The sequence below is a fragment of the Hyperoodon ampullatus genome (genome assembly GCF_949752795.1).
Source record: "Hyperoodon ampullatus genome assembly, chromosome: 16".
Classification (NCBI taxonomy): domain Eukaryota; kingdom Metazoa; phylum Chordata; class Mammalia; order Artiodactyla; family Ziphiidae; genus Hyperoodon; species Hyperoodon ampullatus.
Window position 1 is genome coordinate 61,692,976 of NC_136929.1, and position 144,179 is coordinate 61,837,154.

Here is a 144,179-nt window from a genome sequence, read left to right on the forward strand (position 1 = left end):
TTCCATTATCTAGGCAGAAACGGAGCATGTTGGAGTGGCCAACAAAATCTAAGAACATAGAGTAAAAAGACAATGCAGATTATGTAACATGTAATTACAGTTAGGTTTAACAAATGTGAACTTCAAGTGGTGTATTTTTCCAATGCTAAAAAGCAAGGCCTTTAAAATTCCATTATCTTAAGATGGTTTTAAATGATTACTTTAAATGTGATTATTTCCTAAACCACACAAGAGTAAAATAGAGCATTTATTGATGGAATAACAAAAGTGCTTTTCTTAAATATTCTTCAAAATACATTTGTACAACTTACAATAATATATCCAAAATAACTGTATATACAAAACATTGCCTAGTTTTAATGTATGTGCTTTTTTCCCCAAAAATTACAAAGTAACTTCTTTTTTTATTTTTTTGGCAAAGTTCAACCTTAACAGAGGTGACAATTTTAAAGGTTGGTTTAAGAAAATAGAACCTGAGGGAAATTGACACGCAAGAGTCAATGACAAGCAAGAGATTTGGAGGAATATTTTTAGTTTGTTAAATAAAAATGTTTTTTAGAGTGATACTTTTCACATTACAAAAATAAACCAAAATGAAGAAAAGGTCACTGTAAAATGATGGAAAAAGGATCTGTAGACTTGCTCTTAGTATTTCAAAAAGCCAACAATGCATGTCAAAAAATGAATGCAAGATCACAACAGTCTTGTATTTACTTTGTATTTGGAGAAGGTAGTGAAATAAGTGGCCACATTCTGTTTTCTTTTAATTGCTATTAATATGGTTGATCTGATTGGCTCTTCGATGAATTTCATCCAAGAAGTTCTCCAGTTGTTCTATTAGCATTCTTTTTTTAAACCTGTATAAAAAAATAAGTAATAGCACTCTCAATTTCTTTTTAACAAATAGTTATATATCAGTATAATTTTTTTTAAAAGAGAGAAACTGCCTTGGAAAGATTTTTCAAAGTGAGATGAAAATGAAAAATCAACAACTTTATGATATATAAAATCTCTTGGAAGATTAGCAAATTATTTTATCAGTAGAGTATTAGTTTGTTCCTAAAACAAATAATCCAGGCCTAAGTACAATGGGAAAGAGGTTTGTTTCTTCCACAATCAAAAAGAAAAAGGGGAGGGGAAAAACCCTAATAAATACAAGGGTTATAAATATTCCAGCAATATGGGCTCCCAAAGCAATGACTCCAATAGCTTCTTATGCTCTTTGAACATTGAATGTTGAATGGAATATGAATAAAATATGAATATAATTCCCCACAAAATGGAAGAAGAAATGAAATTTGGGCAATTGCATTTAAACTGTGGTGTTCTATTATTACAATTTGAAAACTAGCAAATCAAGGACAATTAGACATCTGTAGTATAGGATATAGCAAACAAAGTTCAAGTGGCAATTTTTAAATTTTTGCGGTAATAAATATAGTAGACTAAAATTGCTTTTGTCTGCCTAAGTTAATACTGCTGATGCTTTTCAGAATATCCCAAAACACTGCCCAATCTATACCTACTTCCTCTCTACTTGTAAACTAATATGACTACTGACCATAATACTACACAACTCTCTAAAAGGTGGCAGAAGTAGAATGCAGGCACCCGGAATATAGCTAAATCGATGATGAAGTCTGAGTTGACAGAATGTTACATAAAGAGCAGAATGGGTTAAATACTCAATATCAATAATATGAAAAGTTATGGCCTTATCTTGAAACTTCAAAGCAACCTATGCTCTAGCCACTCATAGAAAAAAAAAAAAAAAGAATTAACAGCTTTATCTAAAAAAACCTTTACATGTAGGATGGAAGAAACTGGGGGACTAATTAAAGGGTGGGTATCTTGGAAGGTCAGATGAGACAAACGCTAAGTTTTCTTACATTACTAAAATTCTAGAAGTCTTGAAGAAGAAACAAAAAAATGCTTTTTTACTCACTAAACTCATACAACTATGCTTTCCAGTTAATTGCACTTCATAGTTACCATTTATAATCTTGATCCACATTCCTTGTACTAAAGTACATAATCCTGGGCTACTGAGGCAATCAGAATAAGGCCCATTTGTCCAGCTCTGGTCCCCTTAATTACATGTTTTCCCATATACAAGTGAACTGCATTCAAATATTGCCTTTCAAGATTACCTTTTATCACTAATATTAACTGTAGTTCAAATATACAAAGGAGAAAAATTAAAGACTATAACATATAAAGACACCAAAAAGCCACAGAGTAGGATAAATGAGAATTATGCAAGAATCTGTAATGTGTAGAGAGAAAGGGTCCATGATTTCTGAAGAATTTCTGTGTAGCTATTTTTTAAGTGAACTTCTTTCAATAAACTGAAAAAAAGAGAGAAGCACTTATATACAAAGGGGTGTGTCATATACATGCATAACAACACAAGTATAAAATAGATACTGTTAAAATACCAACTATAGAAAACTGGGGACTCTGCATCATATCATAATGTACAACAGATTATTTACCTTGATGCTTCTTTAATGACATTTTGTAAAAATATTAGTCTTGTTTGTAAACTGCCTTGCACATGCTTCAGTAAAGTGAAGATCTTTTCATATTCTTAAAACAAGAGAAGCAAAAAGAAAAATTAAATGGCTTTAATTTGCACTCTTATTCAATATTTTTCTATTACAGTTTACTACATCAAGATATACTAAGACAAAACCAAAACTAGTCTACATAAAATTTTCACTGCTCATTAGAGATTTTATAATACACATATTTCATCATACATCAACAAAGATAAAATAGCTTTTCAAACACTGCTTTTTTTTGGGTAAAAGTTCTCAGTAGGGTATCAAATATAAAGCTTAGAAGGATGAGTAAACAGCTTTTCGGTAGTGCCACAGAAAAATAAGAAGTGGCCTTTACAAAAATCCATCCTTATGACAAATGCTAAATTACAGCTAACCCGGGGAGTGGATAAAATAGAGGGGTGGGGGGGGAAGTTAAGAGTGCTGTCTCACAGGAATAAAGACGCAGATGTAGAGAATGGACTTGAGGACACTGGGAGTGGGGAGGGTAAGCTGGGACGAAGTGAGAGAGTGGCATGGACATATATACACTACCAAACGTAAAATAGATGGCTAGTGGGAAGCAGCTGCATAGCACAGGGAGATCAGCTCGGTGCTTTGTGACCACCTAGAGGGGTGGGATAGGGAGGGTGGGAGGGAGAAGCAAGAGGGAGGAGATATGGGGATGTATGCATATGTATAGCTGATTCACTTTGTTATACAGCAGAAACTAACATACCATTGTAAAGCAATTATACTCCAATAAAGATGTTTAAAAAAAAAAAAGAATATACACGTCGTAATTGGTGGAAAAAAAAAGAATGCTGCCTCAGTTTCAAGTTTTCACATAAAACTCTGCCAAGGACTATAAGCTCCTAAATGGCCAGTACTGAGTCTTACCCACTTCTGGACCACCCATGGGCCACCGTACCATCATAGCAGGTGATCTGCCAACATCTTTGGAATGAATGTCAATAATATTGAAACTTTACCACACAAAGTTCTTCTGTACTCATATAATAGATAGCTTTCATAATTTTAGTTTTTTGGCCTAAACACATCCCTGATCACTATTATAGTTTAAATCTTAAAAGTTAAGATGGTAGGTAGGTACTATGCCTAGAACTTTACAGATACGAAGTCATTTAATAGTCACTACATCTGTCTGGGTTTGCTGTTACCTTAAAATTCCAGTTGCTGGTTGACAGAATGCTCAAGACTATGGGTTCCTGTCATGGTAGGAACCATGCGTATCTGTGAGTTCCTGCTCTGCTCTCAGTCCCTCCTACTTACCACACCTAACACAGTACTTTGGATATAGCAGATACTCAGTAAGTGTTTGTTGGCTGAATAAAGAACCAAATCTTATATAGCTCATATGTTGTTTAAGAGTGATCTAAAATCAGATCTATGCTTAGTTTATTTGACTTTTTTTTTGAGCACAAACAGAAATCAAATCTGATGTTTGTCTCTAATTATACGTACTTCTTCCTGGCTTTCGGATCTCTTTCATTATTTGTGCTTTTAGTTCAGTGTTGACCTCTTCATGGCTTCTGCAATGCATCAATTTCTTCCCTTTGTTGAGTGAAGATGCTGGTAGATTCTCTTCAGGACATCGTTCTTTATCTCTTGGCTCCTCGTGATTTTCTAAAAATCCACCAACAGTGAGGTCATTAGTTCCTAAGTGGTCATGGCCAAGAGCCTCTGTATGATTGGTTGGTCGTTCCAGTAAATTGGCTGGAGAAGAAGATGCTGAAAATTCACTTTCCATAGCATTTGGTGTAATATCTGATGAAAGTTGGTCTGCAACGTGATTTTCAACCACATCATCTATTGTTGAATCATTAGTGGCTTCTGAAACTAAAAATAAAAATAAGAAAAAAAAATGATGAGAGCCAATTTCAAAGCACACAGTAAAGAAAACTTCAAAGAAACAATATTACAGCAAATCACAACTGATCTCCCTGACTGATGCAAATTAACAATTTGATATGGTTTTTAAGCTTTGCCAAATATATGGTAAATTTCAATGTGAAACATTCACAATATTTTAAAAACGTGTACAATTTTTGCCCTTAGGAAAAATAATAAAAGCCAGTTTCAAACAACTTTTAGTTCTCTGCTTTATTCTATGGCAATTTTATTGAATAAGTAGGTTTTTAATGCTTTAGGGAAATATATGTGATCAAGATTATCATGGTTATCCTTTTATTAGAGAGTACTAGTTCATTCCAACTTACCTCTACCTTGTAAGTTATTACCATTTAGAGGCAAAAGTGAACACAGGGAGTTTAAGCTGATCAATATTCTGCAGCAACATACCACCAAACTTCCACAGCGCCCCCTTTTCTTATAACCATCCATATAGTCTTCATTACTCGAGCAGTGAAGAATAGCTGGTGCCCACTTTAGTTCACTAGACTACTAGACTTAAAAGCTTGCAAGCTTACTACTTAATATTAGATTATTGTACTTGCTCCTCACAGAAAGCAGCTAAATTCTAAGTTCTCTGATTGCTCACCAAACCACCAGGACGCCAGCTGAATTCATCTCTTTACTGTTCAAAATGTAAACTCATCCCCACAAAAATTCCCTGAACTTCTGACTCCCTCCCTCCTAAATTCTATACCATGATATGCAAACTTTACTGAATATTCTCTAGAGTAACTCCTGCTTTAATCGAAACCCAACTCTCCTGCAAAGAAACTGCTGTCTCTCAAACACTCTCTGTGGACTTAAAATAAGGATGTGGGGCTTCCCTGCTGGCTCAGTGGTTAAGAATCCGCCTGCCAATGCAGGGGACACGGGTTCGAGCCCTGGTCCGGGAAGATCCCACATGCCACACAGCAACTAAGCCCATGCGCCACAACTACTGAGCCTGTGCTCTAGAGCCCGCGAGCCACAACTACTGAGCCCATGTGCCACAACTACTGAAGCCCACGTGCCTAGAGCCCGTGCTCCGAAACAAAGAGAAGCCACCGCAATGAGAAGCCCGCGCACCGCAACGAAGAGTAGCCCCCGCTCGCCGCAACTAGAGAAAGCCTGCGCGCAGCAACAGAGACCCAACGCAGCCAAAAATAAAATAAAATAAAATAAATAAATGTATAAAAATAAATAAATAAATAAGGATGTGGAGTCACTAATCCCTTCACCTTCCAATGCCACTTCAAGAACATTTCTCCATGCACTCTCGAAAAATTCTTGCTCTTCTCTGAGATTTAATTATCCCACTCAACGCATCCTCTCTCTCCTCATCACCATCTTTACTGACCTCCAGAGCACACCCGTGGTCGCAGATGTCTCTGGCACCCGGTTCACAGACTTCCTTCCACCCCATGTCCCTTGGGACATCATTCTAGGTCCTTACTACTCACAGTGCGGTTTGTGGACAAGCAGCATTAGTACCATCAGAGAGCTTGCCAGAAATGCCCATCTTGAGCCCGATCCCAAACAATGTATTAGAATCTGTAGTTTAGCTAACCACTCCCCCGACCCCCGCCTGGTTTCACATACACATTAAGGTTTGAGAAACGCTGTAGTATGTGACATCCATGTCTAAGGACATCGCCTCCTAAGAACCTGGCCTCCCAATTCCTCAATTTCTCATCTCCAAGGAACTTTTCCACCCACCCATTTGCTTCTCAAGTGAAACACAAATTCAGGGATGGAGGCATGTGTAACCCTCATCTTTGCAGTATTCCTACTATTGCTCTTGAACTCTGCCAGACTTTCACTCTAGCAATTCCTCTACGTTCTCCCTTATATTAATCAGATTCCTTCTAGATATCCACTTTCTTATCTAACTTATATCCCAAAATGTATCACTTTTTAAGTGTCCTAAATTCTCTCATTCTATTGTCCTCCCATGACACCTGCCAAGCAAAAATCCCAAATTTGATGATGCAATCTATCTTCTTGCTGCAGACTCACATGTGGAATGATGAGCAGGCACTACTGGAGAAATATGACACAGCTCTACAGAGTGGTCACAGTCACCACCTGTACCTGGATCTTAGCACTGCCTAGCAGTCTTATTACAACCTTTTCTCCCTCTACCACACAAAAAATCATTCAAACCTTCTCCACTGTCTTAACATCTCTGACTTTCCCAATATCTCTTTCCTCTCAGTGTACACATCACCTCCAACTTCACAGAGGAAAGCAAAAGCAGAAAGAAGGTGAACTTCCTCGACTTCCCACCGTTAAACTTGTGCCCACCACACCCATTCGGCTTTAATGGAAGAAGCATTCTTCATGTGGGCTCTGGACCATTCATTCCCTTTTGCCTTCTCAGTGATTTTGTGATTATACTTTCTCTCATCTTCATTTTCAGCTTTTCCCTCTCTATTGGCTCCATCACACCAGCATTTAAATATATTCAACTCTGTCATCTTAAAGACCTACAGAACTATTCCAATCCTCTCAAATGATTTGTTTAAGAAGTATCTGAGACCACCAACCACTCAATTCTCTTTCCATTTAGCTTCCATAACACTAAATTACTCCCTATTTTCTCCTCTTTCTTGGATTCTTCCTTTCTTCTCAATCTCCTTTTCTGAACCTTATTTCTCCTCTTAACTTTGGTACTTTCAAAGTTCTGCTCTAGGCTTTTTCTTCTGTTTCCCTTGGTTACTCCAGTGGGGCTTAAGGCTGCCTCCCATACCTATCTCTCTAGCCCAGTCCTCTTCTCGTAAGTTCCAAACTCAATGATCCATCTTCTAACTTAGGAAATCCACCTGGCTATCTAACAGACACTTCTAAACCAAACTCAATTCAACCTCTCTTCTTCCACTCCACCCCTGACACACTGAAATACCCAGGGTCTCTCAACTCCTCCCTTGCCCTGTCTCCATCATCCAGCCAGTCATCACCAAGTCCTTTGCTGATATATCCAAGTATTTCTCCAATACAGGTTCTTCTCACAACCACACTCCCAGGTAACCATTAGCTCTTCCCTGTGTTGCCTAACTGGTTTCTGTGCAACCGTAACAATTATTTAACAACATCAAATACCCAGTCACTGTCCACAATCTCCAATTACCTTATATAGTTTCTGTTTGTGGAAAGTTTGATTTCCTTTGATTCAGAGTCCAAATCAGACCTGGACGTTGCAATTGATTTACATGTCTTAACTATCTTTTAATCTATAAAAATCCTTCTGTACCTCTTTTTTTCTATGCATTTTTTTTTCTGGAAAAATACACACACACACACACACCAGATTCTTTGTCCTATAGAGTTTCCCACAATCTGGATTTTTCTAATTTTATCCCTGTTTTGTTATTTAACATGTTTCTCTGTCCCTTATATTTCCTAAAAATTGGTAGTTAGACAGAGAGGCTTGGTCAGATTGATGTTCAGGGGTTTTTTTGGGGGGGAGCGGGGGGGTGGGCAGGACTACCTCAAAAGTAGTACTGTGTAATTCCATCAGGAGGTATCATACTTGGTTTCTCTCCAGTTAAGATGTCATTAGCCATGAATGATCACTACCTATAATTAATGAATCCATTAATTAAGGGTTCCCTACATCAATTCTCATTCTCCCCTAATAATATTCCACATAGTAAAGTCAGCCTGGTCTTTATAAAATGCTAATCAGATCAGATCACTACCTCTTTAAAACCTTTCAATGGATTCTCATTGTCCTTAGAATAAAGTCTAAAATCTTTATGATGGCTTCCAAGACCCTCCATGATCTAGACTCTGCATGTTTATCTTTCAGTTCTCACTTTTTCTCATTCCCAACAACGCTTGCTATAACCAGCATTCTTTCAGTTCCCTTAATGCCCTGCTCTTTACTGTATGCATCTGCACATACTCTTCTTAGACTACTACTGAGGCATAGGCAAATGCATAGTTAGTTTACTAATTCCCATTCATCCTTCAAGTACTGGCGTAAACAGAACTTCCTCAGTAAAGTGCCTTGACCCCACGGACTAAGTTAAATCCTCTTGCCAAATACTTCCACAACACACTTGACTTCCCTTTTGTAACATTCATCACACTTCTAATGAAATGTTCAATGACTTTCTTTCCTCACTCATTATAAATAAAGGCAGAGATCACTATTGTCTTGTTCACTGCTATACCTCAATGCCTAGCAATGTCTAAATTAGCATATCATTTAAGAATTAGTTGTTGAATTAAACTGAAATTGAAAACCATCTTTCTGTGGGTGTTGATAATGCCCCTTTAAAAACTGTTATTTTTAAATACTTAAGATTTGCAAATGATATTTCAAATCATGATAGCTATTAAGCATAATGAATATATGAAATGTTCAATAAATGTTCATTAAAAAGACATAAAAATGATTACATGCTAATTTAGAGTAAACAAATATCTTCTCTAGACACTCTTGGACCTTATCAATTGTTTCTATAATATATTACAAAAATCTTTCCCATGAAGAACCAAAGAGCAGCAAATAACATTTAAAGAAAAACCTTACTTTTATGAAGAGGAAGGGGTTTAAGAAGATCTGGCTGTGCTTGAGTCATAGCTACAGGTGGTCCTTTTCCTCCAATATGATTGTTCACAACTGGATTCTGTTGTCTGCCTCTTAGTAGTGGAGACATACAGCGACGTCTTTTAGGGATGCCTTGCATATTTGGTTCTCCAGGTCGTTTATGTTTATTTTGAGGTCCAGCCACAAATTCATCTGCCTCATCTATCATCATACCCTATAACAAAAAAGAATATAATTTCCCTAGCTTTACATACAGTTTTTAATTGCACAACTAATTCCAATTCCCAATAAAATAACTGTATTTTAACTGTTGACATTTATTAGGTATTCTACCAAGAAAATATAGCTTCAGCTTTCTTTAGTTAAATTAAGAACTGCTCCTCTCCACAGTGCCTAGTGTAAATAAATTATTTCATGGAACATTTCAAATTTACCTTTTTATCCAGCTTAAAGGGGTTGCCAAATGTATGCAACCTTCGAGGCTGATCAGGATCAAGTTCTCTTAGTGGAGAAGGTACTTGCTTGAGGTATTCCTGGTAATTCCCCATTTGTGCTATAGGAACACTGTGCACTTGATCTTTTCAAACAGAATAGAGCAAAAACAAAAGTTAACCTCACTAAAACTACCTTCCAACTAGTTATCAAATAATGTCTTCTTATGTATGAATGTTCTCTGGTTTATTCTAGTCAATCTTTCCTTACCACATATTCTAAATTATTTTGTGACCATTATAAATATTGTGACATAAAATCTTGAGATTTTTTTAAAATAAAATTTTAAATACTTGATTTTATCTTCTAAACAAAGCAAAAATATTGCAGTTAATTTCAGTGTATAGAATAAGCATATGTGTAACCTTTCTATGAAAAGGAAATGTCTCTTCTACTCTATTCCAAATAAGCAGAATTTAATTAAAGCAGAATTTATAGAAAAGAGATATCACATAGATGACCCTGTTTATATAAAACTATAGTTGAAATGCTTACATGAGAGTTGGCAAAGGGTTAAGTTCTCATCTGACTTGATTTGTAGTAGGTGCCATGGGTACAGTTGAAGGAAATACCAGAATAGGACATATATTGGCCACCCAGAGTTAAACTAGTTAAACTACCAGATACTAGTAGATCACAAGAAAATGATTTTGTTTGTGCATGTACTTGTATATGTGAATGTATGAAGAAAGCTAAAAAGGAAACTAAGCTGCTAACAAAGGTCATTACCTCTGGGGAATAGAATTTGGGGCAACAGTGATGGTAGGAAGAAGTGTAGAGAATCAGGGATGACTCACTTTTTACTTCATTCAATGAGAATGTAATACTACTGTTATAATTCTTTAAAAGTTACAATAACACTCTATGTATTTCCAATATAAAGAAATAAGTTTACTGAAGAAATACCAACATTAAAACCATGATCTAACCTTCATCCTGTCCTTTAAGAAATCTGCGGGTGCTCTTCAAAAGATTAGATCTCATTCTTGTTAAGTGATCCAAAAGATTCCGTCTTGGTATGTCATACGCATTTCTAAATGTCTGTGGCTTCAAATCCTGTTAAAAAAGATTTAAAGACAAGATTTATTTTCAAACATAGAATTAAGAGACTGAAATCTCTAGCCTGCAGCATAGCTTTGAAAATAAGATACACAAGTTAACTAACTAGCTTAAAAAAATAAAGAGATATGATGCAATCTTACTGTACTGTTTTAATAACCAAAAGATTAAAATTTGGTAGTGAGGCTCAACCAAATAATCTCAAGCTCATATCTGTCCAAGATTTTATTACATATTCTGTCTAAGAGAAGTAAATAAAAGCTTTGATGTATAATTTACATACCATAAAACTACCCATTTCACATAAACAGTTTGATGAGTGTTCATAAATGTATAGTTGTGAAACCATGACTACGATCCAGTTTCAGAACATCTCCATCATCCCAGAAAGTTCCTTGTGCCCATTTGTAGTCAATCTCTATTCCTATCCCCAAGCAACCACTAATCTAACTCTCCTTCTCTCTACATTCCATTTTATAAACCGAATCTTGCAATATGCAATCTTTTCTATCTGGCTTCTTTCACTGAGCATGTTTCTGAGATTCAACCATGTTGTTCGTGTACTGGTGTCTATTCCTTTTTACTGTCTTTTCCTTTTTACATGGATATACCATATCTCTATCCATTCACCAGTTGATGAACACTTGGACTATTTTCAGTTTGGGGCTGTTACTAATGCTGCTATGAACATCTGCATACAAAGCCTTTATATACACATATTTTCATTTATCTCGGTAGATACCTACCAGCAGAACTGTTGGTATATAGCAATATTTACCTTTCCTAAGAAACTGCAATCTATTTTCCATCAATAATGTATAAGAGTTCCAGTTGTTCTACAACCTTACCAACACTTCGTATTTTTCAGTCTTAAATTTTAGCCATTCTAGTGGGCATAAAGTGGGATCTCATTATGGTTTTAATTTGCATTTCCCCAGTGGCTAATAATGTTGAACATCTTTTTATGTGCCTGTTCAAGTTTGTATATGAGGTGTCTGTTCAAATATTTAGTCTATTTTTTTAATTGGATGTTTGTCTTTTTATTATTGAGTTCTATGAGTTCTTTATATATTTTGAAACAAGTTCTTTATTCAATACATGTTTTTCTCCCAGACTACAGCTTGCCTGGAAGAAACATCAAAGTTTCTTCTGAAGACAAAAATTTCAATTTTAATGAAGTTCTACTTATCAAGTTTGTGTGTGTGTGTGCTTTGTGTGTTGTATTTTAGAAATCTTCATTGACCCATAATCCAACATCTTAAAAATTTCTTCCTGTTCTGTTGTAGAAGTTTATAGTTTCAGTTCTTACATGTATGACTATGATCACTTCAAGTAATGTGAGGTAAGGGTCAAGTTCATTATTTTGCATATGGATAGCCAAGTGTTCCCACGCTATTTGTTGAAAAGACTGTCTCCTAACCCACTGAATTATTTTGGCACTTTTGTTAAAAATTAATTGACTCTACGTGTGACGGCCTACTTCTGTTCTACTGATCTATATATTTTTCCTTATGCCAACAACACGTTGATCGCTGTAGCTTTACAGTAACTTTTAAAATTAGATAGTGCAAATCTTCCAGCTTTATTCTTTTCCAAAATTGTTTTAGCTACTCTAGGACCTTTACACTTCCATATAAGTTTTAGAATCAGCCTGTCTGTTTCTACGAAAAGACTACTGGGATGAAGATCTTTTTAATGAGTATTCACAAAGCACTTCAGGATCATGCTGTGTACCCAAGGTCAGCAGTATAAAAGTACCAAATTACAGTGAACTCTACCATTAGCTATGTAACTTTAGGCAATCTCTAAGCCTGTTTTCTCATCTATAAAATGAATGGGATGGTTTGCTCTTTGCAGTTCATCCATTCATCCACTCACCATGTACAGTGTTTAACTCTAAAATCTAATGATTCAATAATAATATAATTGATCATTATTCTGCGGAGGTACAGAAGTTCGGACAAACAGTATCAGTTAACAGAAAACTGGCCATATTCAACAATATAACAGACTATAACTATATCAGTACTAAATTCACATAACCATTACCTTATTGAGCAAAGCAACTTGGAACCCAGTGTATTCTTTCATATTAAGGTCTAGCAGTCTGTGAGGAACATCCTCTGAAATTCCCTGGAGCAGCTGTTGAAAATCTTTCCTATAAGCCATTGATAAACCATGTGATCTGCTTCGGACTTTAATTCCAGTTTCCGGTACTACTTTTTTGCCTACAGAACCGATGACTCGATCAGATTCTATTTTCGCCTAAAGCAAAAAAAACCCAAAAGTTGTCTTGACATAATCTGAAGTGGTAAATTAAATGCTAATCATTTTGGTCTTCCATAAATTAAGTTTTTATTATATTTAAAAAGTACATAAGAAATTTAAAACTCTACTTAAGTAGAGAAGTTTATGTCAAGTCCTTGGTAAACTGAACACAGTTTAAACAATAATGTCTTATGATTTTAAATCATCACAATTCTTACCTTTTGGAGCAGGGTTCACAAACACAACTTCAATTTATTTTATTTATTAAGTACCCACTACACCTAAACCATGAAATGTAAATGTACCCTAAATAAAAATATATATTTCCAATTCAGAGGTGAAATAAAATTAGAAAAAAAACCTCATCAACATTTACTTAAAGACATTATTACTAGCACATAACTAAATGTTCATAGATATGGCAAACACTGATGGAGTTTTTCACTGGAAAGCAAAATAGCAATATTTTGACTCTTTCCAACCTACATTTCAATTAGCACTTGAAGTAGAGATGGCAGAAGTACTGGAAAAATTGTGTTTTATACAATTTTAATAACTTGGCAGTCAAAGCGTATACTGCTTGACTACTATAGTATCTATTAACGTGATTTATGCCCAAAATGAAAAAATTCAGTATTTTTACAAATATTTCAAAAGAAACTCCCATTTTGAAAGAAAAAGCTATAAGTTTAAAACATAAAGCAAAAGAAACTGACTTTTTTGTCTAAGAAAAACAACTTTCTAACATAAATTTCCCAAAAGAAAACAAAGAATGTTCACATACAGGAAGGCTAGGACCACATTAATAAAAGCTATTTTCACAAACTAGGAATTACTACTTGAAATTATCATTTCAAAACACAGCATACCATTTACTTGAGACAGAATTATGTTAATATATGATATATGTGGTTTTAAAATATAATACATTAATATGATGGAATTCTATTACAATCATCAAGAACTAACATCTGGCCTATTGACCACCTTAGCCAAAACCATTCAAAGTACTTAATGGCTCTATTTCTTAACATTACCTGCTGACTCAATTTTTTGAGGTATGAAATGACACTGTAACTAAGTCCATATTCCATACTGTCTGCTATTAGGTTAGGTGCTCCCATCATTCTAACAGCTTTCTTCAAAGGCTACAGGAAAAAAGAAAATACCACTCAATCCTGAGCTTATCAAAAACTTATAGCTATATGTATTGTCAATTTTGAAAATTTCGCCTCCCAAAATGTCTCCTTTTCTTCAATAAGAGTCACATAATCATATTTGTACTTCATTAAAATGTTTGTCAGTGGTATGAAAGGCAGTTTGAAATACTAAACAAGAATTAGAGGCCATAATAACAACACCCAGAGCAAGAAAGGGTGAAGTCCTGGACTTCTTAGCATCATTGGAGACACTAAGTTTGGAAGAAGAGGGCAGGAGACACATTGCAGAGGTTGATTTGATAGAACTTGGGTAGTAAGTAGAAAGAGGAGTCAAGGAAAATAGAAGATTTCTGCCTTGGGTAACTGGAAGGGTTGTGGCTCGACCCCTCACTAGCTTTGAGACCCTGTACCAGGTAATATAACCCCTCTGTGCCTTAAGTTTCTCATTTGTAAAATGATAATAGTAGTATCTACCTCATAGGGTTGTCATGGGATTAAATGAATTAATGCATGTAAATACATCTGGCACACAGTAAGCATTCAGTAGGTATTAATCATTACTACTATTATCATTAGCTGAGCTGAAAAAACAGAAACAAGCTCTGAAGGAAAAATGAGGAGGCAAAAATCATCTAATATTTACTGTGGATGTGATATAGTGATTTTCAATTGTAAGGACTAATTGAGAGCCACTTTGTGCAAGGAAAAATATCACTAGCAGGACTGTCTAGCCCATGTGAATGGGACAGAGTCAGAAAAGGATGATAACCACCCAATGACATATTAGAGAGTGTATAAAAGCACTGGTGTCAAACTGGAATCAAATCCCAGATCTGATACTTAATATTCATGTGGCTTTGGCTAAATCCCAATTGCTATGAAACATAGGAGTCAAACATATGCAACAGTTCATATTCAAGTGTTTCTTCCTTTTCCCTCTCTTACATAGCAGGCACTATGTGCTAGACACACACAACTTTTCTCTTACAACTATAACATATAATTTTCAAAGCTCAAGAAATTAGTGTTCTTATTAGGGACCATTTAGAAAGATTAGTTACAGTCAAATACTGTAACATTCCTGCAGTAAAAGCAGAAGTAATGTTTTAAAGTGCTTTTAGTGTACGTCTTTTTGTTAAGAAGCTACTTTTCACAAAATAAATAAAGTAATATATTTAATAATATATGCATTATTGGTCCTATCTATTATGATACACTAGGTTTTAAGTAATATTTCCGGAGATTTAGGGAATAATGCAACACAAACCTTTTTTTGTACCCTTAAAGGGAAATAATTATAAAACTGCAATTTAAAAAGGTAGTATAACAATTGAGGTTAAAAGCTTAAATTCTAAAGCCAGGCTGCCTGGGATTGAATTCCTGACCCCCAAATATTAGCTATGTAGCCTTGGATGAATTATTTAATCTTTTAGTGCCTCAGTTTCCTCATCTGTGAAATAAGAACAGTGATTTCTGCCTCATAGGGTTACCATATAAATTAAATGAGGTTAATACATGTAAAGTGCTTAGGATAGAACCAGGCCTGGGTAAGCATTATACATACATACATACATATATATACATATATATATATATATATATATGTATATATATATATTATCATCATCATCATCATCATCATCATTATTCTGAAAATCACTGAAACATTTATTTCCCATTACATTTATATGGGTAATTTGTACACTCAATTTTCATGACATTTATTCTATAACAGCAATAAATAAAAGTTTTAATACCTACAGTAAACTATAAGCATGATATAAAATTTTATAAAAAGTTCTATTTTTAACAATAATATTCTTACCCCAAGATAGTAGGGAGGCATTGTCTTCAAATAACTTTCAAATGACTGTCTCCATTTCAATGTTGGTTTTGCCTTATGTACTTTAAACAAGTCATCTATAAATTTATAATGTGAACAAACTATCATCATTCATTGTTTTCACACATGAAAATCAAGTCAAATAAGTTTCATTTTTAAAGTCTGCTTTCTTATTTATATAAGAGAGAGAGGAACATCTGACCTATATTTTTAACAAAATTAAAGGTAGTAAAATTTTTGGTTCTGGCATTTTTGAGTAGTAATACCACTTTAAAAATAAAAAGGTGTCAATTATGGTCTAAAATTAAATGTAATAATAAAGGTAGAATCAGAAAATACACAAGGAAAATCTAGATATGAAACAGATTTGAAGACAGAAACAAAGTATGCATGATGTTTTCTATAAAATACACCTACTAATATTTTGTCTGTAACCTTTAAATCTGATGCAGTTCCATGAAGGGAAAGATGTCTTCTCCAACAGTACCCCTCAAAAAATTATAGCCAAATGGTCCCCAGAAACCAACTTTAGGCTTATCATATTATTTTAGAACAAATTCATCATTTAAAAAAATTTGCCAAATGAAAATTAAAAGTATAGATAAATCCTTAGAAAATACTCAGCTCTTATAAATATGATATGTTTCTACAAAATGTCTAATTATTTACCGAATACAAAGCCTGCATTACTAATTCTAACTATGTAAGAAATCTAATTGCAAAAAACTTAGAGAATACTTAATTTAGAAACTTAAAATATAATATCTTCAATAGTTTGCAGAATCAAAGGTAGTTTGACACTGACTTTCAATTTATCAGAAACATGCACGGGTTGCTATAACACAACCTTATACAGCTTCAGTGTTTTAGAATTAAAAAAAAAAATCTTCATTAATTTCCAGAAGACAAGAAAACTTAGAAAGGGAGGGATGTTCCCAAAGTTTGTTTTTAGGAAAAATTTGTATGTATGCTAAGCCACAGAGAATGTGATGAGAATAACTTACCTAAAAGGGGAAGGAGGACTGGGTAATTGTAAGGCATCACAAATAAGTTGACACAGTTCAGTGCTGTACTGGCTTTCAAGTAACCAAAGGGATGGCCAAGTTCGCTATATTTTGCACTATTGCTCACATATACCTGTTAAAAAGGAGTAGTTAAAACTTCACCTTTAATAACCTTTACAGAATGTTATATAAACCACGGATTCAATTTAACTTTTTAAGAAACATCAAATTAAATTTTTAGAGATTCTGATACTGAGTGAAGTAAGTCAGACAGAAAGACAAATATCATATGATATTGTTTATATGTAGAAACTAAAAAAAGGCTACAAATGAACTTATCTACAAAACAGAAATAGAGTTACAGATGTAAAAAATAAAACTTATGGTGTGGGGAGTGGGGAGGGATAAATTGGGAGACTGGGATTGACACATACACACTGCTATATATAAAACAGATAATTAATAAGGACCTGCTGTATAGCACAGGGAACTCTACTCAGTACTCTGTAATGGCGTATATGGGAAAAGAATCTAAAAAAAGAGTGGATAGGGCTTCCCTGGTGGCGCAGTGGTTGGGAGTCCACCTGCCAATGCAGGGGACACGGGTTCGAGCCCTGGTCCGGGAAGATCCCACATGCCGCGGAGCAACTAAGCCCATGTGCCACAGCTACTGAGCATGTGCTCTGGAGCCCGCGACACAACTACTGAGTCCGTGTGCCACAGCTACTGAAGCCCACACGCCTAGAGCCCGTGCTCCACAACAAGAAAGCCACCGCAATGAGAAGCCCGTGCACAGCAATGAAGAGTAGCCCCTCCTAACTGCAACTAGAGAAAACCTGTGCGCAGCAACAAAGACCCAGTGCAGCAAAAAAAAAAAAAAAAAAAAGAGTGGATATATGTATATGTATAACTGATTCACTTTGCTGTACACCTGAAACTAACACAACATTGTAAATCAATTATACTCTCAATAAAAATTAAATAAATAAATAAAAATTTAAATCACTATAGTCGTTCAGCTCACCTGCCAACAGGTTTGAGGAGATTTTCTTTCCAGGATAAACTGAGTCAGCGGTGAAGGTTCCAACTCATATTTGTCAAAAGGCAATTTGTCAATAACCATCGGTTCACAGTCTGTACAGGAAAACTTCACTACAGGATGAGATGTACGAGGTGGCTAAAGGGGAAAGTCTTATTATTACTCTTTCACAAAGTACCAGAAACAAACTCCTTTTTAGTATCCCTCACTTCCAAAGTTTACTCAGTTTCTCAGTTTTGCTAGTGAGAATTTAATTTACTACCAAAAGCACCACTAAGCTGAAAGAAAATACTTAAAAATGTAATGCTTAAATTATATATATTCACAAGAAAAAAAAACACTTCAAAATCTATACAGAATTAAAATTTTTGTTAAGTCTTAAAATCAAATTTATCAGAAAAATTAAATGCAAAATTTTGGAATTAAATAAGTGTTCAGGGCTTCCTGGTGGCGCAGTGGTTGAGAGTCCGCCTGCCGATGCAGGGGACACGGGTTCGTGCCCGGGTGTGGGAGGATCCCGCATGCCGCGGAGCGGCTGGGCCCGTGAGCCATGGCCGCTGAGCCTGCGCGTCCAGAGCCTGTGCTCCGCAATGGGAGATGTCACAACAGTGAGAGGCCCGCGTATCGCAAAAAAATAATAATAATAATAAGTGTTCATTAATTTTTATATATAAGAAACAACTAATTTAATAGAAACCTTCCTAAGTCCTCAATTGTAGCAATTTAACTACTTGGCTTCCAAATTGATGACACACATTGATCAGTACAAATTTTTGAATATACAATATATTAGGGCATATATATATTTATACTTATAAATTATTAATTTATAGGTACATAATAAAATATATATCAAAATAATATTAAAAATAGAAAAGAGTAAACATACATAGAAGTTCTAATGCGTCCCTTCCCTATTCCAGCAGACTGTATTGGTTACCCCTGTGTTAAATACACCCTACTTTGGAGGCCCTGTTGTAGAGCTGCAAAAACCACAATACTTTAAAGGAAAAAAAAAGCAAGTTACTCTATTTCCCCCTTAACAGTCTCCTTCCTAAAAATCTCACCAAGTGAAGATTAGTGAAGAAAATATGAGCTATGAAGAAATAATGTGAAATTTCATAGCTATAAAGGACTCCTTTTGGCCTCAGTTACTATCTACATATACCGGTGGCTCCCAAATCTACTGTATAGGGACCAGATTTCTCTCATTTCTCTTATCTATCCAACTACCTACTGTACATAACCTGAATTTTCTATAGGTCCCTCAAATATATTATTACCCAATTCATTATTTCACCCCCAAACCACAAAACCTGTTCTAAAAAACCTAGATGTTAGCCTTAATATCTCCCTCTTATCTTCCATACTTAACTGTCACAAAGAATTAGATTAAATGATACCACAAATTCTAAGCCACTTAGTAGAACACATAAACATGGCAGATGCTCACTACTTTAGTTACTGCCCTCTGTCAATGCTAAATTCTCATCTCTCTAAAAATTTACCTTCTATTTCTTACCACTCTAATTCATGCCTTCATCATTTCTCAGACTAGATTAGTACAATTGTTCATTTTTAATTAGTCTCCCTAATTAGTCAGCCCCCTCCAATCAATCCCATGGCCATGAAAGATAAATATAATCATGTAATTTTCCTAACTCAAATTATTGGGTAAAAATAGCAGCCAACCACCTAAAAATAGGGCCAGATTCTTTTCTTTTAATATTGTTTTACGAAGAGCCTTGACAATACGGTCCCCCCCAATCTGCCTTTTAACCACCACACCATGTACACCCTGTGCTCCAGCCATACCAAAATGACTTGCAGTTGCCCAAACAGATCATTATCTTTCATGCCCCGGTGTTTCATATGTTATCACAAGCTGCTTTACTATTTTCCCCCCTGCATAATGCAAACAAAGTTTTGAAGACTGAACTGGCAAGGCAAGTACCAACCTCTAAGAAACTTCTTCCCTGACACAGTCTCACCATGTACCCCAAACACATACCAGGCAGTTAGGCACCACCTCCTCTGGGCTCTGCTCTGCCCCCTATGATAGTTAGCACACTGTAGTCTATTATGTTTATATGACTGACCTTCCTATGGAATGGCAAGGTTCCAGAGGGGAAGTATTGTTTTGCTCCTGTACCTAGCATGTACCTGACATACAGCGTATTGAATGGGTCTGTGAAACTCATCTATTTTTTTGGATGACAATATTGAGATCCAAAAAGAAAAGGGGGGGCATTTATTATTTCATTTAATCCCCAAAATAATCCTATGAGATAGGAGTTACTATCTCTATTTAACAGATGGGAAATTGAGGCTTAGAGAAGATGATTAACCAAAGACACATGGTTAATAACTGGTAGAGCCATGATTCAAATTCAGAACCAGTCTCTAATAAATCACATTTAATTTCAGTATCAATACTTATTTTTTAAAATTTCATTTCCCCTCAACTATCCTTCAGTTACTAAATTTTGCCAGTTCTTTCTAATATTCTCTCTCTCTTTTTTTATCATTCTCTCTTCCATCATCTTAATTCAAACTCTTATATTAAGTGAACCAAAGCAATAGCCCTCTAGGTAAATAGCTTACCTTCCAGTTCATGTAACAACCACCAGATTAATTTTCCTAAAGGAACACTGTTAAAAATGTCTTCAGTTCTATGAACCCTATTAAGAAAAGCTCAAATTCCTTAACCTTGCATGTAAAGTCATGAGCAATTTGGTTTATTTAATAGTACTCTCAATGTCCTACATACATATTATGACCCACCTATCCTCACAGTTACTTTCCATTCCTCTAAATTCACCTTGTTCTTTTTTACTTCCATACTTTTTTCTCACACAGTTTCCTCCTCCAACTGAAATCCTACCGACACTTCAAAATCCTCTATGGCTTGTAACAATTTGTAATAGACCACTGGAGCAATATTAATAGATAATGCTTGTGATACTGGTTTTGGACTTCTTCTGATTAGGACTTAACAAGTACCATATGTACTACTGTAGGTGTTAAATAAATATAATAGAATGAATAACCAATAATATAATATTTCATATAAATATGATATCTGTTCCGTAAGAATTCTGAAAGGGCTCTAGAGGAGAAAGTAATATGAGCAAAGAAATTGAGAGCTTTTCTAAAGCCAGACTAAAAAACTATGATGGTTCAATCCAAAAAAGAAAGATACCTCACTGAAATGTATAAAAACTTAATTTCATGTACTACATTAAATCCCTAATGAATAAAGGAAATATCACTTTATAGACCTTGTAGAGAATAAAAGTAAAAATTATCCTAAAGAGTTGATATTGGTTTAAAGCATAAAAGGTTTCAAAAAGAGTTCAATTTAATTCATAAATGATAGCTGCATGAAACATTATTAAAGACTGCTTAATAATCTTTGAAATACAACTCATCTTCTAAAGGTAACATCAAAAGAACCACTGTCATATCCCATGGCGTCCTCAGTTACTACAAAAAACACTAATCTGAAAAAAGGGTATTAACAATATTTAATAGATATTTGTATAAATTTACCCTATTATTATAAGAACCATACAGTGAACACTGATAATTCACCAGGATCATTCAACGAGCCTCACTGTTTCTAAAAATAATTCCTATAAACAGACCAGAAAATCTTTGCTACCTTAAACCTCCAGACTGAAAACACTGAATATAACTAAAACTATGCAAGTCAACATGAATTTCTAAGACTAAGTCCTAAAAGATTGCAGGCAAACCATCAGAATTATTTTCTAAGCCTTCATTTAAACTGTATATTATGTCCCAGAGACAAATCCTCATGTTACATTATATTTAGAATCCAAAGAGAAGTTCTTGTTACTATGCTTCTGTAACCAGATGCCAATAATAAAAGCATAAGCATAATGTTAGATTCTAAAGGAGACAGATGCCTCTTCTCTATTACTTCCTGATGAACAATACAGTATACTTAAAAGCAAGTAACAGCTCATCAGAGCACTTTGAGCGCTTGTCTAATTCCTATACAACAGCCACACCTTTAACTGACGGGAGCACTTAAAACTAGTAGGAAAAGCAGTTAACGGTTACTATTACAAAGTCACCGTCTCTCTGGTACTTACTAGTGTTGGAGAATTCTGATCTGGCCAAAAAGACTCTGGAACAGGCCAGTGACCTATAGGAACCCCAGTTTTAGGATTTGGTCTGACATATATGAGTTTGTGACAGCTATGCCAAGGCTGAGATCCCAAAGGCCTTGATACATCTGGCTGCCCATCTACGGCAAAGAAATCAAAGCAAAGTATGTATCATTAAAGGAAAAACATAAGCAGTTAAATTATATCTACTATTACTTAGTAAAAATGTCTTAATACTTGTTTAATTCTGGATTTTCCTATTTTTCTTAAATGGTAGAATACTATCATGACTAAGGCTTAACATTTAGATTATATCAGAATTCACTAGAGAGTGACATCAGCAAATTCCAACTATGAGTTCAATAGGTGAAAAGAGGTCCCACAGCATCTTTTGCTTGTCCAATCAGAGTATGTAAAACATACTTTATGGTAGATACTTGTTTAACGAATGACATGTTTTCCCCACTAGATGATAAGGGCGAACACTCAATTTCTTCACCATCGTGCTTCGCTTAGGAAATACTAGGTAAGTATTGCTAAATGAATATTTCTTTAAAATCAATCTTTTTAACTAAAGCCTAATAACTAAAATGAAAAGTTAATATGCAAATCCAGATTTGAGGTGCCTACCTTTAATCTAAAACAATTCTAGAAAACAGTAACTCTCTGCAACAGTTCAGTAAACATTTACTTAGTGCCTAACTCTAAGCAAAGTCCTAAAATAATTTTAAAATAAATATATTCCATGTGTAACAATTCAATTCTTTTTAAGTTTGTTTTTTTAAACCAGACACAGTATGCGATGTATATAATCTTCCCATCTTCTGCTCCTTCCCTATAATCCCTTCTGAGGGTACCACTTTCTCATCTCTATGACCTTTCTCTTCTCCCAATTACCCACTCTAGTGGATCACCTCTGCCAGTGCCATTAATGACTTTCTAATTCTTGTCATAAGCTACATCATACAAGGCAGAAGGTCCAGATGCAAACTGTCCATTGGTTCTGGTAAAACTCCTTATTCCCTCTGGCTAATATAAATAGTTCATGATCACAAAAGATTAGAATAAAGCCAGGTGGGGCTCAGCTAGACTTTAAAGGATCAAGCTGAATGGCAAAGGCTGGCTTCTCATTTTGGAAACCACACCAACCATTTGGTTCTGATCAGTCTGATCTTTAGAAAAAATGTAGCTAAGGAATTAAATAAACACTTAGGGTTGAACACTCTTGTGAATTAAGGGACATGGAAGAAGCATATATACTAGAGAGAGTCAGCATTACAATACTAAAAAGGAAATATACTACTCTGTAAATGTTTAAAAAGGGTTTTGGCACTTATAAATTTTCAGGCTATGAACAACCAATATAAAAAAGCGATGCTACCAAACCACTGTCATATTACCTTGACTTTCCTATTTAATCTTCCCCCGTTACCAACAGCTGTTTTGTCATCTCAATAATCTGGCCTTAACATTGACAAGGCCAAATCATAGTAATTTTTCAGTTCTAGGTGAATACTTGGTAAACCCAGCTTAAAATGTCTATAGGAGAAGTACAATAATACCTTCTACAGGGGAAGGATCTGGTCCTGCTTTCTCAAAGTTTATTACCACTCCACTTTGTACTTTCTGCACCAAGGACTCCAGACACTGATTAAGCATTCTTGGAGAACATACAGAGTATGAACGGCCTGAAATAAAAAGAATAAAGTTGCAAAAATTCCTACTTTTAACAAAAAAGAACCATAGTAGGGTTTTTGACAATACTGATTAACAAAAGTTCAGTGATAAAGTCTGACCTTTTCATTATCTAATAGAAGAATAACAAAACAAAAATAGCTATTCTCAATCAATCAACAATTCCATTTTGTGAGAGTATGTAAATTTTTCTTTGTAATTAAAGGTATGTGGAAAATAGAAATCTCTGTGTGAACAAACCACAATGAAAAAAATCATTATATATATATACACAATGAATTACATGAAATGAGATATTAAAATATATATAAATATAAAAAACTATCTCCAACTGTTTTCCAACACAATTTATCTTTATTACACATATACAACATCTGGTAACTAACCTCCAAAATCTTACTCCTGCTTAACAAAAGTATTATCACTAAAGATTAATGCTAAGGACATAGATGATACTCAATAATTATTTAATTGATCTGCTGGTAGGTACTGCATATTTTAAGTGTTTGCACTTTAATATAGAGATAGTAGCATGTGCTTTTCTGAATTTCATTTGGCTTACATACTTAGAAATTACCTATCTTAAGTGAATTTCCCTCTTGAATATTTTAACCTATAAAATTTTTAGTTCAGAAGCATTAAAATGCTAGTGATTAAGAAAAAATACCAGTGAAAAGACTTCTTAAACAGGGATTTTTCAATAAATATATCTAGACCTGTGCTGTCTCATATTGCAGCCACTGGCCACATATGGCTACTGAAGACTTTGAAACACAGCTAGTCCAAATTGAGATATACAGTAACTATAACATACACACCTGATTTTGTAAAGATAATGTAAAATACCTGAATAATTTTTAATTACCAATATCATGTTGAAATCTTTTGTATATATTGATTTAAATAAATATTATATAAATTAATTTTACATGTTTCTTTTTAGTTTTTTGGTGGCTTTTTTTTTTGGCTGTACCACTCGGCTTGTGGGATCTTAGTTCCCCAACCAGGGACTGAACCAAGTCCCTCGGCAGTGAAAGTGCAGAGTCCTAACCACTGGATCGCCAGGGAATTCCCTATCAGTTTCTTTTTAATGTGACACTATAAAATTTATAATTATATATATAATTTATATTTCTATTATCTGTACTGATCTAGACCACTGCTGAAAACCATGACAACTAAAAATCTTTAATCAAACATCTTACAATGTTATTTGCAATAAGCTCAATACGGAAAAGTCCTATTCCTTAAGAAATTCAACCAATTATTACCAAACACGTTATATTATTATATTTGACATATCAAATTACTCATGTCAATTTACACTCAACATGTGATTTGCTAAAGGCTACTCAGAAAAGAGAACACTAGGCAGTACAGTGATTCAAATCCTCAGAGTCAGCTTAGAGTAACAAGCATCATATAACAAATGGCTTACACTGAATACAACAATAAGAGCCGTACTTATAAAAATACTCACCAATTACTGAGTGTCTATGTACCTGGCACTATTCTAATCACTCTATTAATTTATCCAATCCTAGCAACAATTGTATTGGTTACTTTCTCCATTTTACAAATGAGAAAACTAAAGCATGGAGAGATTAACTAATTTATTCAAGTTAGTATAGTAGTGCAGCCAAGATTCAAACCCTTACAAGGTATCAGACACTTTCATCTGGATATACCTTCTTCCCTGAAAACCATGATGTTAATTTAAAATAGAAAGCCTATATGGAACCACACTTATTTGAAAGAATTGGCAAATTAAAATTTTTTGAGTCCATTTAAACATATACATAAAACAATACATAAAAAGGCTGATTGTCTTAACACAAGAAGTATTTAGAAGATTATATAGAGGTTCAATATCTTATTTCATGATATTTAAGCATATTCCCAAGATGTTAATTAAAAACAGAAGTTCTTAAGTATAAAATTGTGGCAATCCTTTCTACTCCCCTAACCTGTGTCATCAACTAATTGATTAGGAAAATATAAGAGGTTATGATCTTAGTATGAAATAAAATTACTAACAAAGACATTTTATGAAAATTGGAGAAAAAATAAACTTGAGTCACTTAGAAAATAACAAAAATTCATTAATTCTTTTGAAAGTTAAAGGAAATTTTGCCATCTTTACAAAGTGAACCTATAACCTATGTCATGTTTCTTTTCTTCTTTATGTCAAAACTCACCTCTTGGAATGTTTAACACCTTGTATTGAAGGATAAAGTTTCTGGGATCACTAATAATATTTGTGAGAAAAGCACATACTTTCAAGTCAAGAAGCTGGCTCACTTGTGGTTAGAGGATCCCCCCCAAAAAATCTAAACATAGTGAGTCTGAAGGCAGTAAAGTGAAACAAAGGAAAAAAAACTTTCCCCCGGAGTATACTAGATTAGCATTTTAGTAAAATGGATAAGAGACAAAAGGAACATTTCTAAGTTGGGCAACAGTCCTTATAGAGGCTAAGAAAGTTAAATTTATTTAATCTAGAAAAGTCTTACAATTTTTATAAAAAGCGTTTTATCCTCAATACTTCCACCAACATGTCTATTAGGCATTTTTAAAATTTGATGTCATACCTGCGCCTCTCCCAAACCTGCTTCTCCTCTGAGTAACCATCTCAGCACTTGGCATAGCCATTCAACTCCAACTGTTCAGGCCAACTGAATCATCTAGGAATCAGCCTTGATTCCTTCTTCCCTCATTGCCCTCAGTCTCTCCTTTCCATCAGACCACCTCTCACCCACCACCTCCAAACCTAACACTTTAGAGCAAAGTACTATTATCTCTTCTAGTCTCCCTGCTTCCATTCTCACCACTTTACAGTATATTCTCATCCAGCAGCTGAAGTGATCTTTCAGAAACAGAAATCAGATGTCACCTCCTATAAAAAGCCCTCCAATGACTTCTCATCACACTTGGAAAATAAAAAATATTTATTATGGCCTAAAAGGCTATTCAATACTTGGCCCTTGCCTACCTCTCTAAACAAACCTGTTACTCTCTACTTCTCCCTACATAAGCTCCAGCCATTATCAGCCTTCCTGTTGCTCCCCAAAACATGGGGCATGTTCCTTCTCTTATTATCTCCTCTACCTAGATCTTTGTATGGCTTACTCCATTATTCAGATTTCTGTTCAAATGCTAACTAGACTTACTGTGGTGACCATTTCACAATGTATACAAATATCAAATCATTATGTTGTACACCTGGAACTAAAATATCTAAAAAAGAGAGAGGGTTGACGAACATGCTGTAACAATAATTTTAGAGGGATTCATATTTTTAAAATACAACCAGGGCTGATTTAATCCCTATTCAAACAACTGACTTTAACATCAAGGTTAGAGATATGCAAATGTAATTTATAAATAATGGTTGTTTTATTTACTTCTTTAGACAAAGAGTATAATAATCTCCAAGGACATGCAATATTTTAAATTGATTCAAACTGGGGTAAGCATATCCTTTAGGTTTATGGTTAAAAAAAAAAAAAAGTCACCTCCTCAAAAGACCTCCCAGGAACACTCATTCTCTGCCTCATTACCCTCTGCACTCTCACCCTATTTTTTTTTCTTGATAGTAAGGAGAACTCTCTGAAATAGTATTTATTCATTTTACATGATTTCATCTGTCACACAGTCCAAAAATGTAAGCTTTCTGTCTATCGTTCTTGCTGTATTCCCAGGATCAAAAACAGTTATTGGGCACAGAATATTCATTAACTACCTGATAATAAAAGAAAAACGCTTACAATGACAATTATATAATTTTTAAAGTATACATTAAAAATATAACAAAATATTAATTATTTTGGCAACACAGGCAAATTTCTTTCCAATTTTTCCTTAATGAACATGAATTGTTCTATAATGGAAAAAATAAATGTACACACACTACTCTGATCATCAAGTTTAAAAATGCACAGAATTGTTAGCAGTGATTACATATTTGGATAGTACAACACCATTGGATGTTAGCTTTTCTGTTATTTCTACTTTTCTGGTGTTTTATCCTCAAAACTTTTTTTAGTCAACATTCTTTGGAAAAAAAAGAAGAAAACATACTATTCATATAATATGGAAAGGTGAGTGACATTTGACCAGCTTCCCATTGTTGCTAGCAGGAGCATGAAGAGAGGTAAATAAACCACTACGTCAGAACAGATTCAGGATGTATATTGGGGAAAGCTCCCTAATTCCTTGACCAACTAAGTTTTCTGGGTCACTGAAAGATATTACCAACGGTGATTTCGGAATCTTCTTCTAACTTATCTTCTTCACATACCTATCTATATGGGATACCCTTTTTGTCTGTGAAATTTGCAGATCTCCAAAATCCACAAAATTTTAGAAGGCATCTAAAATATTAATTAGACTTTATATTTTCCTTTAACTTACATAGCTGGCTATGATAGAATCTCAATAGAGCACTGACAGTGTATGGAGACTATGTCACAGCCCCTGACATAGATGAAGTAGTGGTATGCCCGACCTGGACATTTTAGTATCAAATTCCCTAAGCAAGAACTAAAAGGCGCCATGAAAGCAAGAATACCATGCCTGTCATATTCACTATGGAAGTCCTAAAGCATGGAACAGTGCTTGGTACACAGTAGGCACTCAATACATATCCATATGAATTTAACCCACCTGTTAACCAATTCCACATTATAAAAGTTCTGAGTCTCTTACGTATTCTGTTTCAAGAATTTCACTAATGTTCACTGAGCACAGTGACCACCTGGACTAGCTGGCTAAGAGTTCACTACCTGTTTCCTCTAACCTATCTAGCTTCCTCTTTGCCTCTGGGGAAAACTGTACTTAACCAGGCATTAATCATTACATGGATAATGAGATGATTCTCAAAACATTTTTTCAGAGAAAATAATTCTACGGCATTTGTAAATCATTAGCAATCTTTGTAGATAAGAAAATAAGTTTAACAACTTCAAATACCAGCATTTTCTATATGGTTAGAAAAAAAATATCATGCATTATCAGACCCAATAGTATTCACATCCTATTCAAATCGAATCAAAGATCTTCATCAATGTAGTTTTAAAACCATCTATGTCTACTAACTTCTAATATTAATTTGTTGAACAAAAACAAACATGGAGATTTTGAAACGCACATTTTAAAACATTCAGATAAACTCTGCTTAAGTCACTGAATTACTGCCAGCAAAGAACTTACCGCCTGTCACTTCACACATTGGTGTGATTGCAGAGTCATCTAAAGGCACACCTGTCAACTGCTCTGATTCTACTGACATCGTGCCAGGCAACCGCAACACTAATGCAAAGAGTCTCTGATCCCAACGAAAAGGTTCCTTGGTCAATTCGCTTCCAGGCAAAGGAGAATTAAGAGGTAAATGGAGCTGAAAGTAAGGGGAAATAAAAAAACAATAAGATTTCCAACACTATTTCTCCCAAAAAGGCTACATTAATGACACATATTAAAACTACATCATGAGTCATGAGTCTCCTATCATTCAAAAACAACAAGCTCAAAAACAAAAACTTATATATATATATATATATATATATAAAACAGCATATAAGATATTATTACTTCAATTTTCTTAAGCTTTACTCAAAGAAGACCTCAATTGAAAAAAATCTATTTCTGTAATGCTTTTCAGATTTCAACATAACTCACCACCAGGTGCTGGACTGCTTCTAAATAAATCATTTCATTTAATCATTAAATCAACCCTATGATAAATATCTTAGGGTTCCTGTTTTCTAGATTAAAAAAAATGGGCCTCAGAGACAATAAATGATTTGGCCTCCCAGGTCCAAGTCAGTATTTTTTCTTTTTCTTTAATTAATTAATTTATGCATTTATTTATTTATTTTTGGCTGCTTTGGGTCTTCGTTGCTGCGCGCGGGCTTTCTCTAGTTGTGTCGAGCAGGGGCTACTCTTTGTTGCGGTGCACCGTCTTCTCATTGCAGTGGCTTCTCCTGTTGTGGAGCACAGGCTCTAGGAGCGCAGGCTTCAGAAGTTGTGGCTCACAGGCTCTAGAGCGCAGGCTCAGTAGTTGCGGCGCACGGGCTTAGATGCTCCGCAGCATGTGGGACCTTCCCAAACCAGGGACCGAACCCGTGTCCCCTGCACTGGCAGGCGGATTCTCAACCACTGTCCCACCAGGGAAGTCCCGCAAGTCAGTATTTTTTTCTACCACACCACAGTAGCCTCAAACACCTCCACAGTTAATGATTTAAATATGCTTCATTTCATACGAAACGTATCTTCCCAAAGCATTTGCTTCAAAGTAAATTTTATCACTCTAGTTACATATTAAATGTATCAAAGGTAATGATTCTTACTACATCTGAGTAAAGGTAGAGGGTTTGGGGGTTCCTTCCATGTATTTTTTTTTTTTTTTTTTTTTTTTGCGTTACGCGGGCTTCTCACTGCTGTGGCCTCTCCCATTGCGGAGCACAGGCTCCTGGATGCGCAGGCTCAGCGGCCATGGCGCACGGACCCAGCCGCTCCGCGGCATGTGGGATCTTCCCAGACCGGGGCACGAACCCGCATCCCCTGCATCGGCAGGCGGACTCTCAACCACTGCGCCACCAGGGAAGCCCCCTTCCATGTATTTTTTAATCTATGTCTCTCCCCATGCCCCTAGGACCTGCTCAATCAGAATCCAAGATTCTTAAGAATTTTTAAACACTTTTAAGTGATTCTAATGGGTACCTCTGAACCAACAGTCACAAGGTACCAACAGGTTCACACATCAGTCTTAGCATAAGTAAATGGGGACAACCAGACAATATGGGCCTCATGATGTGAAGTACATAACATTGAAAAAAGGAAGGAAAGAAAAAGGGAAGGAAAGAAAAAGGGAAGGAAAGGTTGAATCTGAATCTAACCAAGCCTTCAGTTCTAACCACCAGTTTACAGGGACAACTGAGCATAGAGGATCAAGTTATCCACCACCACAGGGAGCAATCAATCAAATCCAGAATGTTATAGGACAGATGACCTGGTTTCTCCAATGAATCAATGGCACGAAAAAGCAAAGAGTGGGAGTGGGGAGGGCTGGTGGAACTGTTAGAGAATAAGAGACAAAACAATCAAGAGCAAAGATTTTTAAGACAATCGGGAAAATCTGAAATACATGTTCCTGGTATTATCAATAATATTTAAGTGTGATGATATAGTGCTTAGGAAAACAAAAGTCTTTATCACTTATAAAATTTTTTAAAACATAAATGAAACCCGGGATCAGCATACTCAGGGATTGATTTATACAAATACTGGAGTTTTCTTTAAAATACAGAACACATTTCAAAATTATCACTCTGCTGTATACCTGAAACTAACACAACACTGTAAATCAACTATACGCCAATAAAAATTTTTTTAAATAAATAAAATAAAATAAAATAATCACTTCCAAATTAATTGCCAGAGTTTATACTACTTTTGTCAAAAACAAGACATAATCGCATTGCTTACAGCCTTTCTATTTCTCACCTTGAAGATTTCTGAACTTGATAAATTAGGGATTGAAGTCATTCTACACTGACTTAAGAACTCAAGTTTCTTCAATGACTTACATCAAACCATTAAAAAAAAAATCAGATTCAATTCTAAGAAGAGAGTTCCTAGCAAAGCTCTGCTAAAGTGGCACCTCTCTCCAAAAGACTCATGTCGGGCTTCCCTGGTGGCGCAGTGGTTGAGAGTCCGCCTGCCGATGCAGGGGACACGGGTTTGTGCCCCGGTCCGGGAAGATCCACATGCCGCGGAGCGGCTGGGCCCGTGAGCCATGGCCGCTGAGCCTGCGCATCCGGAGCCTGTGCTCCGCAATGGGAGAGGCCACAACAGTGAGAGAGGCCTGCGTACCGCAAAAAAAGGAAAAAAAACAACAAAAGACTCATGTCAAGAGAATCTGCTGCAAGATTCCTATATCAGGATCAGCCAAGATTTCGTGCCCATGGTCAAGAGTCATGAGCTTTTCTCCTGGCACTGATCCCACTTTTAAGGCAGAAGTCAGAGGCAATAATAAGGAAGGACTCTTAAATTAAGAAATCTGGGCCAGGATGTTCCCTGAGGAAGGTTTTCTAACCTCAGAGGTTCTGTGACACTTGCAAAACAGCTTGGGAACTCCAAGACCTTGCTGCTATCACCACACCCTACCAGAAGATAAATATCGAAGCACCAATGGCACTGGAGGAAGAAGATTTCAACTGTTAATGCAGTAGCTCTGGAAAGTAATGGATACGTGGTCCTGTCTCAAGAATTCAGTGGATAACAGCACTGCAGAGACCTCATGTATAAATAAATAGTGGATAGGACAACAACAGACCCCAAATCATGTACACATACACACACAACTTATCAAGTAATGCTCACACACACACACACACACACATACCCCTAATCAGATAAAGATGAGCATTATCTTTTTATTGGCTGCACAATGCTAGATCTAGAATGTACTTCAAGTAAAACAAAAAGCCAAGGGTCACAAGCATATTTTACACATAGTAATATCAATTTTATAAACTTGTCAAATTTTTATTCATTTTTCTATTTCTTATTATTTCCACCTTCCATATCACGACCACCCTCCCTCAACACCAAAGAGGCAGGAAAAACTCCTCTATAGCTGAAACACACTAGTAAAATAGGAAGGAGTGAGGGCAAACAGGGACAGGAAAAGATAAAAAACCTTAGTGAAAAAATATTCTCAGGAGGGTTGAATTACTCCAAACCTAAAGTCTACAGTTGAAATTCTAGCAATGTCTTATAATCACCAAGGGAGGTCTTTCTGAATATGTGGACTTTGAAAATCAAGGCAAATACCACATAAATCAAGTAGAAAAATATAAAATTAACCACTAGAAAAATGTGCAATAAATATGAATAGATAATTCCCAAAGTTAAAAATGGGCAACCAAAAAAAATAATACCCAAGGAAACTCATATAGCCTATAAATATGTAGAAAGATGCTTAAATACACTAATCATCAGATAATACAAATTAAAGGCAAGATGCAAAATGATACATAGAGAAGAGCATCTATATGCACTATTAAACAATTACTTAGTGTAGTTTTAGATGTGTATAACATACACATATAGGAAAAGTAAAAAAACATGAACTGGACGGCTACACACCAAATTCATGATAATTGTTGCTGCTTGGATGGGGAAGAGGGAGGGAAATAACACTGAGTAAGGGAAGAAAAGAAACTGCACTTAACTATCTGCAATGTTCTCTTCCATTCACTAAATTTTTAAAAATCCTCAACAACAAAAAAATCAAAATGAGCAAATATGGCAGAAATTTTTGTATCACTTACTCTCATCCAGAATATTAGATTAATATGCAAAAACACAGTAAACTATCCATTCAAGCAGTTATCTATACCTCTTTTATAACAGTGTTATCATTTTATAACAAAATTAAACACAAGAAAACTTCATACACGTCTCAACTCAATAAAAGGTAGATTAGATATAATCACTAGCCCCAAAGCTCAGACATTTATAAGGACATTAACACAGACTTCTGCTTATACTTAACTGGCTATTAAAATATACTGTAAGACAGTAGAATATTTCTTGAAAATTATGTTTGCTTTCTCTCATCATTTTTTATGCCCCTACCAAATATTAGGCATTTAGCATTTGGAGGACTTAGAGATGCATGATAAAATATGGTCCCACTACTCCCAAGATTTCTGAGGACAGGGATCATGTTCCTAAAGGAACTGGTTTTAGAGATGTGTTTAAGGAGAAGCTGACAAACAGAAAGAAGAAGATAGAAAATCACAGTACTGGCTATCAAGATATTTATTAGGATTTTTATTTCTGAACACTTGACAGGAAAATAGTTTTATAAAAGCCGTTTTCTGAGACTTAATTGCAGGAAACTTTAGTAAGAGAGTACTCAAATTTAAATGTCTGATGAGGCAAAAAAACTGTCATTAGCAACAACAATTATACAGTAGTAACTATTATATGGCAGACACTATTCTAAACCATATATATGTGTGTGTGTGTGTACACACACACACACTCATTTAATCTACAAAATAAACAAACGTGGCAGGCACTACACACTCCTATTCACAAATGATAAAAACTGAGGCACAGAGAGCCTTGCCAGAAGGTACACAGTAAATGATGAGGAGACAGAATATAAACCCAGGTAGACCAGTTCCTGATGCTGTGCTCTTAAACACTGCATTTTACTGCCTGTTATTAAAACCATAATCTGCATTTAAAAAAATCAAGTGTTGAGGCATTAATGTAAAAAATAAACTAATTCTATTAAATGGAAGAAGAAAATTTTAATTACGAAAATAACTACTTTTAGAAAAAAATTTTAATCATCCATTTCTGAATCAATCTGGTGATTTTGAACCACTAATTACTAAATGTTATGAATATTTTAGATTATTTGTTTTTATAAAGCACAATCCTATGCTTTTCCCCCAGTTACTCTTTGATGAAAAGAGGCACTTTTCTCCCTCTTGCTATTCACTTCCAGTTCTCAAGTACATGGGTAATAACAACAATAACAATAAACAACAAGAACTGCTAGCATAATGAGCACTCACTATGTATGTGTCAAGCAACATTCTAGGAGCTTTTCATGTTTATAACAAACCAGTGGGGTAGGTACTATTTTATCCCCATTCTAGAGACAAGTTGCAATGTAAGATTGTGTGTCAAGAGAGAATACAGACTCAAATAACCCCTGCTATATAATCAAGTTTAGAGCATCAAAGAAGGACTGCAAATTTTAAGAACTGGATGAATCATGTGTAATTCAATAATACAGTAACTTTCCCATAACCATGACATTATTGGTCTTTATTAGGGTCTTCATAAGATTATACTTTGCAAAGCTTTGGTCTAATGGACTAATAAACACAGAAAACTTTATACTAACCAAGTTTTTTTTTTTACTTGAATACAATTGAGGTTTTCTATATTATTATTTTAAATGGTTAACTTTATTGATCTCACCATTCCAGATTTCTTATATAATTACCTTGGTGGCTGACAGAAAAGGAAATATAACTTCAATTTAAACTGAGGAAGACTGTCCTGCTTTTCCTTCTTTCCTTTGGATAACTAACTATCTTACTGCCCTTTCTCACCTTTGAGTCTTTCCTGAATTTCTTATAAAAAGAAGAATATAATTTATTTCTCCATAGGTATGAAAAACAAAGGGCAGATTAGGAAGGTGATTGTCTATCATTAGGCATACTCAAACTTTATGTACTTATAATAGTGTGACTTCCCATTAATTTGTTTCGTATTTGTTTATGGTTCAGACCCTAATTATTTGTGATTTTGCTAAGGCTGGACTAAAGATCAACTTAAATTTTAATCAGTTATTCTGTGAGTGCCTACCACAAGCATGGCATTATTTCAGGATTTAATAAGGACTCTACCAAGCCAAATAAGTAAGATTTGGATTTTTAGCTAGCTCACTTTAAGATAACCAATTATAAAACTTCAGATAATCAGGATTCTCATACGTTATTACTTGTTTTTAAATTTGAAGAATGTAAAAAATAAATAAATAAAAGTCAGCAAACAGTGAAAGAAGATAAAAGAAGTTTCTTTTAAAAACATTTTTAATTCAGGACCCAAACGGATTTCTCCTGGCACACAACCTAACTCACTCCTGGATGATGATCACATCACGAGAGTCAGGTGACTGATCTGTACCAACTCTTAGGAGGTTTCCCCTTGCAGCTGGATATTCTGCCAACTGGTTCTCTTACTGAAGTAACTCATTATAAGTCCTTTAATAATTATACTTCCTACCTTAAGTTTTAATGACCTATTTCCCTGACTGCCTATCCCTCTCCAGTTTGAGAGAAGGCAGGGAGAGGGATCTGATTCTTTTCTGTGTCCCCCCCATAGTATTTGTCCCATTCCCACAGCCTAAGGAAAGGACTAGAGTAGTACAGTACGAGGAGCGGAATGAGGGCTGCAGAGCACAAGCACCAGTCAGCGTCCTGCCAACAACATTTGTGCTCCCCCCCAGCCCAAACCATACACAGATATGGATGCAAACACACAAACACAGATTCCACTGTCATACTGTGGTGGGTGGCAGAACCAGCTAGTCCTACCTCCAAGAGCTGAAGTATTATTCTTCCCTGACATATGAAACCAGCTAATCTCTATGTCCTTTGTATGTACCCACACAGAGGATATAAAGACACGAGCTGCAAAAATTTGCCTGACACCTACAGCAGGGGGTAGAGAAACAACCATTCCATATGGTGAAGCCATTAACAACTCCTGAATCGAGCTCAATGTACAATATTCACAATGAGAATTTATATATGGACATACTTCTACTGAGGCCACACAGAATACAACCTCATAAATTCTAGCCTTAGAATTTAGAGATACAAAGAGTGTGGTCATATATTCTTTCTTGCAAAAATTTTTTACCTCACACACCAAACCAAAACTTGTCTTTATAGTTTAATGCACTGGCCTAGTATCAATGAACTTGGCACACTATCAAAGAAGTAATTAGGTCATCATTAATACAAAATTTTTAATTGTTAACATGTGGGGCATTTTTCTTAAATATTAAGAATGGGGATCACAAATCAAGCTATAACTCAGGAATTATTTAATGAAAGGCAACACAGCAGACACTGTAATTTCTACCTTCAAGAACATGTAAATAATTATAATACGTTATGATATGTACAATAGTAAAAGTATGCATGAGGTACAGAGGAATAATTGATTATTTAGGGGATGGACCAGCGAAGGCTCTCCGAGGAAGTAGCATTTGAGTTAGTTTGAAGAATGAAAAGTTTACTGAGAATCTACAACCTTTTGCAGATTGCAGGGCATGCAGAGTGAAGATCATGATCAAAAAGATAAAAGGCAAGAAATAACAAATACTGGAACAAAAAATTAAATTAAAATTCAGAATTGCTGGAGAGCAACATACAAAGGAGAGAAACTGAAGATTTTAAGAAAGCCTTTAAAAATGGGTAAGATTTTCCTATATATACATAAAAAAAAAAAAGATAACCAATAAGGACCTACTGTATAGCACAGGAACTCTTCTCAATACTCTGTAATGACCTACATGGGAAAAGAATCTAAAAGAGTGGATATATGTGTATGTATAACTGATTCACTTTGCTGTACAGCAGAAACTAACACAACACTGTAAATCAACTATACTCCAATAAAAATTAAAAAAAAAAAAAGAACGGGTAAGATTTTAATATGGTGGAGATAGAGGAATAATATTTAGTGGAAAGAAGCATGTGAGGAAATAAACAGGAAGCATTCAGGAAATTAGTAGCCTATTTTGGGTCAAGTTTAGAGAAAATATAGGGGAATGATAAGGAATTTTTCTTCATCTGCTCATCATTTCCTAGTCTTTCCAACTCTACTAAAACAACTCCCACACTAAGTCATCAAAGATCTTTTTTTGGCCACGGTGGTAGATGACAGTGTGGTCAAAGTGTTCCAGGCTTGAGTCTTAACAGGCCTCGAAGCTTCACTGCCAGCCCGTTGGGAGCCCGTCGCCAGGTAAAGAAGCTTGAACTAGACCACTGCCTGATAAGAGATCTTACGGAGAGACAGAAGTCACAGGGACAAGAAGCGAAGTGCCCAGGCAACAGTGGGCACCAAAGCCCCAGACATGTAAATAAGGCCATCTTGGATGTTCCAGCCCCAGCTAAGCCCCCAGATGAATGAAGCCAACTCGCAGAATCTTGAGAAATAATAAACTGGTGTTGTTTTAAGCCACTAAGATTTAGGATGATTTGTTACACAGAAATAGATAACCAAAGGAGTCATTAAACCTAGTGAAGATTTTTCAGATTTAGCTTCCCAGCAGCATTCAAAACTATTTACCACTCTTTAGAAAGATACTCTTCCTTTGCCTTTCACCTTGAAATATTCTCATGGCTTCCCCTCTGCTTCTTCGGCTGCTCCTCTGTCTTCCACCCCGACCCTCCCCTCAATCTCTAATACCTAGCCATTACATGCTGCTGACGCTCAAGGCTCAGTATTAAGCCTTGGCCAGTTTATACTCTAAACCCTCAATCCACCTACTCACAGCTTCAATCACTACCTATACTCAGATAATATCTTACAATTGGATATGTCCAGCCTAGATCTTTCTTTTGAGCACCAAAATATTCTTCTGCCTACTTGCCATTCCCTCTTGGATGGCTCAGTTTGCTCAAAACTGAACTCAAGATTTTCCTCCACCCCAAATGGTACTCTCTCAAGATTCCCTAGCTCAATGAATGGCACCGCAATCTATTCAGTTTTGCAAGAAGCCATCTCCCTCTTCCTTATACCCCCAAATGCAATATATATCAGCAAATTTGGCTGATTTAACTTTCTAAATATCTCTTGAAAGTGTTGCTTCTTTCTATCCCTTTTACTATTACCAACCTCTATGACCAAGCTATTGTCAGAACTAATGCAACAATGCCTAACTGGTCTTCCAACATCCACTTGTCTTTCACTCTTCCACCTCCTACCTCTAAATAAAACCCTTGGATGACTTCCTATTGCATTCATATTAATAACATTAATTGGCATGGCCTCAAAACCCCTTGTGTGGTCAAGCCCAACCTTCTTTTCCATTTTGTACAATGATCCCTCTTTTTATGCTCCAAGTCACATTAGCCTTCTTCTAGTCCCTCAGTCTCAAAACATACTCAAAACTTTTGGGAAAAGAGCCTTTGTACAGTGCCTCTACCTGGTATGATCATCCTTCCCACTTTTTGTGTAGTAAATCCTCCTCACCTCTTCAAATCTTAGCTTTCAATGACCTTCTTGACTAGATCCAGTGTGCCCTTATTATAAGCTCTCACCATACATACTCCTCTCTTTTGTAGGATACATGATCATTGCAGTTTTACTTTTATCACATGATACTTTTATTAATGTTTGTCTTCTCAATTAGACCCAAGGGGACTGAGCTCCTGATTGCTTATCATTTGATCCTCAGAGCACAGCAGTGTCTAGTTCATAGAAGAAACTCAATAAATATGGCTAAATGAATAAAACAGATGGATGGATAATCTAGTGGACAATGGAAAACAATGAAACATTTTGAACAGTAGAATAATACACTCAAGTGGTGTGCTTTAGCATAATTATTGCCATGGAAAGACAGATTTGAAGGAAACCGAGACAAGTTAAGGAGCTAATTAATAGTTTAAGAAAAACATCAAGGTGAATGATGGCAAAAGGAATAGGAATGAAAGCAAGAAACAAATTAATGAAAACAAAAAGCAAGGGACTAATACCAAAGACAATTATAGAGGAAAAAATACAGATTATGATACGCCCCCTAAGGCTCTGATGCCTTCTCTACTTTTACTATTGCAGTGATGATTTAACATGTTCAAATGATAACAAGTTACTGTAATACATGAAATGTGACTTTTAAAAAAATGCAAAACTAAGTTCCAAAAGGACACACACACACACTCTAAAAAAAGAGCACTTTTCTCAAAAGATGTACAATAATGTTACCAACTCTAACGTATAACTACACATAATTGTTAAATAATATCCCAAATTATTCAGAATCTAACATAAAACATTTAAACTGAAATAAATTATAAAGTATTAGGTCAGAAGGTTAATTTAAAGCACATTGGTAAAGAAACAAAAAATAGAGTAAAAGCCTTGTGAATCATTTTGAGACTCATTATTTCCCAGGTAACTGAGAGCAATTAATGCTTCAATCATAAAAACTTATCAACAAACTTTCTTCAGTATGTTATACATGTCCCTATCGTCTGGAAATACATTGTACCCCCTAAAAAATAACAATAATAAACTTTTCTTGATAATTCAAAGAAGTAGGGAGAGAAAAAAGCTTAAAGACCTCTTTTTCATACCAAATATTGCCCCAAATCACATGGCAAGTTAGCAGGCTGACAAGTCTTCATTAACTGAACTCTGTGCCGGGGTTTTAATTACTCTGCTTGAATCAGCGTATTTAGTCCTCCACCACACCTGGTTACCTATAACTTAGATTCTAAGATATATCAGCAATTCAATGTATATTTCCTTGCTTCCCCAAAATTTAACATTAAGTGTACATGAAACTTTTTCCAACAATAGCGCATAATTATCCATAAAGTTGCATATCCCCTCCTTCCTCCATCTCATAGAGTTTCAGGGTGTTTGAGTATCAGAGTTTAGTCTAAGTCTTCTCCACACTGGGTCTAGAGGTTCTTCTGGATCCCTTTTGGCCATCATAAGTTAAACGGAGCATCAGAGTCGTATTTTATAGCCTGTGCTTATGATCTTGACCTCTTTATAGCACCTTTAGTTTGAAGAGTGTCACTTCAAGGTATATCAAAGGCTACTAGAATTTCATTTGCAGTTCCTATTTGATTAACCTTAGAATATTTTTGTATTCTCTTTATTTCAATGATAAATTACTAGATGATATAATGCTTCTCTTTAAAAGGTTGGCTTTGGGGGCTTCCCTGGTGGCGCAGTGGTTGAGAGTCCGCCTGCCAATGCAGGGGACACGGGTTCGTGTCCCGGTCTGGGAAGATCCCATGTGCCGTGGAGCGGCTGGGCCCGTGAGCCATGGCCGCTGAGCCTGCGCGTCTGGAGCCTGTGCTCCACAATGGGAGAGGCCACAACAGTGAGAGGCCCACGTACAGCAAAAAAAAAAAAGGTTGGCTTTGAACAGATATTGGATTCTTCAGTAACAGTTCTTCCCAACTGGTAAAAGAGTCATAATACCATCTCATAGCTTTGAAAGTTTTACCTCTCTTCTCAGAAATTGGGCAACTTCAACTGTCTTTATATTGCACTGCATGTTGTATCTTAGGTGATCTAATGTATGTATCATATTTTTTGTTTGTTTCAATGCTTATTCACTGTAAAGTAATAATTTCCTTAAGGATACAAATTTATGTTAAACTTCTGAGACTTCTGGATGAAAATATGTAACAATCAGATGTAATATGTGAACCATGTTTGCATTCTGATTCAAACAAAACAATCGTCAACATTTGTGAGACAAGTAGAGAAACTGGGATATAGAATGGATGTTACAGATTCTTTATTAAACACCTTAAATTTTTTGTTAAACTATAAAAAGAAATTAAATTTAAATTAATTTAGAGTAATTATATTTTAAACTTAAATTTAGTAAGATTTTTAAAAATAAATTATTGTTAAGCCATATTGAACATTGCAGGGGGGTGTGTGTGCATGTGTGTGCGCGCGCGTGCGTGCATGTCCTTATATGTTAAAGATGCATACAGAAGTACTTACGGTAAAAATGATACAATGTCTGGAATTTGCTTTAAAATATTCCCCCTAAAATGTATATTGTATATATAAATGTTTACATAAATGTATAAATGTGTATGGGGTAGGGGCAGAACAGATGAAATGAGACCAGCAAAATGTGGCTAATTATTGAAGCTAGGTAAGGGTTCTTGAGGTTAATTATTTTATTTTCCCTACTTTTGTATATGTTTAAAAGTTCCACAATAAAAATTTCTTTGATTGGACATATGTGAATAACCAACACAACAATTAAAAATGCAAGTAATTAAAAGCCTCTGAGGAAAGGAAATGAGAATGGGAAGTCTTGCTTTTACTACTAGCCCTCGTTGTGCTTTTACTACATTAGCCAAATGTTCATGTTATTTAAACTGAAACATTTTAACTCTTTTAAACAGAATATAAAAAATTTCCCCTGACACGAGGTGCTAATAAAGCAAATAGTTCAGCCCAAGTGAGAGCAAAATGACCCACACCTGTGCATCAATATGCACGGACACAGGCAGTACCAGATATAAGTCCATACAGTCTAGCTGAAAGCTAACAAACTTCTCCTGATTTCAGAAACGCTCAGAGGGTAAGGGTGGATAATATTTCTTAGAGCAAAAGAAATATAAAATTATCCTTTAGGGGTGGGAGGAAGGTAAGGAAACCCTGACACAAAGAGACTGGTAAATTTATCTAAGTAACTGCAGATTCTGGAAAAAGCAAGATTTAAACCCACAATCTCCCAGTTTGCTACAGCCTTGTTACATATCTGGATTCTCATCTAATGTTTACACTGCGTTTAGTAGTGTGTCACACTACTAAAATCTGTTTTTCTCCTTGACTTATAGTAATTAATTTCAGACTGCTGCTTCCTGAGCTCCTATGTCTACTTACATCACCACTTTTGTGTATGTTTCCTCATCTATTAAAATATATAACAAGGATATATATGTATATAAACAAGGCTGGTTTAACATTAAAAATTAATCAATGTAATTCACTATATTAGCAAAATGAAAAATGAAAAATCACATGATAATCTCAACATATGCATAAAAATTGACAAAATTCCATACTCATATTCATGATATTTTAAAAACAAAAATTAGCAAACTGGGAACAAAGGAGGACTTCCACAACCTGATAAAAGGAATATAGAGGGGCTTCCCTGGTGGCGCAGTGGTTGAGAGTCCACCTGCCGATGCAGGGCACACGGGTTCATGCCCCGGTCCGGGAAGATCCCACGTGCCGTGGAGCGGCTGGGCCCGTGAACCATGGCCGCTGAGCCTGCGCGTCTGGAGCCTGTGCTCCACAACGGGAGACACCACAACAGTGAGAGGCCCGCGTACCGCAAAAAAAAAAAAAAAAAAAAGAAAAGGAATACAGAAAAAAACCTACAGTTAAAATCACACTTACACAGTGAAAGGTTTCACTCTCACCTCATTCGCCAAGACTGGGAACAAGGAAAGATGTCTACTCTCACCACTTCTACCAGTACATTAAGACAAGAAAAAGAAACCAAAAAGCAGACAGATACTGGAAAGAAGTAAAACTGTCAATATTCACAGACAACGCGATTTTATATGAAAAAAATTCCAGGAAATCTGGAAAAAACTGCTAGATAATAAGTCATTTTAGGAAAGTCACAGAATTCAAGGTCAAAATATAAAAATAAATTTCTACATACTAGCAGCAAATAATCAAAAATTAAATGTAAAACAACTGATTTACAAAAGCGTCAAAATATATGTATAAAACTTATACAAGGAAAACCACAAACATTGGTGAGAAAAATTAGACTTAAAAAATTTGAGAGATATACCATGCTCATGGATCAGAATAACCAATAATGTAAAATGTGGATTTCCCCGAAATTAACTTAGAGATTCAATGTAATTAAAATCAAAATTGCAGTAGGCTTTCTTGTAAAACTTAACAAGCTGACTTTAAATTTGGAAATTTAAATAAATTTAAATATGGAAAATTTTAAATATGATTTAAATATGTAAATTCAAAGGCCTAGAACAGACAAAACAAGTTTGAAAAAGACAATGTTGGAGACAAATTGCCTTCAAGACTTACAAAGCTACAGTAGTAGAGACAGTGTTATACTGGCAAAAGGCAGAAATAGAAACCAATGAAACAGAATAGAAAGTCCAGAAACAGACAATCAAATATGTGGCCAATTGACTTTTAACAAAGATGCCACAGCAGTTCAATGGGTAAAGGATTACCTTTTCAACAAATGGTACTGATACAATTAGTTAACAGTGTGTCCAAAAAATGAACCTCAACACTTTCTTCCCATCACACATAAAATTCCTAAATGAATCATGACCCTAAAAGTAAAAGCTCACACTACAAAACTCCTTAAAGAAAACACAGGAGAAAGTTAGTAACATTAAGTTAGGCAAAGATTTCTGAAATAGGACACAGAAAGCACAAACCATAAAAGAAAGAAAGAAAGAATCCAAAAAAGAGGGGATACATGTATATGTATAACTGATTCATTTTGCTGTACAGTAGAAACTAACACAACATTGTAAAGCAACTATATTCCAATAAAAATTAATTTAAAAAAAGAAAAAAATTAAAAATATTTGCTCTTTAAAAGATCCTGTAAAAATTGAAAAGGCAAGCCATAGACTGGGAGAAAATACTTGGAAAACATGCATCCAATAAAAGACTTGTATCAAGAATATGTAAAAGATTCTTATAACTCAATGATAACAAGTAAAAAATGGGCAAGAGAATCAGAACACTCACTTCACCAAAGAAGATATACAGGTGACATATAAGCACACAAAAAGATGTTCAACATCATTAGTCATTAAGGAATGCAAACTAAAACCAAAATGAGATACCACTACACACCCACTATACTGTCTAAAATTAAGACTGAAAAAATTCAAGTGTTGGAAGGATGTAGAGCAACTAGAACTCTCATACACTTCCTGGTAGGAATGCAAAATAGTACAGCCACTTTAGTAAACAGTTTGGCAGTTTCACTGAGCCCACGAGCCACAACTACTGAAGCCCGTGCGCCTAGAGCTGGTGTTCTGCAACATAAGAAGCCACTGCAATGAGAAGCCTGTACCTGCAACGAAGAGTAGCCACTGCTCGCTGCAACTAGAGAAAGCCTGTGCACAGCAACGAAGACCCAACGCAGCCAAAAATAAATAAGTAAATTTATTAAAAAAAAAAAAAAGCTTGTCAGTGACCTACCAATTACAATCCTAGGTATATACCCAAGAGAAATGAAAAGATATGCCTACAAAAGGATTTTCATGCCAACGTACACAATGACTATTATAATGGTCCAAAAAAACAAAAAACAAAAGGGAAAAACCCAAGTGTTCTACTTTGGTGAATGGATAAGCAAATTATAGTATAGCCACACAGTGGAATACTACTACTCAACAATAAAAAGGAGCAAACTACTGATAGATGCAAAAATGTAGATGAGCCTCAAAAGCATTATGCTAAGTGAAAGAAGACAGGCACAAACTACACACTGAATGATTCCATTTATATGAAATTCTAGAAAAGGCAAAACTATACACACACACTCACGTGCACACACACATTGTGACAGAAAGCATGTCAGTGGTTTCCAGGGGACAGTGATGGAAATTAACTGCAAAGGGCATAGAGAACTTTTTTGGAGTGATAGATATATTTTATATCATTATTGTGCTGTTAATAACACAATGTTTACATTTGTCAAAACTCATCAAGTTTTATACTTGAAATTGCTACATTTTATTATATATAGATTGCAGCTAAACAAAGTGGACAATAACAACAGAAGAAATATAAGCAAACACAAATTTGAGAACCATATATTTAGTGGCAAAAAAAAAAAAAAGGGAAGAAAGAAAAGGAGAAAAGGCTCTAGAATACATATGCTATTTAATTTGGAGTCTGGTGCCTTATACTATAACTGTGCTGCCTTCTTTCTGAGAACGTCTCTCTAAATATCCAGGTGAGAATGTTCATCCTCAATCTTTTCCATGGGACACAAAAGATGTGCATGCGAGCACACATGCACACACACTCCCATGGGAGTATTAGACTTAATTCTTGGGAAGATAATCTAACTATATATATACACCCTGCTCTCGCCCATTTAAAAGGCAACATAACAAAATGAAAGCATCGAGTGGCTTCACTGTAAGGGGTATAATTGAAGTACTTTAAACTCTTAACAATAAATTACTTGGCACACATTTCACAACATGCTGAGACGCAAACAAATGGAATCACCAGCAGATTCATTCATTAATTCACTCTGAATAAAAATTTACAAAGAACTAATGCTGTCAGATAATGAATAAATGATAAAAAATCTGCAGAGTATTAAACTATTATAAATTATCAATCTTAAAGAAATTAGGTCAATTAGTAAGTAGTTCATGAGCTATAGCTGAGCTAGGGACAAGGTAACACTAATGAAATAACTACAGAATGATAATATAGGTACATAATCAAATGCTAAATTTTGTCGTATTTATAAATGCTGTAAAAGTTCACTCAGGGTATGAATATCAACTGAGTGACTACTCTGTGCAGTGACTGTGAGTGCAGTGACTGTGAGTGCAGTGACTGTGCAGTGACTCTGGGGTTACAAAGGTAAGCAAAAGGAAGATAGGATAGTCCTTGCCCTTGTGGGGCAGGAAGGCAGGCTGACATTAACCAAATAAGCACACAGATTACCATGTAATTACACACTAAGCTAAACGCTGTAAGGGAAAAAGGTTTTCTTTTTCTCTTTCCTTCTTCCTTCCTTCCTCCCTCCCTCTCTTTCTCTTTCTTTCCTTCCTTCTTTTTCTTTCTTTCTCTTTCTCTTTCTTTCTTTCCTTCCTTCTTTCTTTCTTCCCTTCCTTCCCGCCTTCCTCCCTCCCTCCCTTTCTTTCTCCTTTCTCCCTCCCTCCCTCCTTTTCTTTTTTTTTTAAAGAGCAAAACAGAATCCTATGCTCCTGCCTTAACTAATGCAGATCACTCCCCTCTGGTGAGTCTCTTGCCCTGATATTTTTCTAACTAAATCTCTACATCCCATTAACACCCAATCTTTCCTGATAGCACCAGTGTTACTTTCACGGGCAAGTCTTCTCTAACCCCTACAAAAATTAGAAGTCTCTCCTTTTTGCAGTGTGATAGAGAATAATAAAGCAGTAAAATTTCTCGAGCACTTATTTTCTCATTTAATCATTACAACAACCATGAGATACAGTTATTATTATCCCCATTTTAAAGATGAGGAAACTGAAGCTTAGAACAAGAGAGAATTAGGTTACATCTCTAATTAGCTGCAAAGCCAGGAATCAAGCCTGGGTCTTTATAACACAAACACATTCTTTAATTACATTCTTTAAATATCTACCTTAAATTTGAATTGGAAACACTAATATGAATTCATATTTTCTTTCAGAAAAAAACTAAAAGTATGTATTCCTAACTCTGTCTACTGCAAAGGCATGAAAACAATGACCAACTCAACAGCAAAGATCACCTCTTAACACCCAGGTTATGGGTTTCCACATACCATTTCCAAATACACAGAACCTGATATGATTTCAGGTCTGGGGCAAAAATGTACAAGATAAACTAAGAACAAGCTGTCAAACTACAAGGTAAGGAAGTTTCCAAAGCTTTTAAAGCATAATTAATTTCTTTACCATCCCTTTCATTTCAGAAACTAAAAACTGCCCTCAGAATCCAATCTCTCTTTCTTCCTTCTCATCAAAACCCCTAAATTTTGGCTGGACACATGGCCGCCCAAGTAGAGATTATACTCTGCCTTGCAGTAAGTGCAGCCAGGTTCTGGTTGATGGACTCTGACTGGAACTGCCATATAGACGTTTTAGGTCATGTTCACATTAGGAAGCTGCCTGCCCTCCACATTCTTCCCACAGGCTGAAATTCAGTTGTAGTATTGAACTAGGATGTGTTATAAAACCAGTGTCAACCATTCAGGTAAAGCAGACAGATCAACAAAGGAGAAGGAACGAGGGGGCCTAGACAATAGCTTGGAGCAGAACCACCCTACCTCCCAGACCACCAACCAGTTCTGTCTTTGATGAGAGAGAAAAAGAAACTTGCTTTTTAAGCCACTATTACTCTTGTCCCAATTACAGAAGCTGAACCAGCATCCTAAATCATATACCTTTCCAGAAGCTTTTCACAATCCTTGAAAGTTGAACTAGATGCTTGTCAATTTGTTCTGCTTTGTTGCAGAAAATATGCATTCGAAAATATGCATTCGAATTTTTGTGCATCAAAGGCAGGGAAGCACACATTCTAATCAAACCAATGCTAAATGCCTTTGTGATTCAATAAATAGAAAGCTGGCACCTCCAGGATCAAGTCCCATTCTAGTTCCATTACTCAGATTTGCTTGGATAATGTAGATGGGAAAAAAGCTTCAAATAAAGTTTTAACATTTTCAGTGGAACTGAGTATTTCTTATATCTACTTCCTCAAATATAATACAGCCTTAGCTCTTACTCATAATGAACAACAAAAAAAATCCATATAACTAGTATCAGGTCCTTACAGATTCATTTCAGTTTCCTCCTTCCCAATACATGTAGGAATAATTCTAAAACCCAAGATTAAGTCCTTCAACGTCCTTCCTCTCCCTAAGATTCTACCCTTCAACAATCATAATCCTCAGTTATTTTTCTGTTTATTTCCAAGAACAGTTTAAAATCCAAGGATACCCAAACTGAAATTATCTGGTGGAGAAAAGATTTGTGAAAGAAATCTGCCTATCCTAGAATTTGCTGCTTGGGATTAGAGAAGAACAACACACTCTATTATATCACCTTTATATTTCTGCCTAGTATGAGAGTTTTATTAAAAAGGATGTACTAAATGTCACTGAATTGTTCACTTTAAAATGATTAATTTTATGTTATGTGTATTTCACCTCAACAAAAAAATATAAAAACCTTAGCAAAAGCCAAGCCCTTTACCAACCTAGCTAGAGAGAATAAAGAAAGAATAAAGACAAAGACGGAAGTAGGAGAGAAAAGTTAAATAATGATGATGATGATGATGATGACTGTAACGAATCAATTCATAAGTCTGACATTCAAAAAGAAAGAACAGAGACATAAGAAGGAAAAGATTGTCAAAGAAATAAGAACATTTCTGAAACTTAAAGGATATGAGTTCCCAAACGGAAAGGGCCTGCCAGGAGCCCAACACAAAGTCTAGTGGCAGTAAGATAAGTTAACAAGTAAAATAATGAACAAAAACTGGGATTACAGTGACAAGAAGAAAGCCCTAAAAGTGCAGAGAAGAAAGTACAACTAAATGCCCAAAAGCTTCACAAGAGGTAGCATTTGACCAGTGTCTCAACAAATACTGAGTAGGTTTTGGGGAGTGAAAGGTGGAAAGAGACAGGAAACATTCCAAAATTATGGAACAGGCCCTGACAAAAGAGTGTCATGTATTCAAGGAACAATGGGGTCAATTCATTGTTGGTGAAGCACTTAAAGGTAGTAAAAACCAAATAAATCATGGAAAAAGTTGGAATAAAATCATAAAGTGATTTTTATGCCCAGTTAGGGAGTACAGATATCCCAAGGGAGGAAATGAGGGGAAAAGGGAGAACACCTAAGTAGCATCAAAACTCAATTAGAGGGGCTCTCCGGGTGGCGCAGTGGTTGAGAGTCCGCCTGCTGATGCAGGGGACACGGGTTCGTGCCCCGGTCCGGGAAAATCCCACCTGCCACGGAGCAGCTGGGCCCGTGAGCCATGGCCGCTGAGCCTGCGCGTCCAGAGCCTGTGTTCCGCAACGGGAGAGGCCACAACAGTGAGAGGCCCGCGTACAGAAAAAAAAAAAAAAAAACACTCAATTAGAAAGATAAAGGCAGGTGGGGGTGGGCAAATGGGTGAAGGTGGTCAAAATGTACAAACTTCCAGTTATAAAACAGGTACATCATGGGGATGTCATGTAAAGCATAGTGACTACAGTTAACAATACTGTATTGGTATATTTGAAAGTTGCTAAGAGAACAGATCTTAAAAGTTCTCATCACAAGAAAAAAAATTTTTTCTATGTATAGTGATCAACATTCACTAGTTACTATAGTGATATATGTATGTATATATCTCAATATATAAACAAAGAATCATTGCGTTGCACACCCGAAACTAATACAATGTTATATGTCAATTATATCTCAATTTTTCAAAAAATACATATATGTGTGTGTATGTGGGTGTGTGTGTATATATATATATGTACACATACATACATACATACACCCAAGAGCAGCGATGCTCAACACTTTTTACTGTGACACCATTTGAAGGCTTAAAAACTGAGGATCCTAAAGAGCTTTTATGTGGGTTATATCTACCTATTGATGTTTTCCATATTAAAAATTAAAAACAATAAAGTTTTTTTTAAAAAGATACAGGTTAGCAAAACAAACCTTAGGAATCTGTTTATAGATGGAAATCTTTACAATACTGATGGATGAAGCCTGAGAATGAATGAAACTGCCCAAGAGGAGCATGTCAAATAAAAAGGAAAAAAAATAAATTAATAAATCTAAGATTAAACCAGTCACAAGTGTTAAAGCAACAAACAAATAAATTAAGGCAAAGGATTAAAACAGAACAGAAAGCCAGAGGAAAGCCAGAAGAGTATAAATCCAGAAGCCAAGAGAAAACTTTATGAAAGAGTGTTCAATAGTACTGGCAAGGGCTTCCCTGGTGGCGCAGTGGTTGAGAGTCCACCTGCCGATGCAGGGGACACGGGTTCGTGCCTGGGTCCGGGAGGATCCCGCATGTCACGGAGCGGCTGGGCCCGTGGGCCATGGTCGCTGAGCCTGCGCGTCCGGAGCCTGTGCTCCGCAACGGGAGAGGCCACAGCAGTGAGAGGCCCGCATACCGCAAAAAAAAAAAAAAAATAGTACTGGCAGAACGTCATGAAAGAGAAAAATGTAAAACCAACGGTTGGATTTGGAAGATGAGGAAGACATTGCTGACCTCATTATGGGTAGAATCAGAAACTAGATTGTAATAGATTAAGGAGTAAAAAAGAGGTAGGGAAGCAAAGGAGACAGCAGAAACAACTTCTAAATTTGCTGTGAAAGGAAATTAAGGAAATTAAGAAAGGCACTAGAGAGGGAAATAGATGTATGCAGGTAAAGATAGGAGTTTTTCCATTTGTTTTATTTCATTTCTTTAGAATGGCTGAGCCAGGGAGGTACTATCTAATTTCAGAACATTTTCATCACCCAAAAAAGAAACCCCATACCCATTAGCATCTCATCTTATCCCCAACCCCTAGCAACCACTATTTCTGTTTCTATGGAATTGCTTGTTCTAGACATTCAAATAAATGGAATCATGCAGTAAGTGGCCTTTTGTGTCTGACTTCTTTCACTTAGCATATTTTCAAGGTTCATCCACACTGCAGTGTATGTCAGAATTTCATTCCTTCTTAAGGGGATCAACACTCCATTTGTATAGATATACCACACTTGTTTATGCATTCATCAGCTGATGAACATTATATCGTTTCTACTTTTTGGCTATTATAAATAATGCTGATATGACATTTTACGTGGTAATGTTTTCATTTCTCTTAGGTGCATACCAGGAGTAGAATTCTGGGGTCACAGAATAACTGTGTTGAACTTCTCGAGGAACTGTCAAACTATTTTCCACAGCAGCTACATTACTTTACACTCCTACCAGCAATGAGGGTTCCAGTTTCTCTACCTTTTCATCAACATTTGCTTTATCCATCTTTTTTATTTTAGCCATTATAGTAGGTATGAAGTGGTATCTCATGATGGTTTTGGTTTGCATTTCCATAATGGCTAATGATGGTGAACATCTTTTCACGTGCTTATTGGCCATTTGTATGTCTTCTGTGGAAAAATATCTTTTCAAATCTGTTGCCCTTTTTTTAAATTGGGTTGTCTTTTTATTTTTGTGTCATAAGAGTTCCTTGTATATTCTGGATACTAGGCCCTTATCAGATACGTGATTTGCAAATATTTCCTCCTGTTACTATCTTTTCCTCACAGTATCCTTTGAAGCACAAATGCTTTTAATTTTGATGAAGTCAAATTTATCTAATTTTCCTTTGGTTGTGTTTCTGGTGTCATGCCTAAGAAACCACTGCCTAATTAATCCAAGGTCATCAAAATTTACGCCTATGTTTTTTCTTTCAAGGGTTTTGGCTCTCACATTTAGGCTGCCCACCCATTTTGATTTCATTTTTGTACATGGTGTCAGGTAAGAGTCTAACCTCACTCTCTTGCATGTGGATATTCAGTTGTTCAGTACCACTGCTTGAAAAGATTATTCTTTCCCCATTAAACTATCTTGTCTCCCTTTTCGAAAATCAATTGACCATAAATGTATGGTTTGTTTGACTCTTGATTTTATCTATTGATCTATATGCCTATCCTTATGCAGTACTGTACTGTTGGTGGGGGGGGGTTGTTTGTTTTTTTGTTTTTTTAAATCACACACTAGCATGTAAAGAGTAATGGACTTGAAGTAAAAATAAACACCAATGGTCAAGTCCCAGCTCTGGCTCTTACTTGGGAATTGGCTATACTACAAAACTCATTTCCTTACTCTCGCAGAATTAGGAATTAAGTGAGATGTGAAATTACCTTGTAAACAATAAAAGGTAACACAATTAAGTTTTGTACATATTTTCTTAATGATTACGACTGAACCTCATAAATTTTGGCAGCCAGGAATAAAAGTAACATAGTAAGAACCTTTCATAATCTGTTTCTAAAAAAACAGTGCCTAGCACATAGTAGGCCCTCAATAAATATATATTGAGTAAAATTAACTATTTTCCAATTGCTTTGTTCTCTATTTTCTGTAACTGTTAAGACTGAGGAAACAACTTATATATTTTAAATCATCAAACTTCAGGTTTTTCCTTTAGCAATTATTTCCTTGGAGGAAAAAAAGGTGGGGGGGGAGTAAATTTCCCTTAGGCTACTTCTAGCTTTTTAATATTATCCAATATTCTACTTAAGAAGGTTCTCCTCATATGATATTTAATAAGGAAAGGAAAATTTAAAATATTAAAGTCAAAGTGAATTCTATAAAATTTAGTAACAACATGATTTATTTAGTTGGTAGTTCCTACAGTTAACTCTATAGTTACAATGTATACCCTTTAAGTTTAGGAGGAAAAAAAAAAAAACACCTTTTTTTGGCTCCAGCAGCTTAAGATCAATATTTGTTCAGAGGAAAGAGCAATTACTTGGGAATCAGCAATATGTTTTATCCAAAAAATTTCAAAAGTGAGGTCTTTAACAACTTTATTGAAATATAATTACCTACCATAAAATGCACCCATCTTAAAAAGTGTCCAGTCCAAACTATATCCAACCTCCTGGGATCAACCATTATGGAAAAGAATATTTAAAAACAAATGTCTCTATGTGTATAACTGAGACACTTTGCTGTACAGCAGATATTGGAACAGCATTGTAAATCAACTCTACTTCAATTTAAGAAAAAGTGTCCAATCCAATTATTTTTAGTAAATTTACAGAGTTGTACAACTACCACCACCATCCAGTTTTAGACCATTTCCAACACCCTGAAAAGATCACTTGTGCCCATCTGCAGTGAGTCCCCAGTCCATTCCCGGGCAACCACTAATCTATTTTATGGACATTCCATAAAATGTTGTAAAAACGGAATCACACAACATGTGGTCTTTTGCGCCAAACAGAATGTTTTGGAGGTTCATCCACACTGTAGCATGTCAACAGTTCATTCATTTTCGTTGCTAAATAATATTCCAAGCTTCTTTATTTTATGTCTGGTATAAAACAACCCACAAAAACAATTTGTATCCTCTTTTACAAAGAGGTTAAAAAATTTACCAAAAATATTTACTCCTTGTATACTCCACACTACTGCCATTATCTTTCTAAAATTCAAATCTGATCGCTTTTTCCTCTGCTAAAATCTCTTCAACAATTACCATCAACCTATAAGGCAAAGTTCAAGCTCCTTGGCAGAGCGCACACTGTGAGCCATGTTGATCTGTCCAGTCTCATTCCCTATTGCTCCTTTCTTGAACACTCTGCCAGCAATCAGTTACTGAGGTATATATGGTTCTCCCATGCTCTCTTCTATCACCGATATGCCTTTGAACTCATCTACTTCACAAATTTGCATTAAGTTTTCAAGTCCAACTTAATACATCATTTCCCAGAGCCAGCCTCACTTTCTCAGCAGCTTGTGCTGTAATCAAATTACTTCTTACACCATGCCACAACTGTTTACCTATCTCTCTTACCAAACTCATCCCAGCACCTAACCTTATGTCTGAACATCACTGGTATTCAGTAAGTATCTGTTCAATTAAACAATACATTCTGACTATTAATATTCTTCTGCTCACTTCAATAAGGAAGATCAACTGTACTCTAAAACTGATGGTGAAAGGATCTAACAGAAGTAGTATAACACAACTGCAAAGTCTAGGGCAGTGGTCTGCAAAACAGGGTATACTCCAGGGGTCAACAAACTATGGCCCTCCAGCCAAATCCAGCCCACAGCTTGTTTCAGTAAATAAAATTTTATTGAAAACAGCCATGCTCATTTGTTTAATATATTGTCTGTGGCTGCTTTTACCCTACAACAGCAGAGTTGAGTAGTTCCAACAGAAACCATATGGGCTGAAAAGCCTAAAATATTTACTATTTGGCCTTTAAAAAGAGTTTGTCAACCCGAAATACATCATGATGCGTGGCGGGGGGAAAGAAAATATCAGAACTCCCTTTATATAAGTTTTTCAACTCATCTTTTAAAATTCTTACTTTTGTATATATTTTCTAATATTAATACATCAGTGATATATATAATTTCTAAATGTAAAAATGTACGCACACACATTAGGGATTGTGCATGACCATATTATTTTTTTACTAATATAAGTGACTCAATTAAAAAAATTTTTTTAAACAAAAACCTAGTAAGTCTTATTAAGACAGACAAGTTTTAGAGTTTATTGAAAATTTAGCAATCAAGATTATTATATGAACAATTAGGTTCTGTAAGTACTTCAAAGGACAAGAGAAAGAGGCCTAGAATTAAATATTTTCCAAACCAAAATGCTCAAAACATCTCTAAAGAATCTTTTATGGGGTTAAAAATGTTACTCAAATGATGCAGGTAGTACTAATTCTTCAAGATGAATGCAACCAAATATGTGTTACATAAATCCAAACTGCTTCAAAAGTGGCTGTTTTTAAAAAAAATCAGTGTAACAGACAAATCAAATGCCAATTTGCCCTTCCAAGCCCTGAAGCCCAATTGCCTGATATATAATCAATATATGATAAACATATAAACTAAGAGAATACTTCACTACATTTTTTTTAATCCATGGGTATTTAACATAATGCACTTTTGTAACTCAAGTGTTCCTTAGTTGTGATAGTAGGCTGTTTCCATTTACGACAACAGATACTAACCTAAGGTTCTGAAGGGCCCCGGAAATACCAAATTCCTCCCTTTATAGATCTTAAGGTTAGGAAGGTGGTTTCCAATAAGTCAAAAGTTGAGGTCTGATCACCATCCTCAACAAATTTACATACTAAATTTACCAACTGAACCTGGATTTGTCAGGTTAGGGTTGTCATTCTGTGTTGAATCATATTCTCCAACAAATAGTAACAGCCCCCAGAGAGAACTACACTCTACTCTGCTCACCTTTAAGGCTCTTTCTGAGGCCTTCCGAGATGACTAGCATCAGACTTTTGAGGAAGGCTAGCCATTAGACAAGGCTTTTCCCCACGATCTGACTGCTTGAAGTGACATCCAGGATCAGGTCGATCCTGTATCCAGGAATCATGACCCTCCCTGAGGCACCAGTCATCATGAGACAGTCAGTGCACTTTGGCACTTCTTGAAAACCACTGGACTGCTCCTTTAGCTGAAAGGAAAAAAAACATCAAAACCACAACAAACAAAACAAAGGGGGAAAAATCAGTAATTCAACCTGAAAAGACAGAGCGTGGGGAAAAATATACCAAAACAGCCTTGTCTAGATCAAAATGTAGCCTTGCCTTGATGTAAAGATCATAGTTTCAGTATCGTTCCAGTCAATGCACGTTTATTCCTAATACGCAAACCTAAAGAATTGTAAATCTATTGTATTACATCTGAAAAGAACAATTCAAGGTGGAAGTTATATAAAATAGCTATTTATGGAACACAGCTAAACAATATAATGAAGGTATTTATAAAAGACTAACAGCCTCAGGCTCAGGTGAGTGTGCCCCATCAGGAGACCAAGTACTCAGCTTTTTCATGCTCTCAAATTGTAATCTGACTTAGAGAGGCATGAAATACACCTAACAGACTGAGTTTAATTGGCAGAAACTGCCAATGCAGTCAAAGCCAATCTTAAATTACACACTGTTGAACAGAAAAGGAATTAAGCTTCCATCCTCTTTAAATGACTTGACACTACTACAAGGTATACCCCCTGACACACAATGCTCTTGTCCTAGCATTCTGACTATCAATGTTCATGCTTGTTTAAAATAAGCACTTGAAGATGTTTATATTATGGCTTTAAACAAAATAACTTAAAGATCTGATAAATAAATAATAAGATGACAACGATTATTTATTTAATCTGCTTCAAAATAAAAATTCTATCAGAACCCAGAGATAAAATTCTGCTTATTTCTCTGTTTTTAAATACAAAATACTTTTCCTAAGACATAATGTTAAAAGGCAAGAAAAAGTCTTTAAGTTTACTGTTTAAAAAGTTGGCTCATAACTCCTTTAACACATTTGTACCCTAAAGTTAATGATACTTGATCAAACAATTATTTTATATTCTTTTCTACTACTTATCCAATATCCCCATCTCAGTCACCACTACCAATAATATCGACACATTGATTCCCAAGTTGAAAACCTCAAAATACTACTAAAACCGTGGGTTTTGTTTTGTTTTTACTTGTCTGAGAATATGATTAAAGCTAGAGACCTCTGTCCCCCAGAGAACTGTGCATATATATCTAGACAATGTCTGGATAAGATTTCAGGGGATTTACAGAACTCTCTGAAGCCCAAGCAGGGACCCTGGGTTCAGAACCCTGTCAGACACTTTGCTTTTTTCTTCTCCCTTACCGTCCTTGAGGACCTGCCTAGCACACCTATGAAAACCTATGAATCTCTCAGACTTCTGCCTCCCTGTCCGGCGTTGGCTTAGTTTTAGCACACCCCATGTTTTCCCTGGGTTGTTGCATGTAGTCTGCTAATTCTTCCCAGTTTACCACCCTTCAGATCTATCTGCTTTCACGTTCTAGCAAAGTACACTCACTACAATGCAAATCTGGTCGTGTGACTCATCTGCTTCATACCTTCAATACCTCCTCTGCAAATGTTAACAGAATGATGTCCAGTCTCCTTAGGATGGTTTCATCTGGCCTCTACCTGCACTTCAAGCATCCACTTCTCCTACCTACACTGACCATATTCCACTCATAGAATTTACAGCCTCCCAATATACTGTTCTCATGCCTTCATACTTACATATATACACTGTTCCCTCTTCCTGCAATGTCATGGCTCAATTCCTTACTCACTCCTCAAAACTCAGCTTCTCTCTTTATTTCTGCCATGAGATTTATCTTAGAGTGTTAAAAATGCTCATTTACTTTCCTATCTTGAAAGACAATATGTTTTCTAGGGGGCAAAAGTCTTGCTTAATTCCATCTTTGTGTCCCCAGTACCTAGAATATAGCAGTACTAAATATAAATGTATGGTGTGCCACGATTCTTGTACACAACCAAAGTCACTATGCAGCACAAGAAAAATCATTGCTGAATTAATCTAAATTATACTTTAAGCATTGAAAATTGGAACAATTCATCATGGAAGGGTATTTTAGCAGCAACTCTCTAGAAAGCAAAAATTAAGTGTAACCATCACCAATTCTATGTATATATAAACTTAAAAAAAAATGCTAGTTATGAACATCCAAATCAGGAATTAAAGCGTAGTAAGGGTAAGAGAAAACTACATAGTCCTTTCGATAAAAACTCCTAAGACAGATATAGCAAGCACATGACAGACAGTATGAATTAATTACTCCCCCTTTTTTACCCTCTTCTCCTCTACCCTATTCTCATTCTCAGGGTCTAAGAGAACTCTTCAATACAGCATACCATATGCAGCAACTAAAGACTGACTGCAGTTGATACAAAAGTTAATACCTGAGGGCTATCCAATAAGTGATTCTAAGTCATATCAAACACAATAAAAAAAATATTCACAGAAGACCTATTCCATATCCCTTGGACACCCAATTCCCAAGTTTAACAATTCTAAAGGTCAAGAATTAATTTTTATCTTAAACAAAACATACTGCTGGCCATGTACATCAAAAACAGTTTTATCTTGTTTGGTTAAAGTTGTTCATTTTTACATGTATTTTTTGTAGTTTTAAAATATATATATTTGTAGTTATGTTCTAAAACTATGGTTTCGAGCCATAGTTGATTCTGATGCATAGTTTCTGGGTATCAAAATCAACTTGGACACATCCAAAAATACAGATTCCCAGGTACCTGCCCAGATCAATGGAAGCAAAATTTCCAGAATTAGAGCTGAGGCATGTATATTTTATAAAACACTTAGGTGATTTTGATGCAGTCATTCGAAAACTACTTTTCTAAATATCAGTAGTTTATATATGTAAGAACTAGAATCAGAAGAGTAATAGAAACATCTCTAAATGAAATTTTTCTTACATGTATAGCATCTCTTATTGCTTATTGGTTCTGACAGGCTAATAAATGCAGGGTGAAGTTGCTTCACCTTCTGAAATAAAAACTATTTTGATATATCTTAACACAGAATTCTAGATAATAGATGAGTAACTGTAGCCACACAGCTTCACTAAAGAATGATCAGCCAGCATTTCCTTTTAATTATTCTATTATAGTGTCTGTCTAGAGGCAATCCTTAAGAGTTTTTCTTTCCACATGACCTTGAAAAAAGATTCTTTCAAAAAGAGTATTGCAAATGTGGATTGCAGAAAATTCACTACAGGTATTAAATTGAAATATATCATCAACTTCTTTTAATTATGCATTTTTATTATAATTACATATTTTCAAATAATAATAATTGTAGATATTATACATTTCTATAGCACACCAGAAGTAAGGGGTTGAGAGAACACAGCCAAAAATATGGGTAAAAAAGAAAATGCAGGGCTTCCCTGGTGGCGCAGTGGTTGAGAATCTGCCTGCTAATGCAGGGGACACGGGTTCGAGCCCTGGGCTGGGAAGATCCCACATGCCGCAGAGCAACTGGGCCCATGAGCCACAATTACTGAGCCTGCGCGTCTGGAGCCTGTGCTCCGCAACAAGAGAGGCCGCAATAGTGAGAGGCCCGCGCATCGCGATGAAGAGTGGCCTCCACTTGCCATAACTGGAGAAAGCCCTCGCACAGAAACGAAGACCCAACACAGCTATAAATAAATAAATAAATAAATTTAAATCATATGGGCTTCTAAGAAGACCTCTGCATAAAAAAAAAGAAAGAAAATGCAAATGATCTATATCCAACAAATTCTTAGTAAATGTTCTTGAAAGTTGAATTGATAGAGACTAACATATTTATATAGTAATGTTACACATATGTTTAGAACATTTGAATCACAAATCAGTAAGACAGGAGCTAATCTTTATAATGAAAACTCAGAAACGAATTTACACACAGATCTGTTTAATACAGTCTATCATACTACAATGACGTCCCTCAAGATTCCTTAGAAGTCTTTTTGAAAAAGAAAAAAAAAAAGACAAAATTCCCCCAAATTCTAAGCGTATTGGGAAACAACAACAATTTTAAATATGTGTTTTAAAATCTTTGTAGACACAATTAAAATAGTTTTGACAGCTTACGGCACATATTTTTGGTGACTTTAGTGAAATACAAATATTTTATGGTGGGGGGAGATGGGATTTCTGAATTATTTCAGATAGTTGAAACAGATTTAAAAATTCTGGATTGTCTTTTAATCAGTATATATCGTGAAGAGTTAAATACAAACTGTAATTACATATCTTAATTATAGATTATCCTTACAAAAGATAAAACCATTAAACATTGCCTAGAATGATCCAGAAAAATCACTAATACCAGTCCATATCTCAAAGACTGATGGGACTTCTGCATCAACTTTTGAGAACTGACAAGTTGAAAGATAAGACCCCAAACTATAGCCACTTGAACACACAGTTGAGGTTCCTCAGACATTTCTTTCTACAAACACGTGCACTTTCTGAACATCTTCCAAGCAGTTATGAAAGTAGCTGTCCTAGTTTGTCTTAAAAAGCCGGGAAAGCTCATAAGGCAAAATTTTTAATGCCAAAAGCCAACAGGATTTTTTTGACTGCAAGTATCTTCTCTAAAATGTTAGCCTCCAGGGCAATCATAACTGATAAAGAGATGCAGAAAGAGTCTTCAGCAAATCTCAATATTTGAAAGATAACACTACTATTAGCACTTTCAAGGAAGAGAAAAATAACTGCTACATGATCCTGGAATGTCATTCATCACCAAGAAGGTACTGGCAGGATTTCTTCTGACTACTTTATTGAGCAATATAGTTAGCCATGTGTTCCTGGAATCATAGCACAGAATAGTTTTCCACTGCAAAAGAATACCAGAGAAGATCTTTGCAAGCAATAAAAACCAGAAAAAAATTTTTTTTCTATAACTCTAATTAAAATATGGTGATTCTACCAAAACATTTGATACATTAGTAACATAACATGATAAATGGTATTATGAGTATATGACCACAAGTATGTTTATCAACACCAAAGATGAAAAAAAAAACCACCAAAGATGACTATTATGGCAATAATATAAATTTCTTGTGTATCAGAATTCAAAGTCCCATCTAACTCAGAGCTCATAAGTGAAAATACAGCAAACAACCAGTTTTACCAAATAGCTACATTTAAAAAGAAAAAAAGTCAAAAAATACACACATACTCTTCCATCACAAGCAGTCATCAAAAGTCCTACAGAGTTATCCAAAAAACACTACACTAGAAACACACTCATGAACAATTCCGACAATGGCCTGGACTTTTATTAAATAAGGCCAAAAAAGATCATTAAAATTATAAATTAAGGTAAAATGATTTTATACAGCTCAGGATTTTTGTCCATAATACACACTGTTTCTCTCGTAATTGCTAACATACTGCTAAATGATGAACCATCACAGAGGAAATGGTATCCCTACATTATTTTGACAAACAAGTTATAAGTAATTAGACCATTCTGGCCTGTACAAATTTAGCCAGGTCAGGAGGCAGTACGGCACCAAGTTTTTCCATTAACTATTTTCTACACTCAAAACAACTTTGTACCAGGTTTCTCTATAACTTTCACAGATATAATCTATGAGCCACATCCTATACCAAATCATCCACAAGATCCTTGCATTTAATCAAAATTAAAATGACTATAAAAATTCACATTGCACAGGATTTGACATATGTACAAGATAGGTAATATTAACCCACCCCTCCCTCTTTAGCGCTCCCATACACCTAGTAGGCATCTCTAGTTTATCATTCATAAAACCACTTAATAGGCAATTCTCCTCCATAAGACTGTGAACTTAAGAACTAGAAATCCACCCTATTCATCTCTGTTATCTTCACTGACTAGAAATGCCCAGGTCATAATAGTCATTCAAGGGACACTGAGTGAATAAGAACATAATACCTACATCACAAATGTATAGAAAACAGAAGCAGACAAACAGGAAATCAGGTAAATAGAACATAAATTTCCAGAACATACAATAATAGAATTAAACAGAAAGACTGTAGATAGCATCAGGGAAAAGGCACTGGGTCTTGAGGGGCTGGGATGTCTTTAGAATTTAGATCAATTCTAATCCAGAATTTGGCAATAATAAATGTTATAACCTTCAGCAAATCACTTTGCCTCCCTGGATCTCAATTTCCTCATTTGTAAAATAAAAAGTAATACTAGATGAGCTCCATGTTTCCTTACATGCCATAAGGATGATTTCAAAGCAGCAGGAACACTTATTCCTGAAAAATAGCACTGGCAGAACAGATAAAATACACCATGTGAGATAATATAACTCGTAAGCAAAGGGTATTGTATGGGTGGGATGCACAACTCCATAAACCGTAACAGGTCACATTAATAGCGGTCACAGGTAATCAAGAATTATACACATACCTAATGTGGAAATCATCAACACAATCACTCATTCAATAAATCTTTAAAAAGAATCAAGTTTTGCCAAAGGCAAACGTTAAGAGAACTAAAGAGAAAGAGGCAAAGGGAACATTCTGCTTGTTATCTCCTAGTAGAAATTACAACAATATAGATCACGTGTACCACACACATGCATACACACACACAAACACAAAAGCAAACCAAAAAGCACCTTTATGCTTTTTATAAATTGATAATTCTCCTCAAAATGAATAACATAATTTAATTACTTAGACTAGAAGAGACCAGCATTCCAGCAATCCCACTACTGGGCATATACCCAGAGAAAGCCATAATTCAAAAACACACAGGCACCCCAATGTTCATTGCAGCACCCTAAATGCCCATCGACAGATGAACGGATAAAGAAGATGTGGTACATATATACAACGGAGTATTACTCAGCCATAAAAAGGAATGAAATTGGGTTATTTTTAGAGAGGTGGATGGACCTAGAGACTGTCATACAGAGTGAATTAAGTCAGAAAGAGAAAAACAAATACCATATATTAATACATATATGTGGAATCTAGAAAAATGTTACAGATGAACCGGTTTACAAGGCAGAAATTGAGACAGAGACGTAGAGAACAAACATATGGGCACCAAGCGGGGGAAAGTGTTGGGGAGGGATGGTGGTGGATGAATTGGGAGATTGGGATTGACATATATATATATATATACTAATATGTATAAAATAGGTAACTAATAAGAACCTGCTGTATAAATAAATAAATAAATAAATAAAATTTTTTTAAAATTAAGCTTCCACAATATACACATATAGGGTACATCCTCTGGCCCACAAAATGAGTCTTGTTGGAACATTAAGAACCAAACATGCCGATGATCAAAGAAACTCCTAAATTTGAAACCCAACACAACTCAGAGACCTATGTTCCAACCGCATATCCAAAATAAACCTTTGCCTTATAACAAATGACTCTTCCACCTCAGATAAGAAGTAGCAGTGAAAAATTTTGATCTTGATGACTACCAGACTCAATACAACAATATTTATAATCAATATTTTTAAAATATAAGCTCTGTTCTCAGAACTATGCTAAATATTGTAGAAGATATAAGAGAACTAAAAGATAAGCTCCTGGACCACAGGAAAATCTTCCCAACTTTACTAGCAAGGAGTTTTAGGTTATTATAAACACATAGGTCTATTTCTCCAATATCTTTCCCAAGGACCTAGGAAGAAAGTTGAGCAATTCCAACATCCATGTATATTTCAAGATATTTTTTTAAAGCTAGAGGAGGTCCTACGAAACAAATATTACAAACAAACCAGATCCAGATATATGGGAACAAAATATACTGTACCCCAAAGGGCATTTCTACAAAGGTGGTAAGACCAGAGCACCCTGAATGGATAATCTCACATGTAGGAATATAAATATAAATGTAAATATAAATATAAATGAGAAATACCTTTGTAGTCATCATAACTACAAAACAAAATCATTAGTATTTCTGACCTGATTATTGATATCTCAATCTTTCTCTCAGTCAAATTTTTCAAAAGGAAGGTAAAGTGGGAAAAATCAGTTTGAGAACTTCAAATTTAAAGTTAAGCAACATATTGATTGTTCATGTATATAATCAGTGTCTATCTGTTCCTGATAGTGGCAGGATATAATTGGCTATACACATCAACTAAGTTTAAGAAAGCCCCAAAATCCATTAAGTTCAGCTATGGAGTGTTCCAAGGCTACTAATTATGTATAGACTATAAATTATTTAATTATGAATTTTAAACTACCTAAATTTTTCAACTGTTTCTCTATGAATTATATCCTAAACTCCCTTCAACATCAACTGCTCAAACAAAATAATTCTGGCTCTTTTCCCCTCAAGTCAAGATCAGGCAATAACAATGCTTTACTAGTTCCAATGCTTCATGATAGAACAATACAGTTGTTCTTTTCATTACAGCCTACCAAGCACTTTCATATACATAATTTCATTTCAGTCTTCCAACAACCCTATGAGGTAAGGCAAGAATTATCACCTTTATTTCACGAACAAGGATAGAAATTTAGGGAAGCTAGGTAACTGATACAAACTTCACTGCTAGAAAGTAGTTGAACAATGACTAGAACCCACGTGTCCTGACTCCATATCCAATCTGCATTCCACAATGTCACACAAATGAAAGTATTTCTAAAAATTACTGAACTTAAAGACTACACTCTTCCTACTTAATCAAACCGTGTGTAAATACAGTGAGAATTAAAATTAAGATTCTAAATCAAATGCAAGCAGTAAAGAGAGTAGCCTAAACCATCCCCTTTCTACAACAACCTATTTTAATAAACAAAATGTTCAAAAGCAATGTTCAGGGACTTCCCTGGTGGTCCAGTGGTAAAGAATCTGCCTTGCAATGCAGGGGACCAGATTCAATCCCTGGTCAGGGAACTAAGATCCCACATGCTGAGGGGCAACTAAGCCCATGTGCCACAACTACTGAGCTCGTGAACTTCAACTAGAGCCTGCGTGCCACAAGCTACAGAGCCCACGCGCCCAGGAGCCTGTGCACCACAACTAGAGAAGAGAAAACCCACACGCCACAACTCGAGAGAAGACTGCACACCACAACAAAGAGCCCACGTGCCGCAACGAAAGATCCCGCATGCCTCAACAACAACAAAAAATAGCAGTTCAAATACTAAACTAAAAACAGCTTAAGGTTAAAATAAACCTCTTGCACTCACCCTATCACATCACACACAACCAACTCTGCACAATGCATGCTAGTAGAGAATACATGAAGTTAGCTGTAAATTATTTATATGGTATTTGACTTAGAATTAAAATACCCAAACACCTTCACTTTTCCTAGTTTTAACCTCCTCTTGGCTTTGCTACTCTAGTCTAGGAGTCTCCATAGTGCAGTACACATGACAAACCACTGAAATATGGGAAGAAATTATTAGAATGCTGTCTCCATTTTTTTAGCCTGAAAATAAGAATTCATTTTACTAAATCTAATATATGAAAATATATGAACTGACACTGTGACCCTCACATAAACTCAAAAATACATATATAATTGAGATGGGTGGTAGGCTCCAAAATTTTTCACAGAAGGGATTCCTATTCAAGAAAATTTAGAAGCCATTGCTACAAACAACAGAGAAGGTAAATGAGTTCTAGGAGACAGATGACTCTAGATTGCATCAAATAAAGAGAGAACCTACTTAAGGTTTCAATATCCTACAATGTACACATAAATAAAGATTTTTCAACTGCATTTGCATAATCCATGCTGATATAAACATAACTTACCTCATCCTGGACTCCACTGGTAGTAGTCAACTTGCTCCCATCAGTAATTGTAATAATTATTGCTGGCTCCAAAAAAAAAGGGTTTCTTCCCTAAAGTCAAAAACACATTGATCGTGTTAAGGTCTAGATCAGCTTAATTTTTCTGAGTAAAAAGTCAATTTTCAGAACAGTATATAAATCCCCCTTTCTTGTTTTTAAATTTTATTTATAGCACATACCTTTTGTACATTTTTTTAAAAAGGTTTAGAAGGAAATGCAATAAACAAAGGTTAACCTTGAAGGGTTAGAATTAGAAAGAGGAAAAAATAGATTTTTCATTTCTTTCTACATTTTTGTATTGTATTAACTTTTACAGTGAGCATCTACATTTATTTAACTAAAAGTATTTAATTTCTTAAAAGGGACCCTACATTTCAATTCTAGTGATTTGACATATCTAGATATTACAAATTAAAATAATAGGTAATTTTCTTTAGAAACTTCTTAGAGAGGAAGGCAAAATACTAGGTGATCCTTTACAAGTAATCTATGCCTATAATCAAAGTATCTAACCAAGTGACTAGGTATGGAAGGGCTCTAAGAGCTGGTTCCAAAGAAACACTAGGCCTACCCTGAGCTTAGCAAAATTTTAAGAACAGTCCAATGTGAAAAGTTAAAAGTAAGAAGGATGGCTACTTAAAGAAATTGCTTGGTGAGAGGAGTAAAAAAAATAACAGCAGCGGAGGCAATGGAACGCAGTGGCACAGAGCTCTTAAATGCTCTATAGTTAAGGTGAAATAACTTCAATAGCTTCCATTCAAATCTCTGGCCAAGTCACTCTGTGAGTACTATGATCAATTCTAGGTGACACATTTTGTTCGGGACTCAGATAAACATAAGCTTATCTTTTACATATAAATGACTCTCATTTGAGATACTGAAGCAGATTCTGTATAACTCTTTAAGACAAAACCATGACCAGAGGGTAGAAGTTTCAAGAGGGTAAACCCTAAGCTGGAAATCAAAGGTATCAAATTCTCTGCTGCTAACAGTGTTCAAGAAAGGACAGAACAAAGTTGTGTTGGGTATGATGTAAAACAGCATATGACAAATGCACACTTTAATGGGCATATGAATCACTCGGTGATCTTAATAAAATGCAGGCTCTGGTTCAATAAGTCTGGGACAAAGACTAAGGTTTCGCATTTCTAACAAGACTGCAGGCTAGGAGACGCTAATGTTCACTGACCATACATAGAATAGCAAGAATGTAGAAGGGTTATATGCATGTAATATCTTATGGTTCTGTAACGTTTTCCTTACACATATATAACTCTCAATCATTAGCAGATTACAGTACATACTCCGTATTTGTTGAATGAGTTTACCAGCACTTTTCACATACGGTAATTGTGATTATAACCTAATCATAAAGTGGGAGCAGGGGGATATCTGGTATATTAAATTTCTTGATCAAGTCAAGAAAGTGTATGTAAGTGGCATATACCACTTTCAAACTGGTGTCCAAGAAACAATGGTTCCAGGTAGAGAAAACTTCCTCTGGTCATATAAAATTAAAATATGTTGGATACAACCTTTTAAGCTCTCAAATGCACAGTCGCATTCAAATGTTACTAGAACCTTGCAGGAGAAAGACAAGAATTTCCCTTCCCTTCCTCTTCTACAACATTCAAGGCAGATGGAACACGTTTTGGGAGACATTACATTACACACCATTTACCCCCAACATAAATTCTCATAATGCAGATCTTCTCTTTAATCGAGAAACAGGCAATGTTCATATTCCCAACCTCTGAGCTTTGATTGGCTCCCTCAAGAAGAATGCTTTTCCTTTTCCCTGCCCACAACCCATCCAATTCCTAATCATTTTTTAAGGCCCAGTTTAAGTACTCCTCTTCTGCCTTGAAACTTTCTCTGATTACTCTGGCCTTGAATAATTCAGCCCTTTCCCTCTCCAAATTTTAATAGTGGTAGTTTTCAAACTTAAGTAAATAAAAGTATAAATATAACATTTCCTCAAATAAAATTGGATTTGGAGTGCTTTCATGGAGTACATTTTGAATACCACTTCCCCACAGCGTTTATCCTCTCCTTCTCGTATTTTCAATTTAAATATACAACACCTCACACAACAACATATATGTAATTAACACTACTGAACTCTACACTTAAAAATGGTTAAGGTGGGCTTCCCTGGTGGCGCAGTGGTTGAGAATCCGCCTGCTGATGCAGGGGACACGGGTTTGTGCGCCAGTCTGGGAAGATCCCACATGCCGCGGAGCGGCTGGGCCCGTGAGCCATGGCCGCTGAGCCTGCGCGTCCGGAGCCTGTGCTCCGCAACGGGAGAGGCCACAGCAGTGAGAGGACCGCGTACCGGAAAAAAAAAAAAAAAAAATTTAAGCTAAATTCAAACACTAAAATCAAAGTTACTTTTTCCTTGACAACAAAGCTTTCAATTGCTACTTTACTAGAGTCTTATACACATAATACTCCTCAGAGTCTACGCCTGGAATTACTGTAATAACAGGTACTTGATAATAACAATAAAGCATCTATATTTATCTGATTTAACCCTAAAAACTTGGTGAGGTAAAATGTTCAGGGAGATTAAACAATATAACCCTCAGTCACACAGTTGTAACTGGCAATGCCAGAACATGATTCCAACTCTAAATCGCATGGTCTTTCTACAGCATCTGAAGGTCCTACTGGTAGCAGCTAAATTCTCTTGAATACAATTCTACACCAACGTGGGTTGTGCCACAGTCACACAACAATGAATGTTATTACAATTAGTTTGGTTTACTATATTCTATCTGCAGTAAAATTAACTACGTACAGTAGGACTATTCCATTACTTGGTTTCCTGTTGCTCTGTGATGTCTTACCTACCAATTTTTCTATATATAAATCAATATACCACCTCCCAGCAAAAACACAGTAAAATAAAATGCTATATAGATAGATATCACTTACTTTTGAAAACTATATAACTTCAATCAACTTTCACTTTACATACAAACAAAAAAATAAATATTAAGTTTTAATGACTTTAATTTTTGGAAAATACAGGTAAAGATCAAAGGCAGAGAAAAGTAAAGAAAAATATGGCTAGTTGTTGTCAGACTTCCGGGGAAGATGGCGGAAGAGTAAGACGCGGAGATCACCTTCCTCCCCACAGATACACCAGAAATACAGCTACACGTGGAACAACTCCTACAGAACACCTACTGAACGCTGGCAGAAGACCTCAGACCTCCCAAAAGGCAAGAAACTCCCCAGGTACCTGGGTAGGGCAAAGCGGAGAGATTCCCGCACAGAGGATCGGTGCCAACCGGCACTCACCAGCCCAAGAGGCTTGTCTGCTCGCCCGCCGGGGCGGGCGGTGCTGGGAGCTGAGGCTCGGGCTTCAGTCGGAGCGCAGGGAGAGGACTGGGGCTGGCGGCATGAACACAGCCTGAAGGGGCTAATGTGCCACAGCTAGCCAGGAGGGAGTCCGGGAAAAAGTCTGGACCTGCCGAAGAGGCAAGAGACTTTTTCTTCCCTCTTTGTTTCCTGGTGCGCGAGGAGAGGGGATTAAGAGCGCTGCTTAAAGGGGCTCCACAGACGGGCGCGAGTCACGACTGAAAGCCCGGAGCCCAGTGACGGGCGTGGGACGCTGGGGCTGCTGCCGCCGCCACGAGGCCTGTGTGCGAGCGCAGGTGACTGTCCACGCCCTCCTTCCGGGGAGCCTGTGGAGCCCGTCACTGCCGGGGTCCCGGGGATCCAGGGACGGCTTCCCTGGGAGAACGCACGGCGCACCTCGGGCTGGTGCAACGTCACGCCGATCTCTGCCGCTGCAGGCTCGCCCCGCACTCCGTGCCCCTCCCTCCCCCCACCCCCGCCCCGGCCTGAGTGAGCCAGAGTCCCCGAAGCGGCTGCTCCTTTAACCCTGTCCTGTCTGAGTGAAGAACACACGCCCTCCGGCGACCTACACGGAGAGGCGGGGCCCAATCCAAAGCTGAGACCCGGGAGCTGTGAGAACAAAGAAGAGAAAGGGAAACCTCTCCCAGCAGCCTCAGAAGCAGCGGATTAAAGCTCCACAATCAACTTGATGTACCCTGCATCTGTGGAATACATGAATAGACAACGAATCATCCCAAATTGAGGAGCCAGGAGTCAGTGCTGTGCCTCTGAGGTGGAAGAGCCAACTTCAGGACACTGGTCCACAAGAGACCTCCCAGCTCCACATAATATGAAACGGCGAAAATCTTCCAGAGATCTCCATCTCAACACCAACACCCAGCTTCACTCAACGACCAGCAAGCTACACTGCTGGACACCCTATGCCAAACAACTAGCAAGACAGGAACACAACGCCACCCATTAGCAGAGAGGCTGCCTAAAATCATAAAAACTCCACAGACACCCCAAAACGCACCACCAGACGTGGACCTGCCCACCAGAAAGACAAGATCCAGCCTCATCCACCACAACACAGGCACTAGTCCCCTCCACCAGGAAGCCTACACAACCAACTGAACCAACCTTAGCCACTGGAGACAGACACCAAAAACAACGGGAAATACGAACCTGCAGCCTGCAAAAAGGAGACCCCAAACACAGTAACATAAGCAAAATGAGAAGACAGAAAAACACACAGAAGGAGGAGGAGCAAGATAAAAGCCCACCAGACCAAACAAATGAAGAGGAAATAGGCAGTCTACCTGAAAAAGAATTCAGAATAATGATAGTAAAGATGATCCAAAATCTTGGAAATAGAATAGACAAAATGCAAGAAACAGTTAACAAGGACCTAGAAGAATTAAAGATGAATCAAGCAATGATTAAAAACACAATAAATGAAATGAAAAATACTCTAGATGGGATCAATAGCAGAATAAATGAGGCAGAAGAACGGATAAGTGAGGTGGAAGATAAAATAGTGGAAATAACTGCTGCAGAGCAGAAGAAAGAAAAAAGAATGAAAAGAACAGAGGACAGTCTCAGAGACCTCTGGGACAACATTAAACGCACCAACATTCGAATTATAGGGGTTCCAGAAGAAAAAGAGAAAAAGAAAGGGACTGAGAAAATATTTGAAGAGATTATAGTTGACAACTTCCCTAATATAGGAAAGGAAATAGTTAATCAAGTCCAGGAGGCACAGAGAGTCCCATACAGGATAAATCCAAGGAGAAATACGCCAAGACACATATTAATCAAACTGTCAAAAATTAAATACAAAGAAAACATATTAAAAGCAGCAAGGGAAAAACAACAAATAACACACAAGGGAATCCCCATAAGGTTAACAGCTGATCTTTCAGCAGAAACTCTGCAAGCCAGAAGGGACTGGCAGGACATAATTAAAGTGATGAAGGAGAAACACCTGCAACCAAGATTACTCTACCCAGCAAGGATCTCATTCAGATTTGATGGAGAAATTAAAACCTTTACAGACAAGCAAAAGCTGACAGAGTTCAGCACCACCAAACCAGCTTTACAACAAATGCTAAAGGAACTTCTCTAGAAAAGAAACACAACAGAAGGAAAAGACCTACAATAACGAACCCAAAACAATTAAGAATATGGGAATAGGAACATACATATCGATAATTACCTTAAATGTAAGTGGACTAAATGCTCCCACCAAAAGACACAGATTGGCTGACTGGATACAAAAACAAGACCCATATATATGCTGTCTACAAGAGACCTACTTCAGACCTAGAGACACATACAGCCTGAAAGTAAGGGGATGGAAAAAGATATTCCATGCAAATGGAAACCAAAAGAAAGCTGGAGTAGCAATTCTCATATCAGACAAAATAGACTTTAAAATAAAGACTACTGGAAGAGACAAAGAAGGACACTACATAATGATCAAGGGATTGATCCAAGAAGAAGATATAACAATTGTAAATATTTATGCACCCAACATAGGAGCACCTCAATACATAAGGCAAATACTAACAGCCATAAAAGGGGAAATCAACAATAACACATTCATAGTAGGGGACTTTAACACCCCACTTTCACCAATGGACAGATCATCCAAAATGAAAACAAATAAGGAAACACAAGCTTTAAATGATACATTAAACAAGATGGACTTAATTGATATTTATAGGACATTCCATCCAAAAACAACAGAATACACATTTTTCTCAAGTGCTCATGTAACATTCTCCAGGATAGATCATATCTTGGGCCACAAATCAAGCCTTGGTAAATTTAAGAAAATTGAAATTGTATCAAATATCTTTTCCAACCACAATGCTATGAGACTAGATATCAATTACAGGAAAAGATCTGTAAAAAATATAAGCACATGGAGGCTAAACAATACACTACTTAATAACGAAGTGATCACTGAAGAAATCAAAGAGGAAATTTAAAAATACCTAGAAACAAATGACAATGGAGACACGACGACCCAAAACCTATGGGATGCAGCAAAAGCAGTTCTAAGAGGGAAGTTTATAGCAATACAATCCCACCTTAAGAAAAAGGAAGCATCTCGAATAAACAACCTAACCTTGCACCTAAAGCAATTAGAGAAAGAAGAACAAAAACACCCCGAAGTTAGCAGAAGGAAAGAAATCATAAAAATCAGATCAGAAATAAATGAAAAAGAAATGAAGGAAATGATAGCAAAGATCAATAAAACTAAAAGCTGGTTATTTGACAAGATAAACAAAATTGATAAACCATTAGCCAGACTCATCAAGAAAAAAAGGGAGAAGACTCAAATCAATAGAATTAGAAATGAAAAAGGAGAAGTAACAACTGACACTGCAGAAATACAAAAGATCATGAGAGATTATTACAAGCAACTCTATGCCAATAAAATGGACAACCTGGAAGAAATGGACAAATTCTTAGAAATGCACAACCTGCCAAGACTGAATCAGGAAGAAATAGAAAATATGAACAGACCAATCACAAGCACTGAAATTGAAACTGTGATAAAAAATCTTCCAACAAACAAAATCCCAGGACCAGATGGCTTCACAGGCGAATTCTATCAAACATTTAGAGAAGAGCTAACACCTCTCCTTCTCAAACTCTTCCAAAATATAGCAGAGGGAGGAACACTCCCAAACTCATTCTACGAGGCCACCATCACCCTGATACCAAAACCAGACAAAGATGTCACAAAGAATGAAAACTACAGACCAATATCACTGATGAACATAGATGCAAAAATCCTCAACAAAATATCAGCAAACAGAATCCAACAGCACATTAAAAGGATCATATACCATGATCAAGTGGGGTTTATTCCAGGAATGCAAGGATTCTTCAATATACGCAAATCAATCAACGTGATACACCATATTAACAAATTGAAGGAGAAAAACCATATGATCATCTCAATAGATGCAGAGAAAGCTTTCGACAAAATTCAACATCCATTTATGATAAAAACCCTGCAGAAAGTAGGCAAAGAGGGAACTTCCCTCAACATAATAAAGGCCATATATGACAAACCCACAGCCAGTATCGTCCACAATGGTGAAAAACTGAAACCATTTCCACTAAGATCAGGAACAAGACAAGGTTGCCCACTCTCACCACTCTTATTCAACATAGTTTTGGAAGTTTTAGCCACAGCAAACAGAGAAGAAAAGGAAATAAAAGGAATCCAAATCGGAAAAGAAGAAGTAAAGCTGTCACTGTTTGCACATGACATGATAATATACATAGAGAATACTAAAGATGCTACCAGAAAACTACTAGAGCTAATCAATGAATTTGGTAAAGTAGCAGGATACAAAACTAATGCACAGAAATCACTGGCATTCCTATATACTAATGATGAAAAATCTGAAAGTGAAATCAAGAAAACACTCCTATTTACCATTGCAACAAAAAGAATAAAACATCTAGGAATAAACCTACCTAAGGAGACAAGAGACTTGTATGCAGAAAATTATAAGACACTGATGAAAGAAATTAAAGATGATACAAATAGATGGAGAGATATACCATGTTCTTGGATTGGAAGAATCAACATTGTGAAAATGACTCTACTACCCAAAGCAATCTACAGATTCAATGCAATCCCTATCAAACTACCACTGGCATTTTTCACAGAACTAGAACAAAAAATTTCACAATTTGTAAGGAAACACAAAAGACCCCGAATAGCCAAAGCAATCTTGAGAACGAAAAATGGAGCTGGAGGAATCAGGGTCCCTGACTTCAGACTATACTACAAAGCTACAGTAATCAAGACAGTATGGTACTGGCACAAAAACAGAAAGATAGATCAATGGAACAGGATAGAAAGCCCAGAGATAAACCCACGCACATACGGTCACCTTATCTTTGATAAAGGAGGCAGGGATGTACAGTGGAGAAAGGACAGTCTCTTCAATAAGTGGTGCTGGGAAAACTGGACAGCTACATGTAAAAGAGTGAAATTAGAACACTTCCTAACACCATACACAAAAGTAAGCTCAAAATGGATTAAAGACCTAAATGTAAGGCCAGACACTATCAAACTCTGAGAGGAAAACATAGGCAGAACACTCTATGACATAAATTACAGCAAGATCTTTTTTGACCCACTTCCTAGAGAAATGGAAATAAAAACAAAAATAAACAAATGGGACCTAATGAAAGTGCAAAGCTTTTGCACAGCAAAGGAAATCATAAACAAGACCAAAAGACAAGCCTCAGAATGGGAGAAAATATTTGCAAATGAAGCAACTGACAAAGGATTTATCTCCAAAATTTATAAGCAGCTCATGCACCTCAATAACAAAAAAACAAACAACCCAATCCAAAAATGGGCAGAAGACCTAAATAGACATTTCTCCAAAGAAGATATACAGACTGCCAACAAACACATGAAAGGATGCTCAACATCTTTAATCATTAGAGAAATGCAAATCAAAACTACAATGAGATATCATCTCACACCAGTCAGAATGGCCATCATCAAGAAATCTAGAAACAATAAATGCTGGAGAGGGTGTGGAAAAAAGGGAACACTCTTGCACTGCTGGTGGGAATGTGAATTGGTACAGCCACTATGGAGAACAGTATGGAGGTTCCTTAAAAAACTAAAAATAGAACTACCATATGACCCAGCAATCCCACTACTAGGCATATACCCTGAGAAAACCATAATTCAAAAAGAGTCATGTACCAAAATGTTCATAGCAGCCCTATTTACAATAGCCAGGAGATGGAAACAACCTAAGTGTCCATCATCGGATGAATGGATAAAGAAGATGTGGCACATATATACAATGGAATATTACTCAGCCATAAAAAGAAATGAAACTGAGTTATCTGTAGTGAGGTGGATGGACCTAGAGTCTGTCATACAGAGTGAAGTAAGTCAGAAAGAGAAAGACAAATACTGTATGCTGACACATATATATGGAATTTAAGAAAAAAAAAGTCATGAGTAACATAGGGGTAAGACAGGAATAAAGACACAGACCTACTAGAGAATGGACTTGAGGATATGGGGAGGGGGAAGGGTAAGCTGTGACAAAGCGAAAGAGAGGCATGGACATATATACACTACCAAACGTAAGGTAGATAGCTAGTGGGAAGCAGCCGCATAGCACAGGGAGATCAGCTCGGTGCTTTGTGACCGCCTGGAGGGGTGGGATAGGGAGGGTGGGAGGGAGACGCAAGAGGGAGGGGATATGGGAACATATGTACATGTATAACTGATTAATTTTGTTAGAAAGCAGAAACTAACACACCATTGTTAAACAACTATACTCCAATAAAGATATAAAAAATAAAAAAAAAAAGAAAAGAAAAATATGGCTATCCTCATTTCACCTATTTACTCACTTAACCCTACTGTGCCTAAGATCCCTCCCTTTCTAAGGTGAAAGAGTTTAGTCAAGAATCACAATAAGAAAAGCAGTAGTGTTAGTTATGATAAAAATTAGAATAATGAGGGACTTCCCTGGTGGTCCAGTGGTAAAGAATCCTCCTTACAATGCAGGGGACTTGGGTTCGATCCCTGGTCGGGGAACTAAGATCCCACCTGCCATGGGGCAACTAAGCCCACGCACCAGAACTACTGAGCTCGTGCGCCTCAACTAGAAAGCCCGCGTCCTGCAAAACAACAGAGCCCACACGCTCTGGAACCTGTGCACCACAACTATAGAGCCCACACGCTCTGGAACCTGCGCACCACAACTATAGAGCCCATGCACCCTGTAGCCTACACGCCACAACTAGAGAAGAGAAAACCCGCACACCACAAGTAGAGAGAAGCCTGCACACCACAACGAAGAGTCTGCGTGCCTCAAGGAAAGATCCCAGGTCCCTCATTGAAGATCCTACATGCTGCAACGAAGAGCCAACACAGCCAAAACTAAACAAAAAATTTTTAAATTAGAATAATGATTTAATGAATGTAATTTATACACAAAAGGAGGGGTTTTTTTCTTCAGGGAAAAGTTATCCCAACCTCTATATAAAGCTGATTGTCTTAACATTTATCTAAGCATAAATTTCTAAATCACCTGCAGCAAATGAGCAGACCATGTTGCGCCATGAAGCTTCTCATGTATAGTTTTAGGCTGCTCCTCCTCCGCCTTTGGTAGTACACTTACTCTTGGCAGAAGCACATAAGTAACTGGCATCTTTCTCTGACATTCTCTTTTATCCAGCAAACTAAAACACATTTTTGGTTGTCTGCCAAAAAATCACAAGATTTTTTTTTTCACGTTTTACAAAAAATAATTTAACATTTCAAAAGTCTAAAGTTATGATTTAATCAGTGTAATATAATGTTTTTAGCTATTCAGGGCCAAGCCTCTGCAGTTTAATAATTCTCAAATCTTTATATTTAAAAGTCACTACTTTCCATTTTTATTCTTAATAAGTATGTTTATGAAGTTACTCAATTTGGGGACAGTTCATATTCGAATTTGCCTCAAAATTCACCTTGGTCATAAAGCTAGACTTTATCTTAGTTAAGAGTTGAAAAGAAAAAAAAAAAAAAGAAAAAATTTAAGCTCTGCTACAACAAAGGCAGCCAGTAGAGGGACTAAAAGTTTACTTTTGCCATTAGCAAAACTAAACTCAGATGTTTTACTCTCACTGGTTTTTAGCATAAAGAAATCTAGACATGTAACAAAAAATACAGTGCAAAGTATAATACTCTACCTCTAGAGATATTTACTAATGGAAATCTTGTCATTTAGAAAATTTGGTTTTAATATTGGTTAGAAGTCTCAGGTAAAAGAGTTTTGTTATAGACAAATACAAAACTTTTACTTCACGTAAGTTCTCTCAATAACTTAACAGTATTCTGATGTTAAATGAATTAAGGCATAAAATCTCAATAAGAAAATTTAAAGAATATAATTAGAGTAAGTAGGTCTTATCCACTGAAACCTATTTCATTTTTGCAAAGAAAATGCTTTTGAAAATGTTAAAACAAGTTATTTAGCAAAAATAGTTTTGAAAACGTAAAATCAAGGCTAATTTATCTTCAAATATAAACTAACCTGGTTCTCAGAATCAGCAGTTTTAGTTTTACCCAAGAAATTTAAAATGTAGGGGGAAGAGGCACAGGAATTTTACTGTACCCTTAAACATGTCTTTATTATCTTCTGAAACGAAAGAAAGGCAGCCCTGAGCATTCAGCAGACCTTTTAGTGGCTACCTCTGCTGCAGGACCAAAGGCCTCAAGTTTTCTTTCCGTGCCACCATGCTCCACCATGATTATCACTGCTTTAAACAAATCCCAGAAAGACAGCCAAGTGCCCGTCTATGCTACACTTTTCCCAGGGAAAATGTACACCAAAGATCCACTCACTGGCTCTCTCCTGTGACAGCATCTTTGGCTAACCCACATCTATTACCGGCTAGCTGTTTTGCTATGTGTCAGGAAAGCTATGGCCAACAGAAATCAACCAAAAAGATGTTAAGCTGTATAACATTATACGTCTAGGCTAAAAGTATATTACCTAGCAGAAAAACAAAAACTTCCAGAAAGAGCACGTGCTTTTTTTTCAATCTAAAACTTCCTTTTCAAGTAAATTACAGTGACAACAAGCAAAAATGTAAGGAAATGGAAAGGGCAGCCCTGAGAAATAAGTACTATATCACTAAAGGTTCTCATGCATATACAGGACAAGTACCTAGCAGGATTGCTGCTAAAAATTTTGTAAGTTAAGTTCAAGACTAGAGCTTTAGGTTCCCTTTATTTACATCACTGTAGAATCTATATAAATACTGAAAATATGAAAAGAGTCCTGCATTATCTACCTTATTTTTCTCTATTACCATAGATAATAAAGAGGTAACAATATATGTTCTAAAATATGATAAACCACCTCATATTCATTTAGAAACTTTTTCTGACACTTCCCTTTATAATTTGTCAAAAATCAGATTCTATAAAAAATATAAAATACAGAAACATTAATATTAAACGTATTCTTCTACTTTAAGCTTATTTCTAAAAGTATTAGATTGCAATTCACATCCAAAGTCTTATTAGTCATAATACTAATAAACACTTCTACAACTACACAGAATTGAGAAAAGAGCCTTTTAATACATACTTTGCAACACAAGTCAACCAGAATAAATAACATTCTTTAGTTCAGTATGGCTCAAACTTCAGACATTTGAATACCACAACCAGAATTTTTTCAATATCTACTTATTACCTGCACTAATATTTATATTCTTAATATTTTTCTTTAAATCAGTTCCTTTTTATTTTAGCCTCAAACTCTAGCAATAAGACCTATGAAATCATAGTTTTGATGTGCAAGTTATATTTTCTATTCAATAACTCACTGTCATTAATATTGCTTAGCTTTTTTTTTAAAAGGGTGGGGGGGTTCATTATATTATAGGGATGAATGCACAACTCGTTAATTACACGTTCCAAACAAAATATTATTTAAGTAAGCAAAGGCCCAACAGGCTTACATTAAAATCAGTATTCCAAGGCCAGAATTACAAGTTTTATGTTTGTTTTCAAATTCAGCAAGGTAACTTTTAGAGTCAAGATCCCAAGTGGTGTGGCATAAATAAGTCTTTTGGTGTAAAAACTAAGATATTCATCTTAAGAAATTAGTGCTTTGGGTGGTGGTGTGATGAACTGGGAGATTGGGATTGACATATGTACACTAATATGTATAAAATGGATAACTAATAAGAACCTGCTATATCAAAAAATAAATAAAATAAAATTCAAAAAAAAGTTTTTGCTAAAAAAGCAAAAAAAAAAGAAAAAAAGAAATCAGTGCTTTAAAAATAATACCTTTGACTACATACAAAAGATTTCTGAAGGATACACATTATAAACTGATTAATCATGGTTGCCTCTGAAGAACTGAAGTGAGCAACTGTATAACTTTCTCTAATGCTTGAACTTTTTAACTACGTGCATTTATTACATATTCAAAACAAGTACTCTTAAAAATTAAGATGTGCTTAGTATCCAAAAATAAAACTTTAAGAAAAATATCCTAGTGTATAGAAACCTAGTACTTAGAATACATTAAAGTATAAACTAAAGAAAAACATGTTAAAATTCCCCATTAAAAGAAATATAATTTTAGTTTCAAGTAATGCCATTATACAATTGTGTACCAATACAGTTCCTTTATCTATTTAATTCCTTATTTTTAAAAAAATAGCATTAGGGCTTCCCTGGTGGTGCAGTGGTTGAGAGTCCGCCTGCCGATGCAGGGGACATGGGTTCGTGCCCCGGTCCGGGAGGATCCCACGTGCCGCGGAGCGGCTGGGCCCGTGAGCCATGGCCGCTGAGCCTGTGTGTCCGGAGCCTGTGCTCCGCAATGGGAGAGGCCACAACAGTGAGAGGCCCGTGTACAGCAAAAAAAAAAAAAAAAAAAGCAGTAGAAACAGATGGAATAATAAGACTTGAGCAAAAGTAGGAGGGAATCTCATATATTTATTTTAACATAATGAGTAAGGAGCAATATCCTAGGATTTGATTTAAATAATAAACTAAATACAGCTGATCCTTGAACGCAAGGGGTTGAGGGGCGCTGACCCCTGCACAGTCAAAAATACACACATAACTTTATAGTCGGACCTTTGTATCTGTGATTCCCCAACCTCAGATTCAACCAACCCCAGACTGTGTAGTACTGTAGTATGCAAGAAAAAATTCCACATGTAAGTGTCATTCAAGGGTCAGCTGTAGTAGTAATGTAAAAAATATTCACTATAAGAACTGAAGAACTACTAGCTTGACTTTGTGAAAAAGATGAATGTTAAACTCAATGACTGATAAGACTAACAATGAGTGCATCAAAGGACAGTAATATAAATTAAATATATTTAAATATTAAATATTTAAATAATTTCACAGAATTTTGAGATTTACATCTGAACTGGAGTCTAAAATTTGGATAAGATTACTCTAACAAATAAATAATTGGTTTTGGCATTATTTAATACATAGTAGCAGGCAAACAGTGTTTATACTGGCATAAAAAGAGTAATGAGGGTATCAGAAATATAATTTTACTTAAGAAATACTAACATTCTGGATAAAGAACCTAATACATCCATTATACTAAATGGATTACGTGGTATTAACTTAATTCCAGCAAAGCATATAATAATAAACATGTTAGGGAATTCCCCGGCAGTCCAGTGGTTAGGGCTCTGTGCTCTCACTGCCGAGGGCCCAGGTTTGATCCCTGGTCAGGCAACTAAGATCCCACAAGCTGCGCGACACAGCCAAAAAAATTAAATAAATTTAAAAAAAAATGTTAGAAACATAACAGAAAAAGTAAAAAAATAAAAGCCAAGATGAAAACATATTTTCAAAGATAGGTAAAGTTATGCAACAATAATGCTGAAAATTAATTAAACCTCAAAAAAAAAAACTCATACAGATCTGCCTATTCTATCAAAAATAATCCTCTCCTTGGGTTATTGACTACACCAAACCTACAGATATTACTTTTGCAAAAGTCTGATTAAATCACATCTTTAACCATTATCATTACTTCCTTCTAAACATCCACACTATGAATATGCTCTCAGAAGAATCATTCACACATACCACAGCTATCCTACAAAAAAGGTGGAATTCAACAACAGCATTCTACCTAAGTATCTTTAAGACTACAATTGAAAATGAAGAACTGCCTAATAAATACTGCATATCAGTAAAGTTAGCAATAAAGTACTAAACTTCATAAAGGAAAATAATTCATGATAAGCACTTGGAAAAACTAATAGTCTATTATTTCCCATATGCTATGGCTTAAGATCAACCTCAAAATAATTGGATAAATCAAAATGTGAGATTTAGTTTTAAGGGGCCCTGCTTTGTAAAAAAAATATATATATAATATATGGAATTTTCATTTTCTAGGAAAGAATTTGTGGTAACCCAATTTCAGTAAGTATTTTTAGGAGGAAATATTTAAATTTCTCCAAATCCATTATACAGGTATATGAACTTGAGTAAAGAGTTTCTAGAAATTCATTCTTGCTAAATTCTGATTCAAACATTTACTGATGCTCATGCTAAGCACCTTCCCAAGTGTTTATAGATTTAAAATTTTCAAAATAGATGACACATTTGGGAAACAAAAAACTAACCACATAATATTTGGGTTCTACTGTTAAAAACAAATTTTTACAAGCCTTCCTATCTATACATAAATATCCACCAAGGTTTTAAGTTAGAAATGAACCTCATGAAAAAGCAGATGTCACATATGGATGGGTGGTTGCCTGCACAGATCGCTACATGTTTTTGATTGATATTATAGCTCACTGAAATGGAAGCTCTAAGAACATGACAAGATAACTCTTTTTTACATTAGGATTTACATTAAATATAATCTTGTTTGGGATTAGATATTATCCCTTCTTGATTAACAATAAAATTTAGATGTAAAGATCTCTTACTCTTTCTACTATTTGATTTAGGCCCAATTTTCTGAATGCAATTACTTGGGTATTCCTTCTAACTTACTGGTTTGAGAAATGGGATTGACAATTTAAAATGTACAAAAAAATTCAAAATTCTACATTAGTTATTACCTTCCAAAGTACATAAACGATCAGGAACCATCACAACTCAAGCATTACATCAGAGGCCATAAATACATCACTTCGCTTATTCCTAATAATCCAAAAGTACTATTATCTGTCATTATCTTAGGGACCCAGGCTTTGTAACATCATCCACTGCAGTTTGCAATCTAACCTTTCACAGAGCACTGCATACTCAATCATCTTCAATATCTGTGATTAAAAATAATCAATTGCTTTTAATCCTTTCAGAATAGTTGTTTGGATGCTTCCAGTGACTGAACTCCCAATAAGCAGACTTTGTTGATGTTTCCTAATATCTACCTAGGTTCACCAGCTTGAAGACAAAGTGAGAGTTTTCCTTTAACATGCCAGCATCAATCCTGTCAATGACTAGTTACAAATCACATTACCTAATAGCTAATGCTACAATTACTTTTTCTCACATACTCAGAACTGTTTTCCTTTCTATAATAAAGTTTTTTAGATGATATAATCCTCCCAAGGACCTTCACATGTTCCCCAGCGTCTCCGAGAAAAACTAATAGATGGAAAATGTTAAAACATCATTTCCTTCTAAGGCAAAGATAAAAAAGGCAAGAGTATGTAGGACCTAGAATAAGTTTTGCTAAGTCATCACTAGGCTGATAAATTGGTCCTCTGATTAAAACTAATCCTCTTAATTATAAGATTTTTAAGTTAAACTACTTTTGAGGCACAACTATCTCTCAATATACCAATAATCAAATTTCAAATCACATAGGCCCTAAAAGAAAAATATCATCACATAAAATAATCCTTCCAGGGTCATCCTATTATGTTCTTTTCCCACATAAATCTACATTACAAACAATAAAATGGATCATACCATTTACATTTGACCTTTCTTCTGCACAATGACATCCTCCACCCCATCCTAATCATCACCAACCTGAATTCTAAAATATACTGTTACAAAGCCCTAAAAATGGGCTGAGATCTAAATTTCCTCAAAGAAGCTTAAAACCTTTCTTGCTTTGAAAATCAAAAACATGTTTGTTTGTTTGTTTGAAGTACTCACTGTTATTAAACCATTTCTGAATAAGAATAAGAGATGTGGGGGAAAAGACTTTTGTAACTCCAAGGGGAAAGTATTTTTGGAGTAACCTACAGAGCTTCAATTCAAAGCCAAAAACCATTATGTTCCCTATGGCAAGAAATTTTACTTTAGCTGAAACTGCTGGACAGCTAAATCTAGCTTCTTGTGATGTATACATGTTGGGTTATGAAAAAACTTTTGTTGTTTTTTCTCAAAGGTTTCAGATTATAAACCTTTTCCAAGCAGGCACTTTGCTAGATGATTAACAAAATTATTTCCAGGGCTTCCCTGGTGGCACAGTGGTTGAGAGTCCACCTGCCGATGCAGGGGACACGGGTTCGTGCCCCGGTCCGGGAAGATCCCACGTGCCGCGGAGCGGCTGAGCCCGTGAGCCATGGCCACTGAGCCTGCGCGTCCGGAGCCTGTGCTCCGCAGCGGGAGAGGCCACAACAGTGAGAGGCCCACGTACCGAAAAAAAAAAAAAAAATTATTTCCAATACCGAAAAAAAAAAAAAATTATTTCCAATCCTTAAAAACTTTTTCAAGATTGGTATTACCACCATTTGTGGATGAGAAATTTGAGGCTCAGTGAGGTTAAGGGACTTGTCAGTCAATACAACATAAGCTAGTAGCCCCAGAGCCAGGCACAGCCAGTTCTAATGAAGCAGTTCTTTCCCTATCACCACAAATCTTGTTCTTTAAAAAGCTGGATAAAATACCCTACCCACAATTCCAATTTTTAAAATTCAAATAAAAGGAAATTCACAAAAATGGTAATACATGTATTACAGTAACAAATTATACCATGTATCACTCAATTTTTACCACAATCCTGCAAGATAGATTATTTCGTTCTATTTTCGTAATGGGGAAACTGAGGTTGAGAGATTACATGACTTGCCAGGAACCCACGGGTGGACTAGGAATTCATAGAGTCAAACAGATTTTTCTGAATCTTAACAACAATGCTTAGAGATTTTCAAAAGTATCTTAAGTCAAAGGAAACTAATTGATAGTTAACTAATTACAAAGCTGTCCAGGTAAAAACTTATAATTATAGCAGTAATGTTGGCACACTACACGGGAAAAGTCAACTAATTAACAGACTAGGTTAATAGTCCTGTATTAACTACATCAGAAACTTTAAATAAACTATGAATATGAAATCAAACAGTATGTGTGTGTACACACACACACACACACACACACACACACACACTTTAGCATCCAGGCCTTAAATTAAGAATGGTATAAAATCCTGGCAACTATCCCCCACATTCACATTTTTTTTTTCAAGGAGTTGGGAGGGAGGAGGGAGTGGAAAGAAAATCCAACTGAATGTATCAAACAGTATTTTAACAGGTGTTACAATAAAAGCTAAGTGTAACACAACAACACAATGAAACGCCTGCTTTTCACAGAGCAACTGAAAGGACGCACACTTCATTGGAGAGCTACTGACACACCCCCCACCAAAGGGACTCAGACCTACTGGCTATACCTTCCAATAAAATTTGCTCTTAAATAAAATACAAATTACTAATAAAATCTGCATGACTTGTTTCATAACCAATTGCTCTCTTTTGAAATTTTTCATAATGTGAAGAAATTCAGCATTTTAACTTTTCTGAAGGGCCTTACTTTCTACATTAATACAATGAGGAAGATGGAATCTAACATCACTTTCAATTATAAAGCCCTGGAAAACAATAACCATAATAATATTTACAGAAAGTCTACTGAAAAGTTCTGTCAGTAGATGCAAAAAGTTCAATTTTTTTTTCCAAGAGTGTATTTAAAAATTTACTAAGCTTCATAATTAGAATATGTGTATTTAAGGTATATCTCAACAGAAAAGGTTGGGGGGAAATAAGAGAGATCAGGGGAATAAAGACAAACAAAAACAAAACCCAAAAAACTCAGTACTTTATGGTTTGGGACCATGCTTAAATTAAACAGATTAATAATAGGGCTAAACGAAAATTAAGTTTGTATAAAGAAATTACTTATTTAAAATGAAAGAAAACACGGAATTCCCTGGCAGTTCAGTGGTTAGGACTCTGCGCTTTCACTGCCAAGGGCCTGGGTTCAGTCTCTGGTCAGGGAACTAATATCCCGCAAGCCGAGTGCCTCGGTCAAAAAAACAAAAACAAAATAAGAATTAAAAAATAAAATAAAATAAAATGAAAGAAAACAGGGCTGGTATACGTGAACACTGACCAACCAAAGAAAAGAAACCCACCAAGACGATTTTACTTATAAGAGTATAAATTTGAGTGAAGGATTATGATGACTAAAAATAATTTTAAATATTTAGGAAAATTTCAAGTTATAAAATATTATATGATCTTCTTGGAGAAATCCATAACACAAACATGGCTGAACAATACTTTTAGCTAATTCTGACCATAAATGACCTTAAATCAATTGAAAATAACTGAATAAGTGAAATTCTTTCATTCAAATATTTGTTCCTGGCTTTTAAATTTTCAGCTGTACAGTTTAATACACATAATTATTGACATTCTTCTGCATAAAGGGAAAATAAAAATTTCTTTGAAGAAATGGAACGTATTATTTACCTTTTGTACTTCTGATTTATTTTCAATAATTTCTAATTAAGAATGCAACTGATGTCTTTAGGATATTCTTTTTCATTCTCTTTTTAAAAAAACACACTAGGGTGGTTTTTTGATCCTTTAGAAAACAGATTTAGAGTATAAAATTATGAAGATAAATTATAGCAAGTATTTTCAAAGAAAATAAAACCTGGGTCTTGAAATTTGTCATTTAAATTACCATCTTTAAAACTAATGCTCACAGATGACATGACACTATACATAGAGAATCCTAAAGATGCTACCAGAAAACTACTAGAGCTAATCAATGAATCAGGTAGAGTAGCAGGATACAAAATTAATGCACAGAAATCGCCTGCATTCCTATACACTAATGATGAAAAACCTGAAAGAGAAATTAAGGAAACACTCCCATTCACCACTGCAACAAAAAAACAATAAAATACCTAGGAATAAACCTACCTAAGGAGACAAAAGACCTCTACGAAAAAAACTATAAGAAACTGATGAAAGAAATTAAAGATGATACAAACAGATGAAGAGATATACCATGTTACTGGATTGGAAGAATCAACACTGCGAAAATGACTATACTATCCAAAGCAATCTACAGATTCAATGCAATCCCTATCAATAACCAATGGCATTTTTCACAGAACTAGAACAAAAACTTGTACAATATGTATGGAAACACAAAAAACCTCAAATAGCCAAAGCAATCTTGAGAAAGAAAAATGGAGCTGGAGGAATCAGACTCCCTGACTTCAGACAGAGCTACAGTAATCAAGACAGTATGGTACTGGCACAAAAACAGAAGTATAGATCAATGGAACAAGATAGAAAGCCCAGAGATAAATCCACACACATATGATCACCTTATTTTTGATAAAGGAGGCAAGAATAATACAATGGAGAAAAGAGAGCCTCTTCAAAGTGATGCTGGGAAAACTGGACAGCTACATGTAAAAGAATGAAGTTAGAACACTCCCTAACATCATACACAAAAATAAACTCAAAATGGATTAAAGATCTAAATGTAAGGCCAGACACTATCAAACTCTTAGAGGAAAACATAGGCAGAACACTCTATGACACAAATCACAGCAAGATCCTTTTTGACCCACCTCCTAGAGAAATGGAAATAAAAATAAAAATAAACAGATGGGACCTAATGAAACTTAAAAGCTTTTGCACAGCAAAGGAAAACATAAACAAGACGAAAAGACAACCCTCAGAATGGGAGAAAATATTTGCAGATGAAGCAACTGACAAAGGATTAATCTCCAAAATTTACAAGCAGCTCATGCAGCTCAATATCAAAAAAACAAACCCAATCCAAAAACGGGCAAAAGACCTAAATAGACATTTCTCCAAAGAAGATATACAGATTGCCAACAAACACAGGAAAGGCTCAACATCACTAATCATTAGAGAAATGCAAGTCAAAACTACTATGAGGTATCACCTCACACCAGTCAGAATGGCCATCATCAAAAAACCTACTAACAATAAATGCTGGAGAGGGTGTGAAGAAAAGGAAACCCCCTTGCACTGCTGGTGGGAATGTAAATTGATACAGCCACTATGGAGAACAGTGTGGAAGGTTCCTTAAAAAACTAAAAGTAGAACTACCATACAACCCAGCAATCCCACTACTGGGCATATACCCTGAGAAAACCATAATTCAAAAGAGTCATGTAGGGCTTCCCTGGTGGCGCAGTGGTTGAGAGTCCGCCTGCCGATGCAGGGGAAATGGGTTCGTGCCCCGGTCTGGGAAGATCCCACATGCCGCGGAGCGGCTGGGCCCGTGAGCCATGGCCGCTGGGCCTGTGTGTCCGGAGCCTGTGCTCCGCAACGGGAGAGGCCACAACAGTGAGAGGCCCACATACCGCAAAAAAAAAAAAAAAAAAAAAAAAAAAAAAGAGTCATGTAACACAATGTTCACTGCAGCTCTATTTACAATAGCCAGGACATGGAAGCAACCTAAGTGTCCATCAACAGATGAATGGATAAAGAAGATGTGGCACATATATACAATGGAATATTACTCAGCCATAAAAAGAAATGAAACTGAGTTATCTGTAGTGAGGTGGATGGACCTAGAGTCTGTCATACAGAGTGAAGTCAGAAAGAGATGGTAACATATATGGAATCCCCCCAAAAAAAAGGTCCTGAAGAACCTAGGGGCAGGACATGAATAATAAAGACACAGACATAGAGAATGGACTTGAGGACAAGGCGGGGGGGAGGGTAAGCTGGGACGAAGTGAGAGAGTGGCATGGACCTATATACACTACCAAATGTAAAATAGATAGCTAGTGGGAAGCAGCTGCATAGCACAAGGGAGATGAGCTCAGTGCTATGTGACCACCTAAGAGGGGTGGGATAGGGAGGGTGGGAGGGAGACGCAGGAGGGAGGAGATATGGGGATATATGTATACGTATAGCTGATTCACTTTGTTATAAAGCAGAAACTAACACACCATTATAAAGCAATTATACTCCAATAAAGATGTAAAAATAAACAAATAAATAATAAATTAATGCTCAATAGGAAATAAATCATAGCCATGTTATACTACTTTGAGCTCAGTAAAACCTTCTTATTAAAACATCCCTTGATCTACCTAATAGATGTGCTCCTCAAAAGTTCCTTGCATATCAAACTTGTGTAAATCTCATGTTAAACGCATTAGGGGGAGCTCCCTATTTGAAAGAATCCTAAAACATGTGCTTTTGTCGTCTAAGGGTTCCTTTTCTAACTTGTATTCCTATGAAAGAATGACTTTCTGACTTATCTGCTAATTGATATTCATCCAGTTTTCATTTAACATTTTTTTTTAAATACCATCCTTGTACTTTATCCCATGCTTATCAACTGCCATTAAGACAACTTAGGTCAGGTTATATTGACCTTTCACACTGCTTCCCCAGGGAGCAATATAAAGCCCCACCCTGGGAAAAAAATATATATATATTTAATATGCTACTAACAGATTTCAAAGCATGTAATAAAAATCAGCTTTAAATATCACCAGATTTTTATAACTGATTTCAAATTCAAAGGTGAAAAATAAGAGAAAACCAGAGGTGAATAATCTATGGAGGGGAGAAGAAGTATGCTTTGTGTCTACTGAGCACTTCATAATTTTTAAATTACATTTTAATATACCATCCCATTTCAGACTCTCATTGACTCTCTAAGGGTATAAATGGCTTCATTACTGGCAATTTGGGAAACGAAGAAGCAGAGGCACAGGGCAGTAAAGTGACTGCCCAATGTGTCATAGTAATTCAATGTCAAGGTCAGAATTGGAACCCAATTTTCACATTCCTAGGCATTGCTCTTCTTTTACACAATTAAAGATGGAGAAAAAACATTTAAGCAAGTTTGACTATAGAGTCCCCTATCCATCAATAATTACTGAAAATAATTTCAGGAGACTTAAGTTCAGGTGCTCGCCAAGACCTTTCAAAGGGAAAAGGACAGTCTCTTCAACAAATGGTGTTGGAAATACTGGAGGTCCACATGCAAAAGAATGAAGCTTACTTCATTCTACACCATATACCAAAATTAACTCAAAATGGATTAAAGACGTAAATGTAAGACATAAAACTAAAACTCCTGAAAGAAAATATAGGGGGAAAGCGTCAATACATAGGATTTGGCAATGATTTCTTGGATATAACACTAAAAGCAAAGGCAGCAAAATAAAAAATAGATATATTGGAATACATCAAAAATTTAAACTTCTGTTAAAAGGACAATCAACAGAGTGAAAAGGCAGACCATGGAATGGGAGAAAAATCTGCAAATTGCACATCTGATAAGGGGTTAATATCCAGAATATTTAAAGAACTCCTACCAACAATGGAAAAAAATAACAATTAAAAAATAAGCAAAGGGCTTGAACAGACATTTCTCCAAAGCCAGTATACAAAAGTCCACCCAGCATATGAAGAGATGTACAATATAAATAATAACTAGGTAAATGCAAATAAACCAATGAGATATCACTTCAAATCCATTAGGATGGCTAATATTAGAAAAAAGGAAAATAGTGTTATCAAGGATGTGGAGAAATTGAAATTCTTGTGTATTATTGGTGGGAATATAAAATAGTGCAAACTTTATGGAGAACAATATGGCATTTCCTTAAATTTTTTTAAATAGAATTACCATACAATCTAGCAATTCCACTTCAGGGTATATATCCAAAAAAACTGAAAGCAGGATCTCAAGAGACATTTACCCCATGTTCACAGCAGCATTATTCACAACAGCTAAGAGATGGAAGCAACCAACGTGGCCATCAACAGATTAATGGGTAGGCAAAATGTGGTATATACAAAAAAATTTTTTAAATGTGGTATACACATACAATGGAATACTATTTAGCCATAAAAAGAAATGAAATCCCAACACATGCTACATGTGTGAACCTTGAGGACATTAAGCTAAGTAAAATAAGCCAGTCACAAAAAGACAAATACTGTATGATTCCATTTATAGGTGGCATCTCTAGAGTAGTCAAATTCATAGAAACAGAAAGTAGAATGGTGCCGTTCTTTGATTGCCAGGGGCTGGGGTTAGGGGGGAAATGAGGAGTTATTGTTTTGAAAGGACTTTCAGTTTTGAAAGATGAAAATGTTCTGGAAACTGGTTGCACAATAATGTGAATATACTTAACACTACTGAACTGTACACTTATGGTTAGGATGGTAAATTTGATGTTATGTGTTTTTTACCACAATTTAAAAATTAGAAGAAAAAGTTCAGAGACTTAAAAAATGTCTCCAGTTCATATTCAGCACAATATGTTCAAGTATAATAATCTACTTTCTTTTGAAAAGATACCTATAGGTCAATAAATACCAAACTATTATTTACATATTTCTTGATAGCCTAAAGGAAACCAAAAACCCAAATGGGAATCAAGTTTTCATTACTTCACCTACCAACATTAAAAGAGAAGCCTTTATTATGTACTACCTGAGAACTAAATGGGTACTGCTGCTTTGGTAAAGGGAAAAAAGCAGTATTATTAGAAATCTACCTGAATTATCTGCTAAGTTCACAAATAGCTCTTTATGCTGAACAATAAAACTGGCTAACATTATTCTCCCTAAGATTCATTCAATTTGATGGTGTCTAAAAGCCACCATTTTTCAATGAGGTAAACACTTGGAATAGAAAACCCTCAAAAAATTAAACACATATTATACTTCCTTTTATGGTATTACTCAAGGATTGTCTTCACCAAAGGCATACAGTAGTAGGTCAGGTACCATTCTAAGTCCTAGAACAACTGAATCAGTACTAGTACATTCAGTAGTAGGAATGTGGAATCAGTCCAGTGACAAAAATGATGAACTGCAGGCAAGAGTAATATTTAGCAGCTAAACCTAACTGGAACCTAACTTAAAAAATAATAATAATAAACAATGTTGAAAACATTGACAGAAAATATAACAATTTGGAAAAGTATGAAAAATAAACCGATCTACATAGGCAACTTTAATCAGACCTCTAAAACTTTACACATGTCCAAAGTTTAGATATTAAGGCAGGTTCAAATTTTCAGTGGCTCTCAAAAGATCAGCATTATTTGAAACTCTGGTGAATACATGTGGGAAAAAAAAAATCTATCAAATTTGGCTGCAAGGATAAGCAATTTAATAAGTTGTTACTATAATTTATAAAGAAAAGATTGACTACACATTGTTCCATGATTGTAGGAGTATCAGCAAATGGTACTGATTATCAAAATTAAATATTTATAAGGACTTCTATATGCAAGGAACTTGTTAGTGAGATATCCAAAGTGCTTGAGAAAACATTCACCAAGAATCATTTTTTTCTTAGCTACTTTAACCTTACTGATGCCCTGCAAGTTCTCTTAGTATCCTAGCTAATATCTCAAAGATGTTTTATTTGTAGGTATGCCAACTTATGCAATATAGATAGATATTAAAAATACTCTTGGAATTGATTATGGAAACCACGTATGTGCATGTATGTGGGTGGTGGGAACATGTGTGGAAATATCTATATAAATATACAGATACATATATATATAAACCCCATTTAAGTGTTTAAGAAAAATTATTCAGAAACATATAAAGGTTTTTAGATGTTCTATAAAATCAATATGCCCTTTCATGTAGCTCACCTTTTGTCATTTCCTTCAACTACTGAGATTATATATAAGCATTTAGTACTGTGGGCTCCGAAGATCCTAATATAGAGCATGAAACGGGAAGTATTTACAAGAGAAACACTGAGGTTACAGAACACTGGTACTCCACAAAAAATAGGCAGATAACCTTACGAAGAAAATACATGAACTATATTCAATATGAAATACCTGAGACATCCAAAATTCTTGATAATTTACCCTTTTTTTGAATACAAAATGTATATTTAAATCAGCAAGAAAAAATCTTATGATGAAAAATTTCTTCTGGGAAGATGTTTTCTTCTAATTAATCATGAGACTCATAATCATTAGACTCAATCATTGTCATTTTCATTTGGAAAATTGTGGCTTCCTTAGTTCTTTTAATGCTAGTATCATTTTCATGTGCTAATTCAGGATATTACTCCTTGCATCCTTGCTTATTCATCAAAATAACTGAAAGGCATAATCTCTCCCCCCTGTTGAATTAATAAATCTTAACATACAAAAACATGCTATCTCCAGGCTCTTCTCTTGGTCAAAGTGGTAAGAGCACAGCAGGACCACCTTCAGCCTCAAACTTTCTGTGAGCTTTATAGACAAGAACTTAAGCATCCTCTGGTGGAAGATGGCAACTTGGAAAAGGAAAATACGGGTTTAAATTACAAACGTCCTCAGCCTCTCCACGACAAGCAGTTTTTTCTAAGGAAACACCTAAGAAATATTTTTAATAGGAGATAGAAGGTAAACGTGTCTAAATGCCTTTCCCACTTATGAAATGTGATGCAGAAGATCAGGAAATTAGTAGTTCTGCTATACACTGACAACCTGACAACCAAATAATAACAGTTAGTATATCCAATAATAAGGAAATAAGGATAACTGAATAATGGCAAGTTTCATATCTGTCTTCGAACTCAAAGTTTAGATCAAAACCTTAAGCAAGGGCTTCCCTGGTGGCGCAGTGGTTGAGAGTCCGCCTGCCGATGCAGGGGACACGGGTTCGTGCCCCGGTCTGGGAAGATCCCACATGCCGCGGAGCGGCTAGGCCCGTGAGCCATGGCTGCTGGGCCTGCGCGTCCAGAGCCTGTGCTCCGCAACGGGAGAGGCCACAGCAGTGAGAAGCCCACGTAATGCAAAAAAAAAAAAAAAAAAAAAACCTTAAGCAATAAGACTGCACAGCGCTACAGATAACAAAGGAAAATGAAAGGGAAATAAATCCATTAGTTTAAAGAAACAAACTGAAAAGTTCATGGCAAATCTGCCCAACTTACTAAAAGCTGAAAAATAAAGCAGCATGAAAGGGGAAACAGAAAAAGATTAATGTGTGAGAAAATACATGAAGTGCAATTCCATAATTCCATAAAGATAGAAACAAAGTGACTCCAAGTTGCAACATATACTTTAAATGCAACAAAACTACATTCAACCATTTCCAAAGCCAAAGATGTTCAGGCACTGAAAAGTTACCCTTAAAAAGTAAAGCATAAACATTTCTAAAACAAGCGAACAATTCTGCTTCTTTCTATATAAAGAAACCAAAAGCTGTAGTTGTGGGAAGAATTTCCCTGAAATTTGTGAAACTCCTGAAAACTGTGGCTCATGGAACTTGGGGACAAGAACAAAATGTGTGCCTAAAAGTATCACTGTGGTAATAGTGCTTTGCACAACAACATAGGAACTGAACTCCTTGGATTTAATATTCCTTTGTTATGTGTAACATTACATATTCTTCAGTATCTTTTACTTCCCAGGCCAGTTATCTCAAAGTGTTATAATGGACCACCGTGCATTATCCCATAATAAACCATCATGTGATTTAATGGTCTTGTCTCATCTTCAAAGAGATAACAGCAAGTGCAATAGAGGAACTGGGAGAGTTAAGTGAGAAAGGAAGGGTTCTTTCATAATTTCAAACAGCCTCTTTTCCAAGGGTTTGGAGTTTAAAAACAAAACTCTGGACCTGCCATTTAATTCAAGAATGGCTTCAGAATTCTTCCTGCATAGTGCCTTACTGGACACACCTCAAAAGCTGAGAAATCTTAATGTACTCAGCCAGTTAGTGCACTACAATGAAAACCTTCTTACCTTTCAGAGCTATACAATATGGTTAAATTAAACCCTGATACAACAAATAGAATAATTTCCTCTAATATTTTAAGACCACTAATCAACTAGTGTCTGTCAGTCATTGCAAGAGTTGCACAATTGCCTGTGGACAGACTACCAGAGAAACTGAGTGTGGTGAGGCAGGAGGTTTTCCCATTTATTTCCTGAGTGAACTTTAAGGGATTAAAACTAAATTTATGTCAACTTCATAGCAAAGAATTCAGATTCGAATTCTGAACACAAATACATTTTAAGAAAAGAAAAAAAAAATGAGGGCTATAAAACCGTATACAGTGTGGTCATTGTTTCACTTTTGTATTATGTGCATACTGGATTTTAATCTGAAATGTTTTACACTTGTATTTCACGTTATACAGTTTCGGGACTAGACTGTTTTTCCACAAAAAGAAAAATCAACTGTTTTTCCACCTTAATAGTCAACCTACCTGCCCATAGTTGTCTATGCCAGTTACTAATCTATTTAAATTTAATAAATCAAAAGCTGTCCTTAGGGATTGGCCAAGAGTCGTAAGTCCTTCAGCCTGAAGGTTTTTCAGTTCATTCATAAACGTTGCATGGTTTTCTTTCCATCCGGCCTGAAAAGAAAAACGTAAGAATTTTTTTTCATCTTTCAAAGCCATGTGCACACGGACGGCCGTTACAATCTGCCGTTCACCAAGGAGCTGCTTCACTTTGCTGCACGGTTTTGAGTAACGTGTCAATAACGCATCACTGCTGAGGAAACTCTCTTCCAAAGGAGGCCAAGAATAAACCTGCTGGCTCTACAGCTTTCGGTAGCTACCAACCTTCGTACTTTATAACTTCCCCGGGAAGCGTACTCCCCAGCCTCATACCCAGAATTCGGGGATGCAAAGATACTGGTGGAAAGCAGAAGTGAGCGGGACTTGCGAAGTTCACCTAGCGCGCTGTCCCACCGGCCCGCGGCCCTCTCGGGGAGACTCCGCAGCCCCAGCCCCGCGGCCCCCCCACCCCCGCCCCGGCCCCGGGCCGGTTCCCCTTTAATGCAGACCCAGGCTCGGCGCTGCCGGGCCCGGCTGTCACTCGGGCTAACTTGAATAAATATCCCCCACAGTTCATTGCTGCCGCTCACGCCGCGGAGGGGAAATGTCGGCCATGTTGATCGCAGCGCCGCCGCCGCCGCCGCCGCCGCCGGGCCGGGCTGGGGAGGGGACGGCGGTGGCCCGGCGACTCCGCGCCGCGCCAGGACGCTCCGTAGCGGGGGAGGGGGTGGGAGCCCGCAGGGGAAAAGACCTCAGCGCCTGGAGCACAGCGGGTGGGGGAGGGGAGCATAATGAAGGGTGAATGGGGGGGCGGGGAGGGTGAGAGAGGAAGGAACAGGGAAGGGAAGGGAAGGGGGAGGGCGAGGGCTGTTACCTTGATAGCATAGGGCGGCTCTTCGAAAGTGACCAGCATATACCTGTCTCCTCTGCTGGCAGGGTCCCGGGCACGGAGCTGCGGGAGAGCGGGTGGGGGACGGGAGGAGGAACAGGGCGGGCGAGAGGGAAGCACAGAGGCGAGGTTACCAGGCGGAGAAGGGGCGCCCAGCAGCCCCGCCGCCCCCCACAGTACCGCACATGCCGCAGCCGCCCCCCACACACAGATCGGCCCCCGCACACCGCCCGGGGCCGCAGCCCCGGCCCGGGCCGAGCCCGGCTTGCAGCGCCCGCCCGCCCGCCCGCGCGGTGGGGGAGGGGGTCCCCGAGCCCGGCAGCTCCCGCAGTCAGGTCCCCGACACCTCCGCCTCGCCACCCCCGGCCGCCCTCCCCCCACCCGTGCCGCCCGTGGGCCGCCGGACCGGGGTCGCCGCCCGGGCTCGGTCAGTCGGTACCTTCATGAAGGTCTCTACCGCGCCTTTGGCCGTGTCCAGGTAGGTGGTGCCCAGATGGCTGCGCTGGTTCATAGAGGCAGACGTGTCTATCAGGAACAGTAAGATGGGCATAGTGCTGGCCGGGGACACCGGGGCCCGAGGTGGTGGAGAAAGAGGAGATGGTAGAGGTGGAGGCGCCGGTGGCGGCGGCGGCGACCGCCGCTACGCGGGGCGGGGGAGCGCGGCCCCCGGGAGGAAAACACGGTCTGGGTCTTTCCTCCGGCTGCGGGGAGTTTCTCCCCCGATAGTTGAGAGGAAACTCCCCAGACCCAGTCCTCCCAGTCGTACCCCCGCCTCCGCCTCCTCCTGCCTGCCTGCCCGCTGGGGCGGGCGCCCGGCCGTCTGTCTGTCGGTCCGTCCCCCCCGCCTCGGGGGTCCCGTCCCCGCTCCCGGCCCCTGTGTGTGTCCCAGCGGGAGACGGGCCTGGCTCCCAACCCCACCCCCGGTGCAGGGAGTGGGGACCTGGGAGCTGGCGAAGAGGGGAGTGGGCTGAGGGGAGATTGGCCCTGGGGCTGTTGGGAGAAGTTTCAGGGACTCCCTCCGCACCCCGGCGGTGTCACCACTTTCTCAGCCCCTCTCGCTACTGAAGCGCTTTTCTCTCTCACACTCCGGTTTTAACTCGGGCAGGGGCTGCAGAGGCTCCGCCTCCTGACACGTCCTCTAGCCATGTGATGCACCGCCCCGCTAATCTACTGGCTGGTCCCTGGCCTCTTATTAGCATATTCAAACAGCTCAGGGGCGGGGGAAGCTTGGAGGCTGGCTCCGGGAACAGTTATGGAGCACGCGCGGAGGCGGAGCGTCGGGTGCGCGCGAGAGCGAGCGCGAGGGGCGAGCAGGCGGGCCGGCAGACGCGGAGGCGGGCTCCGGGAAGGGGCGGGGACAGCCCGCGGAAGGACGGCGGTATGGGGGCGGGGGCCGCGTCGGCGCGCGCAGGGCGGCCACGGCCGTGAGTCTGCGCGTGAGGCCCGTCGGCCTCTCCTTGGCTGTTGGAGGTGATAGGGGTCGCAGAAAGGGAAATGGAGGCAGGTCTCAGCTCCTGTTTCGAGGTCGCTATAGCGAACCCCTTCCCCAATGGGCGAGTGAGGAGGGATGAGTAGAGTGATCCAACGCCCGGTTAGGAGTCGGGGCAGGCCGGCGGTCATCCTCCGGAGGAGGGCTCGGGGCCCGCGGTCGTCGGAGGAGGTTCTTTGGGCCTCGGAGGGCCGGCCCCAGCGCGGGCGGGCCCGGGGCGGGGGAAGGGAAGTGAGAGGTTGTTTATGACCAGGGACTAATCTCCTCCGCGAGTCACTCCGCTCCCGTAGGGGAGTGGGGACGAGGGGCGATCCTCGCCCGCAGCCTCGTTTGGCCTTGGGCAGCGACCGAGGGTGAGGGCTGGACCTAGCCAGGAGCCCTCTCGTTGGAGGACCCACCAGAAAGGGAACAAACCCTTTTTTTTTCCGAACTCAGCCCTAAAAGGGCAGCAGGGGAAGACTCAAATATCGATAAACAGTTTATTGCCCTTTTTATACTCGGGGAAAAATAACCCGTCCTACCCAAAGAAATAACCTCTCACAAGCCATGTTTACTTAGGGCCACAGAATATCAATTTCAGAGCTAAAAAGGGCCTTAGAAAAGCAGCGTCCATTACTCTTGTTTTTAGATGAACAAACTGACTTGGCTTGCCCAGGTGACACATAGCATGGGTTCTCCATAACCCTGCCAGTGCTCTTTCCTTGCACTCTGCTGTCTCAGACTCGATCCAAATACTGCCTGAAGGCAGACGTTCTCGGATAAAACCAGCCCCAGTCATCAGGCTTGATGGCATAATGATTCCTCTCCTAAATTATGTCCGAGGAAAAGTTGCCTCAAATATACTAGTTGAAAACTTAAAGACATTGCCTAAAATACAAGTTGAATTAGGGACATACGACCCGTATAAGACTGTGTAGAGATTTATAGGGCCTCTCCTATTAGCCTCGCATTTCGATTGTTTATCCTGAAATTCTTAATTATTTGCCTACTGGTCACTCAAAGAAGTTGTTCCTATTACCCTTAACACAGAACAGACATGTTTTGTGGCACCTTTTTAAAATTTTGAATTTTATAACTCGGACTTTTCCTAATATTTAAGACAACCTCTGAATTTTTGTTAATTTATAGTAGGGCTATTCAGTAATATGGCGTTCTGTATGTGCCATAGAAGAGTAAAATACTTTTAAGAGAGTTGGACTATTAAAAGTGGAGTAGCGAGCTTACATCCAGTATTTGCTGAGGACCAGTGGAGTTAAAAAATGATTAAAATATTGTCCCTGCCTTCAAAGAGTTTGTGGTTTTTCTAGAAGAATATTGCCTACATATTATTAGCTACTACAGAGTAGAAAGTGATTAGATACTAAATAATTCAGAAAAGAGAAAATTTTTATTTCCCTAGGGTAATGAAAGAACATTTTCCAGGGTCAGTAAGTTTAAGCGGTGCCTTAAAGCAATGTTTCTCAAACTGGGATCCTAGACCCTGGAGATAAGAATTAGAGTTCTTTGATACTTTAAATTTTTTGTTTTCATTTTAATGACAATATACAAATTGTTTTATTAGTTATAAAGACAAATTTTTTCTTTCAAAGTGATAATTTGCAACTGAAAGAGATTTTCCTAGAGTTGGTCTTCAGATTTCTCTATCAGTGCTTTCAAACTGTGCTCTGTGGACTCCTGCCTTTCAGAAAATGTATTTGCTAGAAACATAATTTCTTTTACGTTTCTCAGGTTTGAGAAACACTGCTTTAAAAGATCGGTAGGATTTGGGTATGTGGGTAAAGGAAAAGAAGCTGCTGGTGAAAACTCCTTCTAGACGTTGAAAATGTAGTAAAGAAAGGAAGTTAGCACAGCATTGCCAATGGCTTCCTGGGGAACAATCAAGTTCATCTAGGCTGGAGCACCAGGTACATGAAGAACAGTATAAGATCCAGAAAGGTAGGTCAGGTCTGGATGGTAGAGGGCCTTTATTCCAAGCTAAGACTTTTTTTCCATATAAATTGGAGTTTTTAGTTAGGGTGCTGAGTACAAAGCAGTGTTTGAAGGGAATCGAACTAGATGAGTGAGGTAGATGAACATGCATTAATAATGAACTTACCGGGCTTCCCTGGTGGCGCAGTGGTTGAGAGTCCGCCTGCCGATGCAGGGGACACGGGTTCGTGCCCTGGTCCGGGAAGATCTCACATGCCGCGGAGCAGCTAGGCCCATGAGCCATGGCCGCTGAGCCTGCACGTCCGGTGCCTGTGCTCTGCAACGGGAGAGGCCACAACAGTGAGAGGCCCACGTACCGAAAAAAATAAAAATAAATAAAAATTATGACCTTACCTATTGCCGTTACTTGAAATCATTTCCAACGGAGCCACCATGGTCTTTCTTCCCTGGATCCATGGAGTTGGCAGATTGTTGCACTAGGGTCATAAGTGGAGGTGTATGGTAGAGCCAGGATTAGATGCAAAGATCAGGAGAGCCGAGTGCAAGGAGCCAACCTGGAGCATATAACCAGAACCTATGCTTGTGGTGGCACCTGAGATCGAAGGCCAGGTTTCCAGTTCATAGGCCCAGAAGTGCTGGAAGGCAAGGCCCCAAGGCAGAACAGGAAAAAAATCAGGACATACATAAGCAGCAAATCAAGAGGCAGTCCAAAAGCAGGAAGCATTGACGAGTGGTCCCTAGACAAAATTGTGAAATAGGCCAAGTTTATTCTTAGTGACTCTGGTTGGCAATTAAGCTATTAGTTGGTGATGGCTTAAATTAGTGGTTCTGGGCCAGGAGATGCACATCAGCATTATCAATAGAGCTTAAAAATAATAATGAATGTACCAAATCCCCAAACCCAGAGGAAAGTGATACAGTAGAATTGGGATGGGCCCTCCACCTCTCATTTTTTAAAAAGCTATTCAGGTGAATCTTAAATAATGCTGATTAAGAGCTATATGCTTAAAGTATAAGAATATGTGTCTAGCATCTAGTAGTACTCAGTAAATAACTAAAAATTCACATACCCTTAGAGTTATTACATTTCTTAAAACTCCTAAAATAAATCTGCAAACTAAAAGGGAAAAAAACTATAAATGTGACACCAATATAGATAACAGTGGAGTTTCATCACATGCATATTTAAATTGCTTGAATTCAACTATGTTTGACAAAAAGGAAAAAGAGAAAACAAAATAATGCCAGAGACTCCCACTGTTCCCCTCAATGAGCTTCGGCCTTGCAGGAAGCACAAGATGGGAAGCATGAATCTCTTCACTCAATCTCTGTGACCCTAGAATGTGATTCCAGAAAGATTCTGGTTATATGCAGGCTTATTTTTCTAAAACATGGCCCCCAAATGCAAGCCAACTATTTCATCAGACTCAACTGAAGAAACAGTGAACTCTTGCAATGCTAGAGGGAAAACTAGTTGGAGTAGGGTGTGCTAAGCCCTGTGCTGTTGCAGTCTAAGGGATTAGAGAAGACTTTTCTGGGAGGACATTGGTGGGAAGAAGTATGTGGGAGAAAACATGCTCTTTGCTGCTGTTTTTAAAGGAATGCTGCCCAAATGCTACGGCTCCGATTTAAAAGGGAATGAATTAATTATACAAAACCCTCTGAAAGAATGGTGACTCTGGCTTAAACAATAGCCTAAATTGTTGAAATGGAGCTATTCTAACAATTAAGAACTGATGAATTATATTCATTTGTAGGAGCCAACCAGAGCCCTTTTAAATTATTTTAAACTAAGCAGGGTAACACGGTTTAAAAATAATTACGTGCCAATGACTTGGCTTATGGTGTCTGGTTGTACCATCTGAAAAGAATAATCAGATGAACTTGGTGTGCCTCACACGTAACCTAACAAAGTTTCCTTTGGCTGTCTTACCATTCATTTCCTCAGCTCTCTGTTTTGCTCTTTGAGATCACAATAGTCATGTTGAGAGGTCGAGAACATCAAAAAAAAATGAAGTAATAAGCATAAAAAATTAGATGTGAAATTATGCAGCAGAAAGTATTCAAATAATATATATGGAAATTTAATTTTGGTCATCCTAATTTATAATATTACATAATACCAATTATATAATTATATAATGTCAATCCTCAGAAAAAAATGCTACTAGGGACTACTATTAACAAGAAATTAGACCTTTCCAACGAGCAGCATTTCACAGTAATAGCTGAAGTCTTAGGCGATTCAAGATGAGTACTGAAAATGAACATATCCAAATTGAGAATTAGAACCAAAGTGGAACAGTTTCTCTATCAAAGGAGCATGAACATAGCCGTAATTATTTAAACAACTATTAATAGCCCACCTACTATGTGATAGGCACTATTGAAACCCTATCACTATGGTAAGCCCTAGAGAGTTTATAGTTTAATGGAAAGAAGACAGAAAAATAGTGAGAATACACTCTTATGATGTCAGCAGACCCCAGGCATGATACAACCAGACCTGTCTTAGAAGATTGTTTTGAAAATGCAAGATAAGATACCATATTTTATCAATTCTGAGACACCACGGATTCTAAGAAATGCCATTACTTTGGGGCACTGAAAGAAAAAAAAATGCTGCTAATTAAACTACAACATGGGAATTCCCTGGCGGTCCAGTGGTTAGGACTGGGCGCTTTCACTTCAGGGCCCCAGGTTCGATCCCTTCTTGGGGAACTAAGATCCCACAAGCCGAACGGTGCAACAAAAAAATTAAAAATAAAAGTAAATAAATTAAGACATATTGCTTTCTTATCAATTAGAATTTTCCCATACTGTACTGAATTCTACCAACCAGGAGCATTAGTGATACAACATGTTTTAAAAGAATACTCCACTATTGTCTTCAGTATTTTCTTCTAAACCATTGGCTTCCATTCCACAAGTTTTGATTCTGGTGCTTTCTTGATCCAACTAGAAGGTGTCAGTGAAAGGTTTCCAGGCCACAAACAGGATTTATGTCCTTTCTTTAAACGGTTAGTTGACTAAAATGTCTAAGGTTTGCAATTGCCTCATTGTGCCACCAAGAATAATCATGAAGTTTGTGCATGTACAGGCTATGACAGCTACATCACAACTGCCTTCTGGTGACAGCATAAGATGCAACTATTGAAAGATGAATTCCAGTTTTTAAGATGTTAAAAGAGAAAGCAATGTACATTTTAAAATCAGTGAAATGCTGGGACTTCTCTGGTGGTCCAGTGGTTAAGACTCCGTGCTCCCAATGCAGGGGGCCTGGGTTCGATCCCTGGTCAAGGAACTAGATCCCTCATGCCGCAACTAAGACTGGTGCAGCCAAATAAACATTAAAAAAAAAATCGGTGAAATACTATTTAGTACTTGTAGCTTTTAAGATAAGCATCATTAGAATATACAAAGAGCTCTGTGAGTACTGAGGCTACAGCAGCTAATCTCACAAAGTGACATTTGAGCAGACAGAAATCCATGGGGCTGGAACATGTGTGTGGAAGAGTGGCAGGAGTTGAGGCTGGACCACATCAAGGGTTTCATGTGTCCAAGCAAGAAATTTTGAATTTTATCTTTAGGTGATAGGAAGACAGAGTTTTGTGGTAAGGGAATAATATAATCAAAACCTTATTTTAGAAAGATAACTTCAGTAACAATTGGGAAGATGGATTAGAATGGGAATACAGTAAGCAAGGAAATTAGGTAATTTCTGCCTTAATTCAGGGAACAAATAGGAATCACTGTGGATGTGACAACAGGGACAGTAAGGTAAAGCAGGTGTTATAAAAGACATGGGGACTTCTCTGGTGGCGCAGTGGTTAAGAATCCACCTGCCAATGCAGGGGACACGGGTTCGAGCCCTGTTCTGGTAAGATCCCACACGCCCAGAGCAACTAAGCCCATGTACCACAACTACTGAGCCCACGTGCCACAGCTACCGAAGCCCACTTGCCTAGAGCCTGTGCTCTGCAACAAGAGAAGCCACTGCAATGAGAAACCCGCACACCGCAACAAAGAGTAGCCCCCACTAGCCACAACCAGAGAAAGCCCGCGTGCAGCAACGAAGACCCAACGCAGCCAAAAGTAAATAAATAAATTTTTAAAAATAAAAATAAAACTTAAAAATAATCTATAGAAAAAAAAATAAATAAAAGGCATGGAGGTGATATATTATTTATAGAAAAATAAATAAATAAAAGACATGGAGGTGATAGATTCCATGAATTGATAGGACTTGGTGAACTGAGGAGATGCAGGCAGAATCATGATATTGTGAGATTAAATCCATCTTGCATCATGTGAAGTGAATATCAAACTACTGGTAACTATAAATTCTAATAAGAACCAATGGTGTTTATTCAGTCATTGGTTCAACAAATATTTATCGAATCTCTAGTATGTGCAGCAGCTAGAAATTTAGCAGTGAATAAAACAGGTTGGAAAATGCCTGTCCTTATGAAGTTTACATTCTAGTGGGGGAGGGAGGCAGTAAAGAAGATAAGTATATGGTATGTTCACTCTAAGTGTGAAAGAGGAAGACTAAAGCAGGAAAGGTAACAGTGTTACAGAGGGGGAAGGGCTGCCGCTTTAGATAATAGAGAACAGGGAAGACATTGAGAAAATGACATTTGAGTAGAGACCTGAAAGAAGTGAGAGGCAGAGCTGTGCAGATATCTAGGGGAAGACAGATTGTATCCATTTACTGGAAACATCTGTAGTTTGAAATGCTGATACATTTTAAAGTCTTATCTGTTGGTAAGTATCCTTTGATACTTAAGTATTTTTATAACAAGTAGTATTAATAATAACTATTTTTGGCTGATAATACATGTTCTTACTAATACCAGTATTGTTCTAATTAATAATAATAAGTATTCTTTGCTAATATACATTCTCCCTGACAGGCAGAATACCAATTATTCATTAAATATTATTGAGAGATTTATTTATCTTAAAGTCAACAGGTACAGTTTTAGATTCTGGGGATTCAATGGGAAGGGATAAATTGGGAGACTGGGATTGACAAATACACACTACTATATAAAATAGATAACTAATAAGGACCTACTGTATAGCACAGGGAGCTCTTCTCAGTACTCTGTAATGGCCTATATGGGAAAAGAATCTACAAAAGAGTGGATAGGGCTTTCCTGGTGGCGCAGTGGTTAAGAATCCGCCTGCCAATGCAGGGGACACAGGTTCAAGCCCTGGTCCGGGAAGATCCCACATGCCATGGAACAACTGAACCCGTGCCATACAACTACCGAGCCTATGCTCTGGAGCCCACGAGCCACAACTACTGAGCCTGCCTGCCACAACTACTGAAGTCCACACGCCTACAGCCCGTGCTCCACAACAAAAGAAGCCACCGCAATGAGAAGCCCCCACTCGCTGCAACTAGAGAAAGCCCGCACGCAGCAACAAAGACCCAATGGAGCCAAAAATAAATAAAATAAATTCATAAGAAAAACAATTATGTGTTGTTCATCTGAAATTCAAGTTTAACTGGGCATCCTGTATTTTTATTTGCTGAATCCGGCAATTCTATGCCCTCACTGAACCTACAACCTAACCTACAGGTGGCAGAGATTAGTAACTACAATTAGCATACAGTGCACATGCTGTATAACCTGGGAAGCCATAAAATAGAAGACACGGGGACTCTAAATGGGTGGAAGAAACCTGCCTGCCAACCAAGAACATCCATCCTTAAGAGCAAGAAACAAACTTGTCATATTTGCGCCATGTGTTTTGGATCCATTTGTCCCATGGTCTCTTTGTAACACCAGCCTAGCCTAACTACCTTAATGTGTCAGTCCTGAAATCTACTATCATGCCCAGGTTTACTCCAGAATCAGAAGTTTTCATGTAATGTACCAGCAACTAGAAAAATATGTAAATAATTTTTACCAACAGAGAGGTAAAAATGCTTGTACTGTAGTCATCATTCTTTCAGGTGCTGGTTTTAAAAACTGGGGTGCCCAGTGTTGGGTATGAACCCTTCACTCCTCAGGAGGAAGCTCTGGGTTTTGGGTTCCCTCCTGATTATAGGTCGCCATGCCAGGGGTGGGAATTACAGTGAGATTGTGTCTCAGCCTTTCTACCTGCTTCAATATGGTTTCCCTCTAGTTTGCCTCACGTGAAGGGGTTGCTCCGCCAGTTTTTAGGTTTTTGTTCAGAGGAAATTGTTCTCTATACAGCTGTAGATACATTGTGTCCATGGCAGGAAGTGAGTTCAAGGTCTTCCTAGGTAGTTGTCTTGAGCCAGAACCATAGTCATCATTCCGACATGGCTTTAAACCTGAGTATTTTCAAGGCAGTCATGAGGGACATCAGATCAATAAAAGAAAATTACATGATTTGATGGTTTCACTAAGCAACTAACACTATACATTATTTCTGGCTATTAAAACATTTTAAAATATTTTTTCTTTCAAACAGTTATTAAATGTAGAGACAGGTATTGTAGGCTCTGAAAATTATAAATAAGACATGATTTCTGATTTCAGAAAGCATAGGGCCTAGTAGAGCAAATAAAGATACATAATACTAAGCACAGTCTAATCAGTGCCAAAAGATAAGTGCAAATAATATCCCTAATTGAAGTGAGAAATTCATTCAGACTAAAGAAGAATAGAATAAAGCACCTGAGTAAGGAAGTATTTTTCTTCAAAGCTTTACAATTTTCTAACTTTAAATTTTGTTTAAAAGAATTTGTCAAAAATTTACAAAATGCAAAAATAAGAGAGAAAACAAAATTCACTTTTAATCTCACTACACAGATATAGCCACTGAGAACATTTTAGTATATATTCCCTCCTTTATATTTTAAATAGAATTAAGGTCTTTTATATATATTTTTTCTATCCTGCTTTTTTCCCACGTAATATAATGTAAGCATTTTTCATTAAATAATGTTTTCAATATGACTTTTAATAAGTGCATAATATTCCATCCCATGGATGTATCATGATTTACTTTCTTATTACTAGATATTTTATTTCTAGATGTTTTACTTTTATAAATAAGGATGCACTGAACAGCCCTATACATTAATCTTTGTAATAATTCAACAATTATTATTTGAACACTAGTTACTGCTCTGGATGTTGGGGATACGTTAGTGAAAAAAAGAGTCCCAAATCCCTGCCCACATGGGGAAGAGGAGGAGAGAGACAATAAATATGTAAACTCTATATTTGTAAGACAGCGATAAGTGCTCTAGAAAAAAATAAAGCAGGGAAAAGGAATAAGTAGTAGAGCTAGGTGCTTCCCTTTTAAACCTGTGTGATAGAAATAACTAAAACATGGAATGGAATTTGGTAAATGCCAAAAAGAAGTTCAAAATGCAATGAGGGACATTACCTAATTGGACAGGACAAGAAAGAGAAACCCACCAACTTAGCAGAGAACAGGTGGACAACCAAAGCCAAAGCAAAGAGAAAAGAGAATTTCCAAAAGGGAAACATATTTTTTCAAAAGTTAATGACACAGGACTTCCCTGGGCGCAGTGGTTAAGAATCTGCCTGCCAATAGAGGGGACATGGGTTTGAGCCCTGGTCCGGGAAGATCCCACATGCCGCGGAGCAACTAAGCCCGTGAGCCACAACTACTGAGCCTGCGCTCTAGAGCCTGTGAGCCACAACTACTGAAGCCCGCGCGCCTAGAGCTCTGCGAGCCACAACTACTGAAGCCCGCGCGCCTAGAGCCCTGCGATCCACTACTGAAGCCCGCGCGCCTAGAGCCTGTCCTCCGCAACAAGAGAAGCCACCGCAATGAGAAGCCCGCACACCTCAATGAAGAGTAGTCCCCGCTCACCGCAACTAGAGAAAGCCCGCATGCAGCAACAAAGACCCAACGCAGCCAAAAATAAATAAATAAATTTATTTTAAAAAAAAAAGTTAATGACATAAAGTGAAGGCTGAACAAAAGCTATTAGATTTGAGAAAGCCATTGTTGACTTTTATAAGGAATATAAAGACAGAAGAAATAAGGTGAATTAGATCCCAGGGCTTTTTTTTTTTTTTTTACTTATTTTTTTTTTTTTGGCTCTGCCACACAGCTTGTGGGATCTTAGTTCCCTGACAAGGGATGGAACCCAAGCCCCCTTTAGTGGAAGTGTGGAGTCCTAACCACTGGACTGCCAGGGAATTCCCACCAGAGATTTTAGTGAATGACTGAAGGCAGAGAATATAAACTTCTCTTTCTGAACTAAAAAAAAGAAGATGGGATGGTAGCTCAAAAGACCAAAAAGAACCTTTATTTTAAAGTGAAAGAAAAACCTGAACATGTTTTTAGGTAGAGAAAAAATGGGGGGAAACTGAAGATGTGAGAGAGGTATGGGGGGGCAGTCTCAGGAGAGGAAACGACAGGGTCAAGAGCACAGGTGGGAACATGAGGATGTGAAAGAAGGGGCACTGACTTCTCTGAGACCAGAAATAATGACAATAATATGAACAATGCCCAGCACCGTGCCCAGTGTGATGTTAATTGACCACAAGCCTGCCCAGAATTTGGTGAAACATTATTCTGGGTGTGTGTGAGGGTGTTTTTGGATGAGATTAATATTTGAATGGGTAGACTGAGTTAAGCAGATTGCCCTCCACCAAGTGGGTGGGCCTCATCCAATCAAAGACCTGAATGGAACAAAGAGACACCCTCCCTTGAGTAAGAGGGACGTCTCTCCTGACCACCTTGAGCAGGGACTTCAGTCTTTTCCTGCCTTCAGACTCAAAACTGTAACACTGGCTCTTCTTGGGTCTCAAGCCCGCCAGCTTTTGGACTGGGACTACAGTATTGGCTCTCCTAGGTCGTCTCCACTTTGCTGACTGCAGATGTTGGGACTTCTCAGGCTCCATGCTCGTGTGAGCCAATTCTTTATAAACAATCGCTCTCTCTCTCTCTCTCTCTCTCTCTCTCTCTCTCTCTCTCTCTATATATATATATATATATATATATATATATATATATATATATATACATATACATACACACATATATGTATGTTCTATGTTCTGTTCCTCTGTTTCTATTTGTTCTGTTTCTCTGGAGAACCCTGACTAATATGTCAGTATATGGCAGATGTGTAATCCATGTTGAATGACAAAATCAATTATAGAGAGATTCAGAGGTGGAGAGAATGGGTCCGAGGGAGCGATGGGAAATGGATGGCTGCCCAAGCCAACCAAGCTAAATGCTCCAAGGAAACCTCTTTAGTGGCTGCTAGGGGGATTGGATAGTATGGACAAGCAAGCAGACCTTCTGAGCTCTTCATGGGCAAAAATCCCGGCTGGCAGGTGGTCAACCTCTAGGACATTCAACAAGCATACCTGTAGGTGGTCAGAACTCTGAGTCAGAAATATGAAATCAAGGGAATGGTCAGAAAACATGCACCTCATCACCTACTTGTGCCAGGCACTCTGCTAGAGCTTCCCATGATCATTTAATCTTCTGACAAACCTGCAAGCTAAGTGTTCTTTCTTTTTCGGAAAAGGAAATGGAGAACAAGTAATATTAATTAACATAGTCCAAGGTCACAAAGCAGAATAGACTTAGAACCTGGATCTGAATCCAGAGGCATAATCCAGGGCAAGCCTGACAGGAGTTGTCGTTGGCCCATCCATGGGAATTGGGACTTAGGGCTAGGGCTCCAATCCCTGTGCAGATGTAGGAGCTGGGATACTTGGAACAAAAACAAGGCAGAGCCTCAGACACAGAGGAAAACATAAGGGAGCCAATCAACAAAATATAGTATAAGGGAGGAATTTGCTCATAAGAGCATAGCGGGAAGGATAATGGAGTGAGAGATTCTAAGATGTTAGTAAGAATATCATTTTAATATTCAGTTCGCTAGTCTCCAAACACTAGTGTTCTAAAACAGTGAGTAAAATAGCTTTACATCTTATTAGGCAATATCTATCACAGATGATGGGCACATAAGAGCACTCATGACATCCACTTAATTTGCCAGATTAAGTGATGCTCCTCATTCCCTCTTTAAATCATGCTCACATTGTGGTATACGCCCCAAACTAGTAAAATTTCCTTTGCTATCATTGTGAACTTCACCCACTACAAGTTCCATGCTTGTGTAATCAGTTGCATTTTTCCCTCAAGCCCCTTCATACCAGCTGAACTTGTATTATGTTAATTATTACATAAACCAATGGAACGTGAAACAGTCACTAAATAAATCGCTGTCAAATTAGGTGTAAGCAAAACAACTACAAAAGCCTAGAAAAAAAAGTAAAAATCTATAAATATTTTGCATTTCAAAAGATTGACAAATGAAATACAGTTGACCCTTGAACAAAGTCGGGGTTGGAGTGCCAGCCTACCACACAGTGGAAAATCTGAGTATAATTTATAATTGGTCCACCATTTTTTGTAGTTCCTGGGTGTCCACCATCCACATCAAATCCATGAATTCCGGACTTCCCTGGTGGTCCAGTGGTTAAGACTCCACGCTTCCAACGCAGTGGACACAGGTTCGATCCCTGGTTGGGGAACTAAGATCCCACATGCCACACGGCGCAGCCAAAAAAAAAAAAAAAATCCATGAATTCAGTCAACTGAGGAGCATACAGTACAGTAGTACTTACTATTGATAAAATGTGCATATAAGTGTAACTGTGGAGTTCAAATCCATGTTCAAGAGTCGACTGTACATTTGCAGTTCAAGTTATTTTAGCTTTAGGTATGTAGTGTCATTTTTTAAATTTCTCTGCTTTAGTTGACTTTTTCAGTCCACCAATCACCTACCAAAGTTGGATAAGAGGGCTTTTACTATGCTCTGCATTGTACTTGTATAGTACTTTTGGTTTTTTCTAAAAATAAACACAGTCTGTCTAGAAAAGCAAAATTCAAGGCCAAGTCCACCTTCTTTTAGTGATTCCATTCAGCACTTTTCTGTTAAACCTCAATACAGAGTAAAATAATACTACATGTCTGTTTAGACTATTCCTCTAAGTCTATAATGTGACTCCTGTGTATTAAATTCTGTATTGCAAACATTTATGGCTCACTAGTATTCATAAGATTGCCAGGAATTATGCATTTGGGGGCCAAGTTGTTGTTGTTTCATTATAGGCCAATATGTACAGCATTCTAATAGTTCTCAATGGAAGGAATCCTAGAGACAATCTAGCGTGATTCTCTTGTATTAAAGATAAGTAAACTGAGGTCCAGGGTTAAAGACACTTGTCCAAGGAAAAAATATATTGAAATAAAATCAAGGGAAATATTTCAATAGCCCCTAACAATTGTACCTTCCCCATAATATATAACACTTAAAATCTAAGATTCTCAAAGCACTTTTAAATCAGACCATTAATGATTCTGATACCTATGTATCAAATTATTGTCCTATTTTCTACCAGCTGGGTTGCCTCCTCTCAGATACTGACTGAACGGTCAACATTTTCTTTGCAGGTGAATCAGTTGAGAGTTGCATTCATCCGTGAATAAGAAACCTGAAAAACAAGGGTTATTTTTATCATCTGTGTCAGTGTTAGGCTGTCCAGGCAGGCCTCGTTGGTCCACTCTTAAGTTTTATAATGTCATTAAGAACATGAGGCTTTCTCAGGTTTTTGTTCAGCCAGTCTTAATGTGTGCTTGTCAACTGGTAATAAGCTATTTCACCTCAAGTATTGTAGGTTTGCTTTGGTAAAAGAGATGAGAAGAAGAAAGCAAGTCAGCTGAGCTGGCTTTCCTTAGAAAAGAGATTTTCTGGAACCATCCTAATAATTTCCTCTCAGATCTGATTGGCCAACTATGTTACACGGCCACTGTCACCTGAATGGCAGCTGCACTATGTGATAAGAAGCCAACCTGCAATCTCTGTCACTGCAGGACTGTTGCCAAGATTAGGAAGAACATGTGTGTGGCATCAATAGCATGGCTCATAGTAGATGCTGAAAAACTGGCAGCTCTTATTGTTAGAAAAAAATGAAACTAGTGGTGATGTCTCCAAATTTCTTCCATAGTAATTATGAAGAAATGTAGTAATGTTTTCATGCATGTAGAGAATCCAATATGGTAATAACATAATTTTTAGTAGCAAAGCACATTTTTACTGAACTTCCATTTGGCACTAAAATATTGGTATGGCAACTTTTTTTTTTTTTTAGGTACGCGGGCCTCTCACTGTTGTGGCCTCTCTTGTTGCGGAGCACAGGCTCCGGACGCGCAGGCTCAGTGGCCATGGCTCACAGGCCTAGCTGCTCCGCGGCATGTGGGATCTTCCCGGACCGGGGCACGAACCTGTGTCCCCGGCATCGGCAGGCAGACTCTCAACCACTGCGCCACCAGGGAAGCCCTGGTATGGCAACTTTTAAAAACTCATTTGATTTACCAGATTATCATTCTGGACACTGGTCAATAGTTTATGAATATGCACTGTAGTCTCAAAAGTTTTAAATATAAATGACCTTTTTCTCTCTTATGTTTCATGAGTTGGAAAATATTTGTTTATTGTACTTAATTATCATTAAAAATATATTTTATCATAAGTAAAGCATGTTCACATTGGTGACATGTTGAGAAAATAACATCTGTTGGGCCATTAAAATTTTACAAGTATTTATTTGTATTATTCATACAGACATACATATTCATACATATTATTGTTAAATAGAGATCTTGACTTTAAAAAGATGTATCTGTGGAGATGATTGGGTTTCTGGTTTCAGTTCCAACAATTTCTAGTTTGCTATAGGCATTGCCACTAGAATGGCAATCCCAGAAGGTTTATATAAGGTACTTGATTTTGTGAAGCAACAAGAAGAAAAAAGACAAATATGTATTTTATAAGAAAATTAACCATTTTCACATAGAAAAATAAAAAATATTTGCAGAATTTCATAGATGTAAAAATACCTAGAACTAACATCTGCCTCATATGTGTAGTTTACCATGTACCAGTCAATCCCATGATAAAACAAAAAGCTGAAGCACAATCCAATATTGTGCCATACTGGACTTTTATGATATAAATCACTTTGAAATGAGTAGGCAAAACAAATAAAAAACTTCACATAAAACCTCTGTCTAAATATTTTCTCTAAAATTAATTAAATATGAAAGGGGTATGTGTATGTGTAATAAAAGAAAGGGAATGGAGCCATTTTAAAAGTCTACCTAGGTCATTATGCTTAGTGTTTTACAAATACTTCTTATCTCTCCATCTTTGTAACAACTCTGAGTACTTAGTTATTTCTCCAGTAAGGGGAATCCCATGGAAAGGAGGCCTCCGAGAGCCTAAGTGTCCTGAACAGGGACTGCAGAGCTGTGAGCCAAATGCTGATCAAACTCTACAGCCTATGTTGGATCCCCTACTCCGTGCCCTAAACATGTGATTGTCTCATGAATATGACTTAGCCTCTAAGTTTTTCAGGTAGTAATTTTGTGACCTTTGATGTTCATGAATGTATTGTAGTTTTAATGTTCAGGTCTGTGAAATGTAATGTTGATTCTGGTTTGCTTTTCAAAATATAACCCAAGACAATACAAGCAATGTAATATGAAGAAATGAACAATTAGATGATGAATTTAACCAGTTTATGAAGTTTGAACTCAAACTTCCCCTGGATTGCAAGATTCGTCTTTTTTTCTCTATAATTACCAAAATATTTGCTTCAGTTATCCAATTAATTTTATATATTAATTTTATATATAAACTTTGAATTGCAGCTTTTAATTGCCTTATTCCACCAGGAAGCATGTACATACTTTTTTTCTTTTGAACTTTTTCTTGCTTATTTTTCCCTTTGCTTAGATTTATCCCATCATCTACAGTTAAGCCTGTTTTATAGGAAGTATTTGCTTTCTTTAAATTATTTCTTTTAGTCTAATTCCACCTCTTCCCAACTTTAATTCAGCATATATCCTGCACTTACCTGTAGTACTTGTGTCAGCATTATTATTTCATTGGCAACACTGTCACCACTGGAAGTCAGTCTCAGTTGTGAAAGATAATTTGCTTAGGCATAACAATAGCAATATTGAAGATATTTTCAACGTCTTTTGTAAAGAACTGAAATAAATGCAAGCCTCCCTTTAATCCATTGGATCTTTTGCAGATAAAAAATTTTTTTAAGTAAAAGTGCACTTCACTTTTATCACTAATGCATCCAAGAAGATCCTTTTATACTTAAGAAGTACTATTTTCACTTTCATAAAGAATTCTGAAACCTATTAGTTACTCAGATCCAGCAGTTTGTTCCTTTCCACAGATCAGGATGAGCAAACTGCCCTGGCAGGAAGCCACCAGAAATTCCAGTTGCAGACTGCCATCTTCCTTCACAAAAAGGGCCTGGAAAGTGCTAGCGATGCCCTATTCCTCTTAACCATCTCTATCCCTCACTCAAGAAAAGGGCAAAGGTTAAGTAAAAATGTTTGGCACAGTCGATTTTTAAATGAAATAAAAACACATACTCATAATATGGATAAACTCCTTTTTAAAGTATGTTCTACCTTATTTTCTGGGGTATAAAAATATTTTAAGGCAATTTCAATGAATCAGATTTCAAGAAACTACTAGAACATTTTTTGTGAGTTGCTTTCATTGTGTCTGAATTATGATACATGTTTCAACACTTTGCTATACCAGAGTATGTAGGTTTGTCAGTCACTTCACAGCTGTCAAAAGGAAATTCTTATTTTAAATCTCTACATCATCATTAAATAGTTCTAATAATAAAAGTCCTAAATTTTAGGTCCTCAGGGACATCAAGGTATCTCATCTACTGTGTTGTTCAAGCTCTGGCAGCGTGTTGTAAAACAGATATGTCACAGGAATAGAGGGTAGGAACAAAACCTAACATTGTTACCTGGTGTTGACACCACCTAAGATGCTGAATAAGATGATACAATATTTTGTTTAACACTAGTAGGCTATTTTAATAAGTGAACCAAACCGGGGTGGGGGTGAGGAATGCTAGGCATATCTATTTCAGGATATGACCTATCATTGACCCTTTTTCCTCCTTAAGTAAATGTATTCCTCTTCCTACATAGCTCAGAGCATTGTCATAACATCCTTGTGAAAGCAGTCATTTAAAAATGGAGCTGGAGGAAAAAAAAATAAAAATAAAAAATAAAATAAAAATGGAGCTGGAGGAATCAGGGTCCCTGACTTCAGACTATACTACAAAGCTACAGTAATCAAGACAGTATGGTACTGGCATAAAAACAGAAATATAGATCAATGGAACAGGATAGAAAGCCCAGAGATAAACCCATGCACATATGGTCACCTTATTTTTGATAAAGGAGGCAGGAATGTACAGTGGAGAAAGGACAGCCTCTTCAATAAGTGGTGCTGGGAAAACTGGACAGCTACATGTAAAAGTATGAGATTAGAACACTCCCTAACACCATACACAAAAATAAGCTCAAAATGGATTAAAGACCTAAATGTAAGGCCAGAAACTATCAAACTCTTAGAGGAAAACATAGGCAGAACACTCTATGACATAAATCACAGCAAGATCCTTTTTGACCCACCTCCTAGAGAAAGGGAAATAAAAACGAAAATAAACAAATGGGACATAATGAAACTTCAAAGCTTTTGCACAGCAAAGGAAACCATAAACAAGACCAAAAGACAACCCTCAGAATGGGAGAAAATATTTGCAAATGAAGCAACCGACAAAGGATTAATCTCCAAAATTTACAAGCAGCTCATGCAGCTCAATAACAAAAAAACAAACAACCCAATCCAAAAATGGGCAGAAGACCTAAATAGACATTTCTCCAAAGAAGATATACAGACTGCCAACAAACACATGAAAGAATGCTCAACATCATTAATCATTAGAGAAATGCAAATCAAAACTACAATGAGACATCATCTCACACCAGTCAGAATGGCCATCATCAAAAAATCTAGAAACAGGGGCTTCCCTGGTGGCGCAGTGGTTGAGAGTCCGCCTGCCGATGCAGGGGACACGGGTTCGTGCCCCGGTCTGGGAGGATCCCACATGCCGCGGAGCGGCTTGGCCCATGAGCCATGGCCATTGAGCCTGCGTGTCCGGAGCCTGTGCTCCGCAACGGGAGAGGCCACAACAGTGAGAGGCCCACATACCGCAAAAAAAAAAAAAAAAAAAAAAAAAAAAAAAAAAAAAAAAATCTAGAAACAGTAAATGCTGGAGAGGGTGTGGAGAAAAGGGAACACTCTTGCACTGCTGGTGGGAATGTGAATTGGTACAGCCAATGGAGAACATGTATGGAGAACAGTATGGAGATTCCTTAAAAAACTATAAATAGAACTACCATATGACCCAGCAATCCCACTACTGGGCATATACCTTGAGAAAACCATAATTCAAAAAGAGTCATGTACCAAAATGTTCATTGCAGCTCTATTTACAATAGCCAGGAGATGGAAACAACCTAAGTGTCCATCATTGGATGAATGGATAAAGAAGATGTGGCACATATATACAATGGAATATTACTCAGCCATAAAAAGAAAAGAAATTGATTTATTTGTAGTGAGGTGGATGGACCTAGATAGAGCCTGTCATACAGAGTGAAGTAAGTCAGAAAGAGAAAGACAAATACAGTATGCTAACACATATATATGGAATCTAAGAAAAAAAAACGTCATGAAGAACCTAGGGGTAAGACAGGAATAAAGACACAGACCTACTAGAGACTGGACTTGAGGACACGGGGTGGAGGAAGGGTAAGCTGGGACGAAGTGAGAGAGTGGCATGGACATATATACACTACTAAATGTAAAATAGATAGCTAGTGGGAAGCAGCTGCATAGCACAGGGAGACCAGCTCGGTGCTTTGTGACCACCTAGAGGGGTGGGATAGGGAGGATGGGAAGGAGGGAGATGCAAGAGGGAAGAGATATGGGAACATATGTATATGTATAACTGATTCACTTTGTTATAAAGCAGAAACTAACACACCATTGTAAAGCAATTATACTCCAATAAAGATGTAAAAAAAAATTAAAAATAAAAAAAAATTAAAATGGAGTTCAAAGTCCACGTTGCAGCCTTGTAAGGTGATCCAATTATGTGATGACCTTGGAGATTTAGCTCCAATGGGCAAAGTCTAGTGAAGTGGACCTAGCATAGCTTTGAAAATACAAAACCCCCAAATTCCTTTTTATTCTACTAAATATTTGTACTTGTTATGGTTTCCCTGAGGAAGGGTTGGTGCTGGTAAAAGGGCAACAAGCCCGATGGTCTGAATTTGACATCCAAAAATAAACATGGAAAAAATCCTGACTTTCAGATGTGTGACTCTGAGATTCGGCCCAGGCTGAAGCCAAGTTTACCTTTGCACTGTAAAAAAAAAAAAAGTTTGCTAGGCAGACAGGTAAACAGTAGAGTTTATCTTACTTAATAATTACTTTCAAACTGTCCAAGACATTTGAGGCTCAAAATTGTTTATTCACAAGTAATAAAGAGGAGCATTACAAACACACCTACAAAATTATCTCATTTTCATCACCTGATCCTTTTCTTTTCCTATCAGTTGTGTTGCTGTGCGTTTTTAAAGTAACAAAAGTTTTTTAAAGTTATAAATTTATAAAAGCATATGAAACTTTTAGAAAAGCTGTGAGATAGATAGACAGATGATATATGGAGAGAGAGAGTATATATGTATGTATTTTATACAGACTTTTCCCCTGGTGATTCTCAAGCGGAGAAACTGAACTGGGAAGCATTTGGAGATGGATGAGGGCGCTTTTGATTTCTCATTGATGGAGGATGTGCCAGGCAGTGAGCTACTGACATTCAGGGCCAGAAGCTAGGGACATGAAACATCCTGCAAGAATGGAGTGTTCACTGTGAAGAAGTACAGAGACAGAGTAGTGTAGACACTCTATGTGGACTGTGGAGCCATACAGCTTGAGTTCAAATCCCATTTCTGGCTGTATGACCTTGGCCATGTTAACTAAGTGGTCTAAGACTCAGTTGCCCCATCTGTAAAATGGACATGCTGGTAATGTCTGCCCTACAGAATTTTATTGCATGGATTAAACAAGTTAAAATATATAAAGTGCTTGACATATGGTAAGCTCTCAATGTTGGCTATGGCTATTACAAGTTCACTCAAGTCCTTCATTTTATGTTAATCAGAACTGTTAAGAGAATGTATCAATATAAATACAGTTTTTGAAATCTTCATCTCCTAAATTTAAAAATTCTCAGTATGGAATCCATTATGTATTAGAAGATATTTCTGGATGATGAGAGTCATAATGGAAGCACACTTTCAGTCACTAAATATGTTCAGACAAAGCAGTAGGAGAAGATTAACAGTAAGAGTGGGAAGCATTCTCAGGTGGAAGAAAATTTGTGTGGGCTGTAAAATAGGAAGAGAGTGTAAGCAGATACTTTACAGGGTGAAGGCATGCAGAGGAGGTCTGATCAAAGTATCACCGTGAGTTTGTAGAGTGGTGATCATGGCAGATGAGATGCAACCACGGAGAGATTATTACTGACTTAGGACCACGAGGAAAAATCAAATCCAGATCACAGTCAACTTGGAGGATATTTGTGGAACACACTACACTTCCATGTGGCCTGCAAGCCTTGAGCCTATCAATGCAGACTTCGAACATTCTGAATAGTTAAATGCTTCTTTCTATAAAAGAGAAGACTTCTCACTCAGCAGCTAAATCTTGGATTTGCTGTTTGCATACAAGAGTCTTTCTTATGTAACATTCATTTTAAACTGTAATTCAGAGTCTTTTGAACACGTAAAGGAAAAGCCATTGAAAGCCAGTTTTATTTCTATTAAGGATTTATAAGCCCAAAAGTGAGCATTAAATTAATCCTAGTGTTTTATACATACAAAAAAAACAAAAAACAAATACTGAATCCAAACAAGAATGAGGTTAGTGCCTGTGGAAAGAACAGAACTGCTCATCACAGGTGGATGTAACACATTTTTCATAAGTACAAATTAAGCAGCCTGAAACAAAAAGAACTAAAAAGATAAAAGTATACCAATTGCCCTTCCAATTTTTCAAGTCAAAGTTCTGTCAACTGTCAGATGTTTTATTCAATGGTTAAAATAATCAAATGCTTTAATCAAAAATAGAATTGAGTATTAGCACCATTAGTAGGAAACTTCCAAAAATAGCAATAATAGTACTATGTTGATTCATTCTCTTTCAAAGACTGAGTCACAAAGTACAAAATCTAGTGATCTGGAATTGATGACAACTATCCCATTTCCCCTGTATCTTTCTTGGTTCCTATTCCTGCCCTTTAAACCTTCACATCGCTAAAGGTCTAACAGCCTCCGTTATGTTCTCTGGCTACACACTCGCATCACACACACACACACACACACACACACACACACACACACACGCTTTTTGGAGACTCCTTAAAGTCATCTTACTGGCACTACTGTGAATGTTTCTCAAACCTCTGTCTCCAGCATCGCCCCCTCCCTTGTGCTCCAGTCTTAGTTTCTGAGAGCTATATTGCCACTTAAATACAAAAATTCTAACGTCAAATTCACATTTTCCCCCTTACATATCACACCCAAACCTTCAAAAAATCGGGTCTATTTTCCAAATACATCCAAACGCTGACCCCACTCTCTCTGCTTCCGTCCTGGTCCGAGCCATCACCAACTCTTCCTGCATTGTGGTAGTGGCCTCCTCACTGCTGTCCATGCTTCCACCCTTCCCCCACCTCACTCTCCTGGACACTGCAGCCAGAGTGGTGTTTTTAAAATGGAAGTCACATCCCGACACAACTCTGTTCAAAACCCTCCAGTGGCATACTTTCTCTATAAGAAAGTATGCTATCCCACTTTTGCCACTGAGTTTGCTAGGGAAAGCTACTTGACATCTCTGAGCCTCTATTACCTCATGGTAAAATAAGGACAGTAATTTTCTTACTGATGTATAGGGAATATACATGCTCATTGCAAAACACATAGCAGAATGTAAAAATTGTACTTAATTCTGCTGATCTCCAGGGAAGGCTTGTGTGGCAATGAAATGAGCCATATGATGTCCTGTCAAGCTCAAGAATGAAGACAGATCTGCAGGGTTAGGTGGTAACTGAATCTCAGAGCATAACCAATCTGTGATTCTAAGAAAGAGTCCATGAGGATATAAGTGTAAGGTAGACCCACAACCAAAAGACCAGTCCAAGACAAAGATTGCTGATTGGGCTCAATACTCAAGATCCAGGGCACCTACCTGGATGGTAGATTGCAAGCAATCACCAATATTTTAAGTAGATGGAATGATCAGGTCTGGGAGGTCCAACTTTTTTACTTCAGTAAGTGAACCGTGTGATTTTAGTTGGACATATAGACACTCAGAATTGATTCTATCACCCAGCTTCCTTGGCATCTGAGTGTTCTGTGATTTTGGGATGGCAGCAGAGGGATGTATGTAACTTTGGGGCTGTAACTTTAAACAAAAAAAACATGTCTTCCAACCCCTTTTCTCCATTTTGCTGCTAAATAGACATCTTGGATCTTGATAAGGACCACACCCTAAGATAGTAGAGAAAATAAGACAGCAAAAGCTTGGGTCTGGGGACTTCCCTGGTGGCGCAGTGGTTAAGAATCAGCCTGCCAATGCAGGGGACACAGGTTCGATCCCTGGTACGGGAAGATCCCACATACCACGGAGCAACTAAGCCTGTGCGCACAACTACTGAGCCTGGGCTCTAGAGCCCTCGAGCCACAACTACTGAAGCCTACGTGGTCTAGGGCCCGTGCTCCACAACAAGAGAAGCCACTGCAATGAGAAGCCCAAGCACCACAACAAAGAGTAGCCCCCGCTCGCCGCAACTAAAGAAAGCCCGTGCACAGCAACGAAGACCCAACACAGACAAAAAAAAAAATAGAAAGAAAAAAGAAAAAAATTTGGGTCTGGCTATTTTAAAGCTGCCGTATTGGCCTTGAACTGTCTAAATTTATGCTTTAATATTCTTTGTTAGGACAGCCAAACTAATATATAGCAGATGACAAGAAAGCCTGTTAATTATCTAGCAGTAAGATTTTTCAGAAGTAGCTTAGGCACAAAGGGCAGGTTGTAACCTATGGACCCAGTCTATGCTGTCCCTGGGAGGTGCCAGCCCTGACTCCAAGCTGTGACCTCAACATTACTCCCTTACATCGTGGCCAACAATAGCTGAACACTGCCCCAGTCAGGGCTCCCGTGACTGAGTTTCCCTCTGTGGTTTGACACAGGTCTACCAGAGCCAACTCTGGACTCCCAGATTCTTTCCTATGCAAGCTTGATTGTGTGGTGGTGTGTGGTCATAGTCCCCAGTTTTGTCCTTGAGGTTCTCTCCTGGCTTCTGATAGAAATTAAGAACTGAAGACTTAGGCTTCAGAGACCACTGTCATAAATAGGGAAACTATCTGATCCTAAAAGTCATTGGGATGGACCACTCATTTAATGTTGTGCAGGTCTTTCTCCAGTGAGTATGGACTTTAGCCTGAGATCAGCATTCAAGAAATTCCATATACTAAAATGAAGAACTCCTTTGTTATTAGATGTCTTGAAATTCATTTTGGGTACCATATGCAATATGTAGATTTTCTCGATACTTCAGTGATTCCACAACTGATAAATACATTCTATTTCTGTCTCTCATCCTAGGGGGTATTTTTTTTTACTTTGCTAAAATATACATAATATAAAATTTACTATTTTAACCATTTTAAGTGTATAATTCAGTGGCAATAAGTACAATCTCATTGCTGTGCAACTATCACCACTCTCCATCTCCAGAACTTTTTACCATCCAATACTGAAACACTGTATGCATTAAACACTAATTCCCCATTACTCCCTCCTCCCAGCCCTTGGTAACTACTATTCTACTTTCTGTCTCTATGAATTTGACTACATTATGTACCTCAAATAAATATGAAGTATGGAATCATACAATATTTGTTTATTTGTGTCTGGCTTATTTCAAGGTTCATCCATGTTGTAACATGTTTCAGAATTTCATTCCTTTTTAAAGCTGAATAATATTCAATTGTATGTATAGACCGCATTTTGTTTATCCACTCATCTGTCGATGGATACTCGGGTTGCTTCCATCTTTTGGTTACATAGAACATTTTGATGCTATGAACATGGGTATACAAATATCTGTCCAAGGCCCTACTTTCAATTCTTTTGGGTATGTACTTAGAATTGCTGGATTATGTAGTAATTCTATGTTTAATTTTTTGAGGAACCACCATACTGTTTTCCATAGCAGCTGTACCATTTTATATTCCCATAAGCAATGCACAAGATTCCAATTTCTCCACACCCATGTCAACATTTGTAATTTTCTGGGGTTTGTTTTTTGTTTTTTGTTTTTAAGATAGCCATCCTAATGGGTGTGAAGTAGTTTCTGCTTCTCATTTTAAATGTTCTCAACCAATTCGAATTTTAGAAACCCCTACCAGTCAGTACTGGCTTGAATATTCTAGCCCTGACTATTCTTTGATTAAAGTGGTTAATGAAGGAGTTCAATGTGGGATGGACTTTCAATTCACCTTGGCTATTGGTTTTCACACCTCAGTCCCCAAAGCTGCTTCCCCAATTTTCAGCCAAACTACTTCTGACTCTGATTTCATCAGTTTTACATAGTGCATGTCTGAGTAAGATTTCATTTGATAAAAGAGTTCCTCAACTTAAAAGGAAAGTTTGAAAACTTAGTCCATACTCTCTAAGGTTCAGAGAAATTAAATGACTTTCCCAAGGTCTCTCAGCTCAGTAGTAGCAGAGGTAGCATTTGAACAGAAATACATCCAGTGAGACAGAAGGTATGCCTAGTAGCAGTCATGTTATGCATGCATTCCATCAATCATTTGTTTATTTCTTCAAGGTATACTGCACACACAATCTAACTGCAAAAAAGAATTCACTTACAAAATAGACTAGACCACTTGGTCTTTATCTCTCACCAATTTAACAAGGAGAATGGTAAGGAATCAGAGGAATGAGACATGCCCTTGTAAATACCATCATCTTAGCAGGCACGAAACCAATGATAACAAATGAAACTTCACCCCTTCCTGCCAAGAGAACTACACATGAGAGATATACAGTTATATTGAAAAAGTATGCGGATAGTCAGTTCTTTCTAGAGAAAAAAAGTATCATAAGTCAAAATTTAATAATAGTTATGAAATTAAAAATATTTCTGTGAAATTCACTACATTAATACTATAGGAAATATAAAGTCGAAGAAGGTGGCATAGGCCATGTGTGTAAGAAGCTTATAGTATAATAAGGGGCTAAGACAAGTATACAAATAGCCATGAGCAGGGTAACAAATACTTGAAAGACCAGGGTAAAATAAGAGTGCTGAAAGTTTTTTTAGAGACTTAAAGGAGAGAAAGATCCTATTTGGTTGGGGAAATCCAGAAAGGCTTTGTAAGGGACTTTGTAAAAGAGAGTCTAAAGGAAGAGTACTATGGCATATTCTCTGAAAGGTGGACAGGTATTGAACAAGTAGATCTTGGGGAATCAAAGGAGGGAAGGCCAATTCCAGAGAAAATATGTGCAAAGACATGAATGGGGATGATTACAAGTTGTATCCCAGAATAGGCTGTGTATGGGCTTGTTGCAGGATAAAGGCCTAAACAGATGAGTTAGGAACACGTGGTGGAAATACCCTAGAATAGCAAGCTGTAAAGCATATGCTCTCCTAACCAGAAAAGTAAAGGAGAGTCATCAAAGGCTTCTTAGAGCACTGGGTCTTCGAGGCGGGTTACATAGACAAGCAGTTTCTCTGGGCCTCATGTTGTCATATGTGCTTCGTGCCCTACTACAAGCACTGCTTTAGGAAGATTTATGTTACAGATTGTTCCCTCCCCTCAAATGTCAAGGAGGACAGAGGCAAAGATTATGTCCGTATAAGTGAAGCAACTTGGTGCAACAAACTTAACTATTTGTGCATTGGATTGGGTACAGAGCTGATTGGAGCTAGGGTAACATTTAGGAATATTACAATAGTCCAGGTAAAAAGTAAAGGCCCATAACTAGGACCTAGTCATGAGATTGGACACACACTAGAAAAGCACACTGGAAGAAGAAGGTAGAGGACTTTGCAAACAACCAATGGAGGGGGGGAAAAGGGAAGGCACAGATAAGCATGGCTGAGCTTGCAAGATTGAGTCACTGGGAGAATGATGGTACTACCCACCCAAGTAGTATGAGCTAGGAGGAAGAGGATCCAGTTTGGAGCTGAGGTTGTGGAAGATTATGGATTTGGCTGGGGATCTGTTGATTTTATAGTACCAGTGGCCATCTGGGTCAAGTTATCCAGCAGGAAGTTGGATTAGGTTGAAGGTAGGGCTACATTCCTAGGGATTGTGCAGAGTGGTGAGAGTTATTTAACCTATGGAGGAAGAGGCCTGCAGGAAGCCCTTTGAGGATGAAACCTTGAGAGATGGCCAGGTTTAAGAATAACCTGGAGAAGAGACATGGATAGGTTGATTAGAGGGGTAAGAAGGAGGTCCTATTGTGCTTTGGAAATCCAGGGGTGTCAGATAACTTATACTGGTTCCTCCAGATTCCCTCTCCACCCTCCTACATTCTGCTCCCAGTCCCAAGGCTGCCCCATATGGCCCCATGCCTTTGGCTTTAGGATGTGTTTAGTCAAAGGGGAGTCTGGCAGGAGGTCCAAAGGTGGGAGAAGAGGGAGAGGTTGCCTCAAACTGGCTGCGACCTACCCTATTCATTGCTCCTCTCACAGCACCTGCTATGCATGACTCTCTTTCCAGGCTCCATAACTTTCCCTCACCTTTTCCCTTTGGGCCCAGGAGTGATAACTGCTCAGCTGCTGTCATTTCTGAATTCATCCTATCCCTTTTGGTTCCCTTAATTCTGCCTGCAGTTTTGTAATTAGCCTCTTATAAACCTTTCTAAGTTATCCTAATTTGAGCGTTCTACTTGTTTCCTGTTGGGACCCCAACTGATATACTCACTAAACCTTAATATTAACAGTAAGTGGTAACTGGGAGTATGGGAACACTGATGTTGTCCTATCCCTAATCAAGAGCTCCTTTTATTTATGGGTATCAACAGCAAAATTAAATTTCAGCCGTAATTCTACCTAGTTCTTGGACTCCTACCCAGAAACTGCTGTGCAACTGACTAAAAGGGACCTTTGCTAATCAAACTAAGCTGTACCTAGGCCTAAAACCAAGAGCATACTTTTTGATAAAGTTGCTGATTGATGCATGAAGAAAGTGAGCACACACATAGATAAAAGGGAAGCATCCCTGATTCTTGATCCTCTCAAGATGGGCACAACTAGCAGTCTCGGTCAAATGCTCTAGGGTATGAAAGAATCCCTGCTCCTTGACTGTCTGGAACACTTAGTGCTCTCCAGGAGGTCAGTGGCCAGCCATTGTTGGTATCCCAGCTTCTCATAAGCTTCTCGATGTTCAGAGCTATATCTTAAACATTGATTTTTCTAGCTTAAAGAAGACTTCCAGGACAAGAATATCCAATTCCAGATATCTACCTGAATCAACCCTGGGGGCCCATGGAAACAGATGAACTCAGGATTTAGTGGTTTTTTTAAGTGAAAAAATTTTAGTGATGAGAATTACAGAGGGAAACTTCAGTAATTCTGGGGTAAGCAGGGGTATAGGGAGACTGGTTACGTTTCTGAAATTTTATCTGTCCTTGCAGTGTAGAAGAATATCTAAGGACAGGGTTTTGTGGCCTTGTCAGGGATAAGTTTTAGATTTCCAGAGAGAAAGAAGGAGTCTGATAGTTAGGAAACATGTCTAAGTGGTGAATAAGCACAGGCACTGAGGTTTTTGAGAGCAGCTGGATTTTGGGATATGAGGCTGTTCCTTCTCTCCTTATCATAGTGAGGCAGGCTTCTGTGGTCTCTGAGTATTTCTTTGGTCACTGGTCAGACCTGTAGTAGAGCTTCTCTGATCCTGAGACTACATTGAGAATGAGCTGTCCCAAGAAGCTTCCAAACCCTTCAGCATTGCAAAGCCAGGGGTGGCAGATTTCTGATAAGTGATGGGCCCTGCTTTTAGGATTCTGCAGCAAGAGTCATAGGGCTGGCAGATGCTGCTTAAAAAGCACATTCAATTCAAGGCAGTGCTTCTAGCATTTTGAAGCTGAAGTAGGGATATACTCTGGGGTGGAGCCAAGGCTTAGTGTTGGAGGTGAGAGTGATTTGATAGGTAAAGCTTGACCTCTCCCTTTAAAGAGGAAACTACCAGGAAGGGATTCTAAACCATGCAATAGGTTGCTGAGGTTGCTTTTACTATCCCCAAGCTCCTGGCTCATATAATTATTGGTATTCCCAGTCTCACATTGTGGCTCCAGGAATGGACATGCTATCCTATGATGGGTATATTTTAAGTTATTTCTTCTATGCATTTAGTATCTTCAACAGAAGTGCACCAAGATTTGCTATAAATACTGATCAGGATAGTCAAAAGCTGTGGCCACATGACTTCCTATTTTTCTTCTACTTTGATTTGTATCTGCTATGTTCTTTGAGATAACAGCGACTCTTATTTATTACTGCTAATTCCTTGACACAGACTCCTCCTGAAGGATATGTATCATTTCCCTTTTCTCCCAAACGTACGTGCGTGCTAAAAATCTTTCTTGTAAGTGGGGAAATTTAGAGCAAACAAAAAAATGCTGCATCAGTTCAAGTTTGCAGAGAAATCCTGAAGGGACTGAAGCAAGAACATTTAGCTAAGCTGAACGACAACAACACGAGGCTAATTCTGGGGAAGAAGAAGGGAAGGCATGATTAGGAAGATGAAGACTGCAATAAATGGACAGTCTCAAAACGACATAAATGCGAGGTCAAATTCATTTTTAATAATCAAATGTCTCATTCGCATTGTATTATTAAGTCCCGGACTGTGTTCTGAGCACCCGGCATGCACCATCTGATTTCATCCTCACATCAACATTCTGAGGTATAGGTACTGTCTTTATTCACACTTGCTACATGGTGAAACGGCCCCAATCACACTGTTTGTAAATAGTAGATCAAGTGTTCAATTTAGGTCTGACTCCAAAGCTCATTTATTTCATTTCTCCAACAAATATTAATCGGGCACCCACTCTGAGCCAGGCACTGGTAAACAGGCAGACAGTGGCGTCTGTCCACATGACATTTATAATCTAGTAAGGGTGACAGACATTAGTCATGTATTTAAGTTATAATTGTGCTACACATCACAAACAAATGGTAGAAGGTATTCTCTAATATATTCCAAACTCCTAGACCATGCCTGTGTCAGATGCCCAATAAATACTGGTAGAACGGTGGACTAAGCCCAGTCTTGGTAGAGGACCGGGAAGGCTTTTCTGTGACAGTCGTCTTGCACCTTGAGACGTGAAGGATGATTTGGGCTGATTGGGAAGGTAGGAGAAGCTTGCCAGAAAGCAGTGTTTTAAGCTGCCTGCCTAAAATACTTGATTCAGGGAAGAACCTTGGTAGTTAGAAGGGATACAGTGTAGACCAATGAAGTTGAAGCACGAAGGGTGGGTGAGTGTGAGTGAGGGTGGCCGAAGACAAAGTATAAAGGTAAGAAGGGTAAGATATCCAGGGTCATGTGAGCCATATAAAGATTTTTATCTTGATTCTAAGAGCAATAGGTTGCCAGGGAAGTGTTTTAATAAGGAGAATTTCCATTAATCATTCTTGCTGGAGTGTGGTCAGTGGGGAGGTCAGTTAGGAATCTACCACCATGGTCCAGATTTGGACTAGGATGATGGCAGTGGAGAAGAGGAGAAGTAAGCAGATACTTAGGAGGCAATTGCCTGGATATGAAGGGTAAGAGCGGGGGGAGTGTGTCCGTCAAGGTGCCTGTATTAGTTATCTGTTGCTGCAAGACAAATTACCCCAACCAACAAGTATTTATTATCTCACACAGTGTCTTGAAAGGTCAAAGACCTGGGAACAGGTTACCCGGGTGGTGCTGGCTCAGTCTCTCATGAGGTTGAAGTGAAGCTGTTGGCAGATGTTACAACCCTCTAAGTTTTCACTGGGGCTAGAGGATCTGCTTTCAACCTCACTTATATGGTTGACTGCAGCCTTCAGTTCCTTACCATGTGGGGAATGCTTGATGTGAAGGCTGGCTCACCCCAAAGTGAATGATCAGAGAGAGAGAGAGAGAGCACAAAGTGACCAAGAAGGAAGCTTCGGTGTTTTTCATGACCAGTCTCAGAAGTGACACACCATCACTTCTGCCATCTTCTACGGTGAACACAGAGCAAGTCTGATACACATGGGAGGGGACTACACAAGGATGTGAGTACCAGGAGGCAGAGCCTGTTAGGGACCGCCTTGGAGGCTGGTTACCACTGTGCCCATTGTGAAAAAGATGGCACTTTCAAATCACGATAATTTGAGAAGTGTGTGTGTATGAATAGTTGGTTTGTTTTCTCACAAAAGGACAATTTACAAACATGTGTGAAGGGAAGAGGAAGACCAAAAAGGAATAATGCGTTTCCAGAGCTGGAAGCAGCAGAAGCTGTTATCACCCCTACGCCCAAAGGACAAGAGGACAGAGAGGTTGCCGGAACTCTGAAGGTGAGAGAATCATAGACAGCACGGCCACCTTGAGAGGAGCTGTGTTATCCTGTCGGGCGACACAGCCAGCCCTGTGCTAGGACATGCGGGAGCTGACTGCTACCATCATTTCCCAGCTCTGCATTCCATGATGTCACATGGGTAGCCACATAGTTTGTGGTTGGTAATATACCAGAGAAATCAGCGAATACTATGAACCAGAACTTTTTTTTTTTTCAGAGTGCCAGTTGTTAAACATTTACAAGCACACTGCTGGACACAGCCAGCCTGAGGCAACCTCTTAAACTGGGAGCTAAGAAAACTCACACCTGGACCTCACTCTCAAGATAGGAGGAGGACCAAGCTAAACCAGGAAGTCAGAGAACACAGGAGCCTCTTGACTCAATTAATTACTCTTGACTTGTTCTATTCAAACCATCCCCTAGGGGAGACAGCAAGTGGAGGAGGCTGGAGAGTGGATCCAGCACAGCATGACTGCCTATCAAGCATAATTCTCCAGTTTCTTCTGTGAGCAATTGTGTGTACAGCTATTCAATTTACCGGAAATAGAAAAAAGACGAAGTATCATTTGTCACAATCTCTCTTAATTATATTGATACTTTCCTACCCATCCACATCACGTCTGACGCCCCACATCAGTGGATGTAACTTTGGCAGACAATTGAAAACTGGATTTTCTAATAGGGTCAGAGAATTAGTTCATTTTTTTGGTTTGTTTAATGGTTTTAAACAATAGAAACTGACTCTAAGTTGAGAGAATTTATTAGAAAGATGTGAGAGAGCTCAGATAATCGAAAAAGGACCTGAAGAAGGAGGCTCACAAAGGGCAGAAACGGGGCAGCCCTGGCTCATCCAAGTGTTATGAGGTAATCAATGACCTCAGAGCAACTCTGATGAAAAAAACCGTACTCCAATTTTTGTTTCTTTCATAACAGTCCTTGAGTTGCTCTGCTCAAGATGCACTGTCCTAAAGTAAAATTTGTTTGGCTAGCTTCAGTCAATGACTACTCTTGGCAAGGAGAAGGCAAGGGTTCCTTGACTGACAGGCTCACTGGCACTGTCACCATAAAGAGCCAGTAATTCCCAACAAGGAATTCATAATTAAGAACAGGAGGGTGGGGGCTTCCCTGGTGGCGCAGTGGTTGAGAGTCTGCCTGCCGATGCAGGGGACACGGGTTCGTGCCCTGGTCCGGGAAGATCCCACATGCCGCGGAGCGGCTGGGCCCGTCAGCCATGGCCGCTGTGCCTGCGCGTCCGGAGCCTGTGCTCCGCAATGGGAGAGGCCACAGCAATGAGAGGCCCGCGTACCGCAAAAAAAAAAAAAAAAAAAACAACTCTAGGCATAATGTCAATAGTTCAGAAATGTCACACGATTTGACATTAAGACAATTAACAGTGAAAAATCACAGGTAAGTAAATAAATGTTGGAACTAAAAAGGAAATTGAAAGAAAAACTGAAATGTGATGTTTTAAAAGGAAGATCAGCTGTCAAATATCAAAAGTGATGAACAGATAAGTGTACTCCGGTTGCATTCTGAGGAAGCGGAAAATCTAGAGTTAAAATGGAGTCAGGCTGTTAAGTATTGTGAGTTTGTAGGGGGCTTTCTGGTATACCTCAGTTGTAAATATGAGTTAAGAGAAAATGCTTGACCTCTAAGACCATGGGTCCCCTGAACTGCATTGCTCGGCTCTCTTCTCCACTCATCTCAGCTCTGCTGTCCTTCAAGATCCAGCACACGTCTTCTCCTCTCAGAGCTTCCTGGACCGGCTCAATCCAGCCCAATCCACAATTACATAGCACTTCTTGTCCCATGCACTCGACACTTCCTAAATGTCCCCATAGGTTGTTCCACATCTTCTCATGTGTGCATCCTGATTCTCGTCGAGTCCAAGAATGTTACAGGCAGGATCTCTGTCTTATGATGGTGTTGCCTGCTGGAGGTTTAATGTAACTTTTCAAAACCTTGGTCTTTCTTCCCTTTTCTAGTTCCTCTTCTGCCTTCACCCTGAAAGTGTGGACCTTAGCAAGGATTTGCCCCTTTTCCCTCTTTTTTTCCTACTTCACAATGTTCTTGAGAGAATTAATGAAAGTATACATGTAAAAGCCCAGCCTTACACTCACGTTTTAATTTATTTTTTCTTGGCTGCGTTGGGTCTTCGCTGCTGCGTGCGGGCTTTCTCTAATTGCAGTGAGCAGGGGCTACTCTTCGTTGCAGTGTGCGGGCTTCTCATTGCGGTGGCTTCTCTTGTTGTGGAGCACAGGCTCTAGGCATGCGGGCTTCAGTAGTTGTGGCACACGGGCTTAATTGCTCCACAGCATGAGGGATCTTCCCCAGACCAGGGCTCGAACCTGTGCCCCCTGCATTGGCAGGTGGATTCTTAACCACTGCACCACCAGGGAAGCCCACATTTTAATTTTATTTGCTGCTCCTTCCCCTATCAGCCGAAATCTCCTAAGCACATAGAAGATCCTTGTAATGGTTACTAATATTGATAGTATTTGTCTCATGCTACATGTCCTTCCTCAATGATTTCATCAGCTTGGGCAGTTTCAGCTGTGATCTTTAAGGGGCTGACTCGCCTTCAGCTGATTCATTTTCCAAGCCCCAGGCCCATATTTCCAACTGGATGTTCAGTAAACATCTCAGACTCAACACGTCCTGAATTGAACTCATCCTTCCATACAAACACAATCTTTCTTTTTACTGAAGTACTTGATCACAAGTCATAACTGGGCTAGACATGACTGACTTCTGCTTGAAATATCAGAAACGTTCTAGCTCCAGTGTCTCCCTTTTACTCTCTCCTACCCGATATCCCGGTGGAGAGTACCTTGTGTTCCTAATGTTCCATTTTCTCTGCAGCCCCATGTCTGACCTTCGTTAAATCTCAGTCCAAACCTTGCAAGAATGTCCTGGCTCATCCCTCTATCTCTGCCCCTCCACCTCAGCCCATACTCTACACTGTCATTAGAGTTCTTTGACTAAAACACTGATAAGATTTTATCAAACCTCAGCACCCTCCCCACATACACCAAAGCTTTCCGTCTCCCTCCTATTGCATGTAAGTAATCGAAGCTGTCCACAGTTTGCTGCCCCTGCCAAACTTCCTGGCCTCATCTCCACTTCAGTCCCCGAACCCAATGCCACCCCCTATTTCACATTCCCAGAATATGCCTTCCACTGTCACACAGTTAACTCTGTTGAAGTTGTTTCCATTGTCTTGAATAGTCTTGCCAACCAGGATCTTCCTAATCTTACCTCTTCCAAACCACTTTACTAATTTTAACAGTTAAAATCAATTGTTCTTTTAAGTAATAACTACCCATTATAGAGAACTGAATGTGTGCCAGGGGATTTACATACACTATCACAGGAATCCTCACCACAACTGAGCAAGTTGGGTATTACAGGCCCACGATCCCTTATCCACAGCCATGAGGCCAACCGCGCTTCCAAATTCAGAATGCCTTGTGTTTTAGAAAGGCAATAGAGTGGACTGCATGTCAGTTTCCCCATCTGTAAAGTGTGGAGGATAAGGATTAGCAGTCTACCTACCTCGTGGGGTTGTTGTGAAACAGGCAATGTGTTCCATCAGAGAAGCACCTAGGGAAATGCCCTTATTTATTGCATTTTGGGAATCTATTCATTTGTTATAAATAACTCATAATACCTATGACAATACCTTACTAGGAAATAAATGGATCTAACTTTTACAGTTACCTAATTTGTATCAGTAAAGTAATTTGAATGGTGGTAAGAGCCCTCATTTTGTTGAATGTTGCATTTCTTCTTCTTCACTTTCACTTCCTTCTGCTACATACCACACCCTTTACTCAGCGTTTCCTACCAAAATTACAGGCCTCCTGCCGCTGCAGTAAATATGCTTTCTTCAGTTTTCTGGCCTATTTTACTATTAATTCATAATTTTCTCTGGCAAAAAAAAAATTATGCTAGATAATTATTCCCTTCCTCTCCGACAAAAATACTTCATGACAATTATGCTAATTTTTAGGAAGTCAATGAAAACACCACTAACAAACTCATCTCCTTTACTCTTCCATGGGCCTGGATGCAGACGAGATTAAGAATGTCGTGCTGGCAGGGACCTTGAAGATCAGCTGGTACACATGACCTGGGTTTATTTAATATCTACAAGGCAGACCTTGTTTTACGCTTTACTTTACTGCACTTCTCAGATTTTGCGCTTTTTACAAATTGAGGGTTTGTGGCAACCCTGTGCCAAGCAAGTCTCTCGGCACCATTTTTCGAACAGCATTTGCTCACTTCATGTATCTGTGTCATATTTCGGTAATTTTCACAGTATTTCAAACTTTTCCATTAATATTATATTTGTGTGGTGATCTGTGATCCTTTGATGTTACTACTGTAATTGTTTTGGGGCACCATGAACTGCGACCATGTAAGATGACAAACAATTGATAAATGTGTGTGTTCTGATTGCTCCCTTGATGGGTCAGTCCCCCGCCCCTTTTCTCAAGGCCTTTCTATTCCTCGAGACACAACATTTTTTAAATTGGGCCAATTAATGACCTACAGTGGTCTCTAAGTGTTCAAGTGAAAGGAAGAGTTACATGTCTCTCACTTTAAATCAAAAGCTAGAAATGATTAATCTTAGCAAGGAAGGCATGTCGAAAGCTGAGATAGGCCAAAAGTTCTGTCTCTTGCCCCAACAGTTAGCCAGGTCATGAATGCAAAGGGAATGTTCTTTTTAAAAAAAAAAAATTTTATTATTTGGTTGAGTGGGGTCTTAGTTGTGGCAGGCGGGCTCCTTAGTTGGGGCTCGCTAGCTCCTTAGTTGCAGCACACAAGCTCCTTACTTGTGGCATGCGAACTCTTAGTCACGGCATGAATGTGGGATCTAGTTCCCGAACCAGGGGTTGAACCCGGGCTCCCTGCATTGGGAGCACAGAGTCTTATCCACTGCGCCACCAGGGAAGTCCCGGGAAAGTTGTTTTTTAAAATAAACATATTTATTTATTTTTGGCTGCATTGGGTCTTCGTTGCTTCGCCCGGGCTTTCTCTAGTTACGGTGAGCGGGGGCTACTCTGTTGCGGTGCACAGGCTTCTCATGGCAGTGGCTTCTCTTCTTGCGGAGCATGGGCTCTAGGAGCGGGCTTCAGTAGCTGTGGCACTGAGTTAATATTTGCCTTAAGAATAAGTAAATGGGGACTTCCCTGATGGTGCAGTGGTTAAGATTCCGCCCTCCCAATACAGGGGGCCCAGGTTTGAACCCTGGCCAGGGGAGCAGCAGATGAAGCTTCACTCGCTCACCCACTGCTCACCTTCTCCTATGTGGTCCGGTTCCTAACAGGCTGCGGACTGGTACCAGTCCTCGGCCTGGGGGTTGGGGACCCCTGCTTCAAAGGACAGGCTGACTTTCTCATTAGGGGCTAATGCAGTTGGTGACTTTAAGTTGAAGCCATCACTCATTTACTATTTTGAAAATCTTAGAACCCTTAAGAATTATGCTAAATTGACTCTGCCTGTGCTTTATAAATGGAACAACAAAGCCTGGATGACAGCCTAAGTATATATTATAATTTTTATGTGATAAAACAGAATTTTAATTTACTTTTCTAATTGTTCATTTCATTGTATAGAAATACAATTGACATTACTATATTAACCATATCTCTTAAGTACTCATGAGTTCGAGTAGATTTTTCTTGGTTCTCCAGGGTTTTCTATGAATACAATCATTTCATTTGTGCATAAAGCCAAATTTATTCCTTCATTTTCAATATGAATGCCTTCTTTCTTTCCTTCTATCCCCACTGTCCTGCCAGGATCTCCAATACAATGTTCAATAGAAATGGTGAGAATGGACAAGCATGTTGTACTCTCAATGTTAGGGAGAAAACATTCAGTCTTTCAACATTAAGGATGATCTTAGCCTAAGATTGCTTTGTTTTGTTTTGTTCTGTTTGTTTGTTTTTCGGTACGCGGGCCCCTCACTGTTGTGGCCTCTCCCGTTGCGGAGCACAGGCTCCGGACGCGCAGGCTCAGCGGCCATGGCTCACGGGCCCAGCCGCTCCGCGGCATGTGGGATCTTCCCGGACCGGGGCACGAACCCGTGTCCCCTGCATCGGCAGGCGGACTCTCAACCACTGCGCCACCAGGGAAGCCCTGTTTTGTTCTGTTTTGAAGATGTCCTTTATTAAGTTGAGAGTTATCTTTTACTCCAAGTATATTGAGAGATTTTATCATGAAAAAATTTACTCTTGATATGTTGAGTTACATTGATTGATGTTAACCAAACTTGCATTTCCAGGCACCTCACCCCCCCAGCCCCTTGCTCATGGTGTATTATCCTTTTTTTCTTGAATTTGATTTGCCAAAATTTTGTTAAGGATTTTTGCGATGTTCATGAGAAATATAGGTCTGTAGTTTTCCTTTCTTATAACGTCTATGCTTTGTTTTGGTGTCCAGTTAGTACTGACCTCATAAAATGAGTAGGAAATCATTCCTTCCTTCTGTCTTTCCTGAAAGTTTTTGAAAATTTGTATTATTTCTTCCTTAAGTGCCTGATAAAATTCATCAGTGAAGCCATCTGAGCCTGGAGTCTTCTTTGAGGCAAGATTTTAAATTACTAATTCAATTTCATTAGTAGGTATAAGATTATTTGGGTTTTCTATTTCTTGGTACGTCAGTCTGACAAATTGTGTCTTTCAAGGAAGTTGTCTATTTCATCTAAGTTGTCAGAGTTATAGACATAAGTTGTTTATAGTATCTCCTTATTATCCTTTAATGTCTGTAGGTTCTATAGTTGTGCTCCTTCTTTTATTCCTAATGTTGTTAATTTGTACCTTCTCTTTTTTTCATTGTTCTTTTCAAAGAACCAACTTTTGGTTTCTTTACTATTCTGTTTTTGTCTTTTTCTGTTTCACTGATTTCTTTTTTTTTTATTTATTTGGTTGTGTTGAGTCTTAGTTGTGGCATGCGGGATCTTTTTTTAGTTGTGGCATGTGGGTTCTAGTTCCCTGACCAGGGATTGAACCCAGGCCTGCTGCATTGGGAGTGCGGAGTCTTAGCCACTGGACCATCAGGGAAGTCCCTGTTTCACTGATTTCTGCTCTTATCTTTCTTCTTTCTTTCTTACTGCTCGCTGTGAGTTTAATTTGCTCTTGTTTTTCTAATTTCTTTTTCCCCAGCTTTATTGAGATAATTGACATATTGTGTAAATTTAAGATGTATGCTATTTTAAAATTTTTGTAAGGTCAAAACTTTGATCATTGATTTTAGACCTTTTTTTTTCACACTAAGTACTGCTTAGCAAACAAATTTTGTTATGTTGTTTTCATTATCATTCAGTTCAAAATATTTTCTTTCCCTTGTGATTTCTTCAATTCATGGGTTATTCAGACATGTGCTGTTTAATTTCAGAATATTTGGTGCTTTTCTGTTTATCTTATTGTTATTATTTCTCATTAAATTCCATTGTGGTCAGAGAATACACTCTGTAATATTTCAGTCTTTTGATATTTATTGAGACTTCTTTCATGGCCCAGGATATGATCTGTCTTGGTGAACATTCCTTATGTACTTGAAAAGAATGTATAGTTTGAAGCTGTTGGGTGCATTATTCTATAAATGTCAGCTAAGTTATAGTGCTGATAATGTTTTTCAAATCTTCTATAGCCTTACTGATTTTTTTGGTTGTTTGTTCTATTCATAATTAGAGAAGTATTTAAAAATCTATAACTATGTTTATGTATTTGTCTATTTCTCTCTTTAGTTCTATCAGTTTTTGCTCCATGTATTTTGAAGTTCTACATATATAATCATTATGTACCACAGCAATGCATAATATCATTATGAAATGTCCCTCTCTGCCTCTTATAAAACTTTTCTTGAATTCTGTTATTTTATTAATATAGACACACTAGCTGTCTTATGTTTATGGTTTGCCAGATATACATTTTTTGATACTTTTATTCTACTTATGTTTCTGTATTTAAAGTGTGTCTCTTACAGACAGCAAATAATTGGGTCTTGCTTTTTAAATTCAGTCTGACAGTCTAACAATCTCTGCTTTTTTTCCCCTTTATAAATTTATTTATTTATTTATTTTTGGCTGTGTTGGGTCTTTGTTGCTGTGGGCAGGCTTTCTCTAGTTGTGGCGAGCGGGGACTACTCTTTGTTGCGGTGCGTGGGCTTTTCATTGCGGTGGCTTCTCTTGTGGTGGAGCATGGGCTCTAGGCACACGGGCTTCAGTAGATGCGGCACGCGAGCTCAGTAGTTGTAGCTTGCGGGCTCTAGAGCTCAGGCTCCTTAGCTGTCATGCACGGGCTTAGTTGCTCCGCAGCATGTGGGATCTTCCTGGACCAGGGCTCGAACCTGTGTCCCCTACATTGGCAGGCAGATTCTTAACCACTGCACCACCAAGGAAGTCCCCAATCTCTACTTTTTGATCAGAGTGCTTAGTCAATTTAAATTTAACATAATTGTTGATCTCATTGGATTTTGGTCTACCATTTTGCTATTTGCTTTCTATTTGTCTCAACCAGTTTTTCCCCCCGTTCTTTCTTTCCTACCTTCTTTTATGTTAGACAACTATTTATAGCATTTCAATTACTGTACTGACTTTTTAGCTATATCTCTTGGTATTATTTCTTTAGTGACTGCCCCAGGAATTACAATCTTTCATTTATCAATCTACTTAGAGTAAATGTTAATTTAATTCTAATGTTAAAATATAGGAGCCCTGTATATACATATAAATGTATGTATAAATCTGTATATATTATAAAATAAAAAATACTAGATCCCAAGTTTCTGCTCTACCATTCCTGATTTGTCATGAGATATTCAGTTTTAAACCACATCTTAAAAGTTAAAATCTAATGCAACTGAATCAAAACCAATTTCTCATTGGGTTAAGAAATTTTCTAAAACATTTTGTGTCTTTATGCCATTATAAAAGCTAGTAATGGGGAAACTTGAGCAGCTCACTGAGATTTATTCCTTGACTCTGAAACAAACATATGGAACATTTAAATTTCAAAGCTGAAAGTGAATTAAAAATCCTCTAGTCAGCACCCTCATTTTATACACAAAGAAGTGAAATCCAGACATCTAAGATCACATACTTTCATTTATTTAGTAATTTACTTAAAAATAGACATTCATTCTAAAAACATCTATTAATTGCTTACCTGTCACTGAAGATATAAAAGTGAGTAAATAGTAAAAATCATTGAATTGCATACTTAAAATAGGTGAGTGTTATGGTATGTAAATTATACCTCAGATGAAACTGTTTTTAAAAAATGAGTAAAATTCAGTCTTTTCCATCAAGGAGATCACAGGGTAATGACAGTCTAAGACAAGCATAAACAATTACAATAAAACGTGAACATGCTATAACAGACCAGTATGCTTCATCACTTTACACTGGAGTACCCTGGGGCTCAGGCTTAGACCTCTTGTGTCTTCTTTCTACAACCACTCCCTTCATGATCTCATTCAGTGTCATGGCTTTACATATCAATTGTATGTTGATGACTCCAAAATTTTTATCTACAGCAGATGTCTCTCCCAAACTCTAGACTCACTAATCCAGCTGACAACCTGACATCTCTCCTTTAAAGGCTAATTATCATCTCAAACTGAACATGTCCAAAACCAAATTTCTTATCTTCACTTCCATACCTGTTCCTTCCACAACCTTCATCATTGCAATTCATTAGTATCTTCATCTTTCCAGTCACTCAGGCTAAAAACCTTGGAGTCATCTTTGGCTTATTTCTCTCATTTACTCCATCATGAAATCCTATTGACTCTACCTTCAGCATGTATCCAGAATCTGACCACTTCTCACCATCTCCCCTGGCGCAAACTTGGTCCAAGCCACAATTTTCTCTTGTCTGGATTATTGCCTTGTCCTCCAACAGTCCATATTCCATAAATCAGAGGAACCTTTAAAATTGTGACTCAGATCAAGTCAGTTTTCCAATCAAATCATCCAAAAACTTCCTATCACACTCCTAGTAAAAGCCAGAGTCCTCACAATGGCCTCCAGGACCCCATAAAATCTTGGCCCCCATCTCTACTCTATTACCTTTCTGATATAGTCTGTTATTACTGCTCACTCTGTTCCATGCACATGGGCTTCCTTGCTGTTCCTCAAATATTATTGGCAAGCTCCTGCCTCAGGGCCTTTGCACTGGCTGTTCCCTCTACCTGGAGCTCTCTCCATCAGATATCCCCATTGCTCGCTCCTTCAAGTCTTTGCTCCCATGTCCTCTCCTCACTGAAGTCTCCCTGATTACCCAATTTCAATCTGTAAACAATTTGTAGCCCCCTGCCCAAAACTCACCCCCCCCACACACTTTCTATTGCCCTTCCCACTCTGTTTTCTCCATAAGCACTTATCACTTTAAATATACTATGGGGCTTCCCTGGTGGTGCAGTGGTTGAGAGTCCGCCTGCCGTTGCAGGAGACACGGGTTCATGTCCCGGTCCACGAGGATCCCACGTACCGTGGAGCGGCTGGGTCCATGGGCCATGGCCGCTGAGCCTGCGCGTCCGGAGCCTGTGCTCCGCAACGGGAGAGGCCGCAACAGTGAAAGGCCCCCGTACAGCCAAAAAAAAAAGGGTAAATACGCTATGTAAAATGTACTTATTTATCTCCATTAGCTAAAAGCCCTATGAAGGAAGGTTTGTCCAAGCATCTACAATAGGCATTCAATAAAATATTTGAATAAGTGAACAAAAGTGCCTTAGAGTATTAGTTTCCTTCTGCAACCAGGCCAGGTTTGTCTGTTTGGATTTTTAGGGGCAGGGGGAGGGTAACTGTAGCTAAGATGGGGGAAAAGATTGCTGGTTGTTAGGGAAGAGTTAACTGTGGAAGTGGCCGTTAAACTTAGTTGTGAAGGATGATCAGGAATTTTCCAGACCAAGGAGATGGTGAAGGGTATTCCAAGTAGAAGGAACAGAATGTGCAAGAGCAGAAGATTTTGAAGATTTGTGGCATGGTCATAAAAGGCCAGAGAGTTGCGTATTACACCAGGGAAGTATGGAAAAGGGAAAGTGAATTGGTGGGTCCAGAGAGGAGGCCTGGAGGGCCAGTCAGAGCCAACTGTGAAAAATGGAGGCAGAATAGACCCTGGTCTCCCAACTCCCTTTCCAATGTTGTTTCCAGGCTTCATACAGCCTCAATTTTTCAGTCTAAAAGTTATTTTTCTTTTAGATATTGTAGGCTGATACCTTTACCATTCACATTTTCCTTTATAAATAAAAAATGCATTCATGATGCCAGAGTGTGAGATTTAAGGTAGGTGATTATAAAAAATACGCACATTTAAAAAAGCTAAAAGGGCTTTTATTTTGAAATAGATTATACATAGATTGCTTAGATGCAAAGGACTGAATGATCAAAACTTCCAGAGAAATGACAGCTGATGCCAAGTGCAAGCCTTAGAGATCAAACCCTGTATGAAAAAAGTGCCTACGATATAGCATAGAGGGCTGTGGAAACAGATATAAGTCTGGGGGGATTGAAAAATATGCTCCAAATTTTTTGGCAGTTGGCAACTGTTAAATTGATGTTGATATTATATTGACTACTGTATATTTGAATTGTTAAATTAGGAATGAAAAGTAGGAAATTGTGTGCAGTAAACTGATCATGGACTATAATATCACTTTCTTCTTTTTTTTTTAACATCTTTATTGGAGTATAACTGCTTTACAATATTGTTAGTTTCTGCAGTATAACAAAGTGAATCAGCTATAGGTATACATATATCCCCATATCCCCTCCCTCTTGAGTCTCCCTCCCACCCCTCCTATCTAGGTGGTCAAAAGGCACTGAGCTGATCTCCCTGTGCTATGCGGCTTCTTCCCACTAGCTATTTTACATTTGATAGTGTATATATGTGCATGCCACTCTCTCACTTAGTCCCAGCTTAGCCTTCCACCTCCCCTTGTTCTCAAGTCCATTCTCCACATTTGTGTCTTTATTCCTGTACTGCCCCTAGGGTCTTCAGAATCTTTTTTTTTTTTTTTTAGTTTCCATATATATGTGTTAGCATATGGTATTTGTTTTTCTCTTTCTGACTTACTTCACTCTGTATGACAGACCCTAGGTCCATCCATCTTGCTACAAATAACTCAATTTTGTTTCTTTTTATGGCTGAGTAATATTCCCTTGTATATATATGCCACATCTTCTTTATCCATTCATCTGTCGATGGACACATAGGTTGCTTTTATGTCCTGGCTATTGTAAATAGTGCTGCAGTGAACATTTTGGTACATGATTCTTTTTGAATTATGGTTTTCTTGGGGTATATGCCCAGTAGTGGGATTGGTGGATCGTATGGTAGTGCTATTTTTAGTTTTTTAAAGAACCTCCATACTGTTCTCCATAGTGGCTGCATCAATATACATTCCCACTAACAGTGCAAGAGGGTTCTCTTTTCTCTACACCCTCTCCAGCATTTATTATTGGTAGATTTTTGATGAAGGCCATTCTGACTGGTGTGAAGTGATAACTCATTGTAGTTTTCATTTGCATTTCTCTAATGATTAATGATGTTGAGCATCGTTTCATGTATTTGTTGGCCATTTGTATGTCTTCCTTGGTGAAATGTCTATTTAGGTCTTCTGCCCATTTTTTAACTGGATTATTTGTCTGATATTGAGCTGCATGAGCTGCTTGTATATTTTGCAGATTAATCTTTTGTCAGTTGCTTCGTTTGCAAATATTTTCTCCCATTCTGAGGGTTGTCTTTTTGTTTATGGTTTCCTTTGCTGTGCAAAAGTTTTTAAGTTTCATTAGGCCCCATTTGTTTATTTTTGTTTTTATTTCCATTTCTCTAGGAGGTGGGTCAAAAAGGACCTTGCTGTGATTTATGTCATAGAGTGTTCTGCCTATGTCTTCCTCTAAGAGTTTTATAGTGCCTGGCCTTACATTTAGGTCTTTAATCCATTTTGAGTTTATTTTTGTGTATGGTGTTAGGGAGTGATCTAATTTCATTCTTTTACATGTAGCTGTCCAGTTTTCCCAGCTCCATTTATTGAAGAGGCTGTCTTTTCTTCACTGTATATTCTTGCCTCCTTTATCAAAAATAAGGTGATCATATGTGCATGGGTTTATCTCTGGGCTTTCTATCCTGCTCCATTGACCTACGTTTCTGTTTTTGTGCCAGTACCATACTGTCTTGATTACTGTAGCTTTGTAGTATAGTCTGAGGTCAGGGAGCCTGATTCCTCCTGCTCCGGTTTTCTTTCTCAAGATTGCTTTGGCTATTCGGTTTCTTTTGTGCTTCCACACAAATTGTGAAATTTTTTGTTCTAGTTCTGTGAAAAATGCCATTGGTAGTTTGATAGGGATTGCACTGAATCTGTAGATTGCTTTGGATAGTATAGTCATTTTCACAATGTTGATTCTTCCAATCCAAGGACATGGTATATCTCTCCATCTGTATCACCTTTAATTTTCGTCACTGTCTTATAGTTTTCTGCATAGAGGTCTAGGTCTTCTGTCTCCTTAGGTAGTTTTATTCCTAGGTATTTTATTCCTTTTGTTGCAATGGTAAATGGGAGTGTTTCCTTAATTTCTCTTTCAGATTTTTCATCATTAGTGTATAGGAATGCAAGAGATTTCTGTGCATTAATTTTGTATCCTGCGACTTTACCAACTTCATTGATTAGCCCTAATACTTTTCTGGAAGCATCTTTTGGATTCTCTATGTATCCATCTGCAAAGAGTGACAGATTTACTTCTTCTTTCCGATTTGGATTCCTTTTATTTCTTTTTCTTCTCTGACTGCTGTGGCTAAAACTTCCAAAACTATGTTGAATAATAGTGGTGAGAGTGGGCAACCTTGTCTTGTTCCCAATCTTAGCAGAAATGGTTTCAGTTTTTCACCACTGAGAATGATGTTGGCTGTGGGTTTGTCATATATGGCCTTTATTATGTTGAAGTAAGTTCCCTCTATGCCTACTTTCTGGAGGGTTTTTTATCATAAATGGGTGTTGGATTTTGTTGAAAGCTTATTCTGCATGTATTGAGATGATCATATGGTTTTTATTCTTCAGTTTGTTAATACGGTGTTATCACATTCATTGATTTGCATATATTGAAGAATCCTTGCATTCCTGGAATAAACCCACTTGATCCTGGTGTATGATCCTTTTAATGTGCTGTTGGATTCTGTTTGCTAGTATTTTGTTGAGGATTTTTGCAATTATGTTTATCAGTGATATTGGCCTGTAGTTTTATTTTTTTGTGACATTTTTGTCTGGTTTTGTTATCAGGGTGATAGTGGCCTCGTAGAATGAGTTTGGGAGAGTTCCTCCCTCTGCTATATTTTGGAAGAGTTTGAGAAGGATAGGTGTTAGCTCGTCTCTAAATGTTTGATAGAATTCGCCTGTGAAGCTATCTGGTCCTGGGCTTTTGTTTGTTGGAAGATTTTTAATCACAGTTTCAATTTCACTGCTTGTGATTGGTCATTTTATATTTTCTATTTCTTCCGGGTTCAGTCTTGGAATGTTGTGCTTTTCAAAGAATTTGTCCATTTCTTCCAGGTTGTCCATTTTGTTGGCATAGAGCTGCTTGTAGTAATATCTCATGACCCTTTGTGTTTCTGCAGTGTCAGTTGTGACTTCTCCTTTTTCATTTCTAATTCTATTGGAGTCTTTTCCCTTTTTTTCTTGATGAGTCTGGCTAATGCTTCATCAATTTTGTTTATCTTCTCAAACAACCAGCTTTTAGTTTTATTGATCTTTGCTATCGTTTCCTTCATTTCTTTATCATTTATTTCTGATCTGATTTTTTATGATTTCTTTCCTTCTGCTAACTTTGGGGGGTTTTTGTTGTTGTTGTTGTTGTTCTTTCTCTAATTGCTTTAGGTGTAAGGTTAGGTTGTTTATTTGAGATTTTTCTTGTTTCTTGAGGTAGGATTGTATTACTATAAACTTCCCTCTTAGAACTGCTTTTGGTGCATCCCATAGGTTTTGGCCATCGTGTTTTCATTGTCATTTTTTTCTAGGTATTTTTTGATTTCCCCTTTGATTTCTTCAGTGATCTCTTGGTTATTTAGTAGTGTGTGGTTTAGCCTCCATGTGTTTGTATTTTTTAGTTTTTTTCTCTAATTAATATCTAGTCTCATTGAACTGTGGTCAGAAAAGATACTTGATATAATTTCAGTTTTCTTAAATTTACTAAGGCTTGATTTGTGGCCCAAGATATGATCTATCCTGGAGGATGTTCCGTGAGCACTTGAGAAGAAAGCGTATTCTGTTGTTTTTGGATGGAATGTCCTATAAATATCAATTAAGTCCACCTTGTTTCATGTGTCATTTAAAGCTTGTGTTTCCTTATTTATTTTCATTTTGGATGATCTGTCCATTGGTGAAAGTGGGGTGTTAAAGTCCCCTACTATGATTGTGTTACTGTCGATTTCCCCTTTTCTGGCTGTTAGCATTTGCCTTATGTATTGAAGTGCTCCTATTTTGGGTGCATAAATATTTACAATGGTTATATCTTCTTCTTGGATTGATCCCTTGATCACTATGTAGTGTCCTTCTTTGTCTCTTGTAACAGTCTTTATTTTAAAGTCTATTTTTTTCTGATATGAGACGTGCTACTCCAGCTTTCTTTTCATTTCCATTTGCATGGAATATCTTTTTCCATCTCCCCACTTTCAGTCTGCATGTGTCCCTAGGACTGAAGTGTTTCTCTTGTAGACAGCATATATATGAGTCTTGTTTTTGTATCCATTCAGCCAGTCTATGTCTTTTGGTTGAAGCATTTAATCCATTCACACTTAAGGTAATTATCGATATGTATGTTCCTATTACCATTTTCTTAATTGTTTTGGATTTGTTTTTGTAGGTCCTTTTCTTCTCTTGTGTTTCCCACTTAGAGAAGTTCCTTTAGCATTTGTTGTAGAGCTGGTTTGGTGGTGCTGAATTCTCTGAGCTTTTGCTTGTTTGTAAAGCTTTTAACTTCTTTGTCAAATCTGAATGAGATCATTGCTGGGTAGACTAATCTTGGTTGTAGGTTTTTCCCTTTCATCACTTTAAATGTGTCCTGTCACTCCCCTCTGGCTTGTAGGTTTCTGCTGAAAGATCAGCTGTTAACCTTATGGGGATTCCCTTGTATGTTATTTGTTGCTTTTCCCTTGCTGCTTTTAATATTTTTTCTTTGTATTTAATTTTTGATAGTTTGATTAATATGTGTCTTGGCATATTTCTCCTTGGATTTATCCTGTATGGGACTCTGTGCTTCCTGGACTTGACTACTTCCTTTCCCATATTAGGGAAGTTTTCAACTATAATCTCTTCAGATATTTTCTCTGTCTCTTTCTTTTTCTCTTCTTCTCTGGGACCCCTATAATTTGAATGTTGGTGCGTTTAATGTTGTCCCAGTTGTCTCTGAGGCTGTCCTCTGTTCTTTTCATTCTTTTCTCTTTATTCTGCTCTGCAGTAGTTATTTCCACTATTTTATCTTCCAGGTCACTTATCTGTTCTTCTACCTCAGTTATTCTGCTATTGATTCCTTCTAGAGAATTTTTAATTTAACTTCTTGAGTTGTTCATCATTGTTTGCACTTTAATTCTTCTAGGTCCTCCTTGTTGAACGTTTCTTGTATTTTCTCCATTCTATTTCCAAGATTTTGGATCATCTTTACTATCATTACTCTGAATTCTTTTTCAGGTAGCCTGCTTATTTCCTCTTCATTTGTTTGGTCTGGTGGGTTTTTACCTTGCTCCTTCATCTGCTGCGTACTTCTCTGTCTTCTCATTTTGCTTAACTTACTGCATTTCCGGTCTCCTTTTCACACGCTGCAGGTTCATAGTTCTCGTTGTTTCTGGTTTCTGCCCCAAGTGGGTAAGGTAGGTTCAGTGGGTTGTGTAGGCTTCCTGGTGGAAGGGACTGGTGCCCGTGTTCTGGTGGATGAGGCTGGATCTTGTCTTTCTGGTGGGCAGAACCACATCCAGTAGTGTGTTTTGAGGTGTCTGTGAACTTATTATGATTTTAGGCAGTCTCTCTGCTAATGGGTGGGATTGTGTTCCTGTCTTGCTAGTTGTTTGCATTGGGGTGTCCAGCACTGGAGCTTGTTGGTCGTTGAGTGGAGCTAGGTCTTAGCGTTGAGACGGAGATCTCTGGGAGAGCTCCTGCCGATTGATACTACATGGGGCCGGGAGGTCTCTGGTGGACCAATGTCCTGAACTCGGCTCTCCCACCTCAGAGGTTCAGGCCTGACACAAAGCCGGAGCACCAAGACCTTCTCAGGCACATGGCTCAAAAGAAAATGGAGAAAAAAAAAAAAGAAAGAAACATAAATAAATAAAGTAAAATAAAGCTATTAAAGTAAAAAAATTTTTTAATATTATTAAAATTAAAAATGTAATAAAAAAAAGGAGAGATACACCAGAAATACACCTACACGTGGAACAACTCCTACAGAACACCTACTGAACCCTGGCAGAAGACCTCAGACCTCCCAAAAGGCAAGAAACTCCCCATGTACCTGGGTAGGGCAAAGCGGAGAGATTCCTGCACAGAGGATCGGTGCCAACCGGCACTCACCAGCCCGAGAGGCTTGTCTGCTCACCTGCTGGGGCGGGCGGCGCTGGAAGCTGAGGCTCGGGCTTCGGTCAGAGCGCAGGGAGAGGACTGGGGCTGGCAGCGAGAACTCAGCCTGAAGGGCGCTAATGCGCCACAGCTATCCTGGAGGGAGTCTGGGAAAACTCTGGAGCAGCCGAAGAGGCAAGAGACTTTTTCTTCCCTCTTGGTTTCCTGGTGCGCGAGGAGAGGGGATTAAGAGTGCTGCTTAAAGGAGCTCCAGAGACGGGCGCGAGTCGCAGCTGAAAGCGCGGACCCCAGAGACGGGCGTGGGACGCTGGGGCTGCTGCTGCCGCCACCAAGAGGCCTGTGTGCGAGCGTAGGTCACTGTCCACGCCGCCCTTCCGGGAGCCTGTGCAGCCCGTCATTGCCGGGGTCCCGGGATCCAGGTAAGGCTTCCCTGGGAGAACGCAGGGCGCGGCTCAGGCTGGTGCAACGTCACGCCGGCCTCTGCTGCTGCAGGCTCGCCCCGCACTCCGTGCCCCTCCCTCCCCCCACCCCCGCCCCGGCCTGAGTGAGCCAGAGTCCCCGAAGCGGCTGCTCCTTTAACCCTGTCCTGTCTGAGCGAAGAACAGACGCCCTCCGGCGACCTACA

General features: G+C 37.8%; 1 protein-coding gene across 1 annotated transcript; it reads right to left on the reverse strand.

Annotated features, from left to right (window-relative positions):
* Positions 1 to 763: 763 nt before the first annotated feature.
* INTS6 (integrator complex subunit 6) lies at positions 764 to 94,554 on the reverse strand (the record flags this gene model as incomplete). Its single annotated transcript, XM_079722066.1, has 18 exons — positions 764 to 857; positions 2,496 to 2,589; positions 4,029 to 4,403; positions 8,995 to 9,226; positions 9,447 to 9,589; positions 10,434 to 10,560; positions 12,613 to 12,828; positions 13,869 to 13,979; positions 15,817 to 15,911; positions 16,839 to 16,971; positions 17,863 to 18,015; positions 21,999 to 22,153; positions 23,576 to 23,701; positions 28,917 to 29,100; positions 64,636 to 64,725; positions 93,041 to 93,190; positions 93,990 to 94,067; positions 94,444 to 94,554. The coding sequence occupies 18 exons, from the start codon at positions 94,552 to 94,554 to the stop codon at positions 764 to 766; spliced, it is 2,667 nt and encodes an 888-aa protein (XP_079578192.1).
* Positions 94,555 to 144,179: the final 49,625 nt, after the last annotated feature.